At 42.1% G+C, this 121,896-nt stretch overlaps 2 protein-coding genes, 1 long non-coding RNA gene and 1 other non-coding gene across 5 annotated transcripts; 1 reads left to right on the top strand and 3 right to left on the bottom strand.

Annotated features, from left to right (window-relative positions):
* Positions 1-334: 334 nt before the first annotated feature.
* On the top strand, positions 335-49,120 carry SNX3 (sorting nexin 3). The gene is made up of 4 exons (XM_023254224.2): positions 335-802; positions 37,235-37,330; positions 46,827-46,951; positions 48,353-49,120. Exons 1-4 carry the CDS (start codon positions 641-643, stop codon positions 48,456-48,458), a joined length of 489 nt encoding a protein of 162 aa, XP_023109992.1. The 5' UTR covers positions 335-640; the 3' UTR covers positions 48,459-49,120.
* LOC111560747 lies at positions 5,581-5,687 on the bottom strand. Its single transcript, XR_002742721.2, has one exon. It is a non-coding gene; the product is annotated as a U6 spliceosomal RNA (small nuclear RNA).
* Positions 49,121-56,649: 7,529 nt separating the features above from the next.
* On the bottom strand, positions 56,650-64,176 carry LOC123385504. The gene is made up of 3 exons (XR_006598148.1): positions 64,057-64,176; positions 60,174-60,311; positions 56,650-58,331 (listed from the first exon to the last, which is right to left on the bottom strand). It is a non-coding gene; the product is annotated as an uncharacterized LOC123385504 (long non-coding RNA).
* A 6,257-nt stretch (positions 64,177-70,433) lies between these two features.
* NR2E1 (nuclear receptor subfamily 2 group E member 1) lies at positions 70,434-91,791 on the bottom strand. Of its 2 annotated transcripts, none has more exons than XM_023254223.2 (9): positions 91,033-91,791; positions 86,218-86,363; positions 82,690-82,777; positions 80,850-81,085; positions 79,370-79,516; positions 77,161-77,257; positions 76,624-76,773; positions 76,265-76,370; positions 70,434-70,612 (listed from the first exon to the last, which is right to left on the bottom strand). In XM_023254223.2, the coding sequence occupies exons 1-9, from the start codon at positions 91,055-91,057 to the stop codon at positions 70,546-70,548; spliced, it is 1,062 nt and encodes a 353-aa protein (XP_023109991.1). In that variant the 5' UTR covers positions 91,058-91,791; the 3' UTR covers positions 70,434-70,545. The 2 variants fall into 2 exon arrangements, with proteins under 2 accessions (XP_023109991.1, XP_023109990.1); XM_023254222.2 differs by lacking the exon at positions 70,434-70,612 and adding an exon at positions 70,635-72,168 and having other exon boundaries at positions 91,033-91,790.
* Positions 91,792-121,896: the final 30,105 nt, after the last annotated feature.

Below are 121,896 nucleotides of genomic sequence, written 5' to 3'. Positions count from 1 at the left end.
CCTGACGTGAGGCACTTGTTAATGGTTGCCTAGAAAGGCATTTTCAGTGGTTCACGGTGAGACGTTTGGTAGGCTGCGACAGAGTTTTGTTTCGAATGCGGGCACACCCTCCAAAACTTGCCGTTTAACTTTTGTCCCCGCAGCAAGGCCGCGAAGACCATTTCCGTTGTTCCTCCCAACGCTCCAAGCCCAAGCTGCTTGCAGAAAGACAGGAAGCGCCCACCCCCGAGCCCCTAGGTCCCGCAGCACCTCTGCCGCAGCCAGGCGGCGACGCGCCCTCCCGGTGCATTATGGGCGCTGTAGTCTGGCCGGAACCTGCTCGCGACCAGAAGTCCCGTGACTGTCGCCGCTCCTCCGCCGTCTAGCCTGCAGTCCCCCTCCGCGGCCTCAGCTGGGCTTTCCGAGCCCAGGTCGCGGCGTCCCGGAGAGTCAGCTGTTTTTCCCCTGGGCATAAGAGGCGGAAGCCGAAAGGACGCAGGGAGGGGCTTCGCGCGCTGGGTGAACGCCCGTCCTACGTGCTCGTTCGCTTCGCGACCGCTGTGCGCGAGCCCGGTGTCCCCGCGGCGGGCAGCAGCGGCGGCGTCGGTGGAACTCGGAGGGGGCGGAGGGAGTCCGCGGCGGCGGCGGCTGCAGCAGCGAAATGGCGGAGACCGTGGCGGACACCCGGCGGCTGATCACCAAGCCCCAGAACCTTAATGATGCCTACGGGCCGCCCAGCAACTTCCTCGAGATCGATGTGAGCAACCCGCAGACGGTGGGGGTCGGCCGGGGCCGCTTCACCACCTACGAAATCAGGGTCAAGGTGAGGCCGTCTTTTCCCCTTCCAGGGAGACCCCCTCCCGCCCTCCGTGGTCGTCCCCAGCCAACCCACTAGCGAACCCCCTCTGGTGGCTACAGCCGCCCCGGCCAGGAGCCCCGGGCTGACTCGGTCGGGCAGCCTTGTCCACGGGCGGGGTCTTGGGCCAGGGCCCTTTTTCATGTAGGGTTTGGAAGGGGGCTGCGGAGTGAGCTGAGCCCAGCACTGGCCCTGGGAGAAGGTGCTCGAAGAAGAGGGCGTGGGTTGAGCGCCGCTTGCCCCTCAAGCAGCTGATCTGGGAATGACATTTGAGTTGGAAAGGTGTAGATCTTTCGAGAACGCTGTACTTTATCGGGAGGGGAGCTACATGTGATTGAAAGGGGGTTTGCGCAAAGTTGAAGTTTTCCCAGTTTTCTTTTCCCGGAGACTTTTTCCAGAGGTGGCCAAGCTGGTTATTCCAGGCCCTTCCTGAGCTACCAAAGTAATCTAGGTTGTACACTTTTCTGAACAGAATCTAGTGGCAGCTCACAAAAGCCTGACGAATTTGGTAGGGCTGAGCCTGGCGAGAACGGAGAATTGACCTTAGCATTCTGGGCCACAGTCGTGCTAAAGGCTGAGGTGTGGCAAGTGTTGTCTACTTCGCAATCCAAAATTACAACTGCCTTAAGAAAGCCTATTCATTTAGGGATCTTGCTCTCTTAATTTCGAGATTTGCACTTCACTGAATGAAGGAATCAGCTGAAGTAGAAACATACTTATAATTTCATAGCTAGTATTTGATGGCAATAAGTAATTCAGATGATTTGAAAGATGCTAATTGAGAATAGTGCTTCACTTTCACTGTAGTTCACAATTAAAGAACTTGCTCGTGTATGGAAGTATCTTTAAAAATTAATTACATAAAACGAATCTAGCTGTTAAAAACGACAACAAACTGTTTTACTAAAAATTAAGTATAATAAGGATTTCACTTCAGAGTAATCGAAATTTACATAACAAGTTACTATAAATAAATTGAGTAATTTCTCATTAACTTGTGCACTTTCGGCCTGTGTGGTTAAAAAAAAAAAAACCAAAACCTGTAATCTACCATCTTAACGCTTTTTAAGTATACAGTTCAGTAGCGTTAAGTATATTCATATTGTGACACTTATGTACATAAAAATGATTTATCATGTATTGCTATGAAAATGTTAATGATCAAACTTTAAGATATGAAACTAACAGTTTAATGTTATAAGCCACCCTTGTGTCCCTTTGAATGTGTAAAATGTGGACCCTAAGCAGTCTTATTATAGTGAAATTGCAAACTCCAGGCTCCAGTGTACTTAGCGAAGTACTTTACCACATAAGCCTAGTGAAAAAGGCCTTCCTTCCTTTCTTGTTTTTTTTTTTTTTAAACTTTTGGTATGATTTTGGATACATGACAGATTGTTCACTAAGAAGAACTTCCTCTTATACCCTTATTTACCACCATGTTTTCCTTTCCTGTGCTAAAACAGAACTTGGTATTCCTGTTTCTAAACTTCCATAGCTTGTACTTCCTGTCATGCAACTGAAGCAAAATCTCCTGCCTACACTTCCTCCATTTAATAACTTTGTGTTTATGTTGCTGAGTGCAGGGTATTAAATACACTCTAGTATAGCTTAATTATTAAAAAAAAATACATCTGATACCTTACTGAATAGCTGATGTGGCACTTAAAATATAGTGTTCATTTGTATTTTTGAGACTAATTTTTTTTTAATATTGGTTAATGAGTTATGGAATTAATAAAGTATACACCCACATCGGTTTTTTTGGGGGGGAATGATGTTTATAGTCATAAATGCAAGTATCCTCTAAAAAACTGTGGGTTTCTAATGCTTATGAAATGCCACTGGAGTTTTTCTTAATATATAATGTGTTAGCTTGAAACTTAGGATACCATATAGTAAAGACAATAGGTTTTAAGGAGCATGTGATTTTTGAGAGTAATTACAATCTTGTGTTAAGGGAGAATGGCCAGCGAGATGAATAGGTAAATCATTTTGTAATTTTATTTATTACTGCCTTTCTAAAATGTTGCTGCTGTCCCTAGCCCCTACTGCCTGCATTTTGCTGTTGAATTGCCATGTGGAGTTTGGGCCCTTAAACTATCTTCTAGTTACTCTCTAATTCTGGTCTTGAGAAAAATGTTCAATTTTATAGGCTCTGATTGAAATTACTCTAATTTACAGAGTAATTTTATCTAGATGGTGGCACTTTAGAATGCAAGTTTCCCAATCTCCATTTATCTTTTGGTTTAAGGGTAGTGTTTAAGACTATTAGGATCACTTGATTAGTATCTCTGGGCTTTTGAAAATAATTGGTACATTGTTAATGTTTTTAAAAATTGTTCTAATGGGTAGGTACAGCAGAGAGCACCATAAATGATGAAAGGTTTAGGAAAGCTCAGGGTCTAGAATTATTTTGTCATATTAAAGAGAAGTCTAAAGGGGAAATTCAGTCACTGTTTATGAAGTTTGTACTATAATGTAACCTTAATTTTCTGGGGATTTTGAATTAGTTAAGATCTTCTGTTGTAACTAGAGACAGTTGTCTCAAACAGGAATGAAGTTAAGGATCTTTCTTGAGTCCTGAGTTCAAAGAATAGATTTATCATTTATTAGCAGAATAAGGTACACAATCTAAGTTCCATTTCCCCTCTGTAAAATAGGTATGCTAACAATAGCACCTACATTGTAAGACTAAATGAGATAACGCACATAAGTCTCTTGAGCATTGACTGATAATACTAAGTGTTCAAAAGTTACCTTTTTCTAAATGTGGGTATCTTCTAATTTAAAAGGCAGTTATCAATTAACTACATTTTCTGTATTACCGTGCAGTTGAATTAACTAAAATTGTTAGATTTTCTTGGCATGGAAGTATACTTTCATTGAGGCAAGCGTGGCATAGAAGAAGCCGTCTTGTTTAGTACTTAACCAAGTAGCTTGTTTGTTTTAAATTTTTATTTTTTGTGTGATTCCATGTAGAAAGTTGTGATGCCATTTGGAAGGTGGTAAATTGCATATTGAGCCCAAAAATATTGAGTAGAGTATTTCATATTTTAAGGTACCACATTTCCTATGATGGTACTAGTATTTTTTCCAGTTTTATTGAGGTATAGTTGCTATGTAATGTTCATGTTTAAGGTGTTCAACAGAATGATTTGCTATATGTATATATTATGAAATGATTACTGCAGTAAGTTTAGCTAACATTTAACTCCTCATGTAGTTCATATAGTTACAGAAGTAGCCTTTTAAAATTGAGGCTTATTAAAATAAAAAGCTGAATAGTAAAGTTTGATAAACATTTTGACAAGAAAGATGGTCAGTAAAAGTATCATCTTGATAGTGTTTGCCATTCTAAACCTGTATTGGTGATTTTTCTCTAGGTGAGTCCACTCTTTTTTTTTTTTTTTTTAAAGATTCTTTATTGGTTTTTATTTGTTTTTTGAGAGAGAGAGAGACAGAGAACAAACCGGGGAGGGGCAGAGAGAGAGAGGGAGACATAGAATCTGAAGCAGGCTCCAGGCTCTGAGCTGTCAGCACAGAGCCTGACGTGGGGCTCAAACTCACAAACTGTGAGATCATGACCTGAGCCGAAGTCAGAGGCTTAACTGACTGAGCCACCCGGGCACCCCGAGTCCTCTCATTTTAAATTGGGAGTTATTAATATCCAGGTTGGAAGCTGAGAAATAAATTAATTCTTAGACTTGTTTTTAGGATTTATAAGAATGTATCATTAAAGGGCCAAAGTAATATTTTAAAGAATCAAGGTATTTTAGTGCCAAAGGACATCTGCAGTATCTATGCAGCTTTCTCAGTTGGCCATGAGATGTCTGATACACATCTTTGCTGCTGGCTAAGGTTGACATCCAGTATCTCCGTTAAGGAAGGGCATGTGGGGGCACCTGGGTGGCTCAGTCGGTTGAGCGTCCGACTTCAGCTCAGGTCATAATCTCACAGTCTGTGAGTTCAAGCCCTGCATTGGGCTCTGTGTTGCCAGCTCAGAGCCTGGAGCCTGCTTCGGATTCTGTGTCTCCTTCTCTGCCCCATCCCCCCTTTCAAAAATAAATAAACATTAAAAAATTAAAAAAAAAAAAAAAGGAAGGGTATATAACTAGCTTTGAAGATTCTGTTCTTACTTAGTCCATCCCTTAAGTTGGGAAGAGGGAGTGGCCTTGCTATATTGGGTTATTAGGGACTGTTCTATCTGTATTGTTCATTTTAGTACATCAGGGACCCAAGGCACAGAAGGTTGTCTCTTACCCAAAGTAAATTATCTAACTAGTATTAGAGCCAGGGTTAGATTTGAAGTATTCTGGTCCTGGTTCAGAACTGCTTCACAGCCACAGTTCATTTAATTCAAAACAGTACATTAAAACCTTTGTTATCAACAGCCTACTGTTGGAGCATCCTCAGGTGTCTGAACCTTTTGAAGGAAATCCCATAGTTGGCACTATGCGGTAATCCACAGTAGGTCGGGTGCACGCAGGAGAGAACAACTGCAAAGAGCTTGCTATTAAATTTTGTGCTCTGATGAGATGACCTGAAGAGAAAGTGTTGTTGACTGGCTAATGATGTTATAAAAGAGATTTTTTTTCCTGTGTGTGTTGAAGCTGAAGAAGAGATTTATAACTTGAGTACTTATTCTGTTCAAGGCATTGTGCCATATATATATGTGTGCCATATATATATATGTATGTGTGTATATATATATGTGTGTGTATATATATATATATATATATATATATATAAATATGGAATGCTTCACGAATTTGCATGTCATCCTTGTTCAGGGGCTGTGCTAATCTTCTCTGTATCATTCCAATTTTAGTATGTGTGCTGCTGAAGAGAGCACTGTTAAATCTATCTAATGTGATCTTTGAGGTAACTAAAGAGAACAAAAAATAATCCTGTTTTGCAGATGTAAAAGCTGGGGTCCCTGTTGATCCTTTCTTGTCCCTCCCTCATTCTTACTTTTTGTTCGAGTCCTACTGAACTACTTGTATCTCCTGAAGAAGCTGAATTCTCTTTTATCTAGGCCTCTTGTATCTATACACTTCTTCTGCTGTTAAAAACAGTCTTTCTGGGGTGTCCAACTGGCTTGGTTGATGAAGCATGAGACTCTTGACCTTGGGGTTATAGGTTTGAGCACCGCATTAGGTGTGGAGATTACTTAAAAAAATAAAATCTTAAAAAAACAAAACAAAACAGTCTTTTCTTTAGTGGCCTCATTTGGCTACTATTACTTGTCCTGTAGGGCTTAGTCATACTGTCACCTTTTTAGAGATTTTGTTCATCCTTAGAATTTAGACTGGATTTCCTTCTTGTGTGCGCTTGTAGCCCTATTGGGATTACGTTGTTTGCTGGTCTGTGATTTCCTTTAGTTCCTGTATCTTCCAGTATAAGCTCCTAGAGGACAGGGACTGTCATTATCACCCTTACTCAACACCTGGCACTGCGCTTGGTGCATAGTGACATTATGAATAAGTGAAATTTAGGAAGGTTAAGTAACTTGCCCAAAGTCATGGGTATTAAATGGCAGAACTTGGATTTGAATCTAGATTCTTCTGACCTTCAGAGCCTGTAGTGAACATTCACCTGGAGCTTTGGACACTGTTGAGATTCTCATTTCATTAGGTAGGGGTGGGATATGGAAAGTGGGAGTTTAAAAAGCACCCCAGCAAGAGCACTTAACTGTACACAGCAAGGCTTGTTCCTGGTTGCACCATGCTCTCTGTCTCTGAGAAGTATGAGAAAAATATATGGAACCACAGTGATTGGTAGCCATGATGGGATTTAAAAAGGCAAATTCTAAATAAATAGAAATAAACAAATCAACAACTAACCAAAACAAAACAGTGCATCCTGACAGAGATCCGAGAGCAGAGAGGAAAACCAATGACATTTGCCAAAGATAGAAAACTGTTTTTGGAGGGGAGGCAATTTAGATAGTAGCTGAAAGCATAGCAACTTGTACAGCTTAGCTTTTTGGGAAGAAGGGGGGAGGATTTTACTGTATTCAGCCAAGACAGATCTCTTCCCCCCTTGCACCATCCTTGTCTGTATCACTGTGTAATAATCATGGAGGTAAGCTGGGAGTTCAGAAAATGCAAAATATATATCCATATAAGAAATTACTATATTTTATTAGTATTGCCGTTCTGTCTTTAAAGTGGAACAATCTAAAAGCACTTAACCTTTGGGGCGCCTGGGTGGTGCAGTCAGTTAAGCGTCCGACTTCAGCCAGGTCACGATCTTGCGGTCCGGGAGTTCGAGCCCCGCGTCAGGCTCTGGGCTGATGGCTCAGAGCCTGGAGCCTGTTTCCGATTCTGTGTCTCCCTTTCTCTCTGCCCCTCCCCTGTTCATGCTCTGTCTCTCTCTGTCCCAAAAGTAAATAAACGTTGAAAAAAAAAATTTTTTTTTAAAAAAATAAAAGCACTTAACCTTTAGCTATCTTGGTGATTCTTTGTTCATAGAGATTTTCCCTCTCTTCACCATCATAATCATGCTTACCAAAAAAAAAAAGAAAAAGAAAAATGCTGAACTGTTGTTTTTAGATACTTTGATGTTGTACCATATTGTGTTGCTTTTATATAAGCAGACCCAGCAATTTTTTGAATATCAGATAAGAAAGATGGTGTCCAAGAAAAGCAATACTATAATCTTGGTACAGCTGTTTACTGATTTATTAGTTAGATGACTTGAGGCTTTCAACCAAAGTTGTACTTCCTTAAGGAAATACTTAATTTAGAGCCTAGGAATTTTGACATGATGGTAAAGTGGGACATTTGATGTAGCTTTTGCAAGAAAGGTTGTATCAGTTAGGATACAGTTTGGGCCGTTCTCATGGAGACTTCAACAGTAGTTTATTTTTTTACATGAGAGGTCTCAAGGGCAGTCCTGGGCTGGTACATGACTTGACTGTCTGCTTCCAGCATCACATCCATCTTCTAGCCAAGGGAAGGCATATTCCTGCCCAGTGCCCTTTCCCACAAAGGAAGCTGGGAAATTTAGTCTATCTGGGCAGCCTTGTGAAGATAGGGAGAACACTGTACTTTGCTTTGCCACAGTAACAAATAAGTGATTGGGATTAGTTCCTGTAGGGTGTGGCTTTAGCAACATTCTGATCATCTTTCTTCATTCTTTCCTTTTTTTTTTTTTTTTTTTTTTGTCTGTGCCTGATACTTCAGAGTTTAGAGAGAGTTCATTTGATTTGTAAGAAATAAAATTGATTTCTCATTAGGTTTGACAGTCTTCAATGTGAATGAGTTCTGATCTCTTCCTGAGAATTAATTTTGATGAGTTGAGAAAGGAGACAAACATGAAGATGGCATATCTGATACAGGGGTGTACCATGGGATTGGGGTTGGATTAGAGATACTGAAAATAGATGATTAACCTTTTTTTTCTTTTCTTTAATGGCTGTATAAAACTATGTGGCAGTTAGGACTAGCATTTTAACTGATGGTATTGAATGAGTATATAATTTGAGCCATGAATATAAATAAGTGAGATCAGTATCTCTTATCAGAGAATCATAGGAAGACTTAAAGTAATTTTTATAAAATTACTTTGTGTCTCATAATATCAGAATGGGCACTTTCTAATTCTTTGCTCTTTAGACTTTGATTTTATCACTGATAAAAGCATCTACGTTTGCTTGGCTTTCCTTAAATTATTCCCACACCTGCGACCTATAGATTGCTTGCTGGTTTTCCCCATTCCTGCCTTGTGGGATGTTTGTCTATTCCATAGTAAGAAACAACATTTTGGGGCACCAGGGTGGCTTAGTCAGTTAAGTGTCCTACTTTGGCTCAGGTCACGGTCTCATGGTTCACAAGTTCAAGCCCTGCATTGAGCTCTATGCTGACAGTTCAGAGCCTGGAGCCTGCTTCGGGTTCTGTGTCTCCCTCTCTCTCTCTCTGCCGTTCCCCTGCTTATGCTCTGTCTCTCTTTCTCTCAAAAATAAATAAACATTTTTAAAAACCCAATATTTTGATAAGTGCAGTCTACTTAAATTTACAAATGCAATGACTTAAGATATGTAAACTCGGGGCGCCTGGGTGGCGCAGTCGGTTAAGCGTCCGACTTCAGCCAGGTCACGATCTCGCAGTCTGGGAGTTCGAGCCCCGCGTCGGGCTCTGGGCTGATGGCTCGGAGCCTGGAGCCTGTTTCCGATTCTGTGTCTCCCTCTCTCTCTGCCCCTCCCCCGTTCATGCTCTGTCTCTCTCTGTCCCCAAAATAAATAAACGTTGAAAAAAAATTTTTTTAAAAAAAGATATGTAAACTCATTATAAAGTCAAAAATATTTCATAGTTTAACTAAAGAGGGGCACCTGGCTAGCTCAGTTGGTAGAGCATGCAACTCTTGATCTCAGGGTCGTGAGTTTGAGCCTTATGTTGGGCTTAGGGTCTACTTAAAAAAAAAAAAAAAAAAGTTGGGTAGCTTACCTAAATAGGCTGTAGAGAATTATTTTTCCAAACTGAATAGAAAATTACCAAAAGACGAAGTCACTTTAGCTGTTCAGATATAGGTCAAGATTAATACCACTAAACGACCAGTGCAGTTTTGTTTTTTTTCTTTTAAACTGAGTATAAGACAAAGGAACCACATAGTCTTTGATACAGTGGTTTATCCTTGTGATCTTATGCCTTCTCATATGAAGGCACCAACTTCTAAAACTAGACAAATGTAAAATTATGAATACTATATGGTGAATACTGTAGGTTATTGGCTTTTGGTTACAATTTAACTCAGAAAAGGTGTCATGCTTATTGTTAGGCCTCTGACCCTCCTTAATTCCAAGCAAGGTCTTGGAAGCAATAATATCTTCCATTTACTGCACACATTAGGAGAAAAATACTTTGACTTTAGCAACTTGTGATTCCAGGTCTCAAAGTCTAAAATATATTTAAGTATTTCGGACGATAAATGTGTAACTACACAATTTCTTCTGATGTTACATTTTTTTTGTTTGTTTGTTTCTTGGTTTCTGTTTTGAAAAGAAACCTGCATGTTAACTTCAGGCATTTATTTATAATGAGCAGGAATAATTTGTTCTTTTAAAAAATCCAGATCCATTTGTGACAGGATAGATTTTAAAAATCCAACTTAGAAGACTATGAAGTAAGGGCAGCTGGCTGGCTCAGTCAGTAAAGCATGCAACTCTTGATCTCAGTGTTGTGAGTTCGAGCACCACGCTGGGTATAGATATTACTTAAAAAAAATTTTTTTTAAATAAATAAAAGGCTATGAAGTAAAAAAATACATGTATCAAATATGTAAGGCACCCAGAGCTGCTATATGAAGAAAGTTCAAGAATGTCAAAGCTAAAGAAGCATTGTAGAAGAATTCTAATTATATAAAATCTGGTAAAACATTCATAAAAGTGAGAAAGGCTTTATAGGTTGGAGTAGGCCATCAGTTATGAATACAGTTCAGTGGATTATTTAGAAGGAATATGTTCTTCGATTTGCTTTTCACTAGAATTTTGGATATGCCTTTGTCTAAAACTGTTCTAACATAGTAGCCATTAGCCATGTAGGGCTGTTTAAATCAAAGTGTTAGATTCAAACTTCCAGACATCTATTTGTCCAGTTTCCCTGGGATGAAAGTTGACTTGTTGTTAGTTCATTATAAGTGATAATTGGCCTTGAATATACAGGATGGTTCATATATGAAGGAACCAGTATATATATAGGGCTTCTCCTGTATTTCTTTAACCTTTTTGCCCCTTTTCACTGTGTTTGTAGTCATTGGTCCCTCCATAGTCTGTTCACTGTTCCCCTGTGCCAAACTCCAAGCATGCACTGATTTCAAACACACCCTGTTCTCTGCTGATTAAGATAGACAAAATTGGGGGCTCATCTGTCTCTTGGTTTTGGCTCAGGTCATGTCCCAGGGTAATGGGATCAAGCCTTGCATTTGGCTCCATGCTAACAGTGCAGAGCCTGCCTGGGATTCTGTCTCTTTCCCTATCTCTCTGCCCCTCCCCTTCTTGCTCACGTGTGCATGACGTTTTCTCTCTCTCAAAACAAACAAATTTTTTAAAGTTGTATGAAAAAAATCTCTAATGCTTTAAGAAAAAAAGGAGGAGGGCACCTGGGTGGCTTAGTTAAGTGTCTGACTTCAGCTCAGGTCATGATCTCATGGTTCATGAGATGCTGACTGAGCCACACAGGTGCCCCAAAAGAGAAAATTTCTTAATCCAGCCAAAGGTTACAGACTTTTCTTTGTAGGATAATGGTTTTATATTAGGAAATTGAGCACACATCTATAAATTGTAGTTAGACTATAGCTTAATATAGCTTAACCGAAAGAACTGGGATGAGAGTAAATGGTGCCATTCAGAATGCATAGAATTTCCCTTTTCTTCAGTCCTGTACAGGTAGATGTAAAATCTGTGTGGTTCAGACAGATTTCAGTTGTATTTGCTTTCAGGTCTGTAGAGAGCCCCAAGGCCTTCCCAGGATATTTACATTAGGGCCCCTGAAGTAATTTCCTATTCTGCAATGAAGTTGGGTCTCTTACAGACAGGCCTTGCTGTGACCAGTGAAGAGGAAATGCTTCCCAAAATCCCTTCCTGCCCCACTTCCTCAAGGGTTTTTTATGAGGGCCTCAGAAAAAGTCTGTTAGATTAAAACATTTTGAAGTCTTTATGACTAAATTCTCATGTAGGCAAACTAAAAGCAACTCACCAGTGGATATTACGTCCGGATTTTAAAGCACTTTCGTAAATCAGTATTGTTCCGCACTATACACTTTAATACCTTCTTTTCTTAAATACCTGAAGTTGGTGAGGAGTCCGCATTGGCTGCAAAGGATTGAACAAGCTGTGAAGCAAAAACAGCTTCAGATGTAGATTCATTGAAATGTCCTAGAGAACTTCCATTTTTATAACTTCCTAACTTAAATTCTTGGTTGTTGTTATAAAGATTGTTTGAATTGTTGCAACACTTTCTTTTAAATTAAAAAAAAATTTTTTTAACGTTTATTTTTGAGAGACAGAGCATGAACAGGGGAGAGGCAGAGAGAGAGAGAGAGGGAGACACAGATCCGAAGCAGGTTGCAGGCTCTGAGCTGTCAGCACAGAGCCTGAACTCGCAGACTGCGAGATCATGACCTGAGCCGAAGTTGGATGCTCAACTGAGATACCCAGGGACCCCTCTTTCGCAATTTTTTAAAAAATTTACATCCAAGTTAGTTAGCATATAGTGCAACAGTGATTTCAGGAGTAGATTCCTTAATACCCCTTACCCATTTAGCCCACCCACCCCCACAACTCCTCCAGTAACCCTCTGTTTGTTCTCCATATTTAAGAGTCTCTTATGTTTTGTCCCCCTCCCTGTTTTTATATTATTTTTGCTTCCCTTCCCTTATGTTCATCTGTTTTGTATCTTAAAGTCCTTGTATGAATGAAGTCATGATATTTGTCTTTCTCTGACTAATTTCGCTTAACATAATACCCTCTAGTTCTATCCGCATAGTTACAAATGGCAAGATTTCGTTCTTTTTGATTGCCGAGTAATACTCCATTGTATATATATACCACATCTTCTTTATCCATTCATCCATTGATGGACATTTGGGCTCTTTCCATACTTTGGCTGTTGTCGATAGTGCTGCTATAAACATTGGGGTGCATGTGCACCTTTCAAACAGCATACCTATATCCCTTGAATAAATACCTCGTAGTGCAATTGCTGGGTCGTAGGGTAGTTCTATTTTTAATTTTTTGAGGAACGTTCACACTGTTTTCCAGAGTGGCTGCACCAGCTTGCATTCCCACCAGCAGTGCAAAAGAGTTCCTCTTTCTCCGCATCCTTGCCAGCATCTGTTGTTGCCTGAGTTGTTAATGTTAGCCATTCTGACAGGTGTGAGGTGGTATCTTGTTGTGGTTTTGATTTGTATTTCCTGGATGATGAATGATGTTGAGCATTTTTTCATGTGTCGTTTGGCCATCTGGGTATCTTCTTTGCCCATTTCTTCACTGGATTATCTGTTTTTTGGGTGTTGAGTTTGATAAATTCTCTATAGATTTTGGATACTAACCCTTTATCTGATACGTCATTTGAAAATATCTTCTCCCATTCTGTCTGTTGCCTTTTAGTTTTGCTGATTGTTTCCTTCACTGTGCAGAAGCTTTTTATTTTAATGAGGTTCGAATAGTTCATTTTTGCTTTGGTTTCCCTTGCGTCCAGAGACGTGTTGAGTAAGAAGTTGCTGCAGCGAAGATCAAAGAGATTTTTGCCTGCTTTCTCCTCGAGTATTTTGATGGCTTCCTGTCTTACATTTAGGTCTTTCACCCATTTTGAGTTTATTTTTGTTTATGGTATAAGAAGGTGGTCCAGGTTCATTTTTGTGCATGTCGCTGTCCAGTTTTCCCAGCACCACTTGCCGAAAGACTGTCTTTATTCCATTGGATATTCTTTCCTGCTTTGTCAAAGATTCGTTGGCCATATGTTTGTGGGTCCATTTCTGGGTTCTCTATTCTGTTCCATTGATCTGGATGTCTGTTTTTGTGCCACTCTTTGGCAATTTTTGATGGCTTGTGGTTCTCATTAGCATTTGTTCTGTATTCACCTGACTTTATTGAGAGAGCACAGTTTATCAGTATCATGTGGTTTCAGAGACATCTTGGCAGTTTTTTGCTATCGGTATTGTCAAATTCTATATTCTGTGTCAGAATGTGCTGAGAAATTTTATTCTCTTAATTTATATATGCTGTTATTACTATTAATTCCTACACTTGCCCTGATACTACATTTTGTTGTTCTCATTCTCCATCAGTCCCTGTGTAGGGCTCCATACTCCTACCTCACTAACAGTCCTCATTTCTTGTTGGGTTTTGACTGATTTCATTCTCAGGGAAGCTAGACTTCTCTCCCAGTTAGTCTAAGCATCTGAGGCTATCTTTCCCTACCCAGTGATGGTAGAAAAGAACTGGAAACAGACTTGAGTATTATATGTGTGGGGAGGAGGTCGGGCGGGGGAGGTTGTAGCAGAGGAGCAAAACTGTTGCATACCTGCATAGCATGGACTTCCTTTTTTAAAAAAAATTTTTTGTAAAGTTTATTTTTAGTTATTTTGAGAGGGAGAGGGAGGGGCAGAGAGAGAGGGAGACAGAATCCAAGCAGAATCCACCCTGTCAATGCAAAGCCTGATGCGGGGCTCAAACCCATGAACAGTGAGATCATGACTTGAGCTGAAACCAGGAGCTGGATGCTTAACTGACTGAGCTACCCAGATGCCCCAGCATTTTTTTTTTAAGATTTTTTTTTTTTTTTTTAAGTAATCCTAGTGCCCAGTGTGGGTCTTGAACTCATGATCCTGAGATCAAGAGTTGTGTGCATCTCCAACTGAGCCAGTCAGGCACCCCTATAGCATAGACTTCCATTTTTTTAGAATTTCTACTGTTTTTGTTCTTTGGGGGATAGTGTTTATCTAAGAACACTTAAATTATGAATGTGAATTCATATCCCAGTTTGCCCAGCCTGTTGAGTGCCCTTGGGCAATTAACCCCTCTGAACCTGTTTTCCATCCTAAAGATGACAGTGTTAGTATGTTCCTTAGAGTTACATGAGAATTAAATGATGTGTGTTATGGACTTTAAACACTGTCTCATTAGGGTGCCTAGGTGGCTGGGTAGGTTGAGCATCCAACTCTTGATTTTGGCTCAGGTAAGATCCCAGGTCAGGCTTTGAGCTGCGTGTGAAGCCTGCTTAAGATTCTCTATCCCCTCCATCTCCCCACCCCCACCCCCCACCTCTTTCCCCAACTCGTGCACTTTCTCTTTCTCTCTCTCTCTCAGATAAAAAATAAATAAAAATGAATACTGTCTTATTTAATATTAACTATTATTATTATTACTATTATTATTACTATTATTATTGAGTTGGCTCTAGCTTTCTATTGCACTATCAGAAAAGAGAAGGGGGTGTCTGGCTGGCTCAGTCAATAGAGCATGTGACTCGTGATATCGGGGGTTGTTAGTTTGAGCCCCAGGTTAGGGCAGAGTTTACTTTAAAAAAAAAAAGTACCGATTTCAGTAAATGGTTTTCTGACATACAGTACCAAATCTGCATTTTCTCCCAAAACTCTTCAGAATCTCTTATATTATTATAGAGTATATTATTTTAAACATGGCAGTGGATAGGGGCACCTGGGTGACTCAGTCGGTTAAGCATCTGACTTTGGTTCAGGTCATGATCTTGCGGTTCGTGGGTTCGAGCCCCGTGTTGGGCTCTGTACTGACAGCTCAGAGCCTGGAGCCTGGTTTGTATTCTGTGTCTCCCTCTTTCTCTGCTCCTCCCCTGTTTATACTCTGTCTCTCTCTCTCGCTCAAAAATAAACATTAAAAAAAAAATTTTGAAACATGGCAGTGGATGGTAGTGATGGTTGCACAACAATGTTAATGTACTTAATGCTTCAGAATTCTGAGGGGCGCCTGGGTGGCTCAGTCCGTTAAGCAGCCGACTTCGGCTCAGGTCATGATCTCGCGGTCTGTGAGTTCAAGCCCCGCGTCGGGCTCTGTGCTGACAGCTCAGAGCCTGGAGCCTGTTTTGGATTCTGTGTCTCCCTCTGACCCTCCCCCGTTCATGCTCTGTCTCTCTCTGTCTCAAAAATAAATAAACATTAAAAAAAAAAAAAGAATTCTGTATACTTAAAAATGTATATTCTGTAACATAAAATGTGTTTTATCATTATAAAAAAAAACATGGAAACAGAAATAATGGAGGAGGGATAGTTATTTAAATTTATATGGTAGTCTTTTCTTTCAGATTACCAAAGCAGGGGAGGAAAGCAGTTCTTCATGACCCTTTAACAAGAATCTTGGTTCTTATTCATTTATCTTGTCTTAAAGTCAATTTTACCTGTTATTAATATAGTCCCTCCAGCTTTCTTACGATTTTTGTAGGCAATATTACTTTCCAACCTTTCATTTTTAACCCATTTCTGTTTTTGAATGTTAAATGTGTCTCTTGTAGACAGTTTATAATGGGATCTTAGTTTTTAAAACTTTTTTTTTTTTAATGTTTATTTCTGAGACAGAGAGAAACAGAGCATGAGAGGGGGAGGGGCAGAGAGAGAGGAAGACACAGAATCTGAAGCAGGCTCCAGGCTCTGAGCTGTCAGCACAGAGCCCGACGCGGGGCTCAAACTCACAAACCGTGAGATCATGACCTGAGCCGAAGTCGGACACTTAACCAACTGAGCCACCCAGGCGCCCCAGGATCTTAGTTTTTAATCCAGGCTGAAAATATGTTTTTTGATTGAAGTGTTTAATCATTTTATGTTTAGTGAAATTACTGGTGTGATGGGTTTATTTCTGACATTTGATACTTTCTTTCTTCTTTTTTTCAGGTTTTTAGTTTAATTCCAGTTAGTTAACACACAACGTTTATATTAGTTTCAGGTATGCAGTACTGTGATTCAGCAATCCCATATATCACCTGGTGCTCATCACAAGTGCACTCCTTAATACTTATTTTCTATGTCACATTTTTGTTTTTCTATTCCTCCTTTATTGCTTTTTTTGTTAAGTAGATATTTTCTAGGTTTTAATTCCTAAGACCCTTTAAAATTCTTTTTAAAATTATTAGTATTTGATCTAGGAATTACAGTGACTTAGCTTTTCACAGTGTAATTCAGATTAATGCTAACTTAATTCCAGTAAAATATAGTAACTTTGTTCCAATATACCTCTAGTTCCTCCCCCTTCCTTTGTTCTATTATGTCATGTGTATTATATCTTTATATGTTATGGGGGCAACAATACAAGTTTATAATTGTTTCATGCAGTTTTCTTTTTTTAATCATCTAAGAGAAGAAAAGAGAAAAGCACATTTATACATTTACCTGTGTAATTACCTTTACTGCTGCTCTTTATTTCTTCATGTGGACCCCAGTAACATCTGTTATCATTTCTTTTGAGCCTAAAGGGCTTTCTTTAGTATTTCTTGTAAGGCAGATCTACTTAACTTTCAGTCCTTGTTCACCTGGGAATGTCTTATTTCATCTTTATTTTTGGAGGATAGTTTTGTTGGATGTATTAGTTTTCTATTACTGCATTAAAAATTATCATAAATGTAGCACCTCAAAATATTACCTTGCCTGTTTCTGTAAGTCAGAAATCTGGGCATGGCTTAGCTGGGCCCTTTGCTCAGATCTTAACAAGGCCTACAGTCAGAGTGTTGTTCAGGATTGTGGTCTCCTGTAAGGCCTGGGATTCCTTCTAGGCTCACATGGTTGTTGGGAGAATTCATTTTCTTGTAGCTGTAGAACTTATAGTGGCCTTCCTCTTCAAGGCCAATGGGAAAAATTTTCTTGATTTCAGGGGAACTGAAACCCTCTTTTAAGGGGCTCACCTGATAAAGTCAGGTGCACCCAAACATTTTTTGATGAACTCAAAGTCAAACTGATTAGGGGCTTTAATTTCATCTACAAAAGCCCTTCACCTTTGCCACAAAATGTAACCTAATCATGGAAGTGACCTCCATCATATTCATAGGCCTCACCTACACACATATGGGAGGTGTATACAGCACGGGTTCCCATATCACATTTCTGTCTAACACTGAATATAGATTTCTTTGTTGTTTTTCTTTTAGCTTTCTGAATTGAATATTCCACTGCTTTTTGGTTTCCATTGTTTAAGGGGAGAAGTCATCAGTTAATCTTACTGTGCGTCTCCCTATATATGATGAGTTGTTTTCTTTGCCATTTTCAAGATTTTCTGGTTTTTGGCTTTTAACAGTTTGACCATGATGGGTACGTGTGGATCTCTTTATGTTTCTCCTACTTGAAATTCATGGAACTGCACGGTTGTGTAGATTAAAGATTTTAGTCACATTTGGGAAGTCTTTGGCCATTCTTTATTGTTTTTTCTCTTACTGTGAGACTCCCATTACATGTGTGTTGGTTCCTATGATGGCGTCTCACAGGTCTTTGAGGCTGTTTGTTCTGTTTTCTTCCTGTTTTTTAGAATGAACAATTTTTATTGATCTGTCATTTACTGATTTCTTTTGTCTGCCAGCTCAAATCTGTTGAGCTCATCCAGTGAATTTTTAATTTTAGTTACTACACTTTTCAACTCCATCAATTCCAATGTGAGTCTTCCTTATAATCTCTTTGTTGAGATGCTCTATTCATTGAATCACTGTCATCATTATTTCCTCAAATTCTATAAGCATAGTTTCTTTTAGTTGTTTGGACATATTTATTGTGTTAGCTGTTTTGAAATCCTTGTCAGCTAAGTCCAACATCTGAACCTCTTCAGAGAGGTTTTTTTTTTTTTTTAATGTTTATTTTTTTTGAGAGAGTGCACCCATGAGCAGGGTAGGGGCAGAGAGGGAGAAAGGGAATCCCAAACAGGCTCCACACTGTCAGCACAGAGCCCAATGCAAGGCTCAGTCCCATGAACCGTGAGATCATGACCTGAGCCCAAATCAAGAGTCAGATGCTCAACCGACTGAGCCACACAGGTGTCCCAAGATAGTTTCTGTTGAAAACAATTCTGTTTTTTCCCTGTATATGGAATACACTTTCCTGTTTCTTTGCATGTTTCATAATATTTTTTTGTTAAGCTGATCATTTTAGATAATAGAGACTCATGAGTTATGTCACCTCTCGCCCCTCTCCAGTTGGGAGAGGGTCTGTTACTATATCTTTATTTTTTTTAAGAACTTGCCTGCATGAAGTCTGGAGTATGCTGTTGCTAATATCTCTGATTTTTTTCCCCACAATTCTTGTTTGTTTTTTAAGCCCGGTTTCCTAGAGGTCACCCTTGGATCAGTATAACTTAATAGTTAGCCAGTGACTTGGTCAGAGGTTGTACATAAACCTAGAGCCATGAAAGCTTCTGCCCTTTGACAGTGAATTTGTATGTAGGTTGGGGAATGAATTCGTATGTAGGTTGAGGAATGAATTCAAAGCATAGGCCGTTTACAAGTTCTGACTTTTAGTTTGTGCCAAGTCTTCTCATGTCCATGGCTCTTCTGTATCTGTGAAAGACCTCACAGCCAGAGATCTGTAGATAAGTAGGGTCCTTGCCATCTTTTCTGAGTCTGCATGCAGCTTTGTGCAAGGACACAGCCTTTCAGACCACCAGGGATAAGGGGGAACTTAATTAAGGCCCATCATGGTTGTGCCATTCTTAGGACATCTCTGCTAAGCTTCCATCAAGTCTGCTGATTTGTTTCTTCTCCTAGTCAACCTTGGAATTGTCCAAAGTCGATCTTTGGCTGCTGCAATATTGGCCTTCCCCTTGTTTGCCACCAAGATCCTATTGTTCTCAACAATACGCCCTGCATCTGGAACTTTTCTGCATTCTTATTTTAATCAAGTCACTCCCCTCTGGCAGTGATGGTGCTGGTTTAACCCCACTGGTAAAACTACCACAGATGGAGCTGTTAAAACAGCACAGACTTCCACTGTTTAGGTTCACATCTAAACTTGAAGTTTTTTCATACATAATGTATACATAAAAGTATACCTAGAAAATATTTTTATTAGCTTTGAAAGGTTGTGTATACATGTCTTTTTCATAATAATGTACTCCCCAAACTGTGTACTGTCTTACAGAAGCTTGCCCCATGGTATCCTACTATTCTTAATTTCTCTGTCCTTACCCTTACCTATCCTTGTCTGTATAAAGTCTGCTAAATCAGGGACCATGTCCATGTACTTAGTGTTCATGGTAGATTCTCAATTAATGCCTTTTATTCTGTATTGTTTTTAGCACTCCAGGTAACATTAGTGGCTTATGAGACTTCATAATTAATACTTACAGATGTTATGACTTAAAATATATCATTTGCCATACTTCCAAGTAGGGTTTGGGAGCTAGAAGTGAAGGATCTGGAATGATTTCCTTTTCTTACAAACTTCACAAGTCAGAGGAGACGGCAGGGAAAGGAAAGTATGAGGAGAAAAGAAGCTAGACTGGGCCGCCTGGGTGGCTCAGTGGGTTATACATCCAACTTTGGGTCAGGTCATGATCTCGCAGTCTGTGAATTCGAGCCCCACGTCAGGCTCTGTGCTGACAGCTCGGAGCCTGGAGCCTGCTTCAGATTCTGTCTCCCTCTCACTCTGCCCTTCCCCTGCCATGCTCTGTCTCTCTCTCTCTCAAAAATAAATAAGCATTAAAAAAAAATTTTTTTTTAAAAGAGGCTAGACCAGGTACTCAGAAATGAACCTAAATTATGAGGGACAGAACCAGAATACCCTGCTCTCCAGCCCCCCACCCCACTGCCAACACTGAGTATACCTAACAGTTAAAGAGAGTATGCTGGCAAGAAAATTTTTTGAATTATATGGACTTAATAATGTATTGAAATCTTTGATGACAAGTTACAACTCCTCTTGTGACCTGTGCTCTTTCCAGTAGTTTATTATGAGGGTTCTTGAGAGAGTTATGTACTGTTTCTAATAAAAGGGTTTTGTGTTAGTGATTTGAGTACCTTCGGGTTATTAGAACAATAATCACTCTTTGTGGGGCTTTATGAAAGGAATAAAGTATTGTAATGACACTGCTGTCAGTCTCTACATTTAAAGCATGCCATGTATATAGTATTTAATATCATTGTCTAGTTGCTCTTATTATAGCTAATCACTCTCCCAAGAAGAGAAAGGAGTCTATTAATATAGGTATCACTCATGTCTTAAAGAATTAAGACTCATTAAATATGCTTTTTCATGTTTTCATGTTACAGGTAATATTTCATTCTTTGAAGAAACACCTCAGCTTCTTTCTTTTATAATGTAGGTGGCAAATTATTTCATACTATCTATTCTTAGAAGTTTATCAGGTTAGTGCAGAGAAAGCAATTTAGTCTTAAATTACAACTTCTGTTTTGGGGCCTTGCTTTTGTTTAGAGTAGGAAATCTTCAGTTCCATCAACTTCTTAAGTTACAGAGGAACACTTCCTTAACCGAATATTCCATAATCAATTAACTATTTTAGCTTTTCTGGGAACCTCAGCTGCTCAGAACATAGTTAAGAGCTAATAAGGAAGCAAAAAAGTTAGCAGCAAGGAGTTAATTAGGTACCGTATTTTTATAAGTGAAATACTGCCCTCTCAATATGCTTCTTATTTAGCATAATTCTGCCAGAGTCAGATTACTGATTCAGTTATCTGTTACTGTGTAACAGACAACCCCAAAAGTTGGTGGCTTAAAACAGCTAACATTCACTTTATCACATTTCTGCAGTTTGGTTAGGTCTTAGAAGGAACATCTTATCTCTGTTTTCCTTGATATCTGCTGGAGCAGCTTGACTGGGGCTGGAGGATTTATTTCCAAGATGATTCAGTCATATGGCTAGCTGGCAAGTTGGTGCTGGCTACCGACTGGGAGTTCAGCTGGGGCTATTGATCAGGTCCTGAGTTTCCTCCATGTGGATGACTAGACTTTTTTTTTTTTTTATGTTTCTTTATTTTTGAGAAAGAAACAGAGTATGAGTGGGGGAGGGGCAGAGAGAGAGGGAGACACAGAATCCAAAGCAGGCTCCAGCTCTGAGCTGTCAGCACAGAGCCTGATGCAGAACTCGAACCCATGAACCACGAGATCATGACCTGATCCAAAGTTGGACACTTAACTGACTGAGCTACCCAGGCACCCCTGGATAACTAGACTTCTAGCAGAATAGTGGTGTCTGGGTTCCAAGAGAGAATGTCTTTATGAACAGATGTTCCAAGAGGACAAGCCCCATTCACAAATACTTGCTAATATACCATTCATCAAAGGCGTTCACATGGCCAAGTCAATATAGGAGATGATACAGAAAGCTACTGGGAGGCATGATTTTTTGCAGGCAACGAAAGTAATAGCCTACTACAGTTATGTACCTCCTCAATCTATAGTATAGTATAACCTTTCTGGAGGATATTTTGAAGCCTTAACATTTACAGCCTTTGGCTCAGTAATTTCACCTTTAGGACTTTGTCCTAAGGAAAGTATATAAACTCCCTGGATCTAGCTTCATCTAGCTCTCATCCATAGCATTTTGCCAAGGGTGAGATAGCTGGTTAATGCAGGAGTTGGGATTAAAACCAGATTGTCTGGTTCCAGAGCTGCATACTTAATTATTGTATTATACCACCTCTCGTATAAGTAATGTGTATATAATCAAGTTAGTGATACCAATTGAGAAGCTCATAACATAGTTAATAAAAATAGAAGTTGTACACATAAAAGTCTGAAAGGATATATATCAAAATGAAATCTCTACAAAGGAATGTGTATTACTGTTCTAATTTTTTAATTGTATTGGACACTTTTTGTTTGTTTATTTTGAGAGAGAGAAAGAAGGAGCATGTGCATGCAGGGGAGGGGCAGAGCGAGAAGGAGAGACAGCCTGCATACAGGGCTCAATCTCAGGAACTATGAGATTGTGACCTGAGCCAAAATCAACCTCAGCTTAATTGACTGAACCACTAAGGTGCCCCTAATTTTAAGGATACTTGTTATGAGCCTGCTATGCAAACTTAATGTGTTCTTCATATGTATGTGGTGGGTTTTTTTTTTAAGATTAAAATTTTTTTATTTATTTTATTTCATTATTTTTTTAGTGTTTGTTTATTTTGAGAGGGGAGAGTGAATTCCAAGCAGGCTCTGTACTGTCATCATGAGCCTGATACGGAGCTCAAACCCATGAGATCATGTCCTGAGCCAAAACCAAGAGTGGGACATTTAACTGACTGAGCCACCCAGGCACCCACCCCTTATTTTATTTTTTAAGTTTATTTATTTTGAGAAAGAAAGTGCAAGTGGGGGAGGGGCAGAGAAAGAGAGGGAGAGAGAATCCCAAGCAGGCTCTGCACTGTCAGTGCATGGCCCAATGTGGGGCTCAAACCCACCAACTATGAGATTGTGACCTGAGCTGAAGTCAGATGCTTAACCAATTGAGCCACCCAGGCACCCCAAAATTTTTTATTTTTAATCTCTACACACAATTTGGGACTCAAACTCACAACCCCCAAGATCAAGAGTTGTATGCTGCACTGACTGAGCCAGGCAGGTACCTCTTTATTTTATTTCTACTCTACCTCTTTAAACCCTCCCCACCCTCTGATTTCATGCTGTATCTCTTGAGATCTTTTTTTTTAAGGTTTTTTTTTTTTAATTTTTTTTTTTATTAATGTTTATTTATTTTTGAGACAGAGAGAGACAGAGCATGAATGGGGGAGGGTCAGAGAGAGGGAGACACAGAATCCGAAGCAGGCTCCAGGCTCTGAGCTGTCAGCACAGAGCCCGACGTGGGGCTCAGACTCACAGACCGTGAGATCATGACCTGAGCCGAAGTTGGACACTTAACCGACTGAGCCACCCAGGCGCCCCTCTTGAGATCTTTTTTAGATCCCTGTAGTCCATATGTGCCTGATAGTACATAAATAGAAGTTTAGAATACACTTAATGAATAGTTTCTTAACTAATATTCTTTCATTGGTTTCCACATTAAAGTTTTCTTAACAGTGACTTTGCATCCCATTTCCACTTACCCTCCTAAGGATTAGTTCCAAATCACTGTCCTTGAGGAGGTAAAATATTGTTGCCCATAATTGTCCTGGCTAAACTCACTTGGTGGTCTTACAGATTCCTTAGCTCCCCTACCCTGTTTCACAGTTAGTAGGTATAGGACAGTGGTTCTAGAGCAGTGATTCTCGACCCTGGCTGCACCTTAGAATTACCTAAAAATACTGATGTTTAGGTTCCACCTCAAACTAATTTGAATGAAATTCTGTAGGTGGTAGCACTGGGGATGTGTGTGTGTGGGTTGTGTGGGAGTGGGTGGGTGTTTAAAACTCCTGAGACAGTTCTAACCATGAAGCATGTTGGGAAGATACAGAAAATAATTCTGCACTTTTAAAATTGTTCAAAAAAGCTCGTAAGCTATTAATAGGCAGTTTTCTTTCAGGAGAAGCCTATATAAGCTTATGTAAGTGTTCATAAACTATTACAAACAAATTTTTCTTTACAGTAGAATTATTACTGCTCGGTTTCCTTAAAGGTTGCTCATTGGAAACCTTGCATGAGCTCATAAAATGAGTCTTGTTGCCGATTCACAAATGAAGACTATGGACAAAGTAGGAAAAGTATATGGAATTACTTGATTTATGCATTAAAACAGTCTAGATAATTTCTTTTCTACGGTTTTGGAAATTATGCCGTAAAGGATACTTCTTTCGTGTTGTGCACCTGAAACTAATATCATATTGTATGTCAACTATACTTCAGTTTTTTTAAAAAAGGATACTGCTTTTAAAATAATGGGAAATTGTATCACTAGAAGGCCATGTCCTTATTTTTTTTTTTTTTAAAGAAAGAAACTAAACTAAATACCTTGGCTTAGTGACAATCTACATTTCAAAGGTTCTCTGGACTAAAAGCTTATTCTTCACTTAAATGACTTCTCCCCAGCCATATTTAGAGTTCATCTAGGTTATAAACCATATCTCCAGTTATTCATGCTGTTCCAGATTGGGTAAAACAAGTATCAAAAGTACTGAAGGGCGAGGTAATAGCTTAAGCACTTCTCAGCTTATCCTTTATCTCTAGATGTAGATATTTGGAGAAATGCAGCCGTTTAATGAGAACTCGAGTGAGGCATCCATTTACATCTCTTAGGATTGGTTAAATAGAGTATGGTCTATTGAGTATACTTTTGATGTTGTTGCCAGTCTCTTTTTTTCAAATGTACACGTGACACTATCTGAAGAAATACTAGAAACACCTAGTAAACATTTTTCTAATATCTATTGTTAAGCTATATTCAGGTGATCACATTTTGAGGCTCGGTTTTCTGTTTGGCTACCAGTGATAATCAGGTTACATATAGGATATCTATGAGCTGCTGACTTTAATAGGTCAGCCTATGTAAATGTGTAAGACCCAGCTTTTTGTAAGACCAATGTGACTGTTTCCTCTGCTTACATGTGAAGGGAGCACTTATTTTAGAGCTCTATACTGTGGTTTCAAAAATCTGTTCTTCAGTATATAATGTCTGTTTGGATTCCTGATGATTCTACTCTGTGTGATTAGTAATATCTTCTGGGAAATGGCTGGTTTCTCTTTTATACAAATGGCAGGGTTTTTAACTGTTTATATTTGTGTATAGTTGACACAGTGTTATATTAGTTTTGGGTGTACAGCCCAGTGATTTAAAATGTCTACAGGTTGTCCTATGCTCACCACTAAATAGCAGTTTTAGAGTCCAGGCATACAGACATCTCATGACGTTTCATCCTTTTGGAGTTTTGTTTCTAGTATATTATTAGAACAGATAAAAACCAACTAAATAATACTGAATAGTTTTCTTTAAGCCTTTACTCTCATTCTTTTCAAGTTTTCTAAATATCCCAGGTATCTGATATAATTAGCCCATCACCTTTTCACGTGCTCTGCAAAATATATTCTCTTGCAAATGAAAAGGCAAGATATACAGAAGCTTGAGAATTGCCCTGAATTTCTCCTAAAACAAGTACAGATATCCATGGCTTCGTTTAGACTATAAATCCTCTTCTTAATCTGTTTACTAAATCAAATTGTGAACATAACATACTTAACAGATCTGTATGTTGACACTATATTTGGCAGAGAGTAGGACTTTCATGCAGTAAGCCAGCCTCCTCATCGTTAAAGTCAGGCAGATAACTTCACCTGAAAGTGTAAATTTCTCCAAGAAGCAGAATGCATTTTGTGCTCTGACGGTTCTCTAAGTTTAAGTTTAGATGGATAAATTCCAAATGGCACTCAATTTTATTATGAGGGCCAAGTCCAAAAATAAGAAAAAACTTAGTATAAAAAGGAAAAAAGGTAATTTTACATTGGAGAAATCTGGCTGACTTAACCTTAATCAAGTGAGCCAATAATAGGACAAACTGACATCATGTCCCTTCTGATGTGATGATGCACTGAGAAAGCTTCGACATTCCTGCCGTTAGGAACATTGCTGCCAGAAATGCAGGACATGAAACTGGTCATGAGGAAACAGACGAACTCAAATGTATAAAGTATCTCAAATATCTGGCCTGCACTGTGTAAAATTGTCAATGTCTTGAGTGACAAAAAAGTCAGGAAGGCTGTTCTAAGTTGAAAGACTAAAGAGATAACAAGACAGAACTTGATTCTTTTTTTTTCCCCCTAAAATATTTATCCTTTGTATGGTTTCCCAAGTAGTAAAAAAGAAATTATCTGGGCTAGTTTAACTTCTAAACCATCTATTTTGATATACTTTCACATTATTACCCCCAGTTTATATAGGTGAGCAAATTGAAAAACAGGTTAACTTGCCCAAGTCATACAGCTAAATGATAGTGCTGGAATTTGAACCTGGACAGAGCCTGAGCTCTTAACCACTGTTGTAATGTAGAATATTATAAAGTGTATGCTTTCATATTGAATGAATGAATCTCTGAGATTTGAAGGTAAGAATGACAAAGAGTAGGGTTACTGACTTTAATTTTCTTTGACTATAGAAGGAATAGTATGACTGCCTGTCAAAAGTTTTATAAAACAAGGTATAAAAAATAATCTTAAATTTCACTAAAATGTCATTTATTTGAAGCATTGAATGCTTTTCTTTTATATTTTCCCTTTTTCTGTTCTGTATTTCATTTGTTTCCACTCTGATCTTTATTATTTCCTTCCTTGTTTTTTATTTGGTTTGTTCTTCTAGTTACCTAAGGTGGAAGTTTATTCATTTGAGATATTTCATCTTTTTTATTGTTTATTTTATTTTTTAAGGTTTATTTTTGAGACAGAGAGAGAGAGAGAGCGTGAACGGGGGAGGGTCAGAGAGAGGGAGACACAGAATCTGAAGTAGGCTCCAGGCTGTCAGCATAGAGCCGACGCGGGGCTCGAACACAAACTGCGAGATCATGCCCTGAGCCAAAGTTGGTCACCCAATCAACTGAGCCACCCAGGCCCCCCTTGTCTTTTTTAATGTGGACATTTACAGCTGTAAATTCCATCTCAGCACTGTGTAGCTGCTTGTTGTATGATCTTTTGAACCAGTCAGACGTGTTATAGTAATAGTTTCTAAGCTGGTGTATTAATCATCTGGGGAACTTTCTTAAAGGCCTCTTTTCCGCTAGAAACTGAAGAGGGGGAAGGCCTCTTTCCCCTAGAAACTGATATAATGGCTCTGAGGTAGTAGTCCTCAAGACTGGTTGTTTGGTTTGGTTTGGTTTTTAGAGACTACCCAGATTACTACCATTTGAGAATGTACTGAGCTATACGTATACCTCAATGTTATTTGTTCGCTTTTCTCTACTTGTGTTATATTTCCATTTAAGAAATTGTGGGGTTTTTTTGTTTTTTTTTGTTTTTAGTTTTTTTTTCAACGTTTATTTATTTTTGGGACAGAGAGAGACAGAGCATGAACGGGGGAGGAGCAGAGAGAGAGGGAGACACAGAATCGGAAACAGGCTCCAGGCTCTGAGCCATCAGCCCAGAGCCCGACGTGGGGCTCGAACTCCCGGACCGCGAGATCGTGACCTGGCTGAAGTCGGACGCTTAACCGACTGCGCCACCCAGGCGCCCCAAGAAATTGTTTTAAGCTGGGCACCTGGGTGGCTCAGTCGGTTAAGCATCTGACTTCAGCTCAGGTCATGATCTCACGGTTCATGAGTTTGAGCCCCGTGTCAGGCTCTGTGCTGACAGCTTTGTGCCTGGAGCCTGCTTCAGATTCTGCGTCTCCCCCTCTCTCTGCTCCTCTCCTGCTCATGGTCTGTGTCTCTCTTTCTCTCAAAAATGGATAAACGTTTAAAAAAAAATTTTTTTTTTAAAGAAATTGTTTTAAGCTGCCTACGTAGTTCTGAAGCATAACTGGGTTGAAGAATCACTGATGTCTTTGATTTTGGTAGTAGTGGTAGGATATAGAGTAGAAATTTTGGATTTTTTTTCTCTTTTTAACATTGTGTCCCATTTTTAGATGTGTATTTTAAAGTTCCTTTCAGGGGCGCCTGGGTGGCGCAGTCGGTTAAGCGTCCAACTTCAGCCAGGTCACGATCTCCCGGTCCGTGAGTTCGAGCCCTGCGTCAGGCTCTGGGCTGATGGCTCGGAGCTTGGAGCCTGTTTCCGATTCTGTGTCTCCCTCTCTCTCTGCCCCTCCCCCGTTCATGCTCTGTCTCTCTCTGTCCCAAAAATAAATAAAAAACGTTGAAAAAAATACAATTTAAAGTTCCTTTCAGTGCCCGATGTGAACATTTCTTGTAGTCTCAGCTTTTGCCTCCCTTGATAATATAGGTAATTTATTTTATAGTTTTCCAAAGAAATGTTATTAAGTATTGGTGACAAATTTACTAGTATTTGGGTTATAATGATTAAAAAGGCATATTTTGGAATGGTGAACAAAATAGTTTTTATAGACTTTGTGAATTCCAGGCACCAACCTACTTATTTTCGAGAGGCAAATAAATGTAATTCTTTGCCTTTTAAATGTTAGTTTGGGCCATAGCCCTGACATAGCCTTAAGTGATTGTTGACATTGTGTTTCTTATATAGATCCTATGGGAATAGTTGATGGAAATGTTCGTAGGAGTCTGTGTCTTTCCTTCAGATGTATAGTGACACCTGATTTGTTCAGCTTTCATAATTCCATGAATGTAATTGAGAAGACCAGGCCTATTCAAACTTACCTTCAGTTCTTACTAATGATACATACTTCCCAAATAGATGAAGACTATGGCTTAGTTTATTGTTCTTGCCTGATAGTGGACTTAAGTTTTACTTGTCTCAATCTTGCCTACCTCTGGGCACTGTTCCTACTAATAAAATACTGTTATTTTATACAAATGGCTGAGTTTGACACTTTTACTTATTAGGTAAAGTAACAGCTAGGCAGTAAATAGTGGCTTCTAGTTTATGCTCAGTGTGAGTTTAGATCACCTTCTAAAATTAGGGAGAAAATATGAGTGTCAGGGTTACAGAATACTAAATGTTGCCTTTTAAAAGATTCAGAAGTTTTAGTCATCTTAAGGAAGTTAACCATATTTAAGTCTAATTTACATTTAATTTCAGAATTCATTTTATTTCTCTCGGGGTAAGTCTAAAGCATTTTAAATGAAATCCAAAGTAAAACTTATAAGGAACTTTTGCTATAATTTGCCTCCATAGTTTGGCTTTTGTCCATATTCTACAAGCAGATAAACCCTAGAAATAGCTAGAACCAACTATTTTTTATTTTTAAGGTACAGTTGATGTATTATATTAGTTTCAGGTGTACAGCATAATGATTCCATATTTATGTACACTGTGAAGTGATCATAGGAAGCCGAGTTATCATCTCTCACCATACATAGTTAAAAATTTTCTTGTGATGAGAGAACCAGCTTTTCTTCATGCTGCCTCATGCACAACATGTAGCTAATCTGTCCAGTTCTGTGGCTTCAACTTTTGTGGTAACTTCTCTGTCCTGTTTTTCTGTGTCAAAGTTATTTTCCTGTTGGGAGATGTTTATTAACTCCTGGTTCTAACAGATACATACTTCCGCCAGATACTCAGGGTACAGTTTAACCTTTTCAGTTTTCCCATGATCTGTGCACTTTAGACTACTCTGCATGTAGTTCACACTGTTTTCACCATTCTCCACGGTCTTCCTATAGTATGGGTTTACTCCGTGTGTTAAAAGAAAACTGGCCAAATCAATTGTCAATTCCTTTATTATTATAGGAATATTATTATAATATTATTATATAGCATATATATACTTTACATATTTAATATATATAACATATATTATATATAAAAATACCATTATAATAAAAATGGTATCATACAGTATATACTGTTCTGAAAGTTCTTTTATAAGATTTTATTTTTTTATGTAATCTCTGCCCCCAACATGGGGGTTGAACTCCCGACACTGAGATCCAGAGTCGCATGCTCAAAAAAAAAAAAAAAAAAAAAAAAAAAAGAGTCGTATACTCTACTGACCGAGCCAGCCAACCTCCCCTGTTCTGAAACTTATACTTAATATGTCTCAGGCAGGCTTTCCAATCAGTCTGGCTAAATTGTAGTTTGTAAAAGCTGTATAATATTTCATTTTATGTTTGTAACAGTTTTACTAGGTTTCGTTTGTTTTACTGTTACATGAACATGCTTAAGTAAATTTCTATATGCCAATATCTTTTTGTATATGTGGAAATATTTGTAGAATTAATTCCTAGTGGGATTGTTGGCTTAAAACATATATGCATTTAAAAGAGTGACAGATGTCACCAAAATGCCTTTTTTAAAGACTGTACAGTTTTTACTACCATCAGCAGATTTTTCAAGTGTCTCTGTCTCTCCCCATACCTCCACTAGGTATTAAAATGTAATACCTGGCTGTCTGATGAGTGAAAATGGGATCTTACTGTTTTAACTAGCATTTCTTGTGTGAGTGAAGTTGAACATTATTGCCATGAGTCTTTCTGTGTTCTGCCGGTTTTATTCATCTTTATCCTTCACTGTCTCTAAGTTCTTTACATTTTAATAAAGCTATCCTTTTGTTTTATGTTGCAAATATTTCTTACAGTTTGTTCTTGGTCTTTCCGCTTTGTTTTTGTTTATGGTGTATGTTATTTTTAACCACGTAGATTTAAACTTTTTAACCTCCCTATTATAGTATAAGCTTCATAAGGGCTGGGGCTCCATCTCAGTCATCTTTATATTCCCCACCTTACCTAGCACTAGTCCTATTATAGATGTTCCCAAACTGTAATTATAGCTTGAATCTTCCTAAACCTGTAGGGAAAAAAGTAATCATCCTAACCCTTCCCTGTTTAAAACACCAAACTGGAACATTTTATGAGTGTTAAATAAGTTGAAAGTGACCAATGAAGTGTTTGTAATTAACACTGGCTTAAAGAAAACACCTCACTTTTTCATTTTTATTTTGATCAAATTGAGTTGAAAAACAGTGTTGATCAAGAGGAAGTTAACAAGCAAACTTGCCACTCCAAATTTAATGTGTAAATATTAAGAATTACATGATGCAGGGAGCCTGGGTGGCTCAGTTGGGTGTCCGGCTCTTGATTTCAGTTTGGCTCATGATCCCAGAGTCATGGGATCGAGCCCCACGTTGGGCTCCACACCTAGCGTGGAGACTGCTTAAAATTCTCTTTCTCCCTCAGCCCCTCTTCCCTGCCCACTGTGTGCGCTCTCACTCTGTCAAAATAAAAAATTAAATTTAAAATTAAAATTCCCTTAAAAAAAACCAAATTGCATAATGTGACTTGATCAAAACTCTAAAGCAGTTCTCATATAAAGAGAAATCCTACCCAGCTGAGGAAACTAAATAAGAGAATTTTAAAATATATAATCTATCAAACTATTAGCTAATCATAGAAAGGAATGGACTTTTTCTCCATTCTCCCACTCCTATTAAAGTGAATCAGATATAGTCATGATTGTGTCAAAAGTTCAAAAGGGAAAATGGAAGGTAAAATGAGCTGAATTGGCACTCTTCCCTCGACATTGTACCTGTAAGCTTGATATGTTGTTTCAGAGATTAACTTTATGGACTTCCGTACCCAGAAGTATGAAAATTCTTAGGGAACTCTTTCACAAGCTTGATCTTAACATATTGAATAAAGAGAGCAGCTAATCCCTTTTGTAAAGTAATTTGAGAGGAGGGAATTCAAAATGTAAAATCTCACCTGCAGAAAACACTCAATTCTATAAAAGCCTTTCTATCTTTAGACACTTACAAAGACTTAATATTTTAATGCGGAAGGGTGAGCTTGGTTAAAAAGCCAATGGGTGAAATTAGAGAGAAATAATCCAGTGCTTTCTTTCTGGGAATTATCATCCTGCTCCCCAGGGGACCTAATTTTATTCCCTGTGGGGAATGAGAATACCCTTCTGTATAGCAAGCCAGCATCTCTAAATATAAGCTTGACTTTTAGTATAATAAGAGTCTTGTTAGGTGCAATTTTGCTCTTAGTCATTAATACAATGAACAAATGTTGTGGTTACCTGGGAAAGAAAATTCAAGTGCTTTTAAACCTCCTGTGAGATTTGGTTTCATGCTTGAAACCTATCCAGTGTTCTGCCCAATAGCATCTGTAGAGGATTCCAAGCTATAAGGTATACAACATAGAGAAGCTAATACACTTTGGAAAAAATTGAGAATACGACAAAATGGGTTTAAGGTCCTGAATAAAAAGCTTTTCTTTTGCTGAATGACAGTAACTTATCAGTGGCATTAAGCTTAACAGATGATTGAAATTTTCTTTTAAGAGTGAGTTTTACATAATGGATGATGTCCCTATATACAATGTATTTCTTCTGGTGACACTTTATTCTTTTCAACTGTAAAACATTTTGCTGTTCTATAAGTGCAGAGACTGAATTAAAGACAAAATGTAATCTAAGAGTATATAGGGTTTTTTTTTTTAATTTATTTTGAGACAGAGAAAGCACAGAAAGCACAAGTGGGGGAGGGGCAGAGAGAGAGAATCACAAACAGGCTCCACACTGCCAGCAGGGATCCTGGAGCGGGGCTTGAACCCACAAACTGTGAGTTCATGACCTGAACCAAAGTCAGATGCTTAACCAACTGAGTCAACCAGGTGCCCCCTAAGAGTGTATAGTCTTAAATAGCATATTCAGTATGGTATGGCATTAATTGTTTTAGATCATTTTTGTCCCTTATAAACGTTGTGATATTATATGCATTTTAAGTTCTATTCTTGATAATAAAGTCATGGTGACATACTGCTTCTGCTAATAGTCCTTAATCATAAGCCATTCTAAATTGGGTTTGGTAGTATATTTTCTCTCTTTATAGGATCAGTATAAGATAATAGAAATCTTTCTTGTTACTTTAAGTTTAGAGGTTGTTATAAGTGGTCCTTGCTATCTTGTAAAGAACAGTCTCCATTCCAATATAACCGCAAAATACTGGGTATTATATTTTCAATTCTTAAACTTGCTGTCAGCCTGTAAAGCTGTGGATCTATGAACCTGATCTAATGTATGTAACTCATAATTTCACACTAGTAGTAAGAGTGTAGACATTGCACTCTTTCCCTACTAGTTTCTGGCATTCTTTTTGAAGACCATTAAGAATCATCTTTTATTAGAGATCACAACTAACACTGCAGAAATACAAACAATAATAAGGGAATATTATGAGCAGTTATAAGACAATAAATTGGGCAATCTGGAAGAAATGGACAAATTCCTAGAAACATGTAAACTACCCACACTGAAACAGGAAGAAATAGAAAACTTGAACAGACCTATAACCAGTAAAGAAATCAAATTAGTAATCAAAAATCTCCCAAAACACAAGAGTCCAGGGCCAGATAGCTTTCCAGGGGAATTCTACCAAACATTTAAAGAAGAGTTGACACCTATTCTATTGAAGCTGTTCCAAAAAATAGAAATGGAAGGAAAACTTCCAGTCTCATTCTATGGGGCCAGCATTACCTTGATTCCAAAACCAAAGACCCCACTGAAAAGGAGAACTATAGACCAACTTCCCTGATGAACATGGATGCAAAAATTCACAAGATACTAGCCAACCAGATCCAACAATACATTAAAAGAATTATTTACCATGATCAAGTGGGATTTATGCCTGGGATGCAGGGCTGGTTCAATATCGACAAATCAATCAGTGTGATACATCACATTAATAAAAGAAAAGACAGTGGGGTGTCTGGTTGCTCAGTCATTTAAGTGTCCGACTTCAGCTCAGGTCATGCATGATCTCACTGCTCATGATTTTGAGCCCTGCATTGGGCTCTGTGCTGACAGCTCAGAACCTGGAGCCTGGTTTGGATTCTGTGTCTGCCTCTCTCTCTCTCTCTGTCTCTCTCTCTGCCCCTCCCGTGCTTGCGCTCTGTCTCTGTCTCTCAAAAATAAAAAAATAAAAAAAAACGTTAAAAAAATTAACAAAACAAAGGACAAGAACCACATGATCCTCTCAACAGATGTAGAGAAAGCATTTGACAAAATACAGAATCCTTTCTTGATAAAAGCCCTAAAGAAAGTAGGGATAGAAGGATCATACCTCAAGACCATAAAAGCCATATACAAAAGACCCACTGTTAATGTCATCCTCAATGGGGAAAAACTGAGAGCTTTCCCCCTAAGATCAGGAACGGGGCAGAGATGTCCACTCTTCACCACTGTTATTCAACATAGTACTGGAAGTCCAGCCTCAGCAATCAGATAACACAAAAGTCATCCACATCGGCAAGGAGGGTGTCAAACTTTCACTCTTTGTTTGATGACATGATACTCTATATGGAAAACCCAAAAAATTTCACCAAAAACTGCTAGAACTGATCCATGAATTTAGCAAAGTCACAGGATATAAAATCAGCGCACAGATATCAGTTGCATTTCTATATGCCAATAATGAAGCAGCAGAAAGAGAAATCAAGGAACCGATCCCATTTACAGTTGCACCAAAAATCATAAAATACCTAGGAATAAACCTAATCAAAGAGGTGAAAAATCTATACACTGGAAACTACAGAAAGCTTATGAAAAAATTGAAGACATAAAAAAATGGAAAAATATTCCATGTTCGTGGACTGGAGGAACAAATACTGTTCAAGTGTCAGTGCTACCCAAAGCAATCTACATATTCAGTACGATCCCTATCAAAATAACACCAGCATTCTTCACAGAGCTAGAACAAACAATCCTAAAATTTGTATGGAACCAGAAAAGACCTCAAATAATCAAAGCAATACCGAGAAAGAAAACCAAAGCTGGAGGCTTCATAATTCTGGACTTGAAGCTGTATTACAAAACTGCGATCCTCAAGACATTATGATACTTGCACAAAAACAGACCCTTAGATCAGTGGGACAGAATAGAGAACCCAGAAATGGACCTGCAAACGTATGGCCAATGAATTTTTGACAAAGCAGGAAAGAATATCCAATGGAATAGAGTCTCTTTAGCAAATGGTGTTGGGGAAAGTGAACAGCGACATGCAGAAGAATGAATCTGGACCACTTTCTTACAGCATACGCAAAAATAAATTCAAAATGGGGGCGCCTGGGTGGCGCAGTCGGTTAAGCGTCCGACTTCAGCCAGGTCACGATCTCGCGGTCCGTGAGTTCGAGCCCCGCGTCGGGCTCTGGGCTGATGGCTCGGAGCCTGGAGCCTGTTTCCGATTCTGTGTCTCCCTCTCTCTCTGCCCCTCCCCCGTTCATGCTCTGTCTCTCTCTGTCCCAAAAATAAATAAATGTTGACAAAAAAAAAATAAAAAAAATAATAATAAATATAAAAAAAAAAATTCAAAATGGATGAAAGACTTAAACGTAAGACAGGAAGTCATCAAAATCCTGGAGGAGAAAGCAGGCAAATACCTCTGACCTCAGCCACAGCAACTTCTTACTCAACATGTCTCCAGAGGCAAGGGAAAAAAAACAAAGCAAAAATGAACTGTTGGGACCTCGTCAAGATACAAACTTCTGCATGGCAAAGGAAACAATCAGCAAAACTAAAAGGCAACCTACAGAATGGGAGAAAATATTTGCAACTGACATATCACATTAAGGGTTAGTATCCAAAATCTGTAAAAAAAAAAACTTATCAAACTCAAACCCAAAATCCAATCCAGTGAAAAATGAGCAGAAGACATGAATAGACACTTTCCCAAAGAAGACATCCAGATGGCTAACAGACACATGAAAAAAATGGTCAACATCATTCGTTGTCTGGGAAATACAAATGAAAACCACAATGAGAGAGCACTTCACACCTGAGAGAATGGCTAACATTAACAACTCAGGCCAACAACAGATATTGGCGAAGATGTGGAAAAAGAAGAACATTTTTGCACTGTTGGTGGGAATGCAAACTGGTGCAGTCACTCTGGAAAACAGTATGGAGTTTCCTCAAAAAATTAGAACTACCCTATGACCCAGCAATTGCACTACTAGGTATTTATCCAAAGGATACAGGTATGTTGTTTTTAAGGGGCACATGCATCCCAATGTTTATATCAGTGCTATCGATAACGGCCAATGTATGGAAAGAGCCCAAATATCCATCAACAGATGAATAGATAAAGAAGATGTGGTATATATAAACACAATGGAGTATTACTTGGCCATCAAAAAGAATGACGTCTTGAGGCACCTGGTAGCTCAGTTGGCTAAGCATCCAACTTCAGTTCACGTCAGGATCTCACGGTTCATGGGTTTGGGCCCCACATTGGGCTCTGCACTGACAACTTGGAACCTGGAGCCTGCTTCAGATTCTCTCTGTCTCTTTCTTTATCAGAAATAAACATTAAAAAAAAAATTAGTCTTGCCATTTGCAATAACATGGATGGAACTAGAGTGTATTATGTTAAGTGAAATTAGAGAAGGACAAATATATGACTTCACTCATGTAGAATTTAAGACACAAAACAGATGAACATAAGGGAAGGGAAGCAAAAATAATATAAAAACAGGGAGGGGGATAAAACATGAGAGACTCTTAAATATAGAGAACAAACAGAAGGTTGCTGGAGGGATTATGGGTGGAGGGATGGGCTAAATGGGCAAGGAGTATTAAGGAGGATACTTGTTGGGATGATAACTGGGTGTTACATGTAGGGGATGAATCACTGGATTCTACTCCTGAAATCATTATTGCACTATATGCTAACTGGGATGTAAATTTATATATATATATATATGTATATACATGTATGTATGTATATATATGTATGTATGTATATATATGTAAATTCATATATATAATTATATATATAGTAAAGAATAATCCTTTATTTCTTTTATTGTGAAGCATCTAATCTAGTCATAACAAAATATTTTTTATTCCATTTCAAAGTAGTTAAGGTCTCTTTTTCCCTGTGAGCATTGTATAGTAAGGTACTATCTAAACCAGCTCACAGCAGTCGGAGCTAGCTTTATTCTCACTCCTGTTCAGTTGACATTTGTACAGCTCACTGAAATAGAAAAAAAAAATGGACTATATTTATGTAGCTGACCTCAGGCAGAATGATATCCTAAAGCATATGTACAGACATGCATTTTAAAGGTTGTACTCTAGGGGTGCCAGCGTGGCTTAGTTGGTTTGAGTGTCCCACTCTTGATTTCGGCTCAAGTCATGATTCCAGGGTCGTGGGATCAAGCCCCATAATCGGGCTCCGTGCTGAGTGCTTGGAACCTGCTTGAGATTCTCTTTCCCTCTCTCTAAAAATTAAAAATAAATAAATTGTACTGTAGTGTAAATGATACACTTTTTTAACATTTAGTGAAGTTTTATTTTGTTAGAGGTAAAAATGTCATCTTGATAACTTCATGATTTTCTTACCTTAAGATAACCAGGCTTGCCATATTATCAATTTGACAAACAGATCCCCCAGCCTCCTTATTTTGAAGTCCCTGTCCCATGCTTCAACTTAGGAATGATTTTTTTTTTTTTTAATTTCAGACAAATCTGCCTATTTTCAAGCTGAAGGAATCTACTGTTAGAAGAAGATACAGTGACTTTGAGTGGCTGCGAAGTGAATTAGAAAGAGAGAGCAAGGTAAGAATTATTTGTAATAGGACTTTAAAGCAAAACACTCGGACTTTTAATGTTTAAGAACCTTTCAGAAAACTTACCTAGAATGAAGGAGGTAAAAGCATATATGATTTCTTCATTTCAAGGAGTTCGATTTTATCTTACGGGAGATAGAGGAAGTCTAATTTTTGCTCAGAACTCTTTCTTGTTTACTTAAAGGCCCAGTTGAGGTCTTTACTGAGTCATACTTGAGTAACACTTACTTCTTAGAACTTTTTTGCTATTACTTCCTTCCTTTCCCTCATCTTCCTATTCAGTCTTGCCCTCCCACACACTCCTTGCCAAGTTTGTCTTCCTTAATACATCTCATGTATCAGTGGATTTCCAGGGTTTTTTTTACTGACTCATAATATTTTATTTCATCATCACACATGTATATATAACAAAAATTTTCAAAAACCAGTACTTACCTTACTCTGTGATATGTCCTGATATTCTTCAGCTTAGCTTTTTAAATGACGGTCATGGTCTCATAGGTTGCTACATGCGGTTTTTTTCAAGTTTATTTATTTATTTTGAGAGAGAGCAGGGGAGGGACAGAAAGAGAGGGAGAAAGAGAGAATCCTAAACAGGCTCTGCACTGTCACCGATGCAGGGCTCACACTTATGAACTGTCAAATCATGACCTGAACTGAAATCAAGAGTCAGACGCTTAACTGACTGAGCCACCCAGGCGCCCAACTACATACAATTTTAAAACTGTTATATACCTTGGTAAGAATCATCTCCTCTTAAAAGAAAATTTGGTGACTTTGGCTGCAAAAAAAATCAGCAAGGCAAGGTCTCCTACTAGTCCCTTATTTCAGCCCTATGTCAGAAGAACATCAACAACATAGAGTTCTGGAAGGGCATGGTGTGCTCAGAATGATGAAAAGTTACTTTGTGACTAGAGTGTAATAGGAAACAAGTTGATATGGTAGGAGCCCTGAAGTAGGGTCGCTTCTACCCATTTCTCAAGTGTGATAAGTTGAAGCGGAAGGAAAACTTCCTTAACCAGACCTGTGGCTGGATAGAGAACAATATACACAAATCATAGCATTCCATCAAAATTTAAAGGAAAAACAACTTTACTCAACAGACTATCAAAGTATAGGGGCACCTGGGTGGCTTGGTCGGTTGTCTGACTCTTAATTTTGGCTCAGGTCATGATCTCACAATTCATGGCTTTGAGCCCTGCATGGGGGCTCTGCGCTGACAGTGTGGAGCCTGCTTGGAATTCTCTCTCTCCACCTCCCCTGCTCATTCTTGCTCTCTCTCTTTCAAAATAAATAAATAAAATTTTTTTAAAAAAAGACTATCAAAGTATAAAATGTTTATGAGTAAAAAAGAAATGTAAGACCATGTAAAGAAAATTTCAAAACTTAGAAATACTACATTCTTGTTTTGGAACATTCACTTTTTTTTTTTTAACTTGTTTTATTTTTTATTTTTTTAACTTTACATCCAAATTAGCATATAGTGCAACAATGATTTCAGGAGTAGATTCCTTAGTGCCCCTTACCCATTTAGCCCATCCCCCCTCCCGTAACCCTCAGTTCTCCATATTTATGAGTCTCTTCTGTTTTGTCCCCCTCCCTGTTTTTATATTATTTTTGTTTCCCTTTCCTTATGTTCATCTGTTTTTTATCTTAAAGTCCTCATATGAGTGAAGTCATATGATTTTTGTCTTTCTCTGACTAATTTCACTTAGCATAATACCCTCCCATTCCATCCACGTAAGTTGCAAATGGCAAGATTTCATTCTTTTTGATTGCCGAGTAATACTCCATTCATCTTTATCCATTCATCTATCGATGGACATTTGGGCTCTTTCCATACTTTGCCTATTGTTGATAGTGCTGCTATAAACATGGGGGTGCATGTGTCCCTTCAAAACAGCACACCTGTATCCCTTGGATAAATGCCTAGTAGTGCAATTGCTGGGTCGTAGGGTAGTTCTATTTTTAGTTTCTTGAGGAACCTCCATCCTGTTTTCCATAGTGGCTACACCAGCTTGCATTTCCATGGAATATTCACTTTTTTTAAACTTGTTTTATTTTTACTCTGTAAACATTTACTCTGTAAACATTTGAGAGCTAATTCTTTATGTTCTATGAGTTATAGATAGAGCTGTGAATAAATTAAGTTCCCACTTCTATGATGTTTACATTCAATTGGGAAAGTTGGGGTTGTGGTGAAGGAAAAGCAGAAAAAATAGTAAGATATATAGTATGTCTGATAGGAATATGTTCTAAAAAAACCAAAAACTATAGGAAGCAAGGAATTCCAGGAGAGTACTCTTTTATAGAGTAGTCAAAGGAAGCCCTCACTTAGAGGTGACATTTTAGCAGTAAACCTGATCAAAGTAAAGCATTACCTCCTAACTTACTTATGAATTCATAAAATTCTAACAGAAATCTTAATTTTTTTAATGAACTTGCAGATTTATATCTGAGCTTTACAATCCAAGAAAGCTCAAGAAGAGTCAGAAATTATTTTCAGCATGTACTAATAAGCATATGCAGACATCAGAGTTTATCTTAAGCTATAGTAATTAAAATAGTTTGCTATTGGGGCGCCTGGGTGGCTCAGTCGGTTAAGTGGCCGACTTCGGCTCAGGTCGTGATCTCGCCGTCCGTGAGTTTGAGCCCTGCGTCGGGCTCTGTGCTGACAGCTCAGAGCCTGGAGCCTGTTTCAGATTCTGTGTCTCCCTCTCTCTGACCCTCCCCCGTTCATGCTCTGTCTCTCTCTGTCTCAAAAATAAATAAACGTTAAAAAAAATTAAAAAAAAAAAAGTTTGCTATTGCTTTAGGAATAGGCAAATAGATTAGTTGAATGTAGTAGAACTTAGAATGAATGTATAGATCTTAGCAGCTGACTTGCGTGTTTATTAGAAATTTAGTTCAGAACAAAAATAACATTGTCATTCAGTAGGGAAAAGAATTTATATTCAGTAAATGGAGTTGAAACATTTGGCTGTCTAGGAATAAAAATTTATAACTGTGTATAAATTACATGGTTTTAAGCTCTAAATGTACAAACCAAGTTAGAAGAGTTATGGGTAACAAAGAAGAAATGTTTTATGACCATAGGGAAGAAGTGTCCTTTTTCCCCAGCTTTAAAATTGAGATATAATTGAGGTGCCTGGTGGCTCAGTCGGTTAAAGCATCTGACTTGAGCTCAGGTCATGGTCTCACATCACAGTTCATGAATTCAAGCCCCACGCTGGGCTCTGTGCTGACAGCTCGGAGCTTGGAGCCTGGTTTGGATTCTGTGTCTCTCTCTCTCTCTGCCCCTCCCCTGCTTGCACCCTCTCTCTATCTCTCTCTCTCTCAAAAGTAAACACTAAAAAAATTTTTTTTAAATAATAAAATTAGGATATAATTGACAGATAACATTATGTAAGTTTAAGGCATACAGTATAATGATTTGTTGTATGTATATATTGTGAAATGATGAACTCAATAAGCTTAGTTACTATACCATCACCTCACATAGTTACTTTTTTTTTTCGTGGTGGTGGTGGTAAGAACATTTCAGATACGCTTCTCTTGGCAATTTTTAAATATATGATACATTATTGTTAACTATACTCCCCATGCTCTAGATCCCCAGAACTTACTCATCCTATAACTGGAAGTTTGTACCTTTTGACCAGCATGTTACCATTTCTCCCACCTGCCAATCCCTGGCAACCACTAGTCTCTGCTACTCTCTGTTGCTATGAGTTTGATTTATTTTAGATTCCACCTATAAGTGAGATCATACAGGATTTGTCTTTCTCTGACTTACGGGAAGAAGTGTCTTGATGGGCTTTGGGCTTTGCTTAACATAGCACATGGCATGTTGGAGTCTTTAATAAACATTTGGTGAATGTATATAGCACTTTTTGAAAGAATAACAGCTTTATTGACATATAATTCACATGTCATACAATTCACCCATTTAAAGTGTAAAATTCAGGGGCCCCTGGGTGGCTCAGTTGGCTAAGAATCTGACTCTTGATTTCAGCTTAGGTCTTGATCTCATTGTTTGTGAGATCGAGCCCTAAGTCGGGCTCTGTGCTGACAGCACGGAGCCTGCTTGGGATTTCCTCTCTCCTCTCTCTCTGTGCCTCCCCCTGCTCACACATTCTCTCTCTCAAAATAAATAAATAAAAATAAACTTTGAAGAGTAAAATTCAGTGGTTCTTGATATATTCATAAAGTTGTGCAACAATCACTAGTCAGTTTTACAACATCTTAATTACTCCATAAAAGAAATCCCATACCTATTAGTAGTCGCTACCAATTTCTCCCCCAGCCCCTCCTCACCCAACCCTATACAGCCATTAATCTACTTTCTCTATGGATTTGCTTGTTCTGGACATTTCATATAAATAGCATAGAATATTTAGCCTTCTGTGTCTGGCTTCTTTCACTGAGTGTGTTTTCAACATTAAACTTCTTTTTTTCTTTTTTTTTTTAATTTTTTTCTTAATGTTTTTATTTATTTTTGAGAGAGAGAGAGAGAGCATAAGCAGGAGAGGGGCAGAGAGAGAGGGAGACACAGAATCCGAAGCAGGCTCCAGGCTCTGAGCCATCAGCACAGAGCCCGATGCAGGGCTCGAACTCACAGACTGTGAGATCATGACCTGAGCCGAAGTCAGACGCTCAACCGACTGAGCCACCCAGGGGCCCCACTAGTTCTTTTTTTCTTAACTCATTTCTTTTCATTGCCCAATAATAATATTCTGTTGTGTGGATATAACACATTTATTAATCAGTTTGCAGACATTCGGTTGTTTCTACTTTTTGACTATTATAGATAATGCTGCTGTGAACATTTGTTTACAGGTTTTTGTTTGGACATATATTTTCATTTATCTTGAGTATATAACTAGAAGTGGATTTACTGGGTCCTGTGACAACTCTCTTTAATTTTGAGGAACTCCCAGACTGTTTACCAAAGCAGCTGCACCATTTTACATTCCCACCAACAATGTGCGAGAGAGTTCCCGTGTACTCCACATCCTCACCAACACATAACTTTTATGTCTTCTTTATTATAGCTGTCCTAGTATGTGTGAAGTTGGAATATCATTATGGTTTGAATTTTCATTTTCCCAGTGGCTGATGATGTTGATCATCTTTCCATGTATTTATCAGATATATATATTTATTTGTTTATATTTATATTTATATTTATATATTATCAGTTATATATATATTTTTTTCAGATCCTTTGCCCATTTAATCGAGTGTTTTGTCTTTATTATTGAGTTGTACCTAGAATATACAAAAAACTCTTAAAAGTCTCTTACAAGATAGTTGATTTGCCAAAATCTCTTTATCTGTGAATTGTTTCCACTTATTACTGTCCTTTGAAGCACAATACTTCAGTTTTAACAATAGACCAGTTAAATCTCTGAGGGGTTTAACCTATGTGAAAGTTGTATTTTTATTATAGTATTGCTAAGAACAATTAAGTTATTTTAAGTACCTTTTTTTTTTAATTTTTAAATTTTTTTTTAGTTTTTATTTTTGAGAGAGGGAGACAGAGTGTGAGTGGGGAAGGAGCAGAGAGAGATGGAGACACAGAATCCAAACCAGGCTCCAGGCTCTGAGCTGTCAGCACAGAGCCCGACACGGGGCTTAAACTTACGAACTGTGAGACCATGGCCCAAGCCGAAGTCGGATGCTTAACTGAGTGAGCCACCCAGGAGCCCCTGTTTATAAGTATTTTTAATTAAATAAGATCTGTTATATGAGGCTAGGAAGTAGATGATATTTATAGTGTTTACTGGTCATTTATAGTGATATCTTTTTAGCTTTTATTTTAGTATGCTTTCACTATATTATGCTGGCCAAGTATTTTCCTGTCTACTTCTAACCCCACGTGTACCCACGTATCTTTGGATTAATGATGATTAGATTGGTATAAGAATTCTGTCAGACTTCAAGCTGTATTACAAATCTGTAATCATTAAGACAATATGGTACTGGCACAAAAACAGACACTCAAATCAATGGGACAGAATAGAGAACCCAGAAATGAATCCACAAATATATGGCCAACTAATCTTTGACAGAGCAGGAAAGAATATCCAATGGAATAAAGACAGTCTCTTCAGCAAATGGTTTTGGGAAAACTGGACTGTGACATGCAGAAAAATGAACCCGGACCACTTTCTTACACCATACATAAAAATAAACTCAAAATGGTTGAAAGACCTAAATGTAAGACAGGAAGCCATCAAAATCCTCAAGGAGAAAGCAGGCAAAAACTTTTTTGACCTTGGCAGCAACAGCTTCTTACTCAACATGTCTCTGAAGGCAAGGGAGACCAAAGCAAAAATGAACTACTGGGACCTCATCAAAATAAAAAGCTTCTACACAGCAAAGGAAATAATCAGCAAAACTAAAAGGCAACTGATGGAATGGGAGAAGTATCAGATAAAGGGTTAGTATCCAAAATCTGTAGAGAACGTATCAAACTCAACACCCAAAAAACAGATAATCTAGTGAAGAAATGGGCAAAAGACATGAATAGACACCTCTCCCAAGAAGACATCCAGATGGCCGACACATGAAAAAATGCTCAACATCACTCATCATCAGGGAAATACAAATCAAAACCACAATGAGATACCACCTCACACCTGTCAGAATGGCTAACATTAACAACTGAGGCAACAACAGCTGTTGGCGAGGATGTGGAGAAAAAGGATCTCTTTTGCACTGCTGGTGGGAATGCAAACTGGTGCAGCCACTCTGGAAAACAGAATGGAGGTTCCTCAAAAAATTAAAAATAGAACTACCCTATGACCCAGCAATGGCACTACTAGGTATTTATCCAAGGGATACAGGTATGCTGTTTTGAAGGGGCACATGCACCCCAATGTTTATAGCAGCACTACTGACAATAGACAAGGTATGGGAAGAGCCCAAATGTCCATCGATGGATGAATGGATAAAGAAGAAGTGGTATATATACAATGGAGTATTACTCGGCAATCAAAAAGAATGAAATCTTGCCATTTGCAACTACATGGATGGAACTAGAGGGTATTGTGCTAAGCGAAATTAGAGAAAGACAAATATCATATGACTTTACTCATATGAGGACTTTAAGAACATAAGGGAAGGGAAACAAAAATAATGAAAAACAGGGAGGGGGACAAAACATAAGAGACTCTTAAATATGGAGAACAAACAGCATTGCTGGAGGGGATGGGTAAGGAGCATTAAGGAATCTACTCCTGAAATCATTGTTGCACCATATGCTGACTTGGATATAATTTTAAAAAGTAAATAAATTATTAATGAAAAATTAAAAAAAAAATTAAAAAATTCTAACTAGATCTTTCCAGACTTGTTCAGCAAAACTAATTTGATGTTGAAGAGGATCTTTGGACTCTTAGCTGGGCAAGCCACTCAAGATTTTTGTAGATCATTAAATCCCGTTACCTACAACCTCACCATCCATTTCAGTGACTGTTTTGAATATTATGTTAGGAAGAATATATCTCTGCAGATAATACATACTGATCTTAAATTTCATGCTGAATTATGTCCTGAATTAATGGTAGTCATTTGTTTAGTGCATTGGTTCTAGATTCTTTTTTTAATAGTAGTTTCATAGATACAGATGTTTTCCCCTGGCCTTCAGAAAAGCCATTCTGCTGGAGCTCAGTTAATGGTCATGATGTGTTTCTCAGTTGTAAGGTCTCTGCAGGTTTTAACACTCTACTTCACAAGTATCAATGTAGGGAGAGAGATTCAAGAATACTGAGGCAGAGTTACAGAGACAAATCTCTAGATGTGTTAATCATTGGTCCTGGAGAGAAGACTACATTTAGGAAGGAAACATGAACTTTATGTTGGGTATTTGGTTTTGTGTTTCTTTTTTGCTGTCATTTTGTTCTTTGCTATTCTTTATGAAGTTGTGTTGCTCTTTCCCTTTTTTTACCCAGCTGGGTTATTGTTTTAGGATAGAAACTGCATCAGGGGTTTAAAATTTTTCCTCTTTTAGGGTATGTACAATTACTTCTGTTTACTATTTATATTTCTTCTTGTTTGATTTGTCACTTACACCTTCTCTCTGTTTTGGTGTAAGATATGGATCCCGCTAAGTGGTTAGTCATTTAACAGATATTTGAGTGTCTGTTGTGTTTTGTGCCCAACTTTTCTTTAAATAACCATAGGAAGCCTGAGACAGGATCCTTGATTTGAAGGCATTAGTAGGATAAGTTGGTTTTCCACCAGTGCCTGTTTTATCCCCCAGGAGACATTTGACAGGGTCTGGAGACTGTTTTTATTGTCACTACTGGGTGCTACCCAGTCTAGTGGGTAGAGGCCTGGGATGCTGTTAAACATTCTGCAGTGCACCAAGAAACTCCTTCCCCTACTCTCCCCCCTCTACAAAGAATAATGTGACTCAAAATGTTAATAGTGCCATGGGTGAGAAACCCTAACTAACCTGTGAAGTAAGTAGCTAGGTGCTATTTAACTCAAATATTTGAGCTGTAGATAATTCCTAGAAGAGATCAGTATAAGTTGACCCTAGAGGATAGTTAGACTTTGAAGGGGAAAAAAGAGGATATTGCTATGTAGGAAGAAAGAAATGACAAGTCTTTGGGGAAAGATGGAGTAGTAGATTTGGGAGAATGTTGACATGTTTCTTAACATAGAAAAAGGAAGTGTGGGGCACCTGAGCAGCTTAGTCGGTTAAGCATCCAACTCTTTGATTTCAGCTCAGGTAATGATCTCATGCTTCAGGAGATGGAGCCCTGCGTCAGGCTCTTTGCTGACAGTGTGGAGCCTGCTTGGGATTCTCTCTCTCTGTCCTGTGTTTCTCTCTGTCCCTCCCCCTACTTGCATGTGTGCTGTCTCTCTCTCTCAAGTAAACATTAAAAAAAAAAAAAAAAAAATGAAGCATGGTGACAGAATTGTTGACTTTTTTATCATCACCTCAAACACAAGTAGGAAAGACTGTATGAAGATGGTATGAGGTGGAGGAAATAGACCACAGAATTCTTATCTGCCCATGCTGGAGAGAATGTTGTTCATATTTTATTTCTTCATTAATTGAAAGTTGATTTTGATCTCTGTAGTTTTTCATTGTAATAAAGCATGGTCTTCCCTGAGTGGCATCAAAACTGGAGGCATCGTAGGCTTCATTTCAGCATTGCTTGAATGCTCTTTTTGTATACTTATGCTTCAATAAGTTCAGGAAAACCTTAAGCTATGGGCCGTGCCATTAAGGAGCACTGATCTAATGGGCTATTTATTCTGTCTACCTTTGGTTATCTTGCCTCCAAAACATTGACTGTTTTTTAGTGTGGTTTTTTTTTCAATGTGTTCTTTACTGATTTTTTTATTTAAACTAGTTGAACAGTGGAATAGCTGTCACAGTGAACGTATACTTTGTCTTCATGTTGTGCTCTATAAATTTTCACAACCCAGTCAGCATCTTCAAGAACTTTCCTATGTTTTTTTAGGTTGTAGTTCCCCCGCTCCCTGGAAAAGCATTTTTGCGTCAGCTTCCTTTCAGAGGAGATGATGGAATATTTGATGATAATTTTATTGAAGAAAGGAAGCAAGGGCTGGAGCAGTTTATAAACAAGTAAGTACTTTCTGTACCTCAAGAGGTATAAGAGCGAATAGTGTTCTGAGACAACTTTAAGCAAATACTCAAAATTTAGATGTTAAGCTAAACTGTAGTATTGCTTTTCTTTTTTGGCCATTTCCTAACTAACATTTTGTATCATTTAAATAAAGTAAAAGTATATAACAAGTTGAATATCATGTGATAAATATTAACACACTTGAGTGATTAAAATGAGTATCTTTGTGTTGACCTAAGTTTTGTATTCGTTTTTCTTGGTTAATTTATGCAAATTACATTTAAAATTGCAGCATTTAAAAAATAGTTTTACTTATGATTCTTTCTCATTTAAGGTATGTTCTAGCATGAACAATAAAACTTGTGGTACACTTGCAATCATTTTGTTTGATTGCAAATGGAGGTATTATCAGCATGTCTTGTGTAAAGGTGCACATTCAAAATTTTCACAGCAAAATGTTTCTTTCCAAAATGTAAGAAGACTTTCAATTGTTTATCTTTTACTTTAGGAACTCTTAAACCAAAATTTCTAGCTTTTATTTTTATTCTTAATTTGAAATATAGCCATTTTTAAAAGCCAAAGTAACAGAGCTAATGTCAGGAAGGGGCTTGCTATAAATTGTGCATTGGCCTTAAATTTGACCAAATGAAGTCAAATGCTGAAGAATATAGTTGTACGAGGTTACATACTAACCAACAACTTCAATTTTTAGTAATTTGAAGATCTGTGAGTGGTAAACAGGAGGGAAAGTTGTACAAAGCCTTTAACTTTTAGTTTAGCACATAGCCTTCATTGTCTTTTATGAGCACGCTTTCCTTTTGGAGAAGGTAGTGTTAGCTGAGGTACTTTTGAATTCAGAAATAGAAGTCTGGTTACCCATTTTGATCTTGTGTTTAGTCTGCAATGGGAACCTTTAAAGCAGGCCAAAAAAAGGTAAAAGAAGAAAAACCTGGACACACTTGTGCCTCTTTCTTAGTGTTTTGGGCTTTTATTGAACTTCAGTGTTTTTTTTTTTTTTTTTTCAAATTCAGTATATTTCTAATTTTGATCCTATATCTTTTCCTTCTTTAAAATGGGTTCTTAGAATTAATGACATGTTTCACTTTTAACATTAAAATTCATTTAGGTTTTTTGTGAATGTACAAACTGCTATATAAAGAAGTTTACTGGGTACATGTGCCAGAAGTAGTGCAAATACAGTGATTAAATGTTTTCTAAATGACCCTTGTGAACCAAAGGAAATTTCCCATTAGTTGATAGAGCATAGCCTAATGGGCAGTCCAGAATAACACTTATTATTGCTAAATCATACATGCTTTTTAACTATAGAATATGTGTGTGTGACTCCTGACCCCACTTTTATAAAGTATTGGGACTAAATTTGTAATTTTTATTCCTAGGGTCGCTGGTCATCCTCTGGCACAGAATGAACGTTGTCTTCACATGTTTTTACAGGACGAAATTATAGATAAAAGCTATACTCCATCTAAAATAAGACATGCCTGAAATTTGGTGAGAAGGGGCAAAAAAAAAAAAAAAAAAAAGCCTCCTGTGACTATTAATGATTCGTATGCACCAGTGAAGAAGTTCTATCTAACTTTTAGCATGCTGCACAGAAACTGGTATAACATGCCTTCAGTATACTAACATTCATATGCTCAGTTTTGTTTTGTTTTGTTTTGGCAGTTGACAAGAAGTTAATTTGCTTTAGTGAAAATCCCTTGTTCCAGCCTTTCTCGCTCTTCCTTGCTGTTTTAATGTGGTACACGCTATAACCCCACAGACCTGTTACTCCAGTATGATCTGCAGTGTCCTAACTAAAGTTACTGACTTGGTCTTATCTGCACAGTTTTTGTGTCCTGTTTGCTTCTTGAATCTGATTAACTAGAATATTTCTCTTACCCCTTTTTAATATGTGATGTCACTTGTCCTAATTTATGTGTAGAAGCACTACACCATTGGTTTCCAGTCCCCTACGTGTGAGATACACACTTGTGTGCAGAAAGTATCTCCCTTCAGGCTTGTAATACCCTTCACATGGAAGATCAATGAGGGAAATCTTTATATTCTGTATAAAAACAAAATCCAATTTATATACTAAAATCATTTGTCTAAAAATTTAAGTTGTTTTCAAATAAAAATAAAAATGCATTTCTGATATGCACTGATTGTGTTGCCTCCAGCTTCTTTTTTTCCCCCTTTACGGCTGTCCTACTTAACTCACTTGTTGAGAGGGATTATTTACTAATTATATACTTCTCATTCCTGTAACTCCATTCCTCTTAAACAGGGGTGATATCAAATATGCTACCACCCTTTGAATTGGGGTATTTTCTTTTATACAACAAAAAAAGTGATGTACTAAAAGAAGCATTCCTTAAAGCTTACTGAGTTGTTATGAAGCACTTTGCGTATTTGAAAAATGCTTTGTAATCTCAAGTCATTCTTAAAAGGCCTTTTAAGATAAGTCAACACTGTGCCTCCTGTTTTTCAGAGGAATTTTTTTCCTAGTTCATCTAAGTGACTTGTTTAAACAAACTTAGCAAGGGTATAATAACGCTTTTCTTGATCAGCAGATTCACGCTTTCTCTTTAATTTGGCTTGGGATGGTGGCACACTTTATCCTCTTTAACCAAGGGAGAAGGGCACAGCTTCTAGCCCGACTTGTATAAGTGATAAGAAACCAGAAAATGCATGACTCCTTGCTGTCTAACTTGTGTTGTAGCCAGACCTTTGCAGCCAGAATGTGGTCTCTGATTTGAATTTGAACAACATCTGGTGGTTTGGGAGGGTCCCATTGTGACCTAGAGTTAAAGTTAAACCCTGAGGTAAGGAAGGTTCGCCTTCCCACTCCAGTGGCGTCTCCTCTAGAGACAGGTCAGTTCATTTGAGAGGACCAGCTTTGGTCTTAGCCAGACTAGGATGTCCACCTAGCAGACTGGAAGTCCTAGGAATTAGAGCAGCCCTGTAAGACCTTTTCTTGCTTAAATAATATTTCACAATTCCATAAACTGGACATTTCTGTTACTATAAATTAAGAAGGTACAAAGCTAAACAACATGTGAACTTTATTTCAGGGAGCTAGAGAAGTAAACTCAAAAGGCTGTCGGTTTTTGGTATGCAGAACAGAGTCATGGTAGCTCTGAATCAGTTCCTCTCAAGCAGTGTTTCTCAAGCAGAGATGAGTTTGCCCCCAGGGCAATTTGGCAATATCTCGAGACATTTTTGGTTGTCAGAACTGGGGAATGCTATTGGAATCTAGTGGGCAGAAGTTAGACATGCTGTTAAACCTCCCACAGCGCACAGGACTGCCTCCTACAACAGAAAAACCTCAGTAGTGTGGATGTTTCTGCTCACTGGAATTCTTTTGATTTTGATCATTTATAGACAAAGGAATAATGTGGCTTAGGATGGGTTGTACTGGCCTGCTTACTTTTTTTTTTTTATGTTTATTTGTTTTTGAGAGAGAGAGTGCAAGTGGGGGAGGAGCATAGAGAGGGGGAGACACAGAATCCAGAGCAGGCTCCAGGCTCCAAGCTGTCGGCACAGAGCCTGATGCGGGACTTGAACTCACAAATGGTGAGATCCTGACTTGAGCCGAAATTGGACGCTTAACTGACTGAGCCACCCAGGTGCCCCTGGCCTGCTTACTTTTAACCTCTACAATTGCATTAGGGTAGGTATAATCCTTAGAAATTTGAAGATTTGGGGGCGCTCTATAGCTCAGTCAGTTAAGCGTCTGACTTTGGCTCAGGTTATGATCTCAAGGTTCATGAATTCAAGCTCCACGTCGGGCTCTGTGCTGACAGCTTGGAGCCTGGAGCCTGCTTAGAATTCTGTCTCCCTCTCTATCTGCCCCTCCCCCACTCACACTCTCTCAAAAATAAACATTAATTAAAGTTTTTTTTTTTGTTTTTTAAAGAAAGTTGAAGGTTTTGGGGCACCTGGGTGGCTCAATCGGCTAAGCATCCAACTTTGGCTCAGGACATGTTTTCACAGTTTGTGAATTTGAGCCCCACTTCGAACTTGCTGTTGTCAGCACATGGCCTGCTTCAGATCCTCTGATCCCCTTTCTCTCTGCCCCTCTCCCACTCTCCCTCAAAAAAACAAAAAAAAAAAAGTTGAAAGTTTCAAGTTAGGTGAAATGTTGCTTATTTCAGGTGATATGTTTTTGCCTAATGTGGGCAGGCACTTCTCACTATTGTCTCAGAGAATTAAAACCATGGTCCATTTTAAAAGGACACCTTTAATCCTGTGAAGTAAAATGTAGTTGCAATTAACTCTAACCATATAGGAGGAGGTTCTGGAAGCCCATAAGGGTCTCCTAAAAGTAGAAGTTAATTTGGCAGTAAGTTCTGTTACAAGAGTCTCAGGCTGTGTCCTCTTAGTAAGTCATTGCCTTATCTTGGCTGTTAGTTGTAAAAGGTGAGCATCAGTGGTACCTTTAGTAACTTAGAGTTTTTGAGGACTAAGTGTAAACTCCACAGAACAACAGTATCTGGGACATATAAAGACTTAATTATTTGATGGCAGTGATAGTGATCAATACATTAGTAGTAGCAGCAAATGGCACCATTAAATCCATGGCAGTTCGTAGATAGGTTGATCTGGTATTTGGCTTCCTTCTTGGAGGTTCTGCCATCATGACCCTTGGTTGTGATGATGACCTCTGAAGGGAGGATGTGGGGTTGGGGGGTGGTGAGGGGCACATCTTTTTATTACATCCTGTGGCTTTCAAGCTCAGCCCTCTTGTTATGGTCACCTCTAGATTAAAAGTCCTTGTCCTGGGGCATCTGGCTGACTCAGTCGGTAGAGCATGTGACTCTAGATATCAGGGTTAGGAGTTTGAGCCCCATGTTGGGGGTAGAGGTTACTTAAAATCTTTAGGGGCGCCTGGGTGGCTCAGTCGGTTAAACGTCCGACTTCGACTCAGGTCTCGATCTTGCGGTCTGTGAGTTTGAGCCCCGCGTCAGGCTCTGGGCTGAGAGCTCGGAGCCTGGAGCCTGCTTCCGATTCTGTGTCTCCCTCTCTCTCTGCCCCTCCCCCGTTCATGCTCTGTCTCTGTCTCAAAAGTAAATAAACGTTAAAAAAAAATTTTTTTTTAAATCTTTAAAAAAAAAAAGTCCTCGTCCTGTGGTTTCAGCTTGCTTTGTCTATTTTGGTTAGTGGAGTGAGGATAAGTACAGCCAATCAAGGAGGAGGCAGCTGGCCTCCAGGCCTTCACAGTTAAAATTTAACATGTGGCTGGACTGATAGCATAACACTGCCTGGCATACAGGTTAACTGCTCAGTGAGTACTAGCTGTGATTATTTCAGTGTGCAAGTGTTTGGACTGGAAATGAGCTAGAAACTGCTTTAGGAGGATGGAGTGTAAGTCTTCCTCAACACTTTGTGATCTCTGTCACAGAACCCTATGAAGTAAGTGATATTCTCCCTTATAGATGAGAAGACTGAGGCCCTGCAAGCGTAAGTGACATGCTCACAGTTACCCAGGATGTGATGGCTCTGGATGTAGGTTGTACGGATGTCTGACTCTCAAAGCCATGCATGAGCACAGTTCCTTCTTTTGGACAGGGCCTGTGACTTGGTAACCAGCCCTTACCTGGTGCACAATAAATTTAGCGAATGAAGAGTGAATTTTTGATAACATTTCCTGTGTCCTCTAGGCTGAACATGAATGAATGAATGGATCAGTTTTGTTTGTTTTTTTAGTTAGATTAAGTGTGGGTAAAAAAAGCACTTTTGGACATGAATAGCTCACTGATCAGAGGTATCTTATTTTTCTACACTTAGCTGTATACCACAATTACTCCCTAAGACTGAGTCCAAGAATTTTTTTTAAAGCTTCCTAGATAATTCTGCAACAGCTAGGTTTGGACATTTAGCCAGAAGGCCCTTTTCCTAGGATTTGGTCAGATTTGATCTTAACCTAGCTACTTAAGTCATTACAAAACGAAGTCAGGAAATCAAGAGAAAGACAAATATATGATTTCACTCATGTGGAGTGTAAAAAGCAAAACAAGCAAAGGGGGAAAAAGAAAGGCAAACCAAGAAACAGACTCTTAACTGTAGAGAACAAACTGATAGTTACCAGAGGGGAGGTGGGTGGGGGAATGGGTTAAATAGGTGATGGGGATTAAGGAGGGAATTTGTGATGAGCAGTGGGTGTTTTTTGGAACTGTGGGATGACTGTACTGTATACCTAAAACTAACTGTTAGCTAACTGGAATTTATCTGTTGTTTTTTTTTTTTTTTTAATTTTAATGTTTATATTTCAGAAACAGTGGTGGGGGGAGGGGCAGAGAGAGAGGGAGACACAGAATCTGAAGCAGGCTCCAGTCTCTGAGATGTCAGGACAGAACCCGAAGGCGGCTCAAACTTGTAAGCAGTGAGATCCATGACCTGAGCCAAAGTCCTACACTTAACCGAATGAGCCACCCAGGTGGCCCCTCTTTATTTTTTAATGTGGGGCTCCACACCCAACCTGGGGCTTGAATTCACAACCCTGAAATTCAGAGTCATAAGCTCTACTGACTAAGCCTACCAGGAGCCCCTAACTAACTGGAATTTAAATAAAAACTTTAAAAAAATGAAAAGGAAAAAAGTAAGGACTTCTCAGATCTTGAGAAGTTACTTTTGCAAATCTCGATTTACAATAAGTGAAATTTGCATTATTCCAATCTTGCTAAGAAAAGAAGACCTTGATTCAGAGATGACAATGATTCATTTAAAAGCACAAAAGGGGGGCGCCTGGGTCACTCAGTCGGTTGAGCATCCAACTTCGGCTCAGGTCATGATCCCACAGTTCGTGAGTTCGAGGGCTCTGTGCTAACAGCTGGGGGCCTGGAGCCTGCTTCAGATTCTGTGTCTCCCTCTCCCTCTGCTCCTCCCCTGCTCACACGCTGTCTCTCTCTCAAAAATAAATAAAAATTAAAAGCACAAAAGGAAGTTTAGAGGACACTGGGTAACATCTCATCAGATGATTTGTACTGTTAGAATGTTAGAATGAAGGCCATAAATGGAAGGGATCCAATAAAGTCAAACAGCAGCACTAGACGTTTCACATGTACAAAATATGAACATAGGCAAGAGGTTAACCATGGCCTCTTTTCTCAAGAAACTCAGTCTTGTTTCGACATCATCATGAAAAGACTCAGCTAGCATAGCCAGAGAAAGGTACAGCAAGAAGGGACACGGGAGTTCAGATGGAGGGAAGGGAATGGCTGTTCAGAATAAAGGGGACTTCCAGTTTTGGCTCTGACATGTACAGAGCTTAAAAGCTGGCACTCTTGTCCTTGCAACAAATAAAAGCTGGACAAACTGAAAATCCGTGTCTTTTCCTGGACCCACCCATCAGAGAATTGAGATTGCAGGGCAAACAAACCATCACCCCAAAGTCTGGAGAGAGGGGCTCATCGAGAATTGATAGTCAAAATCTTTTCCTGCAACAGAAAGTGCTGGAGCCATAAACTGGTAGGAACGCTTACACAGTAATAATGCATTGCCAGAGGTTGAGTGTGGTCTAGCCTGAGAGTAAGAAATTCCTGGAGACTGCAGTGTTAGAGGAACTGCGTATGTTTTTGGGCTTTTTACCCCCAGATACCCACAGTGAAGATCAAGGGAGATCCCCATATGGCTCTGGCAGGGAGAGATGAGTAATCATTGTGAAATACACCCAGAACCTTCTTTATTACAAAGGCCCACTCTCCAGGGTAAAAGACTTTGCCAGAGCCCTATCCCAGTTGGGGGAAGGGCATTCTTCTCACACCAGCCCCTCCGGCCTTGCTATCTCACCTAAGAGGGAAAATATATACAGTCAACAAGGGTCAAGACCTCAAGGAAACAGACTGGGAATGCTGTAGCCAGAGAAGGAAGGGGCAGAGGGGCAAGGCTATACCACTGCAGAAATACTTGTAGAGGTCACAGGCCCACCAAAACACAGAGATTTGATCTGGACATAATAGAATGCACACAAACCCCCTTCTTTACCCCCATACCCGCAGGGCCCCAGTAGAGTCACAGTGGATTCCAGCTAAAAGATGCAAGACAGGGGGCACCTGGGTGGCTCAGGCGGTTACGCGTCTGACTCTTGGTTTCCGCCTAGGTCATGATCTCACGGTTCATGAGTTTGAGCCCTATGTCAGGCTCTGGGCAGACAGCACAGATCCTGCTTGGGATTCTCTGTCTCTTCCTCTCTCTCTGCCCCTCCCCTTCTCTTTCTCCCTCTCTAAGTAAACTTCAAAAAATTTTTTAAAAAAAGATTCAAGACAGACTGCAGAGGAGTAACGAGGGGAACCCAAAGTTAAGAGACAAAAGCAGACACTAGAGGAATTTGAATCCTGTGGCACTGTAACTACAGCAAACGCTGAACACATTCACTCCCTAGCCAGATTACCATAAATCTTCATAGACGCCTATTTACCTCACTTTCTGTTACCCAATACAAAATGGTCTGGCTTTCAACAAAAAATTACAAGGCATGCCAAAAGGCAAGAAGAAGTCTGAAGAGAGAAAGCAGTCATCACAACCAGAGTCAGGAAGGACACAGATTTTGGAGTTATCAAGCAAGGAATTTAAAATAACTGTGATTAATGTTAAAGGTTTTAATAGGAAAAGACAACATGTAAGAACACAAGGGTAATATAATCAGAGAAATGGAAATTAAGAATCAAAAGGAAGTGCTAGAAATCGAAGTCACTGTAATAGAAATGAAGAACACCTTCCATGAGCTCCTTAGTAGGTTTAACAGCTTAGGAGGAATCCGTGAATCTGACAATAGAAAGTTCTCAAATTGGGGCATCTGGGTAGCTCAGTCAGTTGAGCATCCAACTCTTTTGACTAAGGTCATGATCTCACAGTTGGGGGATTGAGCCCCTCATTGGGCTCCATGCTGAGTGTGGAGCCTGCTTGAGATTCTCTCTCTCGCCCTCTCCCTCTCCCCTGCTTGTGTGCACTCTCTCTAAAATTACAAAGAAAAGAAACCTCTCAAACAAATGCAAAGAAAAAACTAAAAAACCACCAGCAGAACTTGCAAAAACCGTGGGATACTTTCATAAGGTGTAACTGGAATGCCAGAAGGGAAAGAGAACGGAGCAAAAGAAATGCCGAAATAATCATGGCTGAGAATCTTCCAAAAATTAGAGACACTGAACCACAGGTCCAGGAAGCTGAGAGGATAGAAATCATGTGGGACAAATTCAAAACAAAACAACATGTAGGCATATCATTTTCTAACTGCAGAAAATGAAAGACCAACAGAATATCTTGAGAGAAGCCAGAGTGAAAGAGTAAAGGGATCAAGAATCTCAGGCTCTTCCGACTGAACCAGCAAGGAGCCCCTGACTTGACAGTTTTTAAATGCTTTTTATCAGTAATCTTGAGGCCAGAGGTGGTGATATTGTTTAATCTAGAGTCTGAATCTGGATGGGGAAAAAAGTTGCATCTTTATACTGCATATTCTCTCACTGGAACTTAGGATTTCTTCCATTATGAAAGTAAGAGCAAACCATAGTAGTGGTATAAGCAGAACTTGTGATTGTCACCAATTTTAAAATGCAAGTATGGGGGCGCCTGGGTGGCTCAGTTGGTTAAGCATCTGACTCTTGATCTCTGCTCAGGTCATGATTTCGCAGTTCATGGGTTCAACAACCCCACATTGGGCTCTGTGTTCATGGTGTGGAGCCTGCTTGGGATTCTGTCTTTCCTTCTCTCTGCCCCTCACCTGCTTGTGCTTTCTCTCTCAAAATAAATAAACTTTAAAAAGATGCAAGTATGAATGTCATATTTGTTGTTGCAGATCTTGAAATACACTGATCACTACTTTATTATTTTTTTAATGTTTATTTATTTTTGAGAGAGAGAGACAGAGAGACAGAGCATGAGTGGGGGAGGGGCAGAGGGAAAGGGAGACACAGAATCCAAAGCAGACTCCAGGCTCTGAGCTGTCAGCACAGAACCCGACACGGGGCTCAAACTCACAAGCCACGAGATCGTGACCTGAGCCAAAGTCGGACGCTCAACTGGCTGAGCCACCCAGGCACCCCACTGATCACTACTTTAAAATGTCGTTATTAGACCTACCGCGGACTCTTATTTAACGTGTCAAAGAAAGGCCTGTGTATTATTTTAACACAAGTTTTAAAAAACACTTTAAGTGTATTCAACAAACTGGCTTTCTTTGGAGTCATGTGTGTTTCATCTTATACTTTTATAAACATCTGAGTCAGGATCTTTGGTACAAAAAGGGTTAGGAGCCCATGATATAACAGATTCTGAAGCCTCCTGTCACAGAGTAAGATCTGAACGTGGCCCAAGATTGGAAGACAACCAGCCTCCTATCTGTTGGGTTCTTCAGTTTCAGCCTGGGCTTTTCCCATGTATTATCTCATTTAATTCTCAAAACAGCCCATTGGGTGGGTATTCTCATTTTACTAAGAGAAGAACTGAGACAGTATAAGTTGTTTGCCTAAGGTCACACAGTCAGTAAAAAGTGAAACTGGGATACAAACCCAGGTCTTTCTAATTACGGAACCTGTGCCTGTGCGATGCTGACCCCAATGTGTACTGTACGGGCTGCTGGCAGGCCAGGCCCACGCTGAACACCTGCCGTGATAGCCGGTGCCTCCAGACTCTGGTGTGCCAGGGCCTGTGGCCTCCTGGGCATCGATGCTCCTAGCGCTCATACAGTTGCCTTGATACCCGTGTTGTTATCAGAGAGGTCTATGCAAACAGAGACTCGTTATCTGGATCTAAAGGAAAGTTAAACATTTAGGAAAACTTGGTTATAAAACTGGAATGTCCGTCCATGCTTGGTACATATAAACACTGCAGCTTTGTCCTTACTTAGCGTTCTGGGTACATTTCCTTTCCTTTCTAGCTAGATTATACTTTAATCCAGTTGTTTTCATGTTCAGTAAATCCAAACCATGTTTAACCGGTTTATTCACTGGAGAATCTCTGAGGTGAAGAAAGTTTTGTCCTTTCAAGTGAACTGGGGATTTGCTGTCTTCTTTCTGTAAAGGGATTTTCCTGAACCTGTAATCTGAACATTTTGACCTGTGGGGTTTTTCTTCCCCCCGCTATGAGCAAATTTGTGAGGCTTGACCCTTTGTGTGCTGTGGAGCCGAGACAATGCCCTTCTGTGAACGTCTTCTCCTGAGGACAGTGGTAATTGACGTCAGGAATGTTAATCATTGGACTGCCCCTCTTCACAGTCTGGCTGCGCCCGGCCGGCCACTGCGGCCACCCCCCACTTGCCTGGGCTGCGTGCTTCAGAATGGACCCACCGTTCTGTGACAGCATTCTGCAGACGTTTGCTCACGAGCATTTCGGGAGCTGGCAGTCAGATAAGACTGAGGGGAACTGGTCTCGCAGACAAGTCTGTGAGGGTGAAACGGCAGGTGCTCATACATATACCTTGCCCACTGGGAGGAGGAACTGTTGGCACAACTTCCAGGGAAGGCAATTTAGCAATAACAAAACTAGAAGCCCAGCAATTCGCTTTGAGGACTGTATCTCACAGACACACTTTTGGTTTTGAGAAAGGATATTTATACGCTATGGATACTTTCTCTGATTATTAGTTGAGTATCTCTGAAAGATTATGTAAGAAACAGGTAACACTGGTCCCCTGGCTAGGGAGGAACAGACTGGGTGGCCCAAGGACAGAGGCGAGAGGACAACATGTCACTGTGTGCTCCAAAACAAAACACTTTTTATTTTGAAATAATTGAGAGGCGCCTGGGTGGCTCAGTCAGTTGAGCATCCAACTCTCGATTCAGCTCAGGTCATGATCTCAGGGTTGTGGGACTGAGCCCCTCGTGGGGCTCCGCGCTGAGCATGGAGCCTGCTTAAGATTCTCTCTGTCCCTCTGCCCCTCTTCCCCAGTTCATGCACTCCCTCTCTCCCTCCCTACATCCCTCTCTTAAGTTAATTAATTAATTAATTAATTAATTCTACAGAAAAGCTATAAAGATAATACAAAGAGTTCCCATGTGGGGCGCCTGGGTGGCTCAGTCGGTTAAGCGTCCGACTTCAGCTCAGGTCACGATCTCACATTCCGTGAGTTCGAGCCCCACGTCGGGCTCTGGGCTGATGGCTCAGAGCCTGGAGCCTGCTTCCGGTTCTGTGTCTCCCTCTCTCTCTGCCCCTCCCCCATTCATGCTCTGTCTCTCTCTGTCTCAAAATAAACGTTAAAAAAAAAAAAAAAGAGTTCCCATGTACCCCCTCACCCAGTTGACATCTCATATGACCAGAGTATTTTTCGCAACACTAAGAAACCAGCACTGGGGGGCACCTGGGTGGCTCAGTCAGTTGAGCGTCTGGCTTTGACTCAGGTCATGATTTCCCAGTTCATGAATTTGAGCACCACATCGGGCTCTCCACTCTCAGCACAGAGCCCTTCGAATCCTCTAGCCCCCTCTCTCCCTGCCCCTCCCCTGCTCATATTCTCTCTCCCTCTCTCAGACATAAATAAACATAAAAAATAAATAAATAAAATAAATAGACTTATAGAGTCTAGGATGTTAGAGCTGTAAGGAATCTCAGAAGCAATCCAACCCAAGCCTCTTATTTTTCAGACACAGAGAGGGACTTGTCCAGAGCCCTCCCCTAACAGCAGCCCAGAGTCCAGACCAAAAGCCAAAAGATAGGGGCCAAGGAATAGGAGAAAGAGGATAAGCTTCAAAGTCAACCATACTTGGGTTCAAATCTCAGCTCTGTGTCCTTGGGCTAGGTGGTAAATTTTTTGTCTGGATTCTTTCACTCAACATGTTTTAAGATTCAGCTATGTTGTTGCATGTATCAGTAATTTGTCTTAAAGACCAAACAAACAATAGTTCTTTGAGGAAGTAGTCATGATTTCTAAGAATTTGTTGAGAAAAGAAAGTGTTCTTTCATCCCTGATCTCTACTTGTACAGAAATGTGACACCACTGACCAAACTCTCTTCCCTTCCTGGAAACACGCACATGGAATCGCCAGGCCCCTGTACCGCCCAAGGGGAAGCAGTGGGAAGGGAAACTGAGAGATGAAAGCCTTCATTCCCCTGTGAGAGGGAGTGAGAAGAAAAGTAATTTCCCAATAGAGGCACTGAGTAGATACATTCCGCAGTAAGAAGCAGGGAATTGGTCTTTTGTATGGACTGCAAAATTCAGTTTGGGAAGCTGGGGAGAGTCTGAGCTCTGGGTCAGCGCCACTGCCTGACCTTGAACATGTCACTGACCTGCCTGGGCCTCTGTGTGAAGTGACGGGGTGCACAGCCCATCTCTAAATCCTGTTGGGTTCTTGCTGTCGTTTCTCTTTGCCACTCACTCACACCTCTCACAGATCTGCCTCTTCAGCTTCCACGCCCTTGTTTTCCCTGTAGGCATTAATGAGACACCATGGATAGGTAGATTTTCCCTGAACTTGCTTAGCAATTCCCAAGAAGGCAGGTACCTCCTTATACCTGCCAGAGTGCACGTACCTACCTCCACAGACCCTCCAGGACCCTAGGGGACCCCACAGCCAGAACTAAGGCAGACTGTGCTCCAGCCTTGAAAATTTTATTTTTTTAATGTGTATTTATTTACTTTGAAAGAGAGGGATGGAGAGAGAGAGAATCCCAAGGAGGCTCCGTGCTGCCAGCACAGAGCCTAAGGCAGGGCTTGATCCCCAAACCATGAGATCATGACCTGAGCAGAAATCAAGAGTCAGATGTTCAACCGAGCCACCCAGGTGCCCCCCAGCTTTGGAAATTTTAAATAAATTTGTTAAGTGTAAAAACAAATATAAATAATGAAAAAACTACCAACACAGATATAAATACAAGAAATATGTTAAGCTATTAAAAATAATAAAACCACCTCGGGGCGCCTGGTGGTTGAGTGTCCGACTTCAGCTCAAGTCATGATCCCAAGCTTGTGGGTTTGAGCCCAACACCAGGCTCTGTGGAGACAGCTTGGAGCCTGGAGCCTGTTCTGAGTTCTGTGTCTCCCTCTCTCTCTGCCCCTTCCCTGCTCCCGCTCTGTCTCTCTCTCTCGAAAATAAATAAACATTAAAATAAAAACAAAACCACCTGATCAGTTGTTTAGAAAGTAGATAAAAAATAACTTACCCACAATCCCACTATTTTTGCCTATGCAAATTTTCATACACTAATACCTCCATATAATTTTGCAGATACAACAATTAATGTGGAGGGTATACTAAATGTATTTGTGTTACCTTCTAATATTGGAGATTGTTATTATTTCCATTATTATAAATAATAGTATGGTAAGCACCTCTGAGCCATAAAACTCTTGCTATGTAGGGCACCTCAGTGGCTTAGTCAGTTAAGCATCCAACTTTAGCTCGGGTCATGATCTCACAGTTTGTGGGTTCAAGCCTCGCATTGAATTCTGTGCTGACATCTCAGAGCCTGAAGCCTGCTTCGGATTCTGTGTCTCCCTCTCTCTCTGCCCCTCCCCTGCACATGCTGTCTCTCAAAAATAAACGTTAAAAAAAATTTTTTTTAACTCTTGCTATGTTTTAGGGGGTTTTTTGAGCTAGAGCTCCAGAAATACATCTTAAGATATGAATGAATATCTTTGGCTTGTGATACAAGTTGCTAGGTTGTTTTCACAAGAGTTATGTACTAATTCACTGATATGAGCCTTTTGTAAAAATGCCTAATTCACTGTGGCAACTTTTCCTTTGGGGAAGGGGCCTCGTTGTCGGTGTATTCTTTTAGCAGGCAGGAAGCTGGCATTCTAACTCCTCTGCTGGCTTGCTCTCTGGAAGAGAATACTATTCCCAGGCCTTAGCCAGCTATTTGGGCAATACAGCCTGCTGACCTTATCCTGTCTGGTGTTGACTGCTGACGTTCCTCAACTGTCATTGAGGCAGTGGTACAGAGTAGGCTGGACTGCTACCATTTTCTTTCTTCAGCAGTGTCTGAGTTTTACTTGCAGGTAAGGTGAATTAAAAAATAATAATAAGGTGAAGTGCTTTGGGACAGTGCAATATAAAGGAATCCATGAACAGACATCACACATTGGATTATGCTGAAGAGTTTGGTGGAAAACACAGGAGTCAATAATTCCTAAAGGGATTCAAGGTGACCACAGAGGTGTACTGACTGCTATTAGAGAAAGTCCCTAAGCCCTTCATGTTTTGGTCTTGACACCTGTCAAATGGATCAATGGAACCTATCTCCTCAGTATAATTAATTGACTCCATACACTCTACAGTAACACATCTCTTTATTCAACAAATGCTGACTGCTTTCAAAGTACATCGGGGACTTGGGTGTCACAGTCTAGCAGGGACTGAAGGTGTGTCGGTACATAACAACTCAAGGCCGAAATCAATGCCTAAAGATATCTACACCCTCCAGAATCAGATTCCAATCTTGTTTCAAACATACCTACCATCAGCCGCTACCAACATATCCTCAACCTCTGAAGCTTCGACCTAAATATGACACTCAAACAGGCATTTGCACATGCTGTTCCAGCTAAACTGCTGAACCCAACTGGTCAGAACCTGGTTCACCCCTGCTCATCATTCAAAAGTCAGCATAACTGCCACCAGCTCGGCGAAGGCTTACTGCGTGTCCCAGGGTAGAGGTAAGATTCTTCTGCTCTCATGTCCCCTTAGCAAAGTGTCCCTGTCTCCATTTATGATGGCCCTCATCACTGCACTGTAATTTGTGTAACAGTCTCCCTTGCTAAACTGTGAATGAGCTTCTTGAAGGCTTTATCACTCTTCTCTGTGTCCTGACCGTGGAACTCAGTCCCGGTACACAGAGGGCCCTTGGTGAGCCTTACCAGGTGAAGAAGTGAGTGAATTATGAATATCGTAACCCATGGGGTTATGGCATCTCATTCCCTCACCCCAGTCAAAATTCTTATTTTGGATTATGGTGCTGGAAAGCCAGAATTGGACAAGAGTTTGCATCTCTCTCTATTTTCACCCATTTCACAGTTCAAATGATTCACCAGCTCCTTAGAGTTAATGGAGGAGGATTCAAATGAAACTCTCACTATAATTTGGGGCAGCCTGGGTGGTTCAGTAGGTTAAGCATCCAACTCTTGATTTCGGCTCAGGTCATGATCTCACGGTTTGGGAGTTTGAGCCCTGAGTCAGGCTCAAACTAAGCATGGAGTCTGCTTAAGATTCTCTCTCCCTCTCCCTCTGCCCCTCCCCTGCGCTCTCGCTCTCTCTCTCTCTCTCTCTCTCTCTCTCTCTCAATAAATAAAATAACTCCCCTACAATTCAAATTGCAGAAATATGCAATTTCTTTAGTTTTTTTCCAATTCAACTGGTCTTCACAAATGCACATCTACTGTTTAGAGATAAACATTAACGTTGCATCTTATCTTGTGAGGGTGATTTAAATAGCCCTTTACGTAGTTTTCAGTCTCCCAGAGAGTGACCCCTTGTCCGTGCTTTTTCTCCCCAAAAAGGTGCCCCCATATAATGGGGACTAGTGGCACAGAAGTGTGCTCCTAGCTGTAGGAAGAGCTGAGGTCCTCAGGCACAGTGCTCCCGGCCCACTGGACTCTGGAAACGTCTCTGCTGAGGGGCTGTCCACCAGTAGGTATTTGCACTGAGTATTGCAGCAGCTGTTAAGTTGTGGTCTGGGCTCCAGGTTTGGTCCGAGCCTGTAGCAGTCCCTGGGCAACAGGGCTCCACTTTAGCTCTTGTGACTCCTAGACCTCTGCCAAATTCTCCAGACAGTCGTCGACTGTCTGGAGGAATCCAGGAATCCACACCTACCCTCTGCTGACCAGTCTGTCACATTGCCCATCGGTGGCCAGCCCCTAGTTCTTGAGTCAGCTTCCACATAACAAGAGAATGGAGAGAAACGGAAACCTTAGGACCTCACTTTTCTTTCCCCATGTTGTAGCCACGTTGCTATGGCTCACCCCAAGAGTATTGTGGAAGCAGCCTCAGAGTACTGTGGGTCACCAGAATCCAGGTTTAGAAGCAGAAAGCTCCTTCCCTGGAAGTTATCCTAACTTCCCCATGCCCCTCCCCCACACCGGGGCGGGGGGGGGGGGGGGGGGGAAGGTCCGGAAGTTGGAGAGCGCCTGGGTAGCTCAGTCCCTTGAGGGTCCAACTTCAGCTCAGGTCATTACCTTATGGTTCACGAATTCCAGCTCCGCATCAAGTTCGCTGCTGTCAGCGTCAAGCCCAGCCGGCTCAGGATCCTCTGTCCCCGTGTCTGCCTCGCCCCCGCGTTTGTGAGCAAGCTCGGGGCACACGCATGCGCATACTTGCTCTCGAGCGAGCGCGCACCCGCACGCGCTCTCTCGCGCGCTCAAAAATAAAGATTTTTAAAAAAAAAAGTTTGGGCCCCTGAGTGCCTCAGTCGGACTGAAGTTTGGACTTCAGCTCAGGTCATCATCTCCGTGTTCATGAGTTCGAGCCCCGCATCGGGCTCTGTGCTGACAGCTCAGAGCCTGGAGCCTGCTTCGGATTCTTTGTCTCCCTCTCCCTCTGCCCCTCCCTGGTTCATGCTGTCTCTCTCTGCCTCTCAAAAATAAATAAGTGTAAAAAAAAAAAAGTCTGGAAGTTGGGACACAGACATGAGCCTTGTTTCCTCCACTTGACGCTGTTTTTCCTTCTTCCCATCATACTCAAGAAGTAGGAAGGAAGGAGCTTTTCTTTTACTTCCTCCCTTTACTTCGACCATCAAGCAGCACACTTCTTGGCTGCACTGTCATAGGCCAAAGCAGAATTTTCTCTTCACTACAGAACTCTGTGAACTCTAGGCTCCCACTTTGAAAAGGCAGAGAATGAAGTATTTGGAAAACTCAAAATAATAGCCTGGCTTGTAATGTTACGTTATTGTTTAAACCTATTTTTCAGATCAGAGGCAGGATCTTCATCCTCCTCCCCTTTCATTCCCTTTTATAGCAAATCCCAGTATTTCTCTCAGCCAAATGGATGGACATCTCAGCCACACAAAGGCAAGGGCAAAATGTGCAGAAAGGGATGCAAACAATATATTAAATCATTTTCAAAATGCTTCAAATATACAGGTACATCCATAAGAACCAGAAAAAATAGGCAAACATGGAAATAGTTGTGTTAAGGAGGTGGAATTATAGATGATTTTTCCCCTCCAGATTTTCCTATTTTTATCTAATAAAAGAAAGTCACTTTTAATGTTGTAATAATGTTTTATTTAAAATAAAAATAACTCCCCTATCACCTCTGGTCCACGAGTCACCCACCATGTATATATGAGATAATCCATTAGGCACTGTGTGTTCTAGAAACTGAATGAGCTAAGTCAACCCTCCCAGGAGGGGGAACTCAGCTACTGTCCCCAAGGCCATTGTGTTCGCAAGCTCCCTGCACACAGGAGGAAGCCTGGAGGTACTCTGGGCTGGGGAAGGAAGCACAGGGTGTGCACTGCTCCAGGCTTAGCTGTTGTTTATGGGTTTCTGAAGTATCTCTGAACAACGGGATTGGGGAGGAGTGTTACTCCCTTAGGACTGACAGCCTGGACCCCCCTTCTGAACTGCAGATAATCTGGACCCACTGCCCCTTCCCGACAAGACTCTGAGTTGCCCAGTGTCTAAAGAATCCATTGCTCTTTCCTATTCCCAAGTTCTGCAGAGTTTGGGGTGGGCAAGGGGTAGCCTGAAGTGCAGTTGCCAAGAACTGGTTTCCTCCTTTTGACATTTAGGGCTGCTGAAGCTGGGAGCTCGCTGGCCCCTGAGGAAGGAGGCCACAAAGGGCTTGTGGACTAAGTACAAGGGGGCACAGCCCCTCCCTGCGCACCAGGCCCTCCCCTCCTTCAGCCTCCCCACAGCCCCTGGATGCTCTGCTCCGAATCACAGGCCGCTGCCAATTACAAAAGGACTCTTAACTCTGTTTCACAGCCCCTTGATTGATAGCACTGGTGAGTGAAATTATAAGCCTTAATGATCACATTAATTTCTGGGGAAAGGGAAGCGGTCAGAAGAGGTTCTCAATCACAAGCGCCACAATCAGCTGGGTGAGTTCAATGACAGGCCAGAGCAGAGAAAGAGGGGAAAGAATTAACTTTTTTAAAGGTCATCAGTGAGTAGTGGGAGAGTAACCAGACATGAGAGATGAGGGGCGCAGAGGATCCTGGAGCCAGAACGTGAGCCCCTTCCCAGGGCTCCTGACCAAAGGCTGGCATCAGTGCTTCTCATCCTTGGCCTTACACTGGAATCCTCGGGAAGCCTTCAAAGGCTGATGCCTGGGCCCTGCCCCAGAGATTCTGCTATAGTTGCACTTGGAATGCAGCTTGGGCACTGACAGCTGTGAGAGCTGCCCACGTGATTCTAGGAGCAGCCAAGGTTGAGAACGACTTGTCTAAATGAAAGGGTTTGGGGGCAAGTAGTCAGGATTGAGCACATTTGGAAATCCACTTAATCTGATCGGTTCTTGCCACCAAGGAGAATTTCTTCTGCTGCTCTCTTGGCCCCACGTGAAGACAAGAGTGAGAGTAAGAAGGGAAATTAGGCATCACTGCACCCAGTGCTCCTTTGTTCAGATGAAAACACTGAGGTACACTGAGGTTAGCTGACTCGCCCAAGATCACATTGTCCATCCTGGAACCCCAGCCTCTTCATCGTAGCCAGTGCCCCTTCCACAAGGCTCATCGCTGGGCCAGTGCAAAGAAGATGCCCTAGGCGGGCGTCTGAGTGGCTCAGTTGGTAAAGTGGTGGACTCTTGGTTTCAGCTCAGGTCATGATCTCATGGATTGTGGGATCCAGCCCCACATCAGGCTCTGCACTGACAGCGTGGAACCTGCTTGGGATTCTCTCTCCCCTTCTCTCTCTGCCCCTCCCCTGCTCATGCGCACACATACTCTTTCTCTCTCAAAATCAATAAATAAACTTAAAAACAAGAAAAAGAAGATGCTCTGAATGACACTCGATGGGGTGGGAGCTGGGGGCTGTTCTCCAGCCTTCATGGTGGAGAAGCCGAGGCCTCTGCAGGCCCTTGCTCAGTGGCCGGGACATACTAATTGACGGATACTATAGATTACATGGCCAAGACGGATAAGGACACCTGGCTCCCCCAAGGATGAAACCTAGGACCTTGGCTTCCTCAAAGCACTCACCCTACTCACAGTTTCCCAACAGAGCACTGCAACATTGGGGTATGTCAGGAAGCTCCCTGGGCTATGTGGAAACATCCTGGTTACCCCACTGGAGAGTCTGCCCTCTGCACATTGCTGAGGAACCCCACTCAGAGGCGGCCGAAAGCTCTGATGACCCTCCCTAATGGTCTCTATACAGGTCAGGGATAATCAGAGCAAAAAGCCACTTCACATTCCAAAAGAGGATTCACAAATTTAAAAAGATGATTTTAAAATACAGATGACATAAAATAAACCATTAGTCATTCATGGTAAAGGCACTGGAGTTAATCAAACTGAGTTATTGTTCTTCAATTTCCCTGAGTGATTATAAAAAATGTTCTTGTAAAATGAGTGGCTTGGGATTCTTAGAACAGCATTTCAGCAGCAGAAAGTGTTTGCCAAGCTGCCTCTACATAATCATATATCAAAAAACAAAAACAAAAACATTGTCATTTATCTACTTTCTCTCAACCTTCCTCGTGACATGGGTGTGCTCAGAAGTCTGCAGAAGGGGCCCGGACTGGAAAAACTGGGGGAGTCAAGCTCTACCATGGGTACAGGGTGAGATCTACTTCACGAGCCCAGTAAGCAGAGGCATATTCATAATAGAAACACAGGCATTCTCTGTATTTTTCTAACAGCTTCTGAAGTGTTCATCAAGCCTGTGTCTGATTAAGTACTTTTAAATTCTGAGCAATGAAATGGGCCCTCTCAGACCCTCTTGGCAGAAGCGCAAATTGATACGACCCTTTTGGAGAGCCATTTGGTTGTATGTATCAAAATTAAAAATGCATATAATCTTTGACTCAGAAATGCCACTTCTAAGAATTTATCCTACAGAAATACCCCCACATTCATGGAAGTGTACATAGAAAGATGGTTCTTTGCAGTCTAATTTATTACAGTGAAAAACTGTGAGTAACTCAAAGTCCACCAGTAAGGAATTAGTTGAATAAACTGTAGTTAATCCATAAAATGGAATACTAGGCAGATGTTAAAAAAAAAAAATGAAGTAGAGCCATATGTACCACCGGAAGGGACAGCCATACACACAAAAATAATCTACAGAAAAAATAGAGGGTTTCCATTTTTATTTAATTTTTTTAATGTTTATTTTTGAGAGAGAGAGAGAGAGAGAGAGAGAGAGAGAGAGACAAGAGTGTGAGCAGTGAGACACAATCTGAAGCAGGCTCCAGGCTCTGAGCTGTCAGCCCAGAGCCCGATGTGGGGATTGAACTCATGAACCGTGAGATCATGACATGAGTCGAAGTCAGACACTCAACTGACTGAGCCACCCAGGTGCCCCTAGGGTTTCCATTTTTATAAGGATTAAGGACAGCAACCACAGTGCCCACCTCTGGTCAAGGGGTTCAGTTCTTGGGCTCCTAAATTGGACTAAAAATCCCTAAACTGTAAGTGAAATATTTTGGGGTCCTTAATTCAGTTTGTAAGTTAACCTCCTGTTCTTTCTCTTCCCCAGTATCAAAGGACAACTACAAATGATTCAAACACAAATGTAAGACCCCCTCACCTAATTGTCACAACATGTAAATAATACTTTTGAAAAGCAGCCCTCCCCGATTGAGAAAAACCATTTGTTAAAGGAACACGGAAGATTGGTTTTGGGCTGCAGTAATCACTTGCCTAGGTCCATCTTCTCTTGTTTGTATATTCAAATTGCATATATTGGAATGGTAGGACTTAAATCTGTATATTCAGAGACTACCGTGTCACATCCCCCACAACTCTGCCGCCAACACCAGCCATAGAGGATATCTGCCTTAAAATCCATGCAAGCACTGAGGTTCTTAAAGTACCCAAACTGCATCCAGTAGAGATCCTAAAATCCCCGAAGAGAGTGCTATGAGGTTTTTAATTCTGGGCTTTTTCAAATCTTGAAAGCCAGCTTTGATTCTTGCCTATAATGGTGGAGATGCCCAAAACAAAGGCGGTGGGAATCCCAGTGGGAATCTATTCTGTGGCATGTCCCAGGAAACTTACTCCTTTCTAACTTCACTAAGAATGTTTTCAGTGGATTAAGATAGATTATATGATCGTGACAGATTTTATTGTAGGTCAGCGATACCCTTCCGTCCCCCTCCTCCACAAGAGGAGTATACATCCCTACCCACAGGAAGTTGGGTTTGGCCACATGTGTCTGGCTTGGGCCAGTGGAAGGCGAAAGAATGTGACATGAGCAGCAGCTTCAGACGCGTCTGTGTGGTTTGATTCCGCATCTTGCACTTCTGCATTCTGCCATGCGAAGAAGCTGCTTCGGGCAAGCAGCTAGTCCAGAATGAGGAAACACTGGAGCACACTTGAACCCAAACTCCAGCCTGGAACCAGGCCCAGCCGAGCCCCCAGGGACAGGCAGCCTCCCGTGAGCAAGAAATACAAGTCTGCTATCATAAGCTCTGAGGGCTATTTGCTATTTAGTATTATTGAAGCAAAACTTGACTAATACATGGATGGATAGCCTCAGAGCCATTGCTCAGCTTTACCACATCTTGTTATTGATCTCATATTTGTTTCTGATTCGCTTTTGTCTTATGAAACAAGCCACTTCAGAAACATTTTCGAATCTTTTTGGTGCCTTTCACTAATCTCATACATTCCCAAAGGTAACCACTATTGTGCAGTTCGTGTGTATCCTACTCGTGTTTGTTTTAAATATTTGTGATATATTTATATACCCATAAACATAATCTGGTATTGTTCTGTAGGTTGTAAAACTTTACATAAACACTCAGCTGTATGTATCTTTTGTGATTCACTTTCCACCCACCCCCACACTGCATTTCACAACACGTACCCGTGTGGAATACATTGGCTCTAGTCTATTCACTTTAACTGTATACACCCGTGGACATTTTCGTTGTCAAACATGAACAGTGTTGCAAGGAACATTCCTGCACACATCTTTGAGTACCTTGCTTTTCTTTAATGCAACTTCTCCTCTCTGTGGACTCAGCAGAGGAGTGCGTGCCTGACTAAACTTCCACACGTGCAATCCCTAAGGTCGACTTAGCCAAGATTTGCTAGTACCTCTCCTCCAGACTGTTGCTGGAGCTGCTGCCCAGAAGGAGCCCAAAGTGCCCATGGCCTTGGGCACCTGGGATTTCCACCCCTGGCCTCTGGTGGTGCGGCCAGTGCCCTGAGATTTGCTGGGAACATCTGAACGCACTTTCTACTGCTCCTTCCACATCTTACTCACCAATGTAGATCGTCACACTTTATCTTTTTGATCACTAAATGATTTCAGGCTCCTGGTCAGGACTGAAATGTTGGCAAGAGAGAGGAGCGAGTGAATGAAGACTCTGTTAATCGGCCTCTTTCTTCTTCACACAGCAATTTTCCTAACAGATGCAATTACATTTGAGAGCTTCAGAGAACAGAATCTTATGTTTTATTTCTTTATTCATCATTTTACAAATGGGATTCACTGTAAAAAGGAAATTGCCTTTGTGGTTCGGTTCTTCAGGCTGGAGTGCTCTGAGCTTCAGTTTTTACACCAGCTGCTGCTGCCACCTTTTCTCTGGTGGGTGAGAACCAGCCAGGGAGGGAGGCTAAGAAATCAGGTAGAGTTCCTTTAAATCCAATATATTTTTATTCTTTGTAAATACAATGAGTACAACCTTTTAACTTCACAAATCAGTTAATTCACTTTGTACAAGAAAAGTTTTACTCATCCTATGATAGTCCAAGTGCTGAATATTTTTCCTCAGTGCTAGTACCTAATAAATCAAAATGTGAAAAGTACAGCAGCTATTTTAAAATGTTTGTTTCTACATTTCCATAAGTATAGATTCATACCAAAGGAGCAGCTTATAGTGTAGGACGGTGTGTGTGTGTGTGTGTGTGTGTGTGTGTGTGTGCATGTATGTGTGCATGCGCATTCAAGGCTTTACTAGAAACCGGTTTTCTGAAAGGCATTGAAGAGTCTCAGGCTGTTAGCAACGGATCGATCAAGAAAGCTTTTAGCCTCCATCTCCTTGGGGTTCCTTCTGGCATCATGTCTCTGTTCACTTACTCTCTGGTGCGACTGACTGAAACACGAGTTCGGACCCCCATTGCCTTTGGTCGCAGCACTTTGTTAACGGGACAGCAATCTGCCTCATCATCCATCTCCACTTTATTTGGTTTGGCTGTTTTAATTCATCCTCCCTCAATTTGCATTCTTTTAGTAAAGCTCTTCTATTTTTGAGATGTTATCCAACCTGAAGTCTTGGTGAGAGTCTCCTTTTCGTCCACCAATTCCTTTGACAAGGTTGCCTGGCCTATGGTATCAAAGGGGGGGGGGGAGGAGAGGGGAAGAACGGGAAGGAGGGGAAGCAGAAGGAGAAAAACAAAAGAAAGAGAAAGGAAAGAAAAAAGATAGAGAAAAGCAAGTCTCACGGCATAAGCTACCTTTCATTCACTAACTCGGTTCTGAAGGCCACTTCATGATGTATTACGATAGAAGAAAAACTTTTGATAAAACTTTTGATTTAAGACCTAACCATTATTTTTAAAATAATTTCTCCAACATAAAATAGTTCTGAAGGCTGCTGTCTGATGTTATATACAGAACTATATTTGGTTACCCAACATTATCTGCTAAAAAGGAAAAGAAAGTTCTACCGATGTTTCAGCTTTTGAGAGTTCAGCCTGATCTTCCAGGTAAGAAGCAAAATGGCATGGCCTGTGGCAACCTCCCTACTATTCAGCCCCCCTTCCCAGGGCGTGGCTCTGCTCAGGTGGTCCTGTGACAACCCCTTTCCTTCCCAGGCTGCCCTACCCTGGCCGAGGCAGCAGGTCAAAGCGACTGGAACTGTTTTGTGTCAATTGGCATTTTTTTTTTCCTGAAGGCTACACATTCCCAGGTTTATGCTTCCTGAAGGGTTTGTTAGTTGAGGCTTATTCTCCGTGGGTAGAAGTTCATCAGATACTGTCCCATCCTGAAAAGTGGGGACTCAGAGCTTAGATGTCACTGGATTTGTACATATCTGAAAGCAGTCTTGTAATTGGCACGTTGCCGATGGTTTTTTTGAAAAACACTTCTTCTATCGTTGACGGACTAATAGAACGTAAAGCTGGCAAAAGCAACAGGAGTTTTCCAAAGCGACAGGGTTGAGTGGGATATCTGGAATAGGAGAAGCCATGACAGCAAGGTAAGAGCGACGACTCATGGGAATTCGCATCTCATACGTGAACGCACACCATCTTCAGCATAATTTCCTGATTGGGCCTCTTTAATACCACACTCTCCCTGCGACAGAGACCTATGCAGGTGCTACTGGCCCTGTTGTGTGGGTTGAATACTCGAGGCATGAAGAACATAAACGATGCTGCCAAAATCACTGTCTTTACATTAGCAAAGGGGTTGCATTTCATTTGGAGAACAGGTAAGTTTAAGAAATACAGTTACTGGGGTGCCCAGGTGGCTCAGTCGGTTAAGCCTCCGACTTTGCTCAGGTCATGATCTCACTGTTGGTGAGTTCGAGCCCCGCGTCGGGCTCTGTGCTGACAGCTCGGAGCCTGGAGCCTGCTTCAGATTCTGTGTCTCCCTCTCCCCCTGCCCCTCCCCCACTCGGCTCTGTCTGTCTTTCTCTCAAAAATAAATAAACATTTAAAAAAATTTTTGATGGGGCGCCTGGGTGGCGCAGTCGGTTAAGCGTCCGACTTCAGCCAGGTCAGGATCTCGCGGTCCGTGAGTTCGAGCCCCGCGTCAGGCTCTGGGCTGATGGCTCGGAGCCTGGAGCCTGTTTCTGATTCTGTCTCCCTCTCTCTCTGCCCCTCCCCCGTTCATGCTCTGTCTCTCTCTGTCCCAAAAATAAATAAACGTTGAAAAAAAAATTTAAAAAAAAATTTTTTTTGAAAGAAATATAGTGCTAAGTGTAGGTCAAATAATACACTAAAGGTTGCCAGTGTCGAAAATAACCATGGTGTTGATGATAAAAGTAGCGATAACATTCACATTTTCTGATTCTCAAGGCTCCCTCATCAGGCTAGTTCCCTCAAATAAAATGGTTTCCTTCTCGAAGCAATTCTCCAAATTATTATTCAGGCATTATACTTAGTCACTCTCAGGAATAATTCCATCCTTATTACACTGCAAATTAAAGACTAAGTTCTGTTGGGTGGCAGTGCCACCCAACTTTCATGTCAATGAAATTGGCATATAATTAAAGATGTGAGAAATTGCTTAACAATTTCCTCTCTTGATGTCCAACATGCGTCTGTGCTCAGATGTGCAAGTTCGATTTTCTGCTGCCTTTAGATGCCTGTAAGCCACTTCCTCACTGTAGCCCTGATATTTCTTCAGTCAATTGTTTGGAATCAGGCATCCACATACTTTACAGGGAGGTCTCCCTCCACTACAACAAATCACCTGGAGGACTGAGCTCCAGGGACACCTGTCTGTACCCAGGCTGGGTCTAACCCCTGGCCACAAGGTGCTAGAAACTGACAGATATCAAAATTCCTTTATAGGAGCTAGGTAGCTGACCACTGCATTTAACTGACCAATCACTCCAACCTGCAAATAGAATCCAGGGGAGAAATTGTCATGGCTGTCTGTTAGCTTTGGGTACCCAGGAGTCCCTCTCTTCCACCTGATTTGAGGCTGATCATTCTTTCTGAGCCTCTGAGGACCCCACTTGGCTCCTTCACTGCCCACCTTCATAATCACCCAGGGACAAGGACCACCAGACCACATTTAATAATGTGGTATGGAAATGGTGGAGCTTAGCTACATTTTTTAAAATACCCTAATCCCATCACTTATTCTCCTTGCTCAAAATATCTTCTATGTTTCCTGGAAAGTAATCCCCAAGACCCCCATCTCCCTTCCCCCTTGGTCATTTACTCTCTTCAACAGCTCCCAGGGTCAGGCCAAGCAGCAAGAACCCTGCATTGCGTACGCAGGGGCTGCCTAGACAAGCCTCTGCCATGTCTGCAGCACTCACCCAACATGCTGGAAGTTTCCTACAGTGAGGAACCACTGTGGGAAATAGTAACTTTCAGAAAGGATAGATTTGGGGGAATCCATAGACCATTAACTCTTGATTTTCTGCAAGTAGAAAATCCACTCACCTACTTACCCACTCCTTTCATTTCCTACTTAGGAAAGGACTGGATAGTCAACAAGAATTAATTGTCTGTTAGATGTCGAGTACTGTACTACCTAGAAACAATAACAATGTGTGTGTGTGTTTGTGTGTGTGTGTGTGTGTGTGTGAGAGAGAGAGAGAGAGAGAGACAGACAGAGACATTGAGAGAGTCTGACTAATCAACATTAATTTTTAGAATATAGGGGCACCTGCGTGGCTCAGTCAGTTAAGGGTTTGACTCTTGATTTCAGCTCAGGTCATGATCTCATGGTTTGTGAGATCGAGCCCCACGTTGGGCTCTGTGCTGTCAGCTTGGGATTCTCTGTCTCTCTCTCTCTCTCTCTCTCTGTCTCTCTCTCTCTCTCTGTCCCTCCCCACTCTCAAAATAAATAAACATTTAATGAACAAAATTCCATGTCAAAGCAGTTGTGTTCTTTCAATTAATAATTTCCTTGTTTTGAGGCTGGGGTAGAAGTAATATACTTGTCATTTTCCTAAAATAGACTTCTGTTAATTTGTGGTTTAGCTCTCTCAGGTCACCCTAGGAGAAGCTTCTGGTGCACCAGGCCCTCTCAGGCTCCCCTTCCTCTTTGCTGGCACCTCCCATGGCACCTCTACCAGTCCCTCTACTGGCTGTCCCTGCAGCCCTTCTCCCCTGCTGAAGTCCTGCCATTCAAGGACCAGCTCACATGTCATCTCCTCCATCACCCAGCCTTTCCAGACTTTCCTTAGCAACTAGAATTCATCCCTCCCACTCCACACTTTGCTTTTTCTCTCCTCTCTGTCCTCAATTGAATGATCACTTCTGCCTACTTCACGCAATGATAAGGGAAAGTGTCTTTTTCTTTCTAGTGTCCCACAATACTCACCAGGAGCCCCTCACGTAGCAGAGTACTCAGCAAATGCTTGACTGAATCAGTAAGTGGATATCACATTCTTTTCAGTGTAATGTTCTTTATGCCTCAATGACTATAGATGTCAGAGGTCAGATATGACATACAAGTTTGTTTTTAGTGGAGTGGGGGGTAGTGCCCAAATTATGTACTGTTCCATTTTATAATTTTGAACAAATATTAAGTGCTTACTATACATTCTGAAATTTAACATGGATTTAAATGTTTAAAACCATGGCACTTTAATTTGAAAGACATATACACATGTACTATCACTCAGCACAGGTTCACTGATATTCCATGGACAAGGAACGGTTTTATTCATTAGTTTTCAAAACAGGATTTATAATAGAAATAAGCAGATCATAGCAGGAGTGGTATCACCCCCAGCGAATACAGGTGACTTGGTATTTCGCCGACCCCTTAGGTGAGAGAGACATTAACTGCCTCTACCCTCTCAATGTAGTTACTCCTAGCAGAGAGTCTATGGGTGATGTTGAGATGATCAAGACAGGTTTGCATGGGCTTCCTTTCAAGGTCAATCGAAGAATAAACAACAGTAGCAACTCTTTTCTAACCTTGCATCTACCACAGTCCTAACTTAGGAAGCTAGCAGGATTCCACCAACTCTTTAAAAGCCTTTTTTTTTTTCATCTTAAAATGGAATCAGAAAGTCTATAACTCTTGGTGGACTTGTCCATTGGTGCCAGGAGGAGTACTGCTGGAGCTCCAGGGGCTGAGAGGTCCTACAACTAGCCAAGAATATTCTCTGCCACTGGGCCCTGCTTGGCCAGAAGTTGCTATGACTCAACAGAACTCAGTGGATACCAGTGATCAAAGCCAAACCGCAATCATGATGGGGCTAAAGATGGCCTCTCAAGGATGATGTGACCACTCTGTAATATATCAACTAATATACCACTTTGGCCTTCATTTTTGACCTTTCCCATATCAGGGTCCATTCACACAAATGTGTTCAAATGTTTTGATGGATCAACTTGTTCAGCCAGGACAGCCATAAGGGGTCTGGCAGTGCTTTCATTTGGATAATCTAATCTTATCTGCTCCTCTCACCCATCCTGTGCAATAGGTGAGGACACAGATTCTAGCTAAATTAACTGGCTGGCAACAGGATGATTAGTCACAGGGTCTGAACTGGCTTATTACTGCCTGCTCACACATTCACAATGGAAGCAATTTTCTTAAGTGCACGTTCAAGGCAAACAAGAGTCACCTGGTATGGATGTAGCTGTTGAGGGTTAGCTGAGCCTCATCTTGAAGGGCTGCGATGGCAGCAGCATTCCGGAAACTTCTCAGTTCAGAACCACTGTGTGTAGGAACTAGAAATGAAGACCAGGAAACTGTGATAAGCGACACAGGAAATGCAGACGGGAAAGCAGCTCTCTGGACATGGATGGCTAGCAGGAGAACAGTAGGGTCCCCACTGTCGAGAATGGGGCCAGCCTAAGAGTATCAGCTCCCTTAAAAACCATCACCTCTTTTTGCAATGATCAGTCTGGACTTTGAGGTGGCAGAATTAGGGAGGTGGCAAAACTGTGGAAGGAGAAGAGACAGGGGTTGGCGTCTGCCTACCAGCTTTGAAAGTGACGATGCATTTTAGACAGGCAAATTCGGTAGCATCTAACCGGAGTTGTCTAAACCGAGCCACCACCTCTTGTAAAGCTTGTATTTCAGATATGATCTTGTTCAGCTTCTGGGAATCTGTGTTGTCACCATTCATGCCTAGAATAGAAATATGGAATAAATGCTCTAATATGAAGGCATTTTCATGATTTAATATTGATTTTTGACAGAATTCTGCATATCAATATCTATTCAATTGTCACTCTAAGATATCTGATTCCGTGTAAACTGGCTATATTGTATGAAAGTTAATATAAAATCTTCTCTTGGATGATAACAAACACAGTAATTTGCATTTAAATAACAATGCAAGCAGTCATGAATACAACAAAACAACATTATTTGCATTTAAATATAGATTTATAAATGACAGGTATACTCTATTGTTCAGCAGGAATTTGTTATTCTTTACATGTTGTTCTTTTTTCAGTAATGTATTTTTATGGTAATTTCTACAACAAAGTCATTAAATTGTGCAATTCTTACCAGATACAGCCAGTAGAGTGTTAGCATCAACCGGAATGGCCCATTGTGCTATTCCTAGAACAAACAGTTCTCTCCAAGCATCTTCCAAAAGCATCAGCTGTCATACAATAGATGTATAATATAATATAGTGTGTAATTTATAAATTTATAAACAATTTCAATATGTAAATTTCCATTATTTTAAAAAGTGTTTTAAATGCCTGTCTTGGTAATTTTTCCCCTGAATATTCTAGCTTTCTTTTCTTTTCCATATTTTCTTTTTTGAAAAGGTGCCTATAGATAAGCACATGCATCTGAGAGTCAGCCATTCCAATTCCCCAAACTTTGCTTCCTCTGGAAAGGGGTTTACCCTTCATTTCCTTGCATCCATTCATTCCTGACCACCTAGAAACTTCTCCAGAGACCCAGGCTCTATGAAATGCCACCAGCAGCTCAGCAGGTGATCCCTTTCATATAAAATACTGATATCATCAGGGTCGAGGATTACAGACTAAGCGTGCAGATCTGGGCCCCCATCTTCCTACAAGGTTGGGGGGCTGGGCAGGGAGCAAGGAGAAATCACTAATTCCCAAGAGGCATGCAGGGAAATCAGGGTGTAATTATGTTAATCGGGTTTTGCTGAGTTTACCTCATCTCACTGCCTGATTTTTCTGAGACTCATAAGTGGACAGCATCAAGGTGCTTGTCATTTTCATTCTAAGAAAATGTGCTACTGAATATTTAAAATGAAAATCTGGCTCCTTTTCCAAATTAATGTACTGGATTCCACTCCATTGCAGTTTGCTTGTTGTTGAAGGGTTTCCACTGAAGGGCTAAGTGGCAGACAGTAAGTAAATTTTGTTTGTATTAAAGAGTATACAGATACCTGTTTTGAGAAAAAATAGCCAGTGTGCACACATGCACGTGCACACACACACACACACACACACAAACACACATACACACACACAGCAAATGGTTAGAGTCAGCCAGTAAACCTGGTCAAAGACAGAACCTAACCATTTTGAAAAAAATCTGTTTTTGAAAAATCTCTCAAAAACCAGCCAATTCTGGATGATTTATGTGAAGGGATTTCCTTTTGAGAGCTAAGAGCTGAATTGTGAAGGCTTGTAACCAAAATCACAATAAGACCAAAGGTTTAATTTTGAAAATGCTTTATTTTTAGTTTTATTGCATTAAGTACAGAAAATAATACTTTAAAAATGCAAGGTAAACAATATCTAATTCTGACCATGTCTGAAAGTCCAGGCTATGGAAAAAAAGAACATCCCATGCTAGAAGATTAAATGTTTTGAGCACATTGCTAGGTCTGTCTGTAGGAAGGATGCTTCATATTAAAGGGCACTATCATGCTTTAATTAGGTATAAAATGAATTAAATAAATAAACCATTTGCTTTTAAAACTACTTATTAGCTTTTGGGAAGTTTGTCATTAATTTCCATGAATGTCTGGGTAACAGCCAATGGTTATTATGAACACTTCATTTTCTTTTTTCCCCTCAAGATTAGAAAAATTCCAGCACAAGCTATTTCTGATATTCCTAACAACAAAATTTCTGGCTTTTGTTACAATGTAATTTTTAGCAGCACATACTCTTTCTCCCTCTGAATGTCATTTACAACTGCAGAATTATGCACAATGCCCATGTGTTTACAAAACCTCTAAAAGTACTTAAAGAATCAAGGGAGATCCTAGCCTAGAGTATGCAGTGTACCCTTTAACTGTACATGCTGATAAATTAGTGGTCAAGGCTGTATCACAATGGAAAATATAAAGCTCTGGGACATAAAATACTAAGACTAGCCCTGAAAATATTACAGGGGAATACTCTCATCATCTATTTCTCTCAGGTCCAATATTCTTAAGAAACATCGTTTTATTAGCAATTTTAAATATCATTAAGATTTCAAAAATTTGTGATTCAATTAAACAGAGAGAGAGGGAGAGAGATGTTCTTCTATATTTGTTTTTCATAGCCCAGATCTAACTTTCCTGAAATAACACAATTGCATCTCTTAGTAAGGGTTCCATAGCTAGATATTTTGAACCCACAGTAGGAAGCTAGTAAAAATCGTTTTCCCATTGCTGCTAGGAAAGGATGGCTGGCCTTCGTGATTTATCCAGATAACCTCCCGTTTCATAAGGCTGATGACTGTTGTTTTTTACCCACCCCCCTTCCCCGAGAGCTCAGTACCCTCTTGGTCATACCTGGTCCTGCAAAGATAGCGTGGAGAAAGCTGGTACACTCTTAGCCCACTTGATGCTCATAAACAGAAGCCTGGCAGCTGATTCACACACTGACTCTGTGGCCACTTCATACAGATACATTGGGGTCCCATTCACTTCATGGGGGTACTAAGCAGGGAAGAAAGAGAAACACCAGGGAGTGAGGAAACCACAGCTTTGCAAAAGAGCCAATCTTTTAATTTTCTAATTAGAACAGGGAAGGAGACAAGAATTTGGGTGTTCTGCTGAAACATGCAGTTGCCATTGGTAGATAAAAAACAAACATCTGTATCTATAGACTTTGAGAAATAACTGCTGGGAAAGGCCCATTTCCAGTCTTTGGGGGCCCATTCCTTCCAGAGGGGCATCTGGTTTTTCTGTCCCCTGTGGCAAGTTTTCCTCAGGCTGAGCAAAGTGCCGGGCCTGTCTCCCAATTTAGACAAGAGCTGCTTGCATTTGTGTAAATAAAAATAGATGTGAAAAAAGTATAAATTAATAGGCATCCCAAACACAAATATGCATATGAGTATTTTTAGAAAGGATTAGTATATTATGGAAATATTTCAATTAGACATCTTAATCATTCACAGAGCATTCCCATTCATAACTGACAACATATTCATAACACTACTTTCCCAAGCTTATTATACACATCAAGGGTAAGAAAGCAATATTAAATATTGTGCTTGTGTGTGTGCCCAGGTGTTTGGCTTCCTTGCAGAGTGGGGCTGCAGCTGGCCCTCCCCTTCTCGGCCTGGAGTGGGTGCTTTGGGTAGGTACCAGCTGGAAGCCTGGAAGGCAGTCCCTAGGTGGCAGCCTTTTGAAATGGTTCAGGCTGTGGCCCTGCTAAGTAGAGACTCAGTCGTGATATAAATACATGCATCTCAGAAAAGAGGGAAGGGAGAGTGGAAACTAAAGCCAGATTCCTCAAACTGTCCTAACAGGGTGAGCTCCACACATTGTTGTTGCATTAGGGACCCACAGCTTTGCCCAAGGAAACAGATCCCTGAGATCTGCAACTCAGGGACTCTTTTCTACCAGTGGTAGCCAACTCCTTTTTGCTAGAAACAGAAGTGCTCTTCTGGTCTCCAGAAATACGTAGGTTGTTCAGCCAGGGCTCCACACCAAGGGCTTTTTTTTTTTTTTTTTTTTTTTTTAACAGGTGCAGGTTCCTGGGCCCCACCTCAAATTTGCAGAAACAGACTCTATGGGGAATGGGCCAGGGAGTCCACATTTGTAGCCATCTCAGAGAGTGACTTTACTGCCCACTAAAATTTGAGCACTCCTGGCTGAGCAGGGAAAAGTAGGGAGGGGCCTACAGCTCCCTGCAGAGCCTGACTCAGCACCGCACCGTGGCCAGGTCTGTCTTTTGCTTGACCCCTCCCCGCTCAGAAGAGATGGGCAGGCCCTTCTCCTCCCTCAGCTAGGCACCAGACTTCCCGAGTCCAGCAGGGACACGAACCTTGGGCGTGGGCTGAGCCAGACTCACGAGAGTCTGCCGCTCCGGGGTGGCGGACACGGCGGCCAGCTCCAAGCCATGCGGCTCCAGCTGCGTGACTGCGGTGAAGAAGGCTGGCGCGGGCAGCGCTGCGGAGGGGAAGTGCGCAGCCGCCCCGTTCTCTTCCTTATGTCCACGGAAGTAGAGAGCCACCTGCTTGCGAATGGTGGACGTCCGAGGCCCCCGCTCGTGCTGCACCGCTGCAGAGACAGACAGATGGACGAATGCCCAGGGATCAAAGACTGGACAACACTTAGCCGCTGCCGCTCTCCCGGGCCAAATGCCCCATCTGGGCAGGCAAGGTCACTAGAGAGGTGAAGAGAGGGAGGGAGAGGGAATGTGTGCGCGGAGGACGCTCTGACAATGTCTTACACTGGAGGCATTAGAGAGCTGAGGCTGAGAAGAGGAGCCAGGCCCCAAGTGTCTGATAATGGCCAGGCCTCAAGCAAGACTAGGTGTGCTCTCTGTGAGTTCAGGACTCTTTCCCACCCACGGTGGTCGCAGGGAAACCAGAAACCTTCTGGGCAGGAGTAGTTAGATACCCTTGTATGCCACAAAAGGGAGAGGGAGCATTGCACCCAGCCAGGCACAGCGTCCCTGCACACTTTTCCTGCTCCCCCACCTCCACCCCCGCCGAAATGGCTTTTGGCCTCCTAGGGCGTCAGGAGAAAAAGACCCGAGCCCGGGGCACACTGTGGGATGGAAAGAGGGAGCGCCCGTCTTGGAGTGTGCTGGAGGAAGGCAAGGGAGATGTGACAATTACCGCCAACAGTTTAAACAAACAAATTAATTCAGGGCAATCTTCCGTTCGCAGAGCTTGACAACTTGTCAATACACAAGTTCAACAGGTTGGACGCTCCCTCCTGCTTCCTGTGCCGCGGAGGAAGGATCACTCCCCAGTGGGCGCTGTGCCTCCTGGTGCTGCCACCCAGCCCGCCCCGTCGCCAAGGCAAAGTCCTCTCAGCATCCTATCCTGAGACCCCATTCCTCCTTTTCGGCCAGGACCCCACCCCCACCCCCCCACCCCCCGCAACCCAGGCCAGACCTGGGGCGCCCTCGCCAGGACACCACCGGGCACGCACTTGGACTAAGCTCTTTGCGCAAGAAGCATCTTAATGCCTAGCTCTTGCTGCGCGCGCTTAAGAGCCTTCTGGGAGTTGGGTGTCAGAGGCACCCCCAGGCATCACCCTGCCTCTCCAGCCTCTCTTTGTAAAACCGAGAGAAGGCCCAGAAAAAGCCCAGATCGCCACAATGGCCATCCTGATTTTGGAATCTTGAATTAGCAAACAAGGGCTTGAAATTCCGAGTGCTTGCGTCTCTGCCCTCCCTCCTCCGACACAGTGCCCCAGTCCCCACGATCTCCACCCTCGAAGGCTATCCAGACTGCGAGATTCTGCGGGAGACTAACAGGCTTAGAAGTGGCCACAAAAGAGCTGCAAAGAGAGGCTAGAAGAGGTATTAGGATGTGAAGCGGGAAATACCGCGCGTATGTGCCCAGCAGACTGGGGCTCCCGGCATCGCGGTCTCCGTGGGGGTGGTTATGGGGCACAAGTTTCCAGTGTGGCCATGGGCCATACTTGGAGAGTTCCATTGGATAGGGACTGGGGGGAGAGTTCCATAGGGGGTGGGGGGCTCATGCAGAGAGACGGAAGGATATGACTGAAAGTCCGAGGCCAATTCCCAGCATCTGGAAAGATGTGCTGGGGAGATGATTTACATTCATTGGAGTGCCACGTATTTTCTGTACATATAATTTGCTTACTAGTCAACCAACATTAGAGCGATAAAAAGCGGTACTGATTACCATCTTTGTTCATGTTGACTTCCAAACACTTCTTCAGCCGACACGCCCTGCACTGGTTTCTGTGCGTCTTGTCCACCGGGCAGCCTCCCTGGAACAGAGCACAGGAGGTCAGCGGCCCCAGGGCCTTTAGACTGGAGATGCGAAGCCGGCGCCAGGTGGAGGGAAACGTGAAGGCGGGAACGGACCCCGCCACGGACCTAGGAGCTGCAAGCCTGGGTCCGCCAAACTTAAAGGTCTTGGGCATGAGCAGGGCCAGGCAGAGAGAGGGCTGGGATTCCAGGGGCTACTTCAAAAGGAACAGCCCCTGACCCTACGAAAGTGGACAAGGAGGAAAAGTCCTTCTCAAAGCAGGTGAAGTGTCCCAGCGCCTGGTTGCCCGACTGCTGTGCTGGAAGGAGCTCTAGAGGGGAACTTCTTCCAGGCGCGGAGGTGGTGCAGCAGGCGCGACACTTTTCAGTACCGAAGACAGCGACCTGGCCCAGAGGCGGAGGCGTCAGAGCTGGGCTGGGAGCAGGCATGCTGGTCGGGATCGCTGCTGTGTCCAGAGTCTACCTCTTTCTGTTACTTTCTGTCAGATAACTCTCTCCCACTTATTCTTCACTATGCTGTTTCCTTACTCTTGCCTTTGTACCTGAAGCCATTCTTATAACCAGCATGTGAAACTTGTCTTAAAGACTTGCCTCAGCACAGATTCATGGAAACAAAGCCATTCCTGGAAAGTGAGGCAGAAGCCAGAGTGATTAGGAGGGCAAGACCTACAGAGGTGAGGATGGGAAAGGAAGAGTCCAAGGCCTAGGCAAAATCTACAGATGCCCACTATGTAGATATGACCAGAAAGATAATGTGATGGACTGTCTGACAAAACGATAATATGGACTGAGAAAATTGGCATTATAACTGGGGGGAAAAAGAGCTAATTACTGACTTACAAATATTTATTTGAGATGCACGAGAAAATAAATGTTTTAACTAATGACACTTTCTGGGAAACTATTGGCTATTAGAAGAGGAAATTTACAGGGGCGCCTGGGTGGCTCAGTCAGTTAAGCGACCAACTTCAGCTCAGGTCATGATCTCACGGTTTGTGAGTTCGAATGCCATCGGGCTCTGTGCTGACAGCTTGGAGCCTGAAGCCTGCTTCGGATTCTGTGTCTCCCTCTTTCTGTTCCTCCCCCGCTTGCACTCTCTCTCTCCCTCTCTCTCAAAAATAAATAAAGATTAAAAAATTTTTTTAAAGAAGAGGAAATTTACAGAGAAACTTTCTAATGGAACTTCAGTGTTCATTCAGTGTTAGGTGTTATTACTGAGGGAACTTATACATAGATACATATAGTCACAGCTACATATGCATTTTATACACCAAAAATACAGAGTAAGTTTGGTGCTCTCCTGTGTTTATATGACTTGCTACTGTTACATGTACACTGGGAAGAAAAAGAATATAATAAATGCATTTTATTTTGCTTCATAACCTAAAAAATTCATATACTCTGAATTTGGAGTATGTACACTTTCTGAAATAGCCCTTAGGAAAAAATAACACACTTGAATATACTTTTTTATGAGATCCCACCCTTCTGATTTAAAATATGTTGAGGTAATATTTACAATAAAGGTGGGGCAGAGGTTCATAATAATTTCCATATGTTTTAATTACTGTTAACCATAAATTAGAATATTATTTATCTAATCTTAGATAAAGGAAATAATCTTTGCTTTCTAAGTGAATTCTTTAGGGCATCTTTGAGGGCCAGTGTAATAGCTCAATGTAAAGAGGTTTAGAGAACTTGTTATTAAATGCAGTCATATATCTATCCTCAAATGTCATCTTCCTAGTATTCTGATAAACAAGCTAATGCAAAATCGAAGCCTTCATTTGTTCTTAAGAGTGTCTTGAAATCAGATCATATGTATATAAATATCTGAAGCTTGAGAGAAAGATGAGTGCTTGAGCTCAGCCCATTTATTCTCTCTGTAAGGAGAGGACACCAAGCCTGATGAGTCTATTATCAGTCCTTTACAAGGACTTGGACTGACATCAATATGTTTGAATTGATAGCCAACCCCTTTGAAAATATCAAGCATAACATCTGAGATTTTGATTCCCCAATTCTGTGCATTGCATAAAATTAAAAGGTAATTTAAGTAGAAGCCTGCTCAAATCTGAGGACCCACAGTAATCTCATATTCCTGAGGGGCTACAGGGATACAGCCCTGCATGTGTATAATGTGATGTGTCCATATGGTGAGCTAGAAACTGATACAGAGCTGTGTACCCAATTAAACAGGTAACAGGGCTGGAGTTCAAAATAACTTATCCAAATGTAAATATCATCATGTTTTTGTTGATAATCCAAATCTATTGGAAATTAATATGAGCAGACATAGCTTTAGAAATAGAATAATTAATTCACTAGCAGCAGATAATATTTGTGTATGTATACACATATATAAATATTAATTAGTGAAGATGTTTTACCATTTTGGTTACCAAAGGATGACTTCTGACTAATACTTTCTCCAGGATCTTCTTGGGAGTCAAAGTGGTGGCTCTGTGCTGAGGGTCTGTGTGCCTGGCTGAGGAGAACGCAAAGTGTGGGGCCAAAAGGCTGATCTCCTTGAAATGAGCCTATTGCTGAGCTGGGAACTGAGTCAGGGGGTCCTACTTGCTCTTTCTGGAAGCTTTGGCTCACTCTCAGCCCATGCTCTAACCCCCTTGTCTCTCTGAGACAGTTCTGCTTGCTCAAGACCAAAACACAACCAACCAGGCACATCTTCTAAGCAGAGAAAGAGAAGACATGGGAGTCTTGGAGAGGATCCAATTTACCTCTTCCTTGAGAGTCTTCTTTTCCTGTGCACTCTGCCTTTCCTGTGACTCTGCCTAGCTAAAGTCACATGGGTGCTGAAGCCCCACTGACCACTACCAGAGCAGTCCTGCTACTCTGAAGTTGAAAGGACACAGCCCTTCACAGGGCAAGCCCTCCATGTTCCAAATGATCATGCTCACTTTGGGTGGCAACCTTGACTGAGATGCCTTGTGCCTTTTCCTTCTACCATGGCAGGCAGTGGTCAGGTCACTGAGCTTGGGTGCTGCTAGGAATGTGGGTGGGTGCAGGCAACAGAACATAGCCTTTCTCCAGATTGCCCTTGTGGCTTAGATTCTGACGTTCCTTAGGTCCCCTTCTCTGGCTTCAAAGCCACTGGGTGTGGGCCATACCCTGTGTCAAAGTGTGTCAAAGGATTGCAAAAAGTGGGACGTGTGTGTGTGTGTGTGTGTGTGTGTGTGTGTAGGGAGGAGCCGGGATTTCAGATTTTCCCCTGCAAACTCTGTATCTTCCCTTAGCTCTTCCCGCCTTTCCCACGCGGAAGGGCCTCTCTGAGCGTTGAGGCGGGAAGGAGGGAGAGGAAGGGAGAGGTCAGAGCTTGGTCTCTCCCCAGCAGCCTGGAAACTCGGAGGAGGCCTTGGCACAAACAAAGAAAGGGGAGGCAGCAGACGGAAGCCGGGCGGTGCAGCCCTGGCCAAGGTACCTGGTTTCCAGACTTGCAGACATACGTCCTATTCCTTCGGATACTCCGTTTGAAAAACCCCGAGCAGCCGTCGCAGGCGTAGACCCCGTAGTGTTTCCCCGAGCTGCGGTCGCCGCACACTTTACAGGGGATATCTAAAATACGGCCTGAAATCGCAGGAAAGACAGGGAAGGGGGGAAGGGGCGAGAGGGAGAGGAGGGCGGAGAAGAGGGAGGAAAGGGGAGCGGGAGAGAGAGATGCTAAGCAATCTGACCTCTGAAGGGATTAGCACCGAAGCTGCGGTAAAAGCAAATAATGAAGTGATTTTATAGCCAAACTTTTTTTCCTTGAGCAAGTGTCAGTTTCCTACAATGAGCATTATTCATGCACCGCTACATGTATTTGGGTCTCTTCTAATCGCTGAGACCCATTTTGGAATAAAAGATTACAGCAGGCCGGGGCGGCAGCACGGCCGCCGCTGCCTTTCTGCTCCGCGGAAAGTTTGGCCGCGTCCCTCCCCCGCTCTCGCATTAAACAGAGAAAGTTGTTAGCGCGCGAGGAGACAAACTTGAAATGTAAAAGGGGAAAGAAGAAAAACAAACACGGCTGGAACCGGGGATGGCAGCTGGAAGGCAATCGAGTTTTCTCTGAGCTGCCGGGCGGTTGTTATTATTAGGATTATTATTGTAATGCTAATACTAGGATTATTAATGATAATAAGGGTAGTGGTAATTGCCCAACTTTCGCTTTACCTATTTTAAAAAATGCTTAGTGGATCGCTTGTGAGAAATTATTTCTTTTAGGAAAAGAACATTTTCCCCCCAAAGTAACTAGGACCGGGCTGGGCAAACGAGAGAGAGTGACGCGTGTGCGATCCCTTAGCAGGTTAGCGCGGGACAGCCACCCCCTTCTCCCTCCACTCCCCAAGTTCTTCTTCCTCAAAGACCTGTCTCGGTTGGGTCCCTTCCTGCCTGTTTTCCACCACTGTGGGAGGCTGATATTTTAAAGGATGTAGCTGGTTTCTCTAGACTGTCCTCCACCCTTATTGGCCTCGACAGTCGCCTGGTTTAAGAGAACTTTCCCTGGAATCTCCTCGAGCCTGGGGTGGCCATGGACCTTGGAGGAATGTTAGGGAGAGGGTTGTATCCCAAAATTCAGAAGAGAAGGAACTATTTTCTCTAAGGTTCAAGAGTCCAACAAGCCTGAAGAGATTTATAGGGACTTATAAATCTTTCCTCCCACAAAGTATTAAAGTGTTAACATTTTGGTAGTAACAACAATGATAGTAATAATTAACTTCTTTACATTAAATTTTCAAGTCGCTACTCGACCAAAGGCCTCCAGTCTGGGGCCGAGATGCCTCCGCCTCGATGAAACTCGACAGTTGCTCCCTGGGGCGCTCAGGTTCGGGAACGCTATCAGGCTGGGGTGCAGAGAAGCGAGTCAGAACAACCCCGCAAGGGGAATAGAGAAGGCGTGGGCCCCCCGTCGGGAAGGGCCGCTGAGGTCTCAGAAGTGGAAACTTGCTCGTGGATTTTGAGGCGTCCTGGTAGGCGCGAACCCCTGACCAAGGCCTAGGAGGAGCTGCTGGGGGCCGGGAAGGAGGGACTTAGGGAAAGCGCCGGCGGCCAGGGTGGGGGTGGGGGTTCGGGAACTACCAAGCTCGGCCTGGGTAATTACAACCCCGCCATAGCACCTGCCTATACAGCCACCAGTGACCCGTCAAAAAGAGTAGCATGGGAATTCAGACGGCGACAAAGGCCGGTGGGGGAGGCGCGCGGCGAGGCGACCACCGCCTCGACGCCCCCTTTCCAGTACGGTGGGAGGAGAGGTTGTGTTGGGGGGAGGAAGGGGCTGGAGAGCGCCAGGCGAGGCCACAGCGGGTCTTGTCCCTCACCCCCTTGGGCCTGTCAGTGCGCCCAAAGGAACTCACAGCCGCCCAGCAACCGGGGACGCGAGCTCTGCTGCGTCGCACTCACGCTAGAAACAGTAAACTTGGTTTCCATATTTTGCAACCATCGTTCCCAGCATGACACACGCCCTCTGGCTGAGCGGGGGTCCATGTTTGGGGTTCAGCAATCTTGTCGCCCCAGCTGTCTTCTTCCCGGTAGCAGTTTTGATGATTCCAAGATGAGCGCGCAGGAGGAGCAGTGGTGGGCTTTCTTCCCCCCCCCCCCCCCCCCCCCGCTTCCCATCCAGACAGAGGACAGGGACGCACATCTCTGGAGAAACCCATGGGACGCAGGAAGGACCAGTGCAGGGTGGGTGACTCTCCTCCAGCTGGGGCGGGGTGCGGGGCTCCTCGACAGTCGCCCCTCGGGGCCTCCACAGCTGCGGGTCGGCCCTGCCACGGAGCAGACCTCCGAGTCACGGCTCCTGGGGCAGATTAGAGGCAGGCGTACTCGCCCGGGGCGGGGCACAGGAGGGAGGGACGCGAAAATTCCGGGGCATAGCGGGTCTGCGCCTCAGACTCCGCCACCCAGCCACGTAAAGGTGACTTGGGGTCACGAGACAAGCTGGTTGACCCCGTTGCAAAGCTCCTCTCATTTAGCAAACCGAGCGAGCTCCGACGTGAGGCAGGCGGGAGTTTCCTGAGGCTGGAAAACCGTTCTTAACTTCCCTCGCCAGGGGGTCCCCTCGGGGCTTTTTGTGTGTCATAATTGCCTAAAGATATATGGCAGCTTCGATTACTGTAATTACCATCAGAGGCTGTTGAAAGAAGTTAGTCTGGGCTGCAGGGGTGACTGGCCGGGGTCTTGTTACCACCCAGGCGGGGCTCCCGGGTGACATCGCTCTGCCCTCCAGCTGTGCGAAACCGAGCGAGGCGGGGGCCGCAGACCTCGCGGCCCGGCTCGGTCCTGACCTCGCCCGCTGCGCGCCGACCTCCTTGCCGCCCGGGGCCCGAGGGCCGCAGGTCTCGGGCCCGGCTGCCGCCACCTGTCTGGAGAAGGCCGGGATGCAGCGGCGCCGCGGGCGGGGGCCGCCTTCCTGCGGGCCTGAGAAACTATAGCAGCTGCGGCAGAACCCGCGCCGGCTCTCAGGCTTCCGAGGCCGAACTCGGGCCCTTGGGAAGTTGGAAAGCTCCCAAGTTTCCCCAGCGTGTCACTCAGCCGTTCTTTCTGAGTCCGGGCGGTTCACCTAGGTGCCAGTCCGCGGGTGCGGGCCCCCAGCGAACCGAGCTTGGCGCCTGCCCCTTCCCCCTGTTCCGAGGCCTCGCTTTTCAGGCGCTCCCCGCCACCCCAACACGCATCAACCCCGCCGACTCCTCACCCCAAGTGGGCGAACGAGTCCGAGGCTCCTTACTTCTAGGGAAGAAGGCGAGGGCCTGTCTCAGGGCGAAGTAGCCAGGAGGCCTGCCGAAGCCCGCTGGCTTCTGTTTTTGCATTAGAGGCTCGGAATGCTGCAGAAAAGGTTTCCTTCTGCCCCTCCAGGGGAGGACCTCACACTCCAGAACCTGGGCCACAAAAAGCCAGGCCGCCTCGCTGCCCAGAAATTGGAGCAGCGAGGGCCAGCGTAGGCCGGAGGCTAACTGGAAACGCCAGGCCTCCGCAAGGGTCGGCTCTGATTTGTGCGGCGGCAAAGTTTCCTGCTCTCTTCCCTCTGTTCTAAACATCTCTCCGTTTCTCTTTATTGTTCACGTTCACTTCACTTGAATTTTTAAAACGGTAACACCCAAACCAAAGCGAACGGATAAAGTGAATTGCTTGCCACTTAAGTGGGACTTCATCATCAGTTCTCAGAAGTATCTTGGATTCTCCCAACTTTCAAAGACTCAAGACAATGAGGGCGTGAGGGGAGGGGGTGTTTGAGGAAAGCAAGGAGCCGCAAAAATGCTATAGGCAAAGACAAGGGCGGCGGGAGATCTCCGGGACGTAGGGACTGCGGCGGGGGGCTACCTCCAGTCTTGGGCCCCGGAAAAGGCAGCCCTGGGCCACCGGAAGGCGGGAACTGAAATGCCCCCGGGAGATCCGAGCCTTGCGACAACGCCCGCCCAGCGCCGGCTCGGGCCTCCACATTCTCGGGTTCCGCAGGCACCGGGAGAGCAGATGCCCTCACACACACAGACACGGAGCCCCCCACTCTGGCGTCTGGGGTTGGTTAGAGATCAGCCACGGCTCGACCTTCTGACGGGGAGCTACCAGCTAGGCAAGTTTGAGGGAGGAGAGAAGCGCGCGAAGGGAACAGGCCGCACACTCCTGCCTCTGCCGAGCTCCCGCTCGAAAAATCCTCGGGATTAGGGATTTGGTCCCCTCTTTGCTAGAGCGGTTCGCCATACTTTAAATTCCCCAGTTATGACCTACGCGGATTTAGGATTAAGGAAAATGTGACTTTTAAATTGTTTCTGCTTCCCAGTTTGCAGGATTATTTGAAATAACTAGAAACGGGGTGCAAAGCATTCCTTTCAAATCCGCTTTGCGCAGAGTTGCTTTTGCGCGCTGGAGCTCGGAGTTTTGAGCGAGCGTGTTATTGTGCTGCAGCCTGGAGCTGCGGCCTAGTTCCCGCCCCCCGTCGACACTCCCCCCCTCCCCTTTCCCCGCACCTGGTCTCTAAGCGGATGCGACTCGCGGGACTGGCGGGCTGCAAGGGTCTCAACCTTCCCACCAAACCGGGGGGGGGGGGTGAGAAATCAAGCAATCCAGAGGTAACGAAATTCTTCCCTCACCACGAAACATCCCGACTCACGGGCTACAAGGAGCTGGGCCAAAGCGCACACGCCGCCGGAGTCCCTTTCCCGGGCTCGGAGCCGCAGCGTTCCGGGCAGGATCTCCCCGGACTCCTCTCCCGCCCACCCCAGGCTGCGCGCCTGAGCCCCGCGGCGGCCCGAAAGGTACCCACTTGTTGATCCGGCCGGCTTGCTCATGCTGGCTGTCCCGGGGCGGAGCGGTTGGTGGGCGCTGCCCGAGTCCCGGCCGGCAGCGCCCGCCTCGCCGCCGGGCGCCGCAGCTCTCCAGCCGCCCTCCAGCCTGCAGGCTCCCGGGCCGGACAGGTGGGTGTCGGTTGCGCGCTGCGCTGCTCCCTGGGCGCTCAGAATTCGTTCCACAGTGGGAATTTAAGCATCCTCAAGTTTCTTCCCGGCTCTTGCAAAACCGCAGCTGCTGGGAATGTTGCTTGGTATGGACACACGCATGGACAGACAAACGGAGAGACGGACGGGCAGATCGAGGAAGAAGGGAGGAGGACAGCGAGAGAGGAATAGTGAAGGACAGAGACGGAGACACGAAAATGGTCTTCCTACGGAGCAAAAAGGACAAGATCCCACTCTTTCCCCATCCCTGTCTCTCAGTCTTCAATTTCTCCTTCTACATTAGGCATGCAGAGTGTGGCCAGATCTCTACAGACCGCTGCTCTTTTAAGGAAAGAAGGAAAACACAACCTCAGTCTCAGGCAGATGGGCTCGGCGCTGCCCAAACCAGAGAGCGGAGTGGGAAACTAGATTGCTGGGAAGTCTTCCGAGGGAACAGGCAGCCGGGTCCCAGTTTCCGGGGAGAGCCGCGCACTGAGCGGCAAAGGGTCCCCGAAGTTCATTACCCCGTGACTTTGTGCTTGTCGCTGCGGGCTGGGTCCCCTGTAATATCTCCAGAAGCGCTCTGACAGGCAGCCGCGGGGAGGGGAATAGGGCGTCCCTGGCCCACTTAGCTTTTCCCCCAACTCCTGGCGGGGTCTGACGTCAGCCATGTGCGGGGAGGGGATGGGAAGAGGGAGGGGGTTAAATGCTAATGATATTAATGAACCTCCAAGCGGCTCCCAAAGAAAATGCAGGCGCTGTCGGAGCTGCCGAGTTAGAGTGTGAATATGGGAGTGTGGCTCTGTGCGTGCGTGATGGTGAGGACGGTGCTGCTCTTGTAATAAAAATGAATTATTATATTTCATGGCAAGGGGAAGGGGAGGGGAAATGGAGCATTCTCAAAACGCTTTCCCCCTTCTCTCCAGAGCGCCAGACAGATTCGTGGAAGAAACTGGGTGGCTGTGTGTTTGTGTGATTGTGCGCACCGGATATGGCCATGTGAGTTGGTTCATTCTTGGTCCCGTGCCCCTTCTGTTGGGTAAAACTTGGATCTGGTCCGAGGTGAGTAATTATTCATTTTGCAACTATCTACAGAAAGTTGTAGCTGAGGACGCTGTGTGCGGACTTGGGGCCTGGGATGGAGTCTGCTGAAGGCTCGGCGTTCCTGCGGCCTTCGCGGGGTCCGCTTGGGCACCAGCCTTGGGGAGGGTGCGCCCGCTTCCCAAAGCAAAGCCCATCCGGAGCACAGCGAGGCTCCTGTCGCCTCCATTATCTGCACTGGAGCGGCTGCAGGACAGAACTTACCCTAGCAGGCTTCGCTGGCCCCCCCTTGCCGAGTAGCTTCCAGGGATTCTGGGGAGCTTCTTCCGCCTTACACCCCCAGTCCTCCCGCCTGCCTTCCCCCCCGACTCCAGGGCTCTCTCACGCCCTGGTCCCTGCGCCGCTCTGGGAGAGCGCACGCCTAGGGAGCGGTGATCCCCAATCTCCAAGAGATTAATTCTTATTTAAGCTCTCCCAGCAGCTTGAACTTGTCGAACAAGAGCTTGCCCGCCGGTCCTCCGGGCGTGGGCCGGCTAGGGGTCAGGGGTCACACCTCCTGCTCTCCCGCCCTCCGCGGCGCTTTTGGTGGTGGGGGGTGGGGTGGGGGAGGAGAACTGAGACCCGCTCTCCGAAATTCTGCCTGCCTTCCCCCAACTGCACTTTCTTCAGACTCAGGGTCAACCCGGGCTTTCGATCAGAGTTTGTGTGTGTGAATGCTTGCGTCCCCCGAGCCCTCGGAGGGCGCAGCAGCTCCTCCGCCCGGCGTCTCCCGGGCACAGGCTGTGCGCTCCTGCAGGAAGCCGCAGCACGTGACTGCAACTTTCCGCAGCAGCCTTTGCGGGGCCTGGACCCCCGGCCTGCGCACCCCACACGCACGAGAGCCCGCGTCCTTGCCAGGGTCGTACAGCCTCCGGGGCTCGGGAGCTGGGGACACCCGGAAAAAGCAAGACAGGGGACGACTATTTCCCAAATTAACCCTCCTTGGGTTTTTTTTGTATTGGGACGAGATTAGGGAATCGTGGGACTAAACCATAAACCTGAGGGTATTTTTGAGAATGGAAAAGAAATTAAAATTTTTGACAGCCAAATTGGGCAGCGTACTGGCCGCGCACGCAAAATGGTACAAACTTTAACTCCGCGCCCAGAAAGGGAAGTGATTTCCAGGCGTCGTTTGAGAAACACAGTTATTGTCCGAAGCTCGGTTTTGGAGCCTGGGGTTCTGGCTTCCGCCAGAGACCCACTTGTCCCGCCGCCGCTGCCTCTGCAGCTGCCGCCACCACCGTCACTATCATGTGGACGCAGAGTGGGGCGCTTCGTTAAGGACAAAGAACAAGATCCAAGTACAGTACTGTATCTCAGACGAAGATGAAGTCCAATGTCAAAGACTAGACCTGGGCCTGTCCCTGGGGCAAAGCCTTAGGATTCTGTGGCAAGAAGGCGACCTAGAAACTGCTTTTTGGGAGGGGTCGCTTGGAGGTAGGAGGACTATGGCTCTCGAAGGGTCCAAACTACCTCTTCCTCTATTCCCCGACATTCTTGCCCTGTAGGCTCATTTGTAGGCATAAAAACTTCTGGAAAATACTCCCGAGGCTCATCAAATTGTCTCAAAATCAAAATGGGAATGCCTCCCTCTTTTTCCTGTCACCAGTCCCTAATCAAGCAGGGTATCCAGCAGTCCAGTGAATAGAAACGTGGGGGCGCGCGCGCGCGCACGCACACACACACACACACACACACACACACACAACACACCACCACCACCACCACCACCATCATCCAGTCCTGGCAAAAGGCACAACACGCGCGCACACACCCGCAGCATGTTCGTCCTGTGTTCTGTGCGCCCGGCTGTAATTATCGGCGCGCTTTGCATAAATCACAATGCAGTTCTGAAATCATCATGATGACTTTCTGGCATGATTGGTTCAGTGGCAACAGCAGCTACAAGATCCAGAGTAGGCGGGAGGGGCTGGGCGCTTGCCGCCCACCAGGTCCAAGGGGAGCCTAAAGCCGAAGCGCGTGCAGGCTTCTGCTCATTCAAAGGTGTTGCAGGCCACAGGGCCCTCGGATCTAAGATGTAGAAACTTGGGACTCTCCTGGGTGCAGCGCATAGAAGAAAGTCTCCGCAAGACAGACTGTTACTTTCCATCTTCCTATCAATGCGCTGCAGCTTGAATCACAGTAGGTGCAGCCTGAATCACAGTAGGTGCTATATAAATGTTAGGTGAATAAAGGAGGAAAGTCTGCAGATTTCCCAAGAAGCCCCAGGAGGCACAAGAAGGCTAACTTCTGGTAGCCAGGATGTGGGGGTTCAGCCTCTGTCCCAACTAGCTGTGTAACCTTGGGCAAGAGACTAGACCTGTCTGGGCTCCAATTGCCTGTAAATGATTATACCCTGTTCAACACCTTAACTTTCAGAGATTTTTCCTGTGACTCCAGGAGGGGAAATGATTGCTAAGGGGCAAATGCCACCTATCTCAGAAATGCATTTTAACAGAGACAAGTTCAAGGATGAGTTTATAGCAGTTGTCTTGGGGAGGGAGTGGAGCCACACCCCCAGAGATTCTGAAGCCCTTCTGACCAGGTCTAAAGATAGCCCCTAACTTCCTCTTTAGCCTCTTGTGAGTGTGGGGCTCTCCACCAAAATCAAAGTCAAAAACACAACGAAGGCATCTTTTATCACAGAACATTTTTACTTTGGCCCAGGAGATAAGAAATAAGATCACGAGAAGGACCATGGAATCTAGGGTCTCTCTGTCCATCCATCAATCATCACTCCATTCATCACATACTGAGCACCCACTATGTGTCAGAGATTAAGGACCTGATCTCTTTCTCGGGGAGGCTACAGGGAGAGCAGACACATAAAAGGTGCTAAATGCATTGGCTTGGACTAAAACACAGAACATTCTGGAAAAATATACAAGGGACCCTAAACCAGCATGGAGTGAAATAGCCTGTGAGGGGATGCCTGGAAAGCTGGTCTTGTGTTACGGGAATCTACTGCCTCTGAAAACTGTCTTATAGCTCACTCTCCCTACTAATGCCCCTTCCCATCCACTTAAAAAGGAAAGTAGAGTCAGGTCAACTAAATGGTATGAGAGAGAGAGTCAGGGGTGCAAGGCACCCTTCCAGCATCCGATTATGTGGGTCTGACTCCTAGCTCTCCATTCACTAGCGTTCCTAAAAATGGTGCCATTTTCTCCAGTTCCCTTATCCATTCTTCTAAATTAAAACAGCAAAGGAGAAAGAAAAAACTTTTCTATCAGCAAACAGAGCTGAAGTTGGTGTGGAACAGAGACACCTCTTCCCCAACCAATGATCAATGCCCTCTCAGAGGTCATTCTACCTGTGGAGATTCATTGCTTTAAAATGCCCTTCACTTCACTGACTAGCAGAGTTGAGAAATACACAGAGCCAGGAAATGTCCGGGAAAATCTACCCGTTAAGCTTGGCTGAGGTTTGACGTTCTTTCTCCAAAAGATGGTCCAACACACGTTTTATTTATGTGTTTGTTTGTTTGCATGAGGAAAAAGTTGATTTTCAAATCATAATTCAACCTATGGTTGGTTGTTGCTTCCCCAGTGGATGGGGCATGAGAGAGAAAACGGGTCATGGAGCAGATTGTCCAGCGCAAAATAGGTGCTCAGTGAGGGTTTGCTAAGTGAGAGAATGAAAGAAACCATCTTGTCAAGCTTGCTCCTGATTCTGCTGTGGGCCTGCCTCTCTACAAGTTGCTTGCATCTTGTCTAATTCTACTCAGAAAAGACACTGAGAACAATCCAGAATAGAGACAGGTGCTCTAGAACCCAACTGGTGCTGAGTTGTGGAGTTTTTTGTTCACACTTTCCAGGACTGTGTTCACTATGAGTTGTCTCTTTGCTCCCTGCCAGTTAGGAAGATGAACACTGTTAACAGTAACAGGATTAAGAAAATGCGCTGTGTGACAGGCTTCTCTTTTTTTCCCCCTTAGCAAATAACATTGTCTCTACATTCATTCACACCCTCCCTCCCCTGGAACCACAGCAGCCAAAGAAATTCAGGCTGAGGATTAGAGTAAGATATTCTTCTTGCCCCAGGAATAATCAAATAGAAACATCTTTCTTTCCCTTATCCCTTACTTTATTTCCTACATAAAATTATTTATTCACTTATATCCTGTCTTGGTGCCAGAAGAATTTATCATAGCTCTCATGTCAAATTGCTTTATTTGGGACCTGGCCTCCCTCCCTCAAAGAAAACTCATCAGAGATGTATTTAAAACAAAAACAACCAAAGATGTTACCAGAAACATAGGAGCAGGAAAATAATGTGGTCTCCTTCTCTCTCCCCCAAGGAAGATGGGTCAACAGAGACAAAGCTGCCAGTTTCTTATTTCCTAATAGCAAGAATAAAAAGGTTATGGGAGACATGAGAGATGTCCAGCTCTCCAAAGGCCAGGGAGCTTCTTGAGACAGAGACTATCTGATTCATCTTCGGATTGTCAGTCCTAGCGCCTTGGCACATAGTGGTTCTTATAAATGTGGAATGCGTGAGTGACCCTGCCTCATGAAAGATAAGGTGTGAAGCGAGAGGCTTGCCTTTGCTCTGCCCCAGCAATTGGGAGAGTAGGGAGTAGGTAGAGACAGACAGGTCCTCTAGACCTCCAGACCTTGGGAAGGAATAAAGGTAATCTTTCAGCTTACTAACACAAAAGAATGACTAGCTAGAGAGATGAGAAAGCAGACTACATCCAGGGAGAGATTAACCACCAAGCCTTCTTCAACCTCTTAATTTCCTGTAAATTACATAGTCTGACTTGGTTTCCATTTAACCCAGAATGACAGAGCACATAAATCAGAAGGGACCCTCGAGTTTAGTATTCATCTAATTCCATCATTTCATAGATAAGAAAACTGAGATCCTTAGAGACAAAGCTTGTCCTAGGTCACTCACCTAGAGGCAGAGGCCATCACCAGAACCCAGAACTCTTGAAGCTGAGTCTAGCAACAGTTAATGGAGAAAACGGCACCATTTTTAGGGAAGCTAGTGAATGGAGAGCTAGGAGTCAGACCCAGATAATCTGATGCTCTTTGAAATATTAATTCCACTGCATTAAGCTACCTCCTATTTCCCAGAAGGGTTTCTCGAATCCCCAATTAAGGCAATTTCGCTTCACTTACAAGTGAAGTAATCAGAATTAAGAGTTTTGTGCATCTTGAAGCAATAGTTCAGTGTTTCTAGAACTTCAAACTCCTCCACTTCATAAGTTTTTCTTCAAATTCTTTCCCTGCCAGTACTTAAAATTCGCTGTGTCCCAAGGGAGAGAAAATTTGTCAGGTCTTTTTCTGTTTTGTAGAGAATGATGCGGGCCACAAGAGGAACTACTTAGAGATACTAATTGTAGCTGCTGAGAAAAAGTCAATGATTAGAATGAACGATTAATTACTAAATTTGATCAGAGTAGATTGTTAATCTGGGCCTTTCAGATTTTAAAAACATCCCTCTATTCCCTCCACAGCAGGGACCTGCTTTATCCAGATTACTGTTTCAACACTAGTAGAAACAATTGTTATGTAAAACGGGGTAGCCCGTTTAAATGTGGCTAACATATTTGAGAATACGCTAGGATTTTTTATTCCATGAATACGTATATCAGGATCACATATTTGATCTCTGCCAATGCAGTGAGAAGCATACATTCTAGTATGCTTTGTTTCCAAATGATCTAGTTCACACAGTACCCTGTTGTCCTCCTATTCTTGTAAGTAATTTCAGAATTCACATCACTTACAAAGATGCCGAGTGGCTATTTAGGGAAGTCTGATTCAAAAAAAAAAAAAAAAACCCTCCAAAACAAAACAAACCTCCCCCTCTCTTCTCCCTCCCCCAAACCCCACGTGCTTTGTGCAAGACAGAGTCAACCAGTGGGATTCACAGGAGGTCCCCAAGTCAAATGCTGCAGCTGCGTTTTTAAAAAGGGTTGGATAAACTACAGCCGTTAATAACATCTGTATCTATGCAAGCTAAGATGATGATAGGGGTAATCAGATCTCATGCTTCAGGGCATAAGATGATTGCCTGCTGGGAGGGGGAGGATTTGGCCTTTCAGGTAAAGCAGTTCACAACTCAGGAGGTAGGTTGCAGACATTTCTCCCAGTTTCTAAAATTTCAGGTATAATTGACATGATTTTGGAGTGGATGAAACAGTGATTTGAAATCTAGTGTTTCTATCAGACTGAATAATGAGATATTTCAAATACATACGTCACATACAACATATACATATCTCGCTATAGACAAGACACAAATATTTGGATGCCTTTTTTTTTTTCCTGAAGGCTGAGGTTCCTAGATATGTTTTGACCATCTTTTAGTGCAAAGTGGATGCTTCATAAATATTAACAGCAATGAAAACAGTGGAAGTAAATTCAACTTTAGTCCATGCATTAATGATTAGCTAAGATAATATGTAATTACCCAAGTGTTCATAACCGCACATACTTGGATCCCTAAATATATCAATTTCCAGTTGCATTAGCTAAATCATGCTTGGGTTGCATGTTTGGAGTATACAAGGAATGCATTCATTTTAAAGTCCTGGTCACTAAAGTATTTTTAAAAACTTAATATTTGTCTGGAAGTGAGAAAGGAATTATGCAAGCTAAATCTTACCTTCTCTTTTGATTTCTTTCCCATTCTCAAACCCCAGGAGGGGGACACGTTAGTACAGTTGCACAATTTAATCAATTTTGAAAACACTTCTGCAAGTGTGAGCAGGGTAAAAGAACTCCCTTCATTTAGACACGTCAACCCATACCGCAGGGCATACAACATCAGACAGCTGTCCACATTTCAGAGAGGTGTAGAAGCTTTTGAACGAGTAGGTTTCTAGCAGAATGGTTAGAGTCCTTTTGGCATGAAAGACATTCTTGCTACTGGCTTCATCATCCTCACTAAGCCATTCACTTCTATTCCACACAGAGGGACTGTTCTGAAGGATATGGCTGTTAAATGCAATTTTTAAAATGATGCACATAAACAGTTTTAAAGGGGGAAAACCCTGCAGCTGTTTTGGCTGCAGACAGGCATGGGAAATTAGTCAGAAGCCCAAAGCATCATAGTTAATAACCATTATTCTGTTGTCTGGGATGTTTGTTTAAATACTATTGACACTGTGTATGTATTGTCATCTTCTCTAAATTGTAGCTCTTAGCCACTGAAATCTTGTTAAAGACCACCTAGGGTTTCCTCTGTATGATGCTGAATTGTGTATTCACCTGATGGATAAACAAAAACCAGATTTTTTTTTTGTTTCAATTTTTCTCTCATGTGCAACTAGCAGGAAATTTTCTGGACTAAAGAAAGAGATTGCCTGAGTACAGAAGAAATAGCCGCCGTGGGGTCCCAACCTTCGTTATTTCTCCTCTAGTGATAGAAAATGAACAAACCCATCAACTGATTAATACAATTCAGTCTGCTTAAAATTCACAGATCTGTTTGCTATGAGGCTGTATTTTAAAAGACTCATACTTGCCATTAAGTGTGAAGAAATCAGTAACTATTCTTTTCATCAACAGCATGTTGGGTTCCCCCCTCCCCCCATTCCGATTTTGCTTAATAAGTGAGGTCATTTGGGAGAAGAGCGGCTCTGGTGGGTGGGAAAAAAAAAAAAAATCTAACAGCCCGACTCCCAAGTTGAGAGCTCCAGATCACGGGCCATTCAGTACAAAGCGTTTTATATCTTGACTTATGAGGGGACAATAGCCGGTTTTACAAAGGCACCACCTGTGATTTAGCACGGATGACATCTTTGTTAAGGAGGAGCCGGAGGGCAGAAGAGAAAACAGCACGTGCACCATCCGGAACGTGTTACCCTGACCCACCTTCAAGGCCCTTTCGCAATGTCGCCGAGGCCTCGTCAGGTATTTTGCTTTAGAGTTTTACAAAAGGAAGTGAAGAGAGAGAAAGGAAATGAATGTTGTCCACGCGAATTGACCCAGAGCTCTGGACTTACGGCTTGCCAGCGCCAAGCTGTCCCATTTTACAGATGGGTAAACGGAGGTCGGGTCCGCGGAGTGTCTGGCTCAGCAGGTGCAGGGGGCTGGGGTCCCCCGCGAGGCTTCGGGGCCGCCCGGGCCGGGGGCGCGGAGGGCGGCGAGTCCCCGTCTCCGGCCCAACCTTCAGGCCGGTGGCTTTTTGCTTCCTTCCCGAAGGTCGTTTCTGACAAATCTATCTATTTGGGGCAAATTGTCAGTGAGAAACTTCCGCTCGAACTGCCCTGGACAAAACCGGCTGTTTGAAAAGGGTAAATCCCGCGGCCCGGCGAGGCGAACAATGGGCCGCTGGTGCTGCTGCGGCGGGGGCGGCCGGGCGGGCCGCACAAAGGGCGGATTAATTGGGGCCGCGGCTGAGCGGTTCGCGCTAGCTCCACTCAGCCAGCGCTGCGGGGCGCCCCATTGACTGGGCCCCGAGCCCCACTTTTCACAAACTCCAAACAAAAGTCAATTTCTTTTTTATAAGGCGGGGGAGGGGGCCGCAGCCAAAGATTCTCCACTCGCTCCTGCGCCACATTCTTGCAGCATAGGGGTGAGGGGGTGCTGGAGGGAGAGGGATATGGGGGAGCGGAGGGGATCCGAAAGGGACCGGGTGCTGCTACCGCGTCCCTGTCCCCGCCTCCGCTGCACCCCCACCCGTCCGGACACCCGTAGCGCCCTCGTGACGCACCTACCTTCCACCAGGTGGGAGCTTAGATCCCTGCGGGAGGCCTGGAAGCGGCCGAGGAACGCGGTTGGGGTGACGGGGACCTGGACCCAGGTGAGGGTTGGCACCACCCAGTGGGGAAAAGTGTAGGAGAAGAGGAAAGAGAAGCCCGCTAAAGATTCTAGACCTCTGGAGGTGGGCCCATTCATCAGGTATTTATTGAGCAACTACTTTGTTCCTAGCAAGGCGGAGACAAAAGAGAGTTTGCTCTCAATTTGCACACAATTGGGAAGGCTGACTCCTGAATCAATTAGCAGGTCGGGGAGGGGCGTGCCAAGACAGGGGCCCCAAAGAAAGGCGTCGCCACCTTCTGTAAGGTTATGCGATGGAATTGCCTGTGTAACATATGGAAAAAGATATCTAATTACTTTGTAGACACACCCTATCAGAAGTTGCGGTAATTAAAAGCTGTAGGATTAATATGGTCACGGTCTGAAGACCAAGTATGGAGAGACCAGCAGTTCATCTCCTCTTGTTTCTCTCCTTTCAAGATGGGAGAATGAGTGCAGAGGACTCTTTAAGTGACACTGAGAGGGGCAGGAAATTCCATTAACAATAAAATGCGATACATTCTCCAGCCCACAAGCCTCTGTTGTAAGCTGGGTAGGCAATGGTTGCATACAAGACACCCCAGTCCTTGTGGTGAGTGCAAAGACCGCATTCTTCTTGGAGGACCGGCTTGCCAAGTGAATCAACGGGGAGGAGGGACCAAGTGCAGGTGGAAGGGGAGCCATTTGTTCCATGGAGGGCTTGGAGCATGTGCTCACAGATTATATTACAAGGTTTTTATTTTATGAGAAATACTTCTGCTCTTGGATCACAGGCACTTGTGTTCTCTAAGGCTGGCAAATTGAAGTCTTCAACAGCTAGGCTTTACTATAGGGACCCTCCAAAGGCATCAGGCCATGGTATTGGCACTCCTCTAGACGGGCACAGTAGAAGGGAGCTCTGATGGCAGGTACTCAATTTGTGGCAGGCTAATGACAGGGGTGAAGAAAGCCTTCAAGGATGGGCTGACACATGGCTGGAGGCAGAGAGACCTAAACACTGGCATCAGGAAGCAACAGCAGCAGAGGGACCAGCTAGTAGAATCCAACCTGGGCTCCTTTCTAACCACGGTGTGAAGCTGCAGTGTTAAAATGATCCATTCTGGGCCGGACTGTGAACCCTTCCAGATTTCTGTTGAATCAGAGGCTGTGCAAATATTTATCTAAAGATGTCACAACTTTGAATTTCAATAATAATTTGTCTGCTAATCTCTGGTGGAAATCTAGAACAGCTGTTACTCCATTGTGTATTTTGAATTTCCAAAAGATAAATTGGGGGATCAACATTTTTCTTCCACCAATTCTCAGTATGCTTTCTTTTAGTTTTTTGATGCCTTGGCAAGTTCACATCAAGTAAATGATAGGACCTTTTGCTTATTATGAAAGTTATTAAAGCCTACCCAAATATATATGGTATTTAACTTTTATTGGCAAGTGTGACAATGAGGCATGTGTCCATGCCAGCAAAGGTTGAGCGAGGGTGGAAAGATTGAGATGTTGCATTCTTAGGAAGAAAAAAGAAAATATGAGTATGAATCAGAGTGATAAAACTTCCAACATCAATGTGTAGGTTTAGACAGAACTGATGACAGGCTCTACTATCTATTAATGGAAAGCTTACGACCACAGCTTCTAAGAACACCCAGAATGATTGTTTATAATTTCTACTTTACAGAAGAAGTTCTTTAGAGAGGGAGACACAAGGTGATTTTAATAAGGTCCACCCACGAAAGGGGTGATGTACTGGCATTAGGCCTTTTCCACTACTCACTCTGGTTAGCTTTGAAGGCCTTGAATTACTCTCTGTCTTTCAGAAAGAATTATTTTAGTATCATTTGATGTGAACATCATTAGAGGAAAAGAGCTCCTGGAGATCTGATTATAATTAAACTTCATTTTTTTCTCTTATACTTGCTGGCTGAGGAAACACTGCTGGAAGGGAAGGATGCTGATCTTGGTACCCTCAGTCTTAGGATGCCAGAAAAATACAGAAATCTGCCTTCTGATAATGGCAGAGCAGGGGCCAGTACGGCACTGGACCTAGAATACGGTAGTCATGAGCCAAAATGAAGGAGCCCTCTATCTAGGAGTAGACTAGCTTTAAATAAACAAAAGAATAGCATTTTCTAATGGCTTTTTCTTGAAGAGGGAAAACCAGGGTCCAACAAGGTTAAGCTTTGCTATGTTAGCCAAGATTCTAGAAATAAAATGGCCGTCATTTGATTGTGAAGTGTATCATACATATAAACTAGTATATGAATGTATCTGTACAATTTAAAGAATGGAATGAAATAAATGCTCATATCCTAGCAGCTGTATTTAGAAATAGAATCTCAGTAGTATCTGTAAGTAGACTCCTTTGTGCCCTCTTTGTGATTGCATGTCTTCCCCCACCAACACATACCAGAAGTCATTGCCACCTTGAATTGTGTTTTGCTCAATTGTTTACTTTCTTTATAAGTTTACTACTCATGTATGTATCCCTAAATAATACAGTGTGAAGTTTTGCTTTTGAAAAACTGTATATAAACAGGGGCACCTGAATGGCTCAGTTGGTTAAGCATCTGACTTCGGCTCAGGCCATGATCTCATGGATAGGTTTGTGAGTTTGAGCCCCTCATGGGGGGTGGGGGGTGGTCTGCTAGCAGCACAGAGCCTGCATCAGATCCTCTGTCCCGCTGACTCTTTGCCCCTCCTCCACTCGCATGCGCTCTCTCTCAAAAATAAATAACCATTAAAAAAATTAAAACAAACTTTATATAAACAGAAGCATACATTATACAGTCTGCAGTGATGTGTTTTTTTTCTCCCAATGCTGTTTGTTTGTTTAGTTAGTTAATTAATTAATTGTGGTACATTCGTACAATGTGGTTTCTTCACTCTCTTTGTTGTATAGTACTCCACTGTGTCAGCATGCCACAAGCCATTGGTCCTCACTGCTATGAACAGACAACAGACATTCAGGTCCTTCATTTACTTACCCTTTCTATCTCTCTCTCTATCCTTTCTTTCTTTTTTAATTATAGTAAATGCTGCTATATGTATCTCTTGTGCATGCTTCCTGGTACGCATATGCCAGAGTTTATCTAGTATCTAAAACCAGGTATAGAATTGCTTTCTTATTCAATTTTACTAGATACTATCAAACTGTTTCCCTTAACAGCTGTATTAATAATTTACACTCCTACCAGGAGGTGATAAGAATTATCATTTGTCAATATTTATTATTGACTTATTTTAAAATTTTTGTTATGCCTATGGAAGAAATATCTGTTTGTAGTTTTAATTTGCATTTCTCTGATTACTAATAGGGTTGAGTATTTTTCAGGTGTCTGTGGGCCATTTATATTTTCTCTTTTACGAAATATGTTTGTGACTTTTGCTATTTTCCCATTGGGTTGTTTTTCTCTTCATTCATAGGAGCTTTAAAAAATCTTTTGGATAATAATCCTTTGTCTTGATTAAATGTATGACAAATATTTTCTCACCTTTAGTTACTGTCTTCTCACCTAATGTCTTTGATGAACTAAAATTTTAATTTTATTGGTAGAATTTATCAGTATTTTCCTTTATAAGTAGATAATTTTGTGTCTTGTTTTAGAAAGCTTTCCCTGAGGTTATAATGACAGTCTCCTAAGTTGTTTTCTAAAAGTTTTATAATTTTTCCTTCCACATCTATGTCTTTAATCCAACTGGAATTGATTTTTGCATATGGTGTGAGATAGGGTTCCAATTTTGTTTTTTCAAAGTTGTTAAATATGTTTTGCTAGTAGCATTGACTGAATCTTCTATTTATCTCTAGTGCCCACTATATTATAAAAGCAAATCTCTATATGTGCATTGATTTGTTTCCATGTTCTCTATCATATTCCTTTGGAGCCTTTGTCTGGCACTCTCCTGGTATCCCACTTTCTTGCTATAGCTTACATAGTAAGTCTTGATATCTGGGAAGGCAATTCTCCTGACCTTAAACTTTTTTTCTTAGGGAGTCTTGACAATTTTGGATCCTTTCCTCTTTCATTTCAATTTTAGAATTAGCTTGTCAGGTTCCATAAACAATATTGTTGGGGTTTTTCATTGGAATTGGATTTAGTCAACATGGGAGAACTGACATCTTCATGCTACTGAAGCTTCCTACTAACAACTTGGTGTTTCTCCATTTATATAAGTCTTCTTTAATGTTTTTTCGAAAGGTATAATTTTTCTCTCTCAATGAGGTACACAGCTTTAGTTAGATTTGTACCTAGATTTATTATATATTTTTGCTCTTATAATGGCATTCTTTTAAAACCATATTGATTGTTTTTGCTCTACAGAAATGTATAGTGATTGAAAACACTCTCTTATGAATTCTAGTAATTTACCTACAGTTTCTTTTTTTTTAATTTTTAATTTTTTTTTTATTTGAGAGAGAGAGTGGCAGGGGAAAGTGGCAGAGGGAGAGAGAGAATCTTAAGCAGGCTCCACACTCAGTCCAAAGCCTGACGTGGGGCTCCTTGCAGGGTTTGACATGGGGCTCCATCCCATGATCCTGGGATCATGACCTGAGCTGAAATCACAGGTCAGAGGGTCAACTGACTGAACTACCCAGATGTCCCTAATTTACCTATAGTTTCTTTCGAGTTTTCTATGTGGCCAATAATATCATGTGCAAATATTATATCTTCCTTTTTTATCTTTCTTGTTAGATCCTTAAATCTATGATTTATTTTCTGTTTTTGTCATACTTATATGGTTTAGGATTTCAAATACAATATTGAATAAGAGTGGTGATAGCAATAACTTTGCATTTTTCCTGATATTAAAGAAAAGTATATGATTGTTGGTGCATGTGAGATATGAGTGTAGAATTGGCATATCTTGTGGTGAATTCAGCAGCAGCTAATTTTATTTCTAGTAATGCTTTGGCTGTGGTTTATTTCCTCTGATATTAATTTAGGCACACTAGCTTGCTTCTGTTAATATTTCATTTTCCATGCTTTGACTTTCAAACTATCTTGTATTTATGTTTTAAAAATCTCTTGTATGGCACAAAAACAGACACATAGACCAATGGAATAGAATAGAAACCCCAGAACTAGACCCACAAACGTATGGCCAACTCATCTTTGACAAAGCAGGAAAGAACATCCAATGGAAAAAAGACAGCCTCTTTAACAAATGGTGCTGGGAGAACTGGACAGCAACATGCAGAAGGTTGAAACTAGACCACTTTCTCACACCATTCACAAAAATAAACTCAAAATGGATAAAGGACCTAAATGTGAGACAGGAAACCATCAAAACCTTAGAGGAGAAAGCAGGAAAAGACCTCTCTGACCTCAGCCGTAGCAATCTCTTACTCGACACATCCCCAAAGGCAAGGGAATTAAAAGCAAAAGTGCATTACTGGGACCTTATGAAGATAAAAAGCTTCTGCACAGCAAAGGAAACAACCAACAAAACTAAAAGGCAACCAACGGAATGGGAAAAGATATTCGCAAATGACATATCGGACAAAGGGCTAGTATCCAAAATCTATAAAGAGCTCACCAAACTCCACACCCGAAAAACAAATAATCCAGTGAAGAAATGGGCAGAAAACATGAATAGACACTTCTCTAAAGAAGACATCCGGATGGCCAACAGGCACATGAAAAGATGTTCAGCGTCGCTCCTTATCAGGGAAATACAAATCAAAACCACACTCAGGTATCACCTTACGCCAGTCAGAGTGGCCAAAATGAACAAATCAGGAGACTATAGATGCTGGAGAGGATGTGGAGAAACGGGAACCCTCTTGCACTGTTGGTGGGAATGCAAATTGGTGCAGCCGCTCTGGAAAGCAGTGTGGAGGTTCCTCAGAAAATTAAAAATAGACCTACCCTATGACCCAGCAATAGCACTGCTAGGAATTTATCCAAGGGATACAGGAGTACTGATGCATAGGGACACTTGTACCCCAATGTTCATAGCAGCACTCTCAACAATAGCCAAATTATGGAAAGAGCCTAAATGTCCATCAACTGATGAATGGATAAAGAAATTGTGGTTTATATACACAATGGAATATTACGTGGCAATGAGAAAAAATGAAATATGGCCTTTTGTAGCAACATGGATGGAACTGGAGAGTGTGATGCTAAGTGAAATAAGCCATACAGAGAAAGACAGATACCATATGGTTTCACTCTTATGTGGATCCTGAGAAACTTAACAGGAACCCATGGGGGAGGGGAAGGAAAAAAAAAAAAAGAGGTTAGAGTGGGAGAGAGCCAAAGCATAAGAGACTGTTAAAAACTGAGAACAAACTGAGGGTTGATGGGGGGTGGGAGGGAGGAGAGGGTGGGTGATGGGTAGTGAGGAGGGCACCTTTTGGGATGAGCACTGGGTGTTGTATGGAAACCAATTTGTCAATAAATTTCGTAAAATAAATAAATAAATAAAAATCTCTTGTAAACAGTATATAACTGGTTTTTTAAAAAATTCATTCTGACAATCTTTGCCATTTAACTGGAGTCGTTAGTACATTTATATTATTGTACATACTAATATACTTGGATTTATTACTACCATATTTTTGGTGCTTTATATTTCTATTTCTGCTCCTTTCATTTTTACTTCTTTTGTATCAATTGAGGATGTTCCTCCTTAGTACAGTTTCCCCCTTGTTCCTGTTTGGAAGTTATATTTTTTGAATATCGATTTTTTTAGTGGTTTTAATATTTTCTTTTTTTTTAAATTTTTTTTTCAACGTTTATTTATTTTTGAGACAGAGAGAGACAGAGCATGAACAGGGGAGGGGCAGAGAGAGAGGGAGACACAGAATCGGAAGCAGGCTCCAGGCTCTGAGCCATCAGCCCAGAGCCTGACGCGGGGCTCGAACTCACGGACTGCGAGATCATGACCTGGCCGAAGTCGGACGCTTAACCGACTGCGCCACCCAGGCGCCCCGGTTTTAATATTTTCACTTAACACAGTTAATCAATACCTTTCCTCCTTGTGAACAATATGAGAACCTTAGAACTTAGAAATCTTTTCATGTTATCCCTTTCTAGTTCTGGAGTCCAGTTCTAGCTTAACCCTCCCCCTCCCCCCGACTAGATATTATTGTTAATACAATCAAATTTATTTAGATTTACCCACAGATTTACCTATATATTTGCTGTCTATTTCCTTCCTTCTGAAGCACATCCTTTATCATTTTCTTTAGTGCAGGTCTGTTGGTGTTAAAATCTCTGGATTTTTGGTTGACTGAAAATATTTACTTCTTATACTCATTCTTAGGTATTTCACTGTGGATAAAATTCTTGATTTGAAGTTATTTTCTCTCAGCACATTGATGATATGATTCCACTATCTTTGGTTTTTGTTTGTTTTTGCTGCTGTTAAAAAACACATTGGCACATAACTTGTGTTTCTTCTCTATTTGTAAAGTTACCTCTTGCCTTTGGAGCTCTGCATTTTTACAGTCATAGCTCTACATGTTGATTTATTTATCCTGCTTGGGATACATTTGGCTTCTGTATCTGAACTCCAGCATCTTTAACAAAATTCCCAGCTATTATCTCTTTGGAAGTTGTCCTCTCTTTGCTCTATTATTTCCTTCATGAACTCTCATAAGGAATTATAGAACTCTTAACATATCTTTCATAACTTTTGTCTCTTTCTGGTTTGTATTTTGGAAAATGTGTTAAAATTTTTTTTAATGTTTATTTATTTTTGAGAGACATAGACAGAGTGTGAGTGGGAGAGGGACAGAGAGAGAGAGAGAGGCACAGAATCTAAAGCAGGCTACAGGGTCTGAGCTGTCAGCTTAGAGCCAGATGTGGGGCTTGAACTCCTGAACCAGGGGATAATGACCTTAGCTAAAGTCCAGCACTCAACCAACTGAGCCAGAAAGCACCCCTGGAATATGTATTTTTTCCAGGGGCACTTGAGTGGCTCAGTCAGTTAAGCATCTGACTGTTGATCTTGGCTCAGGTCATGACCTCACAGTTTGTGAGTTTGAGTCCCAAGTCAGGCTCTGTGCTGACAGCCTACTTGGGATTCATTCTCTCTCTCTCCCTCTCTCTCTGCTCCACCCCATCTCGGGGCACACTCATATGCACGTGCTCTCTCTCTCTCAAAATTAAATAAATAAACTTAAAAAAATACATTTTCCAGTCCAGCAATTATCTTTTCTACTGGGGCTAAGCGGCTATTTAAGCCCCTCATTTTAAAAAGTAATCATTTTATTTTTCATTTCTTGAAGTACTGTTTGGTTCCATTTCAGATCTGCTTGGATGTTCCTTACCATCTCTTGTTCCTTGCTAATATTTACAACTCCTTTTTTATTTCATTAACGATATACAATTTATATTTGGTCACTAATAATGTCAATATTTGATGTCTGTGAGGGACTGCTTCTGGTGTCCCCTGCTTGCTTCTTCTGGTTTTTCCTTCATGTTTCTTCCTAGGCTTTGGGATGTTTCTGTCCTTTGAGCTTCTAATTGTCGTGGTGCTTTCTGTCTGGGGGCTCTTAGAGGCCAAACTTGAAGGTGAATTTGTGCAGGGAAGATTTGCATTTGCTCTTTCTAGTCAAGTCACCTGGTTGTACTACCAACTTGGGATCCTTTTATTTTGAAATATTCCATTATTAGACTAGCTGTGCTTCCTAATTCTTAGAAAAGTTTCCTTTCTTTCTTTCTTTCTTTCTTTCTTTCTTTCTTTCTTTCTTTCTTTCTTTCTTTCTTTCTTTCTTTTCTTTCTTTTCTTTCTTTCTTTCTTTCTTTCTTTCTTTCTTTCTTTCTTTCTTTCTTTCTCTTATCTGTCTTCTCAGCATCAACTATAAGATAGCAAATGTCCTTGCTGTGGCACCCCTCTTTGAGTAAATTTCTAAATTTATCTTTATGCTGAGGATATAGCCCCTTAGGTTTTCAGTCTAATGCAAGGATTCTTCTAATAGGTTCCCTAGCTTGGTCATTCCCTGAGCATTATCTCAAGAGTTGAGATTCAGGTCTCCAGAATCTGACAGAAACTCTCAGGGTGAAACCTGGCTTTGGAACTTGCTTACCTACCAGGATTCCTGTTTTCATTTTCTTTTTAGGATCTGAAAATCCCTCCCATTTGTGCTGGTTTGTTGATGCATTTTAAAAGATGTTTTTTTTTTTATTGTTGTTTTTGTTATTAAAAAAATTTTTTTAAGTAATCTTTATGCTCTGCGTGGGGCTTAAACTCACAACTCTGAGATCAAGAGTTGCAGGTTCCACGGACTGAGCAAGCCAGGCACCCCTAAAAGTATGTTTTAAAAATATTTTAGGGGTGCCTTGGTGGATCAGTTGGTTAAGTGTCCTACTCAATCTCAGCTCAGGTCATGATCTCACAGTTCATGGGTTTGAGCTCCGCATCTGGCTCTGTGCTGACAGTGTGGAGCCTGTTTGGGATTCTCTCTCCCTCTCTCTCTCTCTGCCCCTTCCCTGTTAGCTCTCTCTCTCAAAAATAAACAGAGAACATTAAAAATAAAAAAAAATATTTTAATCAAGGGGCGTCTGGCTGGCACAGTCTGTAGAGCATGTGACTCTTGATCTCCGAGTCATGGGTTCAAACCCCACAATGGGCATAGAGATTGCCTAAGGAAATAAAAGAAAGGAAGAAACTTCAAAAGAATTTTTGTTGGGATTGTCATCCAGGGTATCTGTATTAGTCAGGGTTCTTCATCTAAAGAGATTGTGTAAAAGAGATACAGTAAGAGAGAAAGATTTCAAGATTGTGGGGGCTGCAAGTCCAAAATCCACGGGGCAAGCCGGCAGCCTGGAAATTCCAGCAAGAGTCGATGTTGCAGTATGGAGTCCAAAGGCAGGTCTGAAGGCAAAATTCCTTCCTCTTCAGGGACTTTTCTCTTTTCTCTTAAGGCCTTCAACCAAGTGGATGAGGCCCACCCATATTACGGAGGGTAATCTGCTTTACTCCAAATCTGCTTTAACCACTTATAAGAAATTCCTTCATAGCAACATCTAGACTGGTGTTTGACCAAATGCGGGGCACCATAGCCTAGCCAAGCTGCCACATAAAATTAACCATTACAGCATCTAATCCACCAAGATGCTGGAAACAGAAGCCAGAGGGATAATTTCTCATGATGAAATGATAGCACAATCAAGGGACACAAGAATGTCATGCTCCAATGCAAATAGGTCTAAGGTGACACTGGGCATTTTCTTAGGAAGCTGACAGACTTCCATTTCCTCAGTCTAGTGCTTACTATAGGCTTATAATGCTTACTATAGGTGCTACAGGTTGTGGCAAAAGTGCTCTTCCATGTAAAATTACAGGAAAAGGAGGTCACACTTAATTGCCTCAAGTTGTAGGCCATAAGGATGCAAACTATCTTGGAAAAGTATATTATTTACTCAAATTTGCCAAAATTCAGTAAGTATCTTATAAAAATACAAAGAAACCCAAACTGACAAGAGAACAACATTGTAGGGTGATCAGAATAATGATCGTCCCTGTGTTAGAATCTAGAGGGTATTTTCAGGTGATTAAAAAGATTCTTTTTCTCCTCCTCCTGGTTCTTCTGGACATTCATGGTTTCTTAGAAGTCTAGAAACAGATGACAATCAAAAATTTTAAATCCACGAATTACCTAGCTATCCACATATAGAATGTTGATACTTTCTTCACAGTGAATAACAGTAAGCTAGTTTATAATGCTTTTCAGGTTTGGAAAAGCTTTTTTTGTCCTATCTGATTTTGGGGAATGCCTCTGGGGAGGAAGGAGTAGGGGAATGGTGTCAGCCATCAGGAGGAAAGGAGGCAAGAGAATCTTGCAGCCTCTCTGTTCTTCTTTCTTGGTTTCTCTCTCTTGTTTTCCCTTTCTTTCATGAAAAATTGGACTCTGCCCCAGCATGAAGCATTATTGCAGAAAACGAAACAATGAAAGTTTAAAAAAAGGATTTCAAGAGGGACGCCTAGGTGGCTCAGTCAGTTGAGCATCTGACTTTGGCTCAGGTCCTGATCTCACGGTTCAGTTCATGAGTTTGAGCCCCGTGTCTGGGCTCTGTGCTGACAGCTCAGAGCCTGGAGCCTACTTCAGATTCTGTGTCTCCCTGTCTCTCTGCCCCTCCCCTACTCATGCTCTCTCTCTCTCTCTCTCTCTCTCTCTCTCTCTCAAAAAGTAAACATTAAAAAAAAATTTTTTTAAAGGAATTTCAAGATAGATGTGCAGTCAAGAGACTGGAAGAAAATATGAATAGTGGTTATCTGGAGGGTAGAATTATCAATTATTGTCTTCTTTATATTCTTCTGTCTTCTTTCAAAGTTTCTACAACAAACACAACTTTATACTAGGAGCAAAATTATCCTTAAAATTGTTTTACAGAACAAGAACCTAAAATACCTTGAGGATTTTGTGTGTGTGTGTGTGTGTGTGTGTGTGTGTGTGTGCGCGCGCGCGTGCCCGCTCAAAAGGTGATTTTATTAAAGCACAGGGACAGGACCTGTGGGTAGGAAGAGCTGCCGAGGATTTTTTTAAAACACAAATGGGTTTTCCCGATGCACAGGGTTTAAGACTAAGATTTTAAACACTATAACACCATTTCCAAATAAGATATTTCGGTGTCAAAAAACTTATTTTTATGCTAGCAAAACTGAAATTTGCCAACTGGTAACACATTAAGATAATTTGATAAATTTGTGTGGAAATTTTTAATATTTGAGCTCAATCCTCCAGAACTTATGAACTTTTCATTGTATTATCACATTTTAAAACTGTTTTGCTACAACTAACATTTTTTTCCAGATTTTAATTTAAGCTGGTATTTTGTTTTTGAGATATATAGTGGCCTCTAACATTTGTTACCTCTTTCAAATCCCTACAGTCTACATGTAGGCTACCTGTAGTAAGAACTCTTAGAATCCCAAATCAAGAGGCAAGTTCATTTGTAAAAGCTATGACTCTTTGAACTGCATAAATATGGAAAGCCCAGAAAGATCAGTTTAGAAGCAGAGGGGCTCAAGGTAGTTCCTTCTGGGGAGTAATCACATAAAACAGGAAATCTGTGAACACAGATACATTCTTAAGTTTCTCTGCAGAGGGTAACTACTGGCTGAGCTAGAGAGGAATTAGTATTATTGGTAAGACCTCCTAGGACTTGACTGGCTTTTCTTGAAAGGGGAAAAAGAATACTAAAAGGTTAGGCAATAAAAAAAAAAAAAAAAAAAAAAAAAAGTTCTGCACTGGCATTCCATTGTTCTTCCCTGGAAAGTTATAAGGATGGTGCTCAGTGACCTCTCTGAAATATCACAAAGAGCAGTGGCATCTGGATTAGTAGAGAAATTAACATGCAGAAGAGACTTCAAAGGCCCCTGCACAGATCCAGAAAATTCTTTAATGTATCCGTATACATAAATTGCATGTATACTAAATTAAGCTGTGTAAAATATCTCTAGATAGACCTACAGCCTCCTTGTTTGTCGGGTGGCTATAAGAAGGGATGCTGGACCACCTTCTTAACAGTTCTTAACAGTAAACAGTAAACAGATCGACCTTTCACTCGGCAAAGCAAAATTCAGAATGAAGACTTTAGAATTTCAGAATCAAGACTTTGTCACTTTGCCGAAAAACATTAAATATACTACTACAGACTGATGTGCTAAAAGAGAAGGGGAGGAGAGTTGAGAGAAATAAAATGGAGGTGCAAAACAGGAAGACAGAAGGGAAGAGAAGAATAAGACAGGGTGAAGGGGGACAGGAAAAGAAAACGTGGATTGAATGAGGGGATTAAATTGGGGGGAATGGGGAATAATGCATCTCTGCAGGGCCCCTCTTCCCAGGAACTTTTAAAATAGAGAACCCAACCCATAAACAAGATGTAACCTTTCAGCAGAGAAAACATCCAACTTTCTTAGTTGTTAGGAAGTCTCTTCACACTGGGAGGAAATCTTCCCCCTTGTGGGTGGGTCTCACTCATGTTGAGAACAAAGAAAAAGGAATTGATACTAGGGGTGGTGTACAACGGTGAGGTTGCCATCCATTATTTCTGGCCCAGTTTGGTGATATCTAATCCTATTAATGCTTGGAATTAGAAGACTCTTTTATTTCCATCCTTCTCTCTGTTCTTTCTGTTTTTGTGGGGTGAGGTGAGGGATGGTTACAGAGTTGGTGTGAATACATAGAACTGATCCTAACAAGATTTTCTAATCTCTCTAGCAAATCACAGACTTGCTCATCTCTTCTCGACTTTTCCCTGGCCCTTGTATTTTTCTCACAAGAGCAAACAGGAAGACTAATGAAGCGTATTGATCTAATGGAAACTTGTGACCAGATAAATGATCGAAACCTGGATTGAAACCTGGGAGAATGCACTTGAAAACTGTGCCCTACTCATTTTCTCCATGCTTGTCCTGTCTCATAACGTTTGATATCTTGGCCAGTGGGAGATATTTTGCCGTTTTGTCCATCGTTTGTCATGTGTTATGTGATGGAGGGGTCTCGTAGCAGCAGAAAAAAAGAGCAGCTTGTCCTGGGCTTTCCTTTCAAAGTCCCATTAACAGGTTGTGTGATGCTGTGTAAATCACTTAACTAAGCTTTCCCCAGAAAGATGGGAGATGGGAGGACAGAAGTTTGGCCCTAGCAAACCCCTACCTACCCCCAAACAATCGTTAGCTCAGTTTGTAGCCTATCAGTGTCAGTATATGTTAAACTGTAGGCAAAGTGAAAAATACTGCACTCACATAAGGTGTGTGTTATAAATTGATAAGTGGAAAGAGGAGGTGAAGGAGACAATTAAAACACTTGTAACATAGGCTGAAAGCTGACCAGTTAACTAAAAGGCCTTTGGTTCCATAAACTTAATGGAGCAGCTGAAAAAGTAGATGTTTCAGTCATTTTTAGGACTGCAAATCTATTATATTTTAGATTTTTTTCATGTACTTCTAGACCTGTAAAATCTTATGATTGCTGAATCTGAATTTCTAATTATTTTTTATTTCTGAATCTGAAACTCACTAATGTCTTATTTAATTTTGTAACAAGAACAAATACATATTTGAAAAATAATAACGCGGGTCACCTGGTTGGCTCGGTCGGTGGAGTGTGCAACTCTTGATCTTGGGGTTGTGGGTTTAAGCCCCATGTTGGGTGTACAGATTACTTGAAAATAAAATCTTAAAAAAAGAAAGGAAAAGAAAAATGATTACTCAAGATTTGCTCATGCCAACTGGTAAGAAATTTCTATCTCTTGTGATGAGTGGATATAGCGTCCCAAGATACAATAATAGTAATAACAAAACAGCAAAAACTACCTCTTATTTTCTTAATCTTTTTTTTACATGTTTATTTATATTTGAGAGAGAGAGAGACAGAGGGCAAGTGAGGCAGGAGCAGAGAGAGAGGGAGACACAGAATCTGAAGCAGGTTCCAGGCTCTGAGCTGTCAGCACAGAGCCCAATGTGGAACTCGAACTCAGGAGCTGTGAGAGCATGACCTGAGCTGAAGTTGGATGCTCAGCCAACTGAGCCACCCAGGTGCCCCAATAAGTACCTCTTATTGACTCTTATTATGTCCCAGGACTTTGCAAAATTTTAGTTCTCTTATCTCATTTAATCCTCACATACATCCATAAGATAGTTACTGCTTTAGCCTCATTTTGTAGGTAAGCAAACAGAGGCCTATATTAGGGACTGAACCCAGAATTGCTCATGAGAAAATGCATCAAGATCCATTCACTCACTTTTTCTATAACATGTGTAGTCCATCTGGACATGTTGACACTGAGACACAGATGAGGATCCTGCCCTCATGAAGTTCATAGTCTCCTGGAGGATAGAATCTCCACTCACTTTTGCTTAATAACTGCAAAAATGCAGATTTAGATTTAAAATCATCTTTCTTTTCAAGAATTGGCCATATGTACTTTTGAAAGTTGGCTCTCAGTTGTATGGTAATTCTAGTACAGAATTACTAGAATTTTTTAAAACAATTATAATTGTTTTAAATTATAGAATTTTTTAAAACAATTATAATTATGAGATGCATTTAGTTTTTTAATTTTTCATAATATTGAGATATAATGGACATACCATTAAGTTCACCTTTTAAAGGTGTATAATTGGTATAGTCACAGAGTTGTGCACCAACCTTCTCAAGTTCCAGAACACTTTTATCAACCCCCAAAAGAAAGTGTATTTCCATTAGCAATCATTTCCCATTTTCCCTTCCCACTAGCCCCCAGAAACCACTAGTTTACTTTCTGTCTCTGTTCTGGACATTTCATGTGAGTGAAATCATACACTATGTAGCCTTTTGTGTCTGGCTTCTTTCACTTAGCATAATGTTTTCAAGGTTCATCCTGCTGTAGCATGAATCAGTACTTCATTTACTCTTATTGCCAAATAATATTCCATTGTATGGATATGCCATATTTTATTTATCCATTTATCAGTTGATAGACATCTGTGTTGCTTCTCCTTTTTGGCTATTACGAATAATACTGCTATGAAATTCTTGTGTGTTTTGTGTGGATGAACATTTTCAATTTCCTTGTATACATGTCTAGAAGTAGAATTGCCAGATTATATGGTAACTCAATGATGAACTTTTTGAGGAACTGCCAGTTTTCCAAAGTGGCCACAAAATTTTACATTTTCATCAGCAATGCATGAGGGTTCCAGTTTTTTCACATCATCTCCAACACTTGTCATTGTCCATCTGTTTGACTATAGCCATTCTAGTGTGTGTGAAGTGGTAGGTATCTCATTGTGATTTTCATTTGCATTTCTCTAATGACTAAAGACATTGAGGAGACATTTATTTTTATGATTTAGAATAATCCTGGGGCACCTGAGTGGCTCAGTCGGTTAAGCATCTGACCTCGGCTCAGGTCATGATCTCATGGTTCATGAGTTTGAGCCCCATGCTGAGCTTTCAGCTTAGAGCCTGGAGCCTGCTTCAGATTCTATGTCTCCCCCACTCTCTCTCTACACCGCCCCCCCCACACTTGTGCTCTCTCAAAAATAAATAAGTAAAATTTAAAAATAAATAAATAAAATAAAATAATCTTGACTAGAGGAGCACAACAGAACTACTTGAGGAGCTTTTACAAGACAAGACACTACATGGGCTTCACATCACTTAAAGTGGTAAAAATAGTTGCCAGGATGGCCTATTGATGTTTAGAATGTAATAGAAAACCAACTCAAAATGGCTTAAGCAATGAGGAGAATTATCATTTCATGTAACAAGAAGGACAAGGTCAAAGCTGTTTAACACAACCACTCAGTACTATCATGGAGATCCAGCTTCCCTCCGTTTTTCTACTCTGGGCCCACCTGCATGCTTGCTGCCTTGGTGGTAACAAAATGGTTGCTGGAATTCTGGGCAGTCTATCTGGACCTGAAAATGAAAATGTCCAGTGGGAGAGACATCTAGCTGTCTTTTCTTATATCTTATTGGCCTAGAACTGTATCACAGGCCTAAATCTAAACCAATCACAGGTAAGAGAAATGGGAATTCCATGTGTATGATTTAGTTGAGGTGAGATTTACTACCTTCCTGAATGGGAGCTATATAGGAGTTCTGCTAACAGGGAAGAAAGGAGAAATGGATGTCAGATGAGCAACTTACAATGTCTCTGTTATGTAGCCGTCGGCTGCAACATCATGATGAAAAATATTAGGTTAAATCTTGAAATTGCTGCCATTGGATCGTTGACAACACTAATTTCATATGGTTCAACTTAATCATTTCCCATGCCATTTTGACAAATTGGGCTGAGGAGTGGGGAGAGGGTAATATTGGCTCCAGGTTTTAGTTCAATCACTTAGAATAGCTCATAAAGCATGAATCACTTAAATTGATTGATACAAGTAAATCAGACTCTTGTGGGCAAAAGATTTTGGGTAATACAAGATCTTATTTGATTTCTTTATCTCTTTCTTGGCACATCTCAAATGTTAGGAAATATTTCCACAATCCTGAGCCCCAAAGCATTTGTCCTGATGCACGTGCTGATGAAGCTTGTGAATGTTTTATTTATACAGACTTCATAGTTTGTTGAATTTTAATTTTGAACAATTAAATCACAGAATGCAGTATTCTGTTTTCATTAAAAAAGCATTTAAATATTTCAAAGAGAAAGTGACTGTGTACCTTCCATTTTAGGGGTCTTTTAAACTAGGCAGACTTTGAGAAGTCTAAAATGAGCTATTTAGTTTGTGGAAGTGAACAGGAAGCTTTTAAGACTGGGCTACCCCTGGGGTGTGTGGTTGTCTCAGTTGGTGGAATATGAATGTCTTGATCTCAGGGCTGTGAGTTCAAGCCCCACGTTGTGTGCAGAGATTATTTAAAAATAAAATTAAAAAAAATCCCTGGAAGTATAATGGCAGAGATGAAAGGGAAGGCATTAAAAACAAACAAACAAAAAAAGACTGGGCTACCCTTGAATTGCACAAAGATGTGCACAGAGCAGATTGGAAAATGGCAATCTTACCCTTTTTAAATTTTAAAACTTATGTATTTATTTTTTTTGAACAGGCAATATATTCACACAGTATAAATTCAAAAGTTATGGTGATGTCTCTTTCCCACAATTGCTCCTCACCCACTCAGTTCTCTTTTCCCAAGACAACTACTACTAGAAGAAAATCTTTAGGAGTATTCCAACCACGCCTTTCCCTAAAAATAGCAGCATACTGTATACACTATTCTGCTCCTTTTTGTCATTGTTTGTTTTTTACCCATCAGGCTACTTTGGAGACCATTCCAATTTGTGCAATGAGCGTCTTCATCTTTTTTATGGCTGTGTAATATTCCGCTGAATGGATGTACCATATTTCTTTAACCAGTCCCCAACTGATGGACATTTAGATTGCTTTCAACCTATTATAAGCAGTGCTGCAAAGAATAACTGTATACATATGTCATTTTCCACACGTGCAAGTGTACCTTAGGGAAAAGTCCTACAGAGGAATTGCTGTATACAAGGACATATGTCTTTGTAATTTTGATAATGATGTCAAACTGCCCTCTCTTCCAGAGGGATTACAGCAACTTACACTTCCACAGCAATGCATCAGAGCACTGGTTGTCCCACGAGTGGCGAGTCTCTTCCAGAAGAGAGGGCATAAAGGTGCTCCCTGCACCTTCAGTCTAGGTGTGTGGGCAGGACTCCAAAAGGATCTTGTTCCCATTTTTAATAACACAGAACAATGCTCATTATATGGTACTAAAGGAACAAAACAGGATACAAATCTCAACCGTGTAGAAATTTGAGTGTGTGTAGAAAAAGAATGGAAAGATAGGATTAAAATATTGACAGTATTTATGGGTGCCTGGGTGGCTCAGTCGGTTAAGCGTCGGACTTCAGCTCAGGTCATGATCTCACAGTTCATGAGTTCGAGCCCCCCCCCCCCCCCCCCCCCCGGGCTCTATGGTGACAGCTCAGAGCCTGGAGCCTGCTGCAGCTTCTATGTCTCTCTCTATCTCTCTGCGTCTCCCTCACTCATGCTCTGTCTCTCAAAAATAAAATAAACATTAAAACATTTAAAATATTGACAGTATTTAAAGTCTTTGTACTTTTCTATAATTAGCTCTGGTTCTGTTTATAATCAGAAACAATGCTAAAGTCACTGCTGCTATTGTCCTTGGGTTAGGAATCTCATTCCCTTGTAAGATATCTCAGCAGAGTCCCCTTTCAGTAAAGCTCTCCTTTCTTTTTTTTCTTTTTCTTTTTTTAATTAAAAAAAAATTTTAGGGGCGCCTGGGTGGCTCAGTCGGTTGAGTGTCCGACTTCGGCTCAGGTCACGATCTCACGGTCTGTGAGTTCGAGCCCCGCGTCGGGCTCTGGGCTGATGGCCCAGAACTTGGAGCCTGCTTCCGATTCTGTGTCTCCCTCTCTCTCTGTTCCTCCCCCATTCATGGTCTGTCTCTCTCTGTCTCAAAAATAAATAAACGTTAAAAAAAAATTAAAAAAAAAATAAATAAAATTTTAATTTACATCCAAATTAGTTAGCATATAGTATAACAATGATTTCAGGAGTAGATTCCTTAATGTCCCTTACCCATTTAGCCCATCCCCCCCTCACGACCCCTCCAGTAACCCTCAGTTTGTTCTCCATATTTAAGAGTCTATTCTGTTTTGTCCCCCTCCCTGTTTTTATATTATTTTTGTTTCCCTTCCCTTATGTTCATCTGTTTTGTCTCTTAAAGTCCTCATATGACTGAAGTCATATGATATTTGTCTTTCTCTGACTGACTAATTTGGCTTAGCATAAAACCCTCCAGTTCCATCCACATAGTTGCAAATGGCAAGATTTCATTCTTTTTGATTGCCAAGTAATACTCCATTGTATATGTATACCACATCTTCTTTATTCATTCATCCATTGATGGACATTGGGTTCTTTCCATACTTTGGCTATTGTTGATAGTGCTGCTATAAACATTGGGGTGCATGTGTCCCTTTGAAACAGGACACCTGTATCCCTCGGATAAATGCCTAGTAGTGCAATTGCTGGGTCGTTCCTAGTGTAGTTTTATTTTTAGTTTTTTGAGGAACCTCCATCCTGTTTTCCAGAGTGGCTGCACCAACTTGCATTCCCAAATAAAGTTCTCCTTTAAAGGAGCTTCCAACTTAGTTCCATTTTAGGCTGAACACTTACCTCCTCTTCCCTCAGTGTCTCCTCTGCTTGGCCAGAGATGCCAGGGAACCAGAGCAGCAGATACAACTCATCTGCATAGTGTGGCAAATCCACCAATGCTAAAATTCCAACAGGTATATGTCTTACTTAAAAAAAAAAAAATTGTTCTGTTCGTCAATTTCGCTGATCACAGTGGGGTTTCATCTTGCTTTTTGGCTTTTCCACCACCTTGGTTTCCGTTTTTCACGAAGATCATTAACATATCTCTGAACACCCAAAGATCCTTCCTATCCAGAAAAAGATCTGCCCTTTTGCCCACAGGCTTTGGGTCTCCCTCTCCGGCGCCCCCTCCCCCCAGCCTGGGCAGGAGCATTTCCTGAGGGAGGTGACTCAGAGGTATCAGAGAGCCCCTGGCCCTGTCCTGCACTTGCCCTGCATAAAGGCTGGTAGCTGTTGCAATTTTCTCTCTAAACCCCACTCCTTTTGTTGACTTGCAGAGGCTTGCATTCCAAAAAAGGTAATTTGAAAGTGCTGCTGAATTTAGATGCATTTTGCTAATTTGTTTTTATTATGCATAGAAATATTGGTATAAAAGGTGTTTCAATTATTTTCTGAGGGAGGGACCTATGCATTCTCTGCAGCCACAAAGCTTTTAAATGGAGTTATTTTTCTCGGCTTATAATCGTTCTCCCTTTTAAGTACCCCAGCAGAAAAAGTAAGTTTACTGCTCCTCGCACAATGGGCCTCTTCACTTTTTAGGTTTGGGAGACCTGGGTGACCTACGAAAGTTAATTAGAAGGGTAACAAAGACGAAGACGGAGTCGAATCCATCGCCTCTCCTTCAGCCAAAGATGTCATCCATTAATTAGGGAAATCGTTAAGGTGGCCTTTATAGAATCCATAGAAAATCTGCCGTTGGCGGTCGACAGTTTTGATCAGATTTTCCTCTCCCCAATAATACTATGCTTAATAGTACGAAAAGCAGAGGGCTGGGGTGGGGAGAGGGGAGAGAGGAGGGGGTGGGAAGGATGTGTTTCAGCAACATTACAGTTAACCAGCCTCTGATTGTGACGGCTTTGATTCTCAGGCTGCCCCGCATACTTGCTCCATGATGTAATCCTTATTGAACCTGGAAGCCGGGCGAGCGGGAGGGAGGCGGGCGAAGCAGCCGCAGGAGGCCCTGGGAGTTCGGAGCGCGGCCCCGGGTGGCCCGCGCGGGCCGGACGCTCTCTCTGCAGCGCGGGCTCTGCGGCGACCCCGCAGGCC

Source organism: Felis catus, chromosome B2 (assembly GCF_018350175.1).
Source record: "Felis catus isolate Fca126 chromosome B2, F.catus_Fca126_mat1.0, whole genome shotgun sequence".
NCBI classification, from domain to species: Eukaryota; Metazoa; Chordata; class Mammalia; order Carnivora; family Felidae; genus Felis; species Felis catus.
This window is presented reverse-complemented; position numbering and strand designations above follow the sequence as displayed.

Bases quoted from the DNA above. Each gene is read 5' to 3' on its own strand.
- SNX3 (XM_023254224.2), top strand. From the start codon at position 641: ATGGCGGAGACCGTGGCGGACACCCGGCGGCTGATCACCAAGCCCCAG. The intron at 803-37,234 runs GTGAGGCCGTCT...TTTTAATTTCAG, and splicing joins CCTACGAAATCAGGGTCAAG to ACAAATCTGCCTATTTTCAA. The intron at 46,952-48,352 runs GTAAGTACTTTC...TTTTATTCCTAG, and splicing joins CTGGAGCAGTTTATAAACAA to GGTCGCTGGTCATCCTCTGG.
- NR2E1 (XM_023254222.2), bottom strand. From the start codon at position 91,057: ATGAGCAAGCCGGCCGGATCAACAA. The intron at 86,364-91,032 runs GTGGGTACCTTT...CTGCGATTTCAG, and splicing joins CAAGCCGGCCGGATCAACAA to GCCGTATTTTAGATATCCCC. The intron at 72,169-76,264 runs GTGACTCTTGTT...CTCCTATTCCAG, and splicing joins AACAGCTACATCCATACCAG to ATATCCCACTCAACCCTGTC.